Source organism: Magallana gigas, chromosome 5, assembly GCF_963853765.1.
Source record: "Magallana gigas chromosome 5, xbMagGiga1.1, whole genome shotgun sequence".
NCBI classification, from domain to species: domain Eukaryota; kingdom Metazoa; phylum Mollusca; class Bivalvia; order Ostreida; family Ostreidae; genus Magallana; species Magallana gigas.
The window spans coordinates 36019299-36142084 of NC_088857.1; the positions used below are offsets into that span (position 1 = coordinate 36019299).

General features: G+C 32.8%; 2 protein-coding genes and 1 long non-coding RNA gene across 9 annotated transcripts; all 3 read right to left on the reverse strand.

The window, feature by feature from the left end:
* Nucleotides 1-4231: 4231 nt before the first annotated feature.
* On the reverse strand, nt 4232-52630 carry LOC105336854 (uncharacterized). 3 transcript variants are annotated; one of them, XM_066084851.1, is made up of 35 exons: nt 52505-52630; nt 49899-50132; nt 47636-47749; nt 47402-47515; nt 45047-45160; nt 44821-44934; nt 39773-39886; nt 39543-39656; nt 38981-39100; nt 38503-38733; nt 37593-37655; nt 37149-37307; nt 36348-36485; nt 36054-36152; nt 35786-35880; nt 35337-35531; nt 34429-34500; nt 33842-33947; nt 33614-33751; nt 20934-20997; nt 20585-20723; nt 20402-20454; nt 20134-20242; nt 19912-20015; nt 19649-19751; nt 19282-19459; nt 15846-15915; nt 15661-15727; nt 9120-9205; nt 8722-8848; nt 8586-8627; nt 8272-8409; nt 8055-8165; nt 7883-7951; nt 4232-7286 (listed from the first exon to the last, which is right to left on the reverse strand). In XM_066084851.1, the coding sequence occupies exons 1-35, from the start codon at nt 52578-52580 to the stop codon at nt 7218-7220; spliced, it is 3939 nt and encodes a 1312-aa protein (XP_065940923.1). In that variant the 5' UTR covers nt 52581-52630; the 3' UTR covers nt 4232-7217. The 3 variants fall into 3 exon arrangements, with proteins under 3 accessions (XP_065940923.1, XP_065940924.1, XP_034314382.1); XM_066084852.1 differs by lacking the exon at nt 33614-33751; XM_034458491.2 differs by lacking the exons at nt 44821-44934; nt 45047-45160.
* On the reverse strand, nt 10813-13583 carry LOC136275483 (uncharacterized). The gene is made up of 3 exons (XR_010714062.1): nt 12718-13583; nt 12225-12324; nt 10813-11818 (listed from the first exon to the last, which is right to left on the reverse strand). It is a non-coding gene; the product is annotated as an uncharacterized lncRNA (long non-coding RNA).
* Nucleotides 52631-64410: 11780 nt separating the features above from the next.
* On the reverse strand, nt 64411-118847 carry LOC105336857 (uncharacterized). 5 transcript variants are annotated; one of them, XM_034458412.2, is made up of 46 exons: nt 118712-118847; nt 118241-118465; nt 117283-117531; nt 117052-117186; nt 100354-100519; nt 96628-96809; nt 92594-92735; nt 91324-91502; nt 90755-90905; nt 90099-90274; nt 88440-88553; nt 88157-88270; nt 87922-88035; nt 86080-86193; nt 85836-85949; nt 79438-79551; nt 79191-79304; nt 78570-78683; nt 78358-78471; nt 77802-77921; nt 76571-76801; nt 76198-76260; nt 75747-75905; nt 74935-75072; nt 74641-74739; nt 74373-74467; nt 73959-74153; nt 73338-73409; nt 72684-72789; nt 72455-72592; nt 71807-71870; nt 71457-71595; nt 71277-71329; nt 71028-71136; nt 70798-70901; nt 70535-70637; nt 70136-70313; nt 68583-68652; nt 68396-68462; nt 67945-68030; nt 67551-67677; nt 67415-67456; nt 67104-67241; nt 66886-66996; nt 66711-66779; nt 64411-66102 (listed from the first exon to the last, which is right to left on the reverse strand). In XM_034458412.2, the coding sequence occupies exons 1-46, from the start codon at nt 118785-118787 to the stop codon at nt 66034-66036; spliced, it is 5652 nt and encodes a 1883-aa protein (XP_034314303.1). In that variant the 5' UTR covers nt 118788-118847; the 3' UTR covers nt 64411-66033. The 5 variants fall into 5 exon arrangements, with proteins under 5 accessions (XP_034314303.1, XP_065940919.1, XP_065940922.1 ...); XM_066084847.1 differs by lacking the exon at nt 66711-66779; XM_066084850.1 differs by lacking the exons at nt 100354-100519; nt 117283-117531; nt 118241-118465; nt 118712-118847 and having other exon boundaries at nt 117052-117187.
* Nucleotides 118848-122786: the final 3939 nt, after the last annotated feature.

Sequence of the window (122786 nt, forward strand, 5' to 3'; positions counted from 1 at the left end):
GCTTGTATATAAGTTACATAATATATGAAAAAAATATTTAAGTTTTTAAGAATGATAATATGTCATTTGCGTGAAAAATCAACACCTTCCATCTCATTGTGTCCCTATCCTACCCCAGGGGATCATGATTTCAACAAACTTGGCCAATTAGTAGCTTAAGGAGAGGATTTTTCTATGTAAATCTAGAGTAAAAATTGATCCTCTGGTTCATTGATATTTGAGAAGAGTTGTTTTTTTAAATACCAACTTAGTTTCATTGATTTGTATTTACCTCCCATTGAAAAGGGGCAGGGTCCCTCGTTTTAACAAACACGAACCCATTTCACCAAATACATGCATGCTCTGTGGCAACTTTGAAATAAGCCCAGTAGTTTTAGAGAAGAAGTCGAAGATTTAAAAAGTTTACGGACATAAAATGGATACGCCAGTCAAAAAGTGATGATTAAAACTCACCGGATGAGTTAATAAAAACTAAGAAAAAAACACCATTTCCCCCAAAAAATAATTCGTCAAGAAACATGAACATGACTTGCAAAGTTGCTGGATATAATTTTTATGCTTTATGTCTATTGATATTGAATGTAAATAAAGGAAAAGGATACTACATGTATATGAAAGTCACATTTTCTGACTTTACACATTTCTTCCTTTTAAAATTTCAATAAGTCAAAGGATTTACTATAGCGCTAGACATTGGAAAATAATTTCCAAAAAATGAGTTACCAATGCCTGACTCTCTGATTACCGAAGGTCTTAGTTATTATCGTAATTTATTACTAAACAGGCATGTAGGTTTCAAGTAGAGGCCTAATGTGTTCAAATTAATAGTATTACAAAAAGTATTTAAAATCTTAAAACATACAATTCAATACTTACTTAGGCAAAAACATTCCTTGAAAAAATATATAACGAATATATACGCAACAGACTATCACTTCACTGTGTACATCCATGTTATGACAACAGGGAAGAAAATAACAATTGCTTTATATGCAACCTACTACGACTGTGATTTGTATTTACTGGATATTTTCAATTGTTTGCATAATATCATGTTTATTAGGTAGGTATTAGGTAGGTATTTCAAAATACCTTGATTTTGTTCTGGAACATATATACATGTAGATAAGAAAAGTTTTTCTCAATTTCAATACAAAAATTAATTGTCACTGTATTATATGATATAAAACAATACTTGGCTCATATGATGTGATACCATATTGTTATGTATTATATGAGAGGATATAGTAGAATATGCATTATACCGTATGATACACTATATCATTTATGGTGCATTATTTCTTTCTATGATGCAATAGTGTATTATATTGTATTGTATCGTTTTATTAATACAATGTTGTATCAAATGATAAACTACGGATAGTTTTTGTTAAGACCACGGGGTCTGAAAATCATCACCATTATATTAAGGTAAATACATGTCTTACATGACACTTGATAAAATGAAAGTCAAATAATGTGTATTTACATCATCTGGGGCCCGTTTTTCAAAATGACATACGTCTAGACCTAAGCTTAGTCCAGACTAAATTAGGGACTAAACTCAAAATAAGACTAAGTTGCGTATAACAAAAAGGCGAAAACTTAGTCCCTGACTAAATTTGGGTTTTTTATCTACGCCTGCTCATTGGTAGGCGTAAGTTTGTACACAACATTGTCTGTACACAAGTCTGTACACAAAATTGGCGACTGCCTTGGTTTTCAAACAAAAACACTTTGTAACAATATGTGAGTCTATAAAACGAAATAGATTTCACAATTTTGAGAATTGATTGAATTTACATAATCAATTTTATGTACAATATTATAGTACATGTATTCACATTATTTAATTTCTTTATAAATCCGAATGAAATTTCCAAGTAAAGTTTAATTCATTTTATTGCATTAAAGATATATTTTTAAATGCATAGTTTGTGTCTAGTTTACATCAAGCTTTTCGTGCTCATCATATACATTATTATGTCCACTCCCCGCCCCTAATGTATAATGTAAATACTAGTTCAAATCACAAAGACTTAGATTCCTTTTTTGGAATGGCGGTGTTGGGATAGTGTTAAAGGTTCAGATCTTTTAAGTGATTTAAGAGTCTTTTTTTATGATTAATTATATCGTCACACTTGATATATTATATCTTTTCTCGTAACTTAGGACTATAAGGGAGTTATTAAGAATTATTAAGAAAATAGCAAAACAGTATCTTGATATTCCATTTGGATTCTTATAAAAAGTAACCCTATTATGTATGTTCAACTAAATACTTATTTAAAAAGAAATTTTGTTAATCCCGTTGTCACAAAACTTGTGGCATTCTGAATATATTTCTTTTGTAAAAGCAGAAAAAATCATTCAGATTTGCAGCTGGGTTTTTTGTTGTTGTTTTTTTACACATGTCTCTCATTGAAAATAACAGTTTAAAACGCACCTTTACATCCTGTTTACCTTAGGATTAAGTCCCGGTACATCTTATAAAACCAAGCTATAGTTAGGAAGTATCATTGAAAGAATTCATATTTCAAATATCAGACATCTGTAGGTTCCTTTCATTTACTAGACTTTGGCCTTAAAAAGGAGTTAGTGATTACCAGTAAGGCAAACTTTTATTAACTACATAATTCGAATATTTGATGTATGATGATGTATGTCGCGTTGAAGGCACATTGCCAATATTACCTTCGGTCTTCAGAGCTCTCTCTCTCTCTCTCTCTCTCTCTCTCTCTCTCTCTCTCTCTCTCTATGTACAATTAAACTATTATGAGTTATAAAATAAGTCATATAATAAAAAAGCCAAACTTTTTAATCTTTGTCAAACACAATGTTTACACGTGACAAGAAAATTAAAGGCCTTATAAAATCATACGATATCTTTCCATTACAGAAAGATTGATGCGTCAATTGACAGTTTGTATTCATAAACACAAAGAAGACCTTTGTTTATTTGAGTGTGTACAACAAAGAAAGATTGTTATATAAAATCTACACTGCATCTGCAGTATGGCAAATGTACAATGCTGTTTCACTATGGTAAAAAGAAAGGAACATGATTACAAAATGAATATTGATGAAAGAATTGTGTATGAATCTAGACATCATCGTTTGAGTTTACCTTAAATATTTTCCATGCCATTATGAACTTTATCATTAGTTGATCGCTCGAACAGTTAAAGACACACGAGACTTTCCTCAATTTTAGATGATTTTCCTTGATATTTTATTCCTAATTTGTGAACATTTAAATCTGTTAATTTCCAAAAGTTCAGGGTACATTACCATGCTCTTTTCGAATTGTCGTTAAAAAAGCATGCAAAATGCATTTGAATGCCGAAAAAAAAGCCATACTATACATTTTAAATTGAACACTTTATATCTTAATTGAAAAAAGAATCATATAACAAGAATATAATTATAAAACTACTAAGTGGAAATCTTCACGTTGTGGAGATAGGAAAAAATAGAAACAAGAGGCCCATGGGCCACATCGCTCACCTGAGGAACAATAGGTATGATAAAGTCAGCTTAAGGTAGCTCCATACTCGTAAAATTCTCTGGGGAAAGTTGAAAAACCGAATTGATTTGGACTTAATAGACTTAAATGTCATCAATTATTAGAAAAAAAATACATGTCATCACACTTTTTAAGATGCCAGATAAACATAAACTAAAGCATATTTTAGCATCAGAAAACTGTATCTTTTTTTGTTAAAAGTAAAATCTTGTTGGCAGAAATTTGTTTTTCTTGTTTAATTTTAATGTGAACTTTATCAGAAAACTAAAATTACAAAAATATTTCAAAATTAATCGTTGGAATAAGAAAAACTATAGCATTTAGACATACAACTGAGAGAAAAGTCAGAAAAAGAGTTATTTCCCCTTTGCATAGATAAAATATATAAAAAATTTGGAAATATAGTATGAAATTAAGTGCGAAAATATCTTGAACCTAGCAATAATTCTAATTACATCCATGTGATTATATTCACATAAAATAGATAAAACTATATTGCACAATTTTTAAAGAATTCAAAGTTTTACAAAAAAGTGTGACATCACAGAACACTGGATCTACTTTAATGGAGTCATAATACAAACAATCTGGACAATGTACAATAATACATGTAGATCCTGTATAAATAAAATCCATTTTTCCCCCTTGGAACTCGGATATGACAGCACACCTACGCAACTGAACAGGTACCAACGTTAACGCAAGCAGGGATAACGCAAGCAGGGATGACCACACACTTGCGCCAACAGCTCAACCTAACGCAAGCAGGGAGTACCGCACACTTGCGCTAGAAAGGCCAGAACACCAGCAGGGATGACTATACACTAGTGCTCCGCCGCAACCACCACCAATACAAGCAGGTATGACCGCACACTTGTATTAATGCGATACAGGGCAGGGATGACCGCACACTCTGTATCGTAGGTTAGAAAACACGAAGATTAGATAGAGCAGGGATGTCCACACTCTCAATCTATCCATACCTGTTCAAGGTTAAACCCAAACAGTCGCTCCTTGAAATGCAATAGACACTGTCCCTATATATGTGCCGGCCTATAGTATCTAAAAATTGGAAATCAGAAATAAACAAACTAATCCGGTCTAACCCAAAACTACTTATGCAGAACAACTTATATACATTGAATATTCATTATTGTATAAAGATAATCATCACAATAATTGGTTAACATTGGATGCATTAATTAAAAATAATCAAGAATCAATAAATCAAGGGCAATAACTCAATACAGTAATACAAAAAGATTTTAATGAAAAAATAGCTGTCTGCTTCAATTTTATAGTCATATCACATGTTGAGTATTGCAGTTCTCAAAAAGATCCTTTACAATTGTTTATATATGGGATATTTAGCTACATCAAACTCTGAATCTTCTTGTGAGGCCGAAGAATTGTCCTGGAGCCAAAGTCTTAATAATTATAAAGAATCTTCTTGCTGATTAGTTTCTGAGAAGAAGATTTTTAAAGATTTACTCTATATATTCCTATGTAAAACTTTGACTCCCCATTGTGGCCCCACCCTACCCCCGCGGGTCATGAATTTCACAACTTTGAATCTACACTACCTGAGGATGCTTCCACACAAGTTTCAGCTTTCCTGGCTGTTTAGTTTCTGAAAAGAAGATTTTTAAAGATTTACTCTATATATTCCTATGTAAAACTTTGACCCCCCATTGTGGCCCCACCCTACCCCCGGGGGTCATGATTTTCACAACTTTGAATCTACACTATCTGGGAATGCTTCCACACAAGTTTCAGCTTTCCTGGCTGTTTAGTCTCTGAGAAGAAGATTTTTAAAGATTTACTCTATATATTCCTATGTAAAACTTCGACCCCCCATTGTGGCCCCATCCTTCCCCCGGGGGTCATGAATTTCACAACTTTGAATCTACACTATCTGAGAATGCTTCCACACAAGTTTCAGCTTTCCTGGCTGTTTAGTTTCTGAGAAGAAGATTTTTAAAGATTTACTCAATATATTCCTATGTAAAATTTCGACCCCCCACTGGGGCCCCACCCTACCCCTGGGGGTCATGAATTTCACAACTTTGAATTTACACTACCTGAGGATGTTTCCACACAAGATTCAGCTTTCCTGGCTTTCTGGTTCTTGAGAAGAAGATTTTTGAAAATTTCTCGAAATTGTTCATTAATTTCTAATTATCTCCCCTTGAAAACGGGTGTGACCCTTAATTTTCACAACATTGAATCCCCTTTGCCTAAGGATAATTTGTGCCAAGTTTGGTTGAAATTGGCTCAGTAGTTCTTGAGAAGATGTTGAAAATGTGAAAAGTTTACGGACGGACAGACGGACAGACAGACGACAGACAAAATGTGATCAGAATAGCTCACTTGAGCTTTCAGCTCAGGTGAGCTAAAAATGGAAGATAGGTCCCGTCTGACCTTAAATATACAGCTGTTTGCACCCATATGAGTGTTTTCAATGATTAAGAATCATTCATTATCAGTAACATGCTTCAATGAAAGAAAAAAATTACGACTTAGTTATTTGTTGTTGTTGTTGTTTGTTTTTTTGTAGTAGATGTAACTATTCAAGATTCAAGTGCCTTTTAAATGTAAACCATGCTATACACTTGATGATTTAATCAAACTATACAACTCCTTCCTTTATCAGTTTGCTAAAGTTGTCTCGTGCAATTCATGTATGAATGGGATATATACATTATAATATCCAAGAAATTGTCTATCACTCAGTTAAATATTAGTACTTGGTTGAATCTTTAAGGATATAAATGTACTTCTATGTTTGTAAGTCCTTTGAAACTGACACCAAAAAGTATCACTAATATTTTCTTGTTCAATCATTTCTAAAAAAAAATACCCACAACTTGCAAAAAAGTAACTTGCTTTTACAATTATATAAATTTGAGCTTGGTAACATAATGAACATGTACCTACCAATGTGATTTAAATTACACTAAAGATACGTTTATATTCAACACACATTAAAGGTCACATTGGATTAATAGAATTGCTTGATTAAAACTCAATCATTTTAAATAAGAAAAAAATATATAAAACCGCTTTGTTCAATATTAATGTATTTGATTACATATATCATTTTTACCTAAGCTTCTAAAATATTTTGACTACCAAAAGCATATATTAAAAGAGTGATCTTCGCTTACGGCATTTTAATCATACACAAGTAAGATCATCACAAGCCATATGCATCATCCAAAAAAAACATATACAGAATAATAGGGTAAGAATCGGCTATGTTCGTTTACTTCACCTGTTTAAAACACAAGATAGATCTCTGCCAATCAGTGAACTGAAAAATGCTTGAAAAATAAAATATAACCAACAGAGGACTGAACGGCATAGCTATGCCATTAGTCATCTTTACAGTCCTCCGAGTTACCTTAGGTTACAATTGACTGAATGACAGGAATTAATTCTGTAAAACAGCAATGTATGGATCAACAGTTTGCTTCAAAGCAATTTAAAAAAACATATAGAATACATGTATCTCTAGTAACTGTGTCTGCGTAACAAGTGTTCGAGTTCCTTAACTCTAACCCCAAAATAGATATAATCAGTATAAACAGACGTATGTTAAAAGCAAATCAATAAACATAACCATAAAAAAAATAAAGTCATTTCAAGTGCAAGTTGTCATTGCGTGCGTACATGTACATCATCAATATTTTCACATTTCAGTCACCGTGTACTTTTTCTTCCATGGGTTAAGATTAAATGAAAACCGAAATCGTCTCATCTGTAAAAGAAAATTATATAGCATTAAACAAATTGTAAAAGAGGTAAAAAATTAATTACCAAAAAAAAAATCAATGAAAGAAGCTCACAAACAAATTTAAAACCGCAACTATTTAGCCTATGAAACTACAGATAGTTAATATTCAGCCCTTTATGTATTGAAAACACACGCAACAACGCATTTATAAAATGTAAACACATTGACTGGAGTGGACGATAAAAATATAAAGCACTTAACGACACAAACAATGAAATTTTCTTGACTACCTGCATCTTCTTCAGGGTAAGCTATTTGTAACCCTTCTTATCCAAGAAAAACTGAATAGACACTTAAAATGTACTGATCGATTTTCCATCTATTCACGGGCCTTGATTAAATGTCTCATAATTAATTTGATTTTATATCCAGGTCTTGAGGAACACAAACGTTAATTTGTAAAGGAGTTGTTATTATATAGTCTATACAATATCTTATATATCAATACATTGTATTTGGGTTATTTACGACTAACCGATGAGTGATCTTGTACATGTTCTGATTACATTCGTTTCAGCCGAAAACTTATTATATTGCAAGATGTTTTAAAAGAGGAATACCGTGCGTCCTTCTTGTGATGTCAGTTTCATTGTGTTGTTTGTAGGATCATTTTCTGACATCACAAAGCTCTGAAAAAAGTGTCTGATTAGTATTAAAATCGATTCATGATTAAGAGTAAATCAGATTCGTTTTCTGTGACTTGTATGAGGAATTATTACGAAATTGGCCTACTTTTTCATGAGAAACACTTGCAGGACAATCAGTGGACGCTGTTCTTTCTGTCATAAATGAATCGGATTTTTTGACTTTATTATTACGAAGTTTTTCAAATAAACCCTTTTTCTAAAAAAAAAGAAAACAAATTGAGGTGTTAATATCAATATGTTTTCAACCATTTCATTAAATCAAATCATATATTTTAGATTCTATCATATGTGCTTTTCTTTACCTTGGTTTCCACCAAAGGAGCATTGAATTTAGATGTTGACTGACTTCGTGATACAGAGGTAGTTTCCTTTTTATTGTGTTCTGCAATACTAATGAAAGTACCAACGGCTGGATATCTGTTCTTTAAACCTTGTATCACCTGCAAGTAATACAAAATATCCATCAGATGTTGATCAAAAGTACAAACGCTTAATTATAGCAAAACTATTCCAGTTTTTTGTTGATGGTCTTGAAAAGTAACGGATGCGAAATGAAGTTTTTCAGAAAGTAAAGATCAAATTCATACTAGTTATTTTTCTTTTTTCGTTTTCTCACCTTTTTGTTTAACAGTACGTGCGATACAAATATGAAAAACCCCTAGAAAATATCAGGAAAAAAATATCAAATAATGAAAACTCATAAATGTTCAATTTCAAAAGCAACCAAAAACACATTGTAAAGAAAATCTTGCCTGTAGGGAATTTGCAATAACAAAAATATATTGAAACACATCTGCTTTTTCATTAACGGCTAGAATTCCGAATAACCAGGTCACCCCTAACACTGGTAGAAGTGTTCCAAGGGACCGTAATCCGGACCTGTTTGTGCATACACAATATTTTTTTTAAAGATGAAATTGTAAAATCAAACCAATCATTTTTCATTATAATGATCATTGTTTTTCTTATCTCTAATTCATAAACTGTTTATGTTTTAGTGATTTGTTTTTTAAATTTCAAGTACAATGGCTATGTTGATTTTAAAACACTCAATAAATGGTTTGTTAATGCAGGTGATTTAAAAATAAATGGATAAGAGGCATAAAATCGTAAGTGAAGGTACATAAAAGCTTAAGATAGAATTACGTACGTCGCCTTTTTCTGCAGCGAGGATTTCGTCATTGCACTGGAGGCACACAGTACCCTTACCAGTGAAATGATTATCAGTATGTTTAACTGAAATAATATGAAGTACATCGTGTAGCCATTTTTACGTGACAAATGTACCATAAAAATATTCTCCATACATATTTTAAATTTGTAAAAATATTTTAGACTTTCTTTAATCTCAAATTATAATTTTACATATTGTTTCTTTTTCAAGCACATGTACATGTTTTTTCTATTATTTCAAAATAACTTAGAGGATTTTTGTTGCAGATTAGTTTAATAGTCATTGATTTGTACATTGAACTTTTTTTATGATCAGGGTAACTAAGGTTCAAACATTGCTTACACTGGATGAAATATCTGGTTTCAGCGCTGCGGAAACCCTTTGGAAACTCTGCGGAAACTTAAGGTTACTTTAAGTTTCCGACAGGTTTCAGCACGGAAACTTCAAGTTTCATTAAGTTTCCGCAGTGCTGAAACTTAGGCTGTCCATGAATCCAAATGGTTTCCGCAACGGAAACTTACTGAAACTTGAAGTTTCTGCATAGTTTCAATCTCCATATACGTTTGGGATACATATTGTTTACAAATGGTTTCCGCGACGGAAACTTACTGAAACTTGAAGTTTCTGCATAGTTTCAACCTCCATATACAATTGGGAAACATATTGTTTACAAAGGGTTTCCGCAACTGAAACTTTTTATATTTTTGCTTTCACAAAAGCTGAGCAAGGTTTCTACTTTATGTAAAAACAAAACAATTTCAAACAGTTCCAAATTTATTTTGTTCAAAAATCTGAAATTGTTTCCAATAATAAATAAAATACAGTCAAGATACAATAATGGAGAAACATCCATATGGCAATTCCCTTATTAGGGACTTTTATTTAAAAAATGATAAAATTGCACAAGAAAAAAAACTCCCATAGAAATCTTTACATTTGTATTTTTTTTCATCTCGATTAAATGCCTATCAGATCTCCCTTTAAAAATGCAACAAAGATCTTACTTTTTAAAAAATATGAATGCAATTTACAAAATAACTGCACGTACATGAATAAACAAAGAAAACTTCACTGTTACATGAACATGATACACTTGTCTCAATTTGTTTTGAACTACAATGAATATGTACACCATAAAATATTTTTCAAAAGTCTAAAGCATCCATCTTTAAAAAAAAAAAATACACTACAAGATAGTAGTTGACTATAGAGGTATGACCCAGATTTGATTTGAATATGTCAATAAATTCCAAAATGAGGTCAAAGTGACCCACTTACAAGTTGGGATAAACCTTTTCTTTGTTAGTAATATAATCTAATGTTTTACAATAGAACAGGATTTGATATCATTTTTTTGATAATCCATTAAGTCCAAAGTGAACTTTTCATTTCCACCCATGATGTACCAACTGATCAGATTTTAATATCATAAGCCTGTCAGTATTTAATAGATGACCCAGAGGGGGATATGAAAAGCTTGTTAGCCAATAAAAAGCTAACAATGGAGCAGTCTGTCAAATCGTGTGCAAAAATATGATATACACATTTAATTAATTATGCTGATTGCAACACACTTCATTCCTGATGAATATTCTTCTTTACACATGGTTTACCTTCCTACATTTCACTACTTTACCTACATTAATATTTTTAAATCCAAGACATGAAGTAAAATATACATTGTTTATATATGACAAGTATTACTACATGTACATGTACTTGCTTTTTGTAGCATGAATGTATAAAATACAAAGTATCACACAGATCATTCACCTTACAATTCTCATCAATACCAGCATTTTACTTATGATATAAAAGCTAATTCCAATTATATATTAGTTACATAACACAGATTAGAATAAAACCCACATGGAAACAACTTTCCATCCAAGTTATTTTGTTATATAAAAATTGTAATACATGGGGTATATGTTGTCTTTATATATTTTCATATACGACATAATTGAATATTGTTTGGTGTATTTTATCATTTCTATGACCCATGCATTCATCTCCTAATGCAGTGTTTTTACATTTAAGATTGGTTTCTTAATTTTTCATATATTACTGCAAATAAAAACTAAGTTATCAATAAATGTTTAAACAAAGAAAATGGAAAAAAAAATAGTTGACACTTATCAACTTGCAGGTGTGAGGATATATGTTACATGGAGTCTAATATTTTATGCAATATTTGCAAATATAACAAATTATTTAAGAAAATGAAAGTTAATATCTGCAAGGTCTAATCAATCATTTAATAAGTCAAAACCATGTGATTTTCTAAGATTCTAGCTTACAGACAGACATTGTAATATACTGGTATTTGATCATATAAAAAAAGTACTTTTATAGTTTATAGGTTTTTTGAAATGAGAATACTTTACAGTTAAAAAGTCTTGTTCTGCAGAGGTTTAGTCGGGTCGTAGAGATGTGTCCATTCGAATCAATAAGGAGTGTCCTTGGCTGTTGTTGATGTAACCCGAGTCGTAGTTTATGGAAATAGGCCTTTTTTGGGGACTTTCGAGCATTGTCCAGACCGATGAAGCACTCATATGATCACATCATGGCTACAGCAGACTTAGTAGTTCTGGACAGTGGTAGCATTAAAATTCTTCTTCTTGCGATGAACTTGTTCCTTTCACTGGGCTGTACTTTATGTCTGTTTTATTTATCTTAAACATGAATAATAAAGTTTCATTTAGATTTTTAAGCAATAAACATAAGTCATTCAGCCTAACATGTAATAAAAGCATTCTGAATAAAATTCTGAATACAGAAGCTACTATGCAGATGCCAGTTGCTGTTTAAACTATGTCATATAATGACTACAGTAGTATCTGGTCTAAAATGTTTCATTTTATGTTTGAAGCTATGTTATTTTCATTTTGATTCAATTATTGTTTGTTGAACAATGGAAAAACTTATCAACAATAAGTGTGTTTCACCCCCCCCCCCCCCCCCCATCAACCTCCTTTTCAAGAACTTAGACCTGGATTTCCCAAAAATTACTACAGTAAATTATAAACATCCAACACATGTATAAGTTAATGGTGAAAATAATCAATTTCAAACCAATACCTTGCGTTCACATCGTCCAGCTGGTCAAAACATTCACCCGAATCACCGAACAGAGGATGCAACTAATCACCGGAAACATTGACTTTGTATGCTGTCAATGCTGAAAAAGAAAAACGTGAAAGATTTCATTTTCCGGATTTAATTAATAAATTTTTGTCGTTACATTTAGAGTTTGTAAATTGTATAATGTGCGAAAGATTCATTGTTCGTCTTGTTTACCAACCAAGCATTCATATATTAGGGACGTTTATATAATTATGTATGTGTATACCCTGGATAATCTTGATTATCATGCATATAAAGTTGGTTAATGGTTAACTTGGTCAAAACGTATATTTAAAAGAGATACGGTAATAAAAATTAAAACGCCGAACCAAGTTTGAAAAAAATTACGCCATCTTGATTTGATGGCGCGAGATCTCGTTTACAAATGAGAGATAAATTATAGCCTTGAAAATGTTATTGGGAGTATCTATATTGTGAATTAAGTTACCTTGACATGAGTTCTTCGTTCCTGCATTATCTCCTTATTGTAGAGGCTATTAATGCTTCTCAGTTCTCCATTTTACAACAGCACCTTCTTGTCCATTGTAACCTTCGCTCGGAATCATAAAGTGCGCCAATACTGACCAATCAGAACCCGCTAAATCTTGGAAAAGTGCATCTTGGGATAGTTTAAAATGAATAATGTTTAATCAAAATTATCATTTTTTACCGAATAGTATACTTTTACATGTATATTTATTTTAAATAAGAATTGTCGGAGTCAGTATTTCCTGGTTAAATACGACAAAGTATTGGCGTGTGTTTGTTACACTATTGTATTTGTAACACGTGATTAACCAAAAAAAAAATGGCCGACCGTTTGTTTACAAATGTCTAATGAAATTAAACAAGTTTTAATGAGACATATGTATCAGATTTTGTCTTTAACTATATTGTATTTTCATGTACTGATGATTTTGCCAAACTAAATATGATAGAGCCATATATAGTTTACTGACAAGTTAGTCTTGACTTGTCCAATTTTCACCGCGATTCTAAGCACGGTCATATTCTTATTCAAATTATAGAGGTGTGAAAATATTATGTTCATCACAGAGCAGGTTCTGCATGAACACACAGAAATCACAAATATAATTAGATGCCGATCAATTAACGGGGTCCGGTTAACAGCGTTTACCCGTACGGTGAATTTACAACTACGATGAATTGATGGCAATTATTTTACAGTTACACATGTGCACTGATTGGTCATGCGATGAACAGTACGTTAAGAATACTTACGAAATTAAAATACAAACGCGTTAAACAAGCCGGGAAGTAAGACGTACACGTCGGACTGATATATAAACAAAATATAATCTTAATTATTTGGTATACTTTCTACATCAATACGAATGTATAATCAAATTTTAAAAATGGGATTAAAATCACGTGCACCACATGGCTAGTGCTGGATTTTAAACTGATTTTGTAATATAACGTATAACTTCAGTAAAATTATAAATAATGCTTATTATATCTTATAACAGAAACATGTGCATGTTTCATAAACATGTATCAATATCTGTGTTTACAGTACAGAAAGAAAATACAAAGTATAGAAATGCACGAATCACATAGGCGTCGAACCGGGGGGGGGGGGGGGGGGGGGAGTGGGGGGGGGGGCTTAGTGCAAAGTTAGACTATAGCCCCCCCCCCCCACTTTTTCTCGCCGGAAATGTAATTGTTCCTAAATTTACCTTGAAAGATTGAGAAGTTGGAGTAATAGGCATACTACCCCCCCCCCCCCCCCCCCCGACTCGAGTTAGGAATTTCATGATTTTGGGGGAAAAAATTTGGGTAGGGAAATATATTTTCGGAAGTATATAGTATAGGTATACCCCTCCACCTCCCCCCACGGATTAGGATTTCCATGATTTTGGGAATTAGGGTTTTTTAGGGTTTTTCCTCAATATTTCTGAGGATTAGTCTAGCCCCCCCCCCCCCCCCCCCGCTTTCAATTTGCTTCCGACGCCAGTGAATCATGATACAGTCATACATGCAGTAAAGTCTGAAATGCATGTAAATAATTAAACAATTATTATATTAGACTTAAACTCCAAGTGGGTTTTACTTGTTATTATCAACTGTAGAATTTTTAAAAAAAAAATTCCTGTGTACATGTGTTGGCGTGGTACATGTATTAAAAAAGAAATGAATTAGCTCTAAACTTCAGGTTGTACGAATATTTGGTACGATTTGTAAAAATTTACAACGACTTTACCTTAATTTGTTTGCTTAATTAGTTAATGTACCTCAAGGTTCATTCAAATGATAACTAAATGATTTAAGAAGGAGTCTTACAAAATAGGTATATTAATTTATTTTACTAAATAATTATAATTTACTTATCAGTTTTACTAACTCAGGTACACACAAATTGAAAAAAAATTCCCGCCGGGCTCCAGTTATAAACTCACGCTTCGTACTGTGTATATGTTATGTAACAGTCTTTTGTTCACTCCTGACAGAAAAAACCCTGCAATCCACACAGAATATACAGGCAAATCACAGAGGAGGTCACCTGGACAAAGAATGTATACACATGTATACACGTGCCCGAGTACCTAAGATTAATGATTTCATCATATGCATTAAACAAGATCAGACATCAGTTTTTCTTTTAAAATTCAATTAATTACTTAGTAAGGTTCTTAATCGCCTTATTTGCCACATTTGAAGATACATGTAGTTAGATGTATACATATAGTTTCAGTCACGCTGAAACCTTACTATACATTTTAGTATGTACGGATTCATTATCATTAGTCTAGAATTAAACTTAAACCTGTTGAAAATAAATGATATCACTATTAAACTCAAATCAATTTTAGTAATAGTTTCAGCAATGCGTAAACCATTTGGAATCTTAACTTAAAGTTTCAGCATACTGAAACTTAGCGGAAATGTTCTGAAACTGATTCAATTTGATATTTCCATAATAATTTACACAACTTTTCACATGATTCAAATTTAGTTTCCGCATTGCGGAAACCATCAGGAATCTTAACTTAAAGTTTCAGCATACTGAAACCTAGCGGAAATGTTCTGAAACTGATTGATATTTCCATAATAACTTACACAACTATTCACATGATTCACATTTAGTTTCCGCATTGCGGAAACCATCAGGAATCTTATACTAAAGTTTCTGCTGACTGAAACCTAACGGATACTTGCTGAATCGATATAATGGTTTCCGCATTGCGGAAACTATACATGAAACTTCAACTTCAAGTTTCAGCAAGGTTTCCATCATATAGTTTCAGTTTTGCTGAAACTTGATTTTTCATCCAGTGTTAAAAAAACCAAGTAACGAGTAACAACATGATCATGTATCATTTAACTTTATTTTTCCGATATAATCAATATTAGCATACGTAGTACTTACAACACTTATTATACAGACTGGAATGATAAACATGTAGAGTGAACCGCTTTCCATGGACAACCAACAACTAAACAGACAAACGAATGCGTAAATATCTGATAAATTCATAATAGCGGGCGCGTATATCAATTTCTGAAAAAAAAGTTTTACAAAGTATTTAAAAATTTCGTAATATAAATACATACTAATATTTAAGGTGATAATCTTTTCCCCAGAACGCTCCAAGAGTTGTTGTTGTAATTATAACTGGAATGCCTAGAATCAGTGCATATAAAACTTGATCATATACTTTTTTTTTACATAAATGGACATTACTTTACTTAACCGTGCTTGTAAAAGGGAACTGTTACGAACTAAAATCATGTATTGAAATTACGGAACACATATATACTGATGGTTAGTCAAAATCAAGCAAGAATTTAAACAGTTATAAACATGAGTGGTTTTAGAACAGTAATACACGTTGATGCAGTGAGTCAATAACAAAAACAAATTGACCTATACATGTATTGCATATTTTGTTAATAATTGATGCTTTTTAATTTAAAATGCCCTTAAAAGTTGAAAACATCCAGGTGGGAATAACCTTTCAATACACACTAAGAATGTAAAACAAAACATTTATCTTTTGAAAAATTGGACAGCAATATCAGCATAAACATACCAGACATGTGTATGACAAATACCTTGATTTATATTCATGACATTTTGAGAGTGTTATACCAACAAGAGCGCAGAGGGCTCATTTGATATACAAGATTTAAGGTACGAGATTTGATGTTTGCAAATATGCGTGATTATGCTATATTTTTACACAATTGTGGGGAATATACCATGATGATTTACATTTAGAACTGTTAGGTGTCCTAAGAATAGTGCCTTCTATATTCTATAACTTCGATATTTGAGTTTGAAATTTTCTTGGTTTTCGTATATACCAGATTTAAATCACATTAACGAGACCATATCTGATTATTTTTATCCTGTAAATTTTTATAGAATTACTTGTATGTAGTTTAACTTTGATATAGATATTTTTTACATAAAAAAGTTTATTCTACATCCCGATTTCCAAGGTGGTCGTCTGGAAAGTTAAACATAGACCAAATAATCACATTTCTTATATTCTTAATTTTTTTTATAAATCTGTCCCAGGGATACATTTTGATTTCAAATCTATAAAAAATTTATAAAATAGAAACAAGATGATGAAATTTGAAAAAAAAAATAACCTCCTCGATCGTCTTATTTATGAATAATATCAAAGTTGATTTTTTCCATCTCATGTCTCTCTTAATTTGTCATATATAATGGGCAATAAAAATCATTTTTTTTTTTTACTGAATAACACTATTTTTACTATGTTTCTTATTGCGGTCTGTCAATACGTTATATATGTTTTCTTCTCGAAAAATCAAATGAGCGTGCCATGCCTTACGCAGGCTTTCTGAAAGTTCACAATATCGAACACGATCCTGTTGTATGTCCTATTGTAGTATTCTACTCGAGCTTGTTCATAAAATCACAATTTCTAAACTCATGAACACAAGAAGAAGGTTAATTTTTTTATTTAAACACAAAACAAACGAAAGTTATACTTTTGCATTTACAACTGCATTAAAATGATTAAATCTTAAAAGTCACACCCGCTCGAACTGTACTCGGATACATTAAATATACGAAAGATTTGATCAGTTTTTATGATCACAGATACGTTTAGTAAGTTTTCGTAATAAATTCAATTTTGTATCACAAACAAACATCTGTGAATGATAACATACTGTAAACGTACTACAGTTGGCTGTGTATTCTATTGAGCGCTTTCGGTGGAATGCGGCTTCCGCTAAATCAAGTACATCCGCAGGGGTGTTAAGGAAGCATATGGGCAATTTAGCGTCTTATTTTGACTGTTTTATTCAAGATCGTGAAATTAAATAATTACTTTGAATAAGATCAAAAACTTAGTAGGCCTATTATCATTTGAAATAGATGTCAGTGAAATAAAATCAGGTAGTACATTACTTCTACATTGGTGCATTATCACGTGACTACTATAAATAGATTATGTATATTCCTTAACATAAATTGAGATGGAACAACACTACCCCGCGGTATCTGAAATGAAATACACTTACGAAGTGAAGGCAAAACATCTAAGTTTAATCAAAACTGCTGCTAGAATTCTATGTCCTTTTTAATTAAATAGTTATTAATCCGGCTCTCGTACAACCTTCCTAACTTTTATAAAGTTTGCACGGAAAACGGTATGTTGCATCAAAACAACACACAACATTGGATTCTAGCAGCACTTCTCAATTTAAGATTAATCAAACTAACGATACGCATAAAATAAAATAAAAAGTTAAAAATAAACGGGGTAGTTTTGTTCGAGTCGGATTTTTATATCATAAACTACGACAGAGGAAAGCCTGGCCGAGAAATAAAAGTAATTTTACATACCTTTTAGCGAATGATTGATAAAACTATCATCTTTCCCAGTATTCTTATGTTCAACTCTCAATATATCACACCAGAATACTTTATTAGAGTTCTTAAATTAGTTATATTTTGAAGCTTTCCGATTAAATTCACACGACATTCAACTTTTGGACATACATCATGTGTCAATCTACGTAATACAAACTTATTTCTGAAAAAAAAATTGTCTTCAGTATTTTTTTATTTGTTGTTGGTCTACGTATCGTTGCTTAGATATTTAAATATGTACATAATAACTAAGATTTGAGATTTCACAGAATTACATTCAACTCAGATTAAATATGCTTCCTTAACACCCCCGCATCGCTAAATGCCATGTATATATGTTTAAGAATAGTCAAATTCAGAAAAAGCTAATTCATATCCACGCCAACTGATTAAATAGCTTAATACCGCGAAATACCGTACACGCCAATTATAAAACGTTTACATGCTTGATATTTAGCAGATTGTAAAGGGATATAATGCATCATAAATTAAAAAAGAAATTCAATAGTTGGGATACCAACTGAAGCGCCTTAACCAATCGTTTATATGAACAAGTAAACCTGTAAAACGCCAAATACTGTAACAAAGGTGAAGGCTATTTGAAAGTGCACAAAAAGTTTGTATAAGTATTCCTCAACAATAAGATTATAAAATGTACCCTACGTCGTAATTTAAAAATCAAGGTTGAGTATGCGTACTCACTGCAACGGGTCTGCCTAACTTTTGTTTTGTCCTTACAGAAATTAACAGAGAATAATATACGATCTACCATGATTTGCGATGATATATGGTTTTTATCCAAAGGCTTGTGTGTTTTCTATCCCCAAGCCTTGGTTAAGGGATAGAAAACACACTACAAGTTGGATAAAATCAAAACAAAAACGTACCTTTACACTTTTCAACCAAACAATGCCGTTTCTTTTTCGTTCTACGTCAATCATCCCCCTATAGCTATGTCATGTTTAACTATTATGTCATGTGGCGTAGGAACATTCATTGTAATATCAAAAATATATCCCATGGGTGTTATCCACCGTATATTGAGATAAACATGTGATAAATACTGTATATTCACTTTTATACAATTAAGCCCGGTTGTGGTTCATATAAAACAAGGAGTGTTCAATCACTTACCCCATATGGCTAACAGAAACCAGTGGACTCTTGATATAGACTTGAAGTTGTTTGCCACATACATGGCGTAGTACGTTACTGTAATACTCAAGAAGTAATAAACTCCCATTCCTAGCATACTGAAGAAGGTGACCAGAAAAAAATAATGAATAATGGCCGTAGTTGCGATGCAGACACCCTAAAATATCAAAAAGTGAAATAACTTTTTTTTCTTTCAACAATTATACGCTTGTACATTTCTGAACACATTTTTGAGATGAAACACGACATTTGTGTTTCATATTATGTATTATGTAAGTTGTAGTATAATGTTTTCTCGAGCTAACCTTCATATATCTGAACTGGCTGTGGGTGCTTTAAAGTTTACCTCATTTCCTGTCTGTTCCACAGCAGATATAAAAATCACGTAGGACAGAATCAACGATCCACAGAGATTTATCATGATAATGTTCTGGTCACTTTTAATGTATCTGAAATATACATATAGGTTGTAACTATTAAGTAATTGGCTAATTTCTAATGGTTTCTGTTTCTTGTAGTTCTTAGGCTTTTTCTCTATCATGTTATTTAGGTTCGTATATTCAAACGAATTATAATAAACTACTAGTATTTTTTATACTTAAAAAGTACCTCCAAGTCAAGATGTAGATAACACAAGTAAGAGCTGTAAATGATATGGAGAGAATAACACCAACCAGGGACATTGTTTTTAACGATTGTTTGTCTTCTGTCGCCTAAACATAAGAAATCTTGTATTGCAATTTATTTACATATTATTAAATTTGAAAATTTTTATTTCCAACGCCATCTTAAATTTCTTTTTGATCCAAATATTCAAAAGCATTAACTTACAGAAGAATATGGTCTCATCAGAATGGCAAAGTTGGTAAGATGGTTGCACTGACAAACTGTTCTTGTAAAATCACTATGGCTCACTTTACATCCTCTTTCTGTCCATTTGCTAGATACATGTAAAACAGCACGACATCATATTTTAGTAATGATTAAGTGATAAGTTGCATTTTGTATCAAAATATATATTGAAAAAAATATAATTATAAAAGTTACTGGATAGTGATAGGCATGCAAGTGTTATTAAAAAAGTTTAAAACAACTCTACCTTAGGGGAAAATCCCAAGAAACACAAACTGCATGCATTTCAGTAGATTCGTTCTGTTCATGTATAACAGGTAACCAATTATACATTGTTGACATATTCAGTATGAAAACAAATTATAAATTGTATTAAAATGGATTTCTTATTCTATTTGGTGCAATATTGGAAATAATTTTGATATCTTACATTTTTTAAGTGTCCAAACGTTAGATTTAGAGGCGGTTTCAATACTCCTAAATCATTTTGTGTTGTAAGGGACAGTATTGGAGAATTTACAAATTCTTTTTTCTTCGATGTCTGTTCTGATTTTCCTTCCATTGGATCCCTGTTATATTTTGGTTAGATCGATATAAATCATAGCTTTGTAACGTATTATATGCACAAAACATTCATCTGTAATGTCACAGTTTCCTATGTAGGACACTAGTATAACAACTCAAAAATAATTACTAACATTGATAAAAGAAATAGAAGAGCAATTTAATGAAGTGATATTAAACACTGGACCACTATTCATTAAGAAAGCTGAACTTACCTTACTGATTTAGATGGTAAAATATCTGACATCGTTTTATATATCACAGCTACATAGTTGATTGCTGTACGAAACAGGTTCATTTAGAAAACATATAGTCAGAAACGAATACACATATTTAAGGTGACAATGCAAACATTAGATTATTGCTTAGAACTCCCAAATTTCATAGATAAGAAATAACTTTAGGATATACTGTTATAATACAACACTTTTGAATAAACTGCATGTGATTGGGATTTCATGTTTTTATAGTCAATCATATATTCCTTGTAACAAACAGAATTTAATCACCACAATGTGATTAAAATCAGTTTCTTCTTTTTTCACTACAAGAGGATCTGAAGAAATCCCACTTAAAATCACTTTCTGATGACCTTTGTTTAACAATATAATGTCAGCGATCTAGAGACGGTGCATTAGTTGAAAATAGACGTCCTACGGGAACCAAAAAAATGTATTCGAATAACTTCTGAAACAAGTAACTATAAAATGGAACCGATGATTTGATTGGTCAAAACAAATTTTTATTAAAAGGTGACCTCAAGTTGGGTTTCTGTAGACCCTAGTGTAGCAATAAGCGTTGTAGCAACCTCTAATGATACAACGTCCACTAATGATATAATGTTTCATTAGTGGTCAGGATGTTGACCACTAATGATATAATTTTATCATTAACGAACAACCTAACCGTCCGCTAATGATATAATTTCAGATTTGTATCATTAGCGGTCAAAAAACGTAACCTCTAATGATATGGAAAAAAACTGAGAAATAAGTACTACCTTGACCACTAATGATATACATTTGCACACATTTTCAATTGCATTAATTTAGTGGATGGATTTGAAACCTTTAATGATATAACATGATAAAAGATTATATATATATATATATATATATATATATATATATATATATATATATATATATATATATATATATATATATATATATGTATATATGGGTTTGTTAATTATAGATTAGAACAACAAGGAATATCAATTAAAGTTGGTTGAATAAAAACTACTTAAACAATAGGGATCATGTCGTTGTAACAAAGAATATTAGCCCAATTAAAAATTGGCCCGCGTTTCATTTTTCAACATTGATTATTGATTCGGGGAGGGGGTGGGGGTGGGGTTGGGGGGCTTTTTTAACGTTGAAAACTGAGACCAAAAGTCGTGAAATGTATACCCGGATTTCATTTTTCAACATTGATTATTGATTTGGGATATTGGGGGCGGGGGGAGGGGCGGGGACTTTTTTAACGTTGAAAACTGAGACCAAAAGTCGTGAAATGTATACCCGGATTTCATTTTTCAACATTGATTATTGATTTGGGATATTGGGGGGCGGGGGGGGGGGAGGAGGAGGGGCGGGGGCTTTTCTAACGTTAAAACTGCGACCAAACGTCATTTTTCAACAGCTCAAAAATATTTTTTTTTCTAATCTCTGATGACCTCACACGTTGAAAATTGACCAACTACAGGTTTTTGAACTGTCTCTGAAATGGAACTTGCTCTACCTAATTATTTTGTATCTGATAAAAAATTTCAGCTCCATGTTTTAATTCCTAATATTGTCCGATATTCATGCCGATATGGATTTTTGTTTTTGTTTGTTTTTGTTTGGGGTTTTTTCCCGATAGCAACATTTTGTTATTAAGACTAAGAACTCTGTCTCTTGTTGTTAAACTGTGTAGATAGAGCTAAAAGGAATATATGTCAAACAACATCGTCTCAAGCCATGGTCCGGTGTCCGTTTATATATATATATATCTCTCCACCATGATCGTTCATGTTGACCGTGGTTTGCTAAGATTGTCAAACCAATACCGGCCGTTTATGTTATATTTCCGGTAAATCGCTTCAACTTTAATTTATTTTGAGAAGTCATGATAATTAACTGACAGCACAATAATGAGCAGTTTTCATATTTTTATCAGACAAGTCGCGATCAGTGATTATTTAATTAATTCAACTTAACAATAACTTTTCTTAAACTTGCAAGATTAACACAATTATGATTAATAAGCTACTTATCTTGATTTGACAGAAAGAAATATTGTGTTCAATACAGATACAAACACTACACAGAAACTTTTTAGTGGGTGTGTTTAGGGAGTATTGGACATTTATGACGCATTCGCCGGCGTAACGAGGAATCTTGACCCGGGTTGAAATTTGACCCGGATATCATTTTTCAACGTTGAAAAATTGATACCAAAAGTCGTGAAATTATACCTGGGGTCAGTTTTCAACAGCTTGAAAAATATTTTTCAAACTTCTAAGGACATCGACACGTTGAAAACTGACCCTGTTGAAAATTGACTCCGACTTCAGAGTTTTGAACTGTCTTTGAACAGAAGTGTAACTTGCTCTTCACAGTTTAATTGTACATGTGTGTACTTAAAAGTTTCGGTTTCAAAACTTTAACTCTTTCATACTATCCGCTATATTTGCCGTCTTGGGTAATTTGACATTTCAAAGGTTGATTTTTCTGACTTCAATCATTTAATATTTCATTTGACTGAAAACGTGGTATGTAGCAACCTCTTTTATTATACTTTCATGTTAAATACTGAAATCTGATTGGTTTAGACGCAGTTGATAATTTGTTCTATTACCCTCAGCGTTAGCAACACACTTGGCAACGGGTAACACAACGAATTGTTACATGCGCGTAAATTATGCGCGTACAGTTCGCCGTAGAATTCACGTCATTTCTATACAAAAGCAGAAAAATTTCTTTAAAATTAAGACATTCAGTATAATAAAATAAATAGTGCCCATTTGGGAGGATAACAGTTGAAATTGACACCCCTCGAAAACCATTGTCAACCTCCGCTTCGCGTCGGTTGACAATGGTTCTCTCGGGGTGTCAATTTCAACTGTTACCCTCCCAAACAGGCACTATTTATATAATGATACATGTACACTGTCCACTAACGATATAATGTTGCATTAGTGGACAGAATGTTGACCACTAATGATATAATTTTATCAAACCCGGGTCAATTTTCAACCCGGGTTAACATTTTTTTGTTACACCGACATAATCACCATTGTTGAAGTAGTTTTAATTCAACCAACATTATTTCATATTCTTTGTTGTTCTAAGGTATAATTAATAAACCCACATATTCAACTTAACAATAAATTAGTGATTCAATTGTGCTACAGACCATAATAGCAAATAGTCTTGTGTTGTCTATGGTTTAATTCTAAAATTCTTCAGAAATATTTTTTTTACAAGCTAACCACTTTGAGTTTAATATACCCGGTAATCATTTTTGGTACAAGTTAACTATATCTGGTCAATCACTCACTTCCTGTCAGCCTTGCTGACCAGTCCGGTCTCACTTTGTCAATCGTCTTCAATCTTGTTAGATGCGTGCCTCGAACCACTAAGTAAGTCTTTTTTACTGAAGTAATTGCTCAAATTTGTTAGTATTAAATTGTATTTTTGAAGTATAGTTACAGATGGAAATTTATTTTACAGATAAAACATTCTTAAAAGTATGGCACACCATTATGGTCTTTAAAGTAATTTACAGTTAAAGGTATAAAGTTAAATTCTATATTTTCCTATTTAGTAATTTGTTATTTCTATTTGTTGTAGTTTTTTACCAATATTATTCATGACGGCAACGTTTCCACACAAAATAAAATATGAAACCCGTGTGACTTTTGTTTGCGTTGTGCAAGGTTAGCTATCTGCCTGCACCAGGCAGAATAAGTCTTATGAATTGGACCTTTTTCATGTTAATAAAATCCCGCTAAAAGTTTATCAATAATGTTTTAATATCGTAAAATTGCTTTTCTTCAAACTTTCTTCAACTAAAAATATTTAGCACAACTCCTTTTTGATTAATGATAATCAATTTGGATCTTCAAGTAAACAGACAAAGTCATAAATGGTATGTATTTTGTCTGTATGCGACTATTTCAGTTCAAGTAAAAAGGCAAAATATCAGGGTAATGTCAGAATGGTGTATTCTACAATAAAGGACAAAATACATGTATATGATCAAATAACGCCCCCCCCCCCCCCCCCCCCCCCCGACCAAAAAAAATAAAAAATAAAAAAATTAACCAATTCTTATGCAGTATCGTATGAAAATCAAATCAAATATATATATATATAATTTTATATTAAATTATATCATATTATATCATTAAAGGTTGCAAATCCATCCACTAATGCAATTAAAAATGTGTGGAAATGTCTATCATTAGTGGTCAAGGTAGTCCTTATTTCTCATTTTTTTTCCATATCATTAGAGGTTACGGTTTTTGACCGCTAATGATATAAATCTAAAATTATATCATTAGCGGACGGTTAGGTTGTTCGTTAATGATAAAATTATATCATTAGTGGTCAACATCCTGACCACTAATGCAACATTATATCATTAGTGGACGTTGTATCATTAGAGGTTGCTACAAAGCGTTGCAATTGTAACCCCTAATGCAATATCATGATACAATATCATATCATAAAATATAAAAAAATTGATACAATATCATATCGTATCATATAACTTTTTACAATATAACATATGATAAATTCTTGCATTAACAGTTGACAACATCAACCGCTCATGATAAATCGCCGCTTAATGATACAATTTTATCATTAAGCGTTGCAAATGCACAGCAGATCTAACGCTTAATGAAACAAGCCAACAGCTACATTGTCAACCCCTAATGATACAAACATTTATATCATTAAGCATTGCATTTGCACTCTTAATGATATAACAATATATCTAAATGTAGAACACTGGTCTGCAATGAACGTACGGCTTGTTGTGAATGTCTTTAATGGTTATAATATAAGTAAACGTTATATGCATCTATAAAACTCAATCAAAATCGAATTTATATCATAAAACTCCTCCCTCACTTCTTAATAATACATTACGATGTTACTGCACATGCGTACATGCACATGTGTATGCGTCCATGGACTGTTGCCAAAATCTTTAGTAAAGAGAATTTTCTTTAAAAAACAACTACAATGGCACCAGTATATCATTCATATGCATAAAGGTAGAACATATCTAAGTATGTATAGGTTAACACCATACTTTTCAAAATATCATTTTTATGTCCCTATGAGAATGCTAAGAGATGTGATTATTTTATACCCGTTAAATGATAGCACAATTGATACATTTAAACCAAATATGTATGTTTTAAACATCTTAATATAAAGAAAAATGCTAGGGCAAGTTACCAAATAGCGATCTATGTCACAGAATAACATACATGTATTTGTTTTGATTTAAAAAATTACAGTAGAAATAAGTGTCATATTCAGAAAAAAACAATATTGTCCCCAAGCACTTTAAAAAAAATTATATAAACAGACTTACTTACAAAAATGGTTAAAGAATAAGTCTTACAAAGTCAGTTGGTATTCGACATGGTCAATTCATGGCTAAATAACTTATCTAGAAAAAATAAATTTAAGTCTTAGCTAAATATTCATTTTGTGTACACTTTTAATCATATTGCAGTCTGAAAGCACTGGCATCACATTTATCTAATAATATTATAGCATGCGAGTACAGTCTGCTGACATTCATCGTCAAACATTTTAAACATTTTTTATTGATAACAATACTTTAGAAAAGATTTCTGGTGATCAATTAAATTTAAGTGTCAGTCGTAGAGTTATAAGCAAAATACAGAGCTCACAATGCTTTGTCATGTAAATAAGGCGAATGCCATGCTTTAGTTTACATTGGTTCAATATACCGGTAAAAGTTATTTTTCAAGCTGATTTTTCTCTCTTATAACTCGTTTTAGGCAGAAATAAATAGTTCCTAGCGATTATTATATTTAATTTAAGTCTTGTGACTCTGTGAATTGTGAGCTCTGTATCTCGCTTATAAATTGGCGACTGAAACTCGATTTTTGGTTGACAATCTAAATTTCCTTACTGAAAAACTGAAGGATAGGGTGGGACCACAAATGTGAGGTGGGGTCGAAGTGTTAAATGGCAGAATATTATAGTGAAAATCTTTAAAAATCTTTTTACCGAGAAAAAGATAAAGCTTATTTGGAAACAGATCTATGTAGTTTTGATTCTAGTTTATTCAAATCATGACCCCAGCCCCCAGGAGCAGGATAGGGCCACACTGGGGGATCAAAATTTTACATATTTGTTGCTCGGGTGAGTGTTATGACCTGGACTTCTTATTTCGTGATATTATGGGTTTAAAAACTGTTCAAAGCTGTTGAAAAGGATTTTGGTTTCTTGTATAAAATGTCTTAAAAAATCAATTATGTGCAGGAAAAATTTGTGTATTAGTTGGTCAATGACTTAAAAAAAACCACGCATAAAAAATAGATTTTTGAGATTAACATATAGCAGACTATATCTTTATAATGCACAAATTCATTCTGAAATGGCATCAAACCCCCTGACATTGATTAAAAACTAACAACGAGAGAGGCGTGGACCACATTGATCACCTAATATCATAAAACACTGGCCAAAACACATATATATACTGCTTAATAGAAAAGTTATGTATCTTATTCTACTTCAGCATAGAACACTTTTAACTTTGAATACTTTACTAGAGGATTTTTTAAAATCAATATTTGCTATTTTGATTTTCAAATAAGAATGCTTTAAAAAAAATTCACTGAATTTGAACTTTTGGTCTCCTTCTGTATAAGTTTTGCAGTAATTTTACTATTGGAAATAAATTGTTTTTAAATTTAAACAATTAATATATTCATATCTAATACGATGATTTCTATCAAATTTAAGAAGATAGAGGACACTGATCACGTGACTATCATTGCTTTGCTGCTTTGAAGTGCTAACTTTGTTACATGTAAATCATAAGTAATTTGATTTCATGATGTTTTGAGGTTTTTATTCAAGCAAATGAGGAAGTCAACATTTGCACAATGTAGTCTGCTTCTTTTTTTATTAACTATTTCCCCTCCTATACTAAAAATTCTCTCAGAGGGAACTGAGGATGCTGGTACTGCTAAAAAAATTGGCAACCTGTGATAAACGAGGGAAATAACTTTCATTTTTCTTTCACCATTCAAGTAGCGTAAGGTTGAAGTCGGCCTCTGTAAGTTTAGATCCAAAATATCTATTCAGTTCCATTTCTGCTGCTGCTGAGTTGTTCATTTTGGTTTCTCCTGTGAAAATAATATCAGCCAGCCAATTATCTGTATCAACAGACTTTTTCTGTATCTTTGAAGGTGGACTATAATCAATTTCCTCAACCGAATCTTTAACTACCAGTGTGGGGGGGAGGGAAGTCTAGGTCCATTTTCCTCTTGTGGCATGGGGACGGTTTTCTCATCTGGTTTACTAGTATCCGTTTCTTTTTTTAACATTTAAGGTAACATTCAAGGGTATCAAAATGTCAGGAAGCAACCTGAGTGCTGTGTCTCTGTCTTCTTGACTCAAAAATGTTAGGTCCTTTGCAAAAGGATTCAGTGCAGAACATAGCAATGAGATAGGTTCTGGTTTTGTTCTGTTCTTCATCTCAAAGGAAATCTTCTCCTTTACTTTCCTGTTACATGTAGAAGGAATGGCGTCCTCTCTAATTTCAACTGCACGATATAGTTTTGTTACCATTGGTAGGACTTTCTGAATTGTTGGTGTGGTTTCAGAACATACTATAGTAGTTTCCTTTTTAAATGGGTCCAGAATGTGAACAAGACTTTCTACAACTGCATGTTCATCAAAGGTAAAAACACAATGTTGACGCTGACTTCGACAGACTTGGTTCATTTGCAAGAGCCATTCGACATGGATATCGCTCAAGAAGTCTGTGCAACATGTAGAGTGTCGAGTTCCACCTGTGACAACATCAATCACTAACTTGTGACCTACAAGCTTTTCATCCAAGAGTAATCTTTGCTCTGCTTTTAAAATTTTAGAAACACTGCTTGACTGATGAAAGAATGTAACAATCTTGCGAGCCTTGCCCAAAATTCTACCAACCTCTGGAAAAGCAAGGGCATTTTATACTATAAGGTTGATTCTGTGTCCATAACAGCCAAAGCGTTGCATTCCTAGGATTTCATATGCCCCTTACTCATTTCTAGCATTGTCCGTTGTAGCAATAAATTCAGAGATGGACCAGTCTGCTTGAACTTTTTTCAACTCCAAAGCAATGTTTTCTGATGTGTGAACATTTTCCATCTTTATAGTACCAAGAACTGCATTTTTAGGACCCAATCATGGTCTATGAAATGAACAGTGGTGGTAAAATATAAGCATGTGTGATTGCAACATTAGGAGAGTTCTTTAGATCCTCTTTTAACTACACAACCATTTCATCTTTTATTTCTGCAAACGGCTAAAGATAGTTTTTCTACTTGGTAGTTTGTATCTGAAACAATTTTTAAAAAATCTTAATTTCATTTTAAATTCTATATTTGATGTAAAAATTTGGAAAATTGAAATTATTTGAGTGTTTTGAACTAAAATATTAGTAATAGTAATTTTTTAAATGAAAATTTTTTAATAAATTTTCTATTAAATGAGGTAACTGGTATGTTAAAAAAATTACCTTGGATCCAGAAGTCCCACAAACGATGTGAAATAATTATTGTCCACAATACTTACTGGCAACATTTTCCCAGCAACCAGCTTTGCTAGAGCATCATCAATATTTTTTTGCCTCTCGGGAGAAATTTTCCCCTTCGGTGTGGACCTACATAATTGCTTATGGTGCTTTGGATTGGGGTTTTAAAATCTGTAACTTTGTTCGATGATTCTCCAAGGTGTTCAGACTTTAATGCGATTTTTAAAGTCCGTTGTTTTTCTTAAGATTAAATAATACTGTTGTAAGTACCAAATGAATACTAAACAGTAAATACGATTGTTTATATACCAGCAACGATAGAAATAATTACAGATTTAAGATAGTAGGACAAAATATCATAATCACCTTTATTGGCATATTTTTTAAAACATAATCGGCAAACTGCGTAGGTCATATCCAAGTTGGCTTTTGTAGCTGTCCCTCGTTTTTCTTTAAAAATCCAAAATACTTCCACATCGTGGAGTTAACGTTTGGATTTGGATATGGAAATATTTCCTGGGTAATATTATTGTTTGGATCATGATTTGCGGCATTTGCCTCGTCCGTGAGGCTTGCACATGGTGCCGCTTTGTTTAACCCTTATTTCGTTTTAATGTTTGAAAAAAAGTCAAGTCGTACGAAGAATTTTCGTAAATTACGTTTTTTTTTTTAAATTTTAAAATTTCGTAAATATAATCGCTTATAATAGAAGATGTAATTGTCATTACTGTTTAATGAAAAGGAAATAAATGTGAAGTGATAATTATTCAATCGCATGCATTGTCCCACGTTTGCTATAACTATATATGAAACATGCATTTTATTTTTTATATTAACGATGAGAGTCGCCATCTTCGGATGCTTATACGTGAAGCGAGCTTCTTATTTTGCAGACTTTGCCATGCCATTTGAAGTAGAGTGGTTCGGAGTGGTATGACAGCCTCCCAACCCTGCTCAAACCTAATCTCCAAAAATAGTGCGATACAGCCCGGACATCGTTGTAGTTTGTTTGGGGGGTAACGACCTTTCCAGTGGAGCAGAGCCGTCTACTGTCATTCACTGTCTGACAAGAGAAATTTGACACAAAGAGGAAAACCGTCAACAATAAGATAAAGAAAATCCTTGTCAGAACCTTCATCAGAATAGAGTCAGGTTTCCCAGACACGATCTACCAGACGAAATCCATTTCAACGATGCTGGGTCTGTCATATTCATGCTTTCCATAAGGTGACAGTAAAGAGTCGCTCCTTTGAGTAGACAATAAACGGCACTTTTAAGGGCCTTTCACATTTTTCGAAAAGCTACCTCATCAAAGCAATCAGAACATGTCTAACAACGGCCCAAAATGGCACACCCATCAAGTTACAACAATCTGAAATTCGTAATGAAAACAAAAATACAAGTAATATTTAAGACACCAACATCAGCCCTCAGGTCCATGTACATGTACGACGTGATACAGATTTTGTCATACATTAATCTGTATAACTATTAATAGTATTTATTTAAACGTACATTCCTGTTGGCGGACATTTTGTCACGTTTTTTCACAATGTTTAGCGTAGGCATAATACAATTCTTTAAAATTAAAATTCGGCGAACGTAATGTTACGACTTTTCGAAACTAGGCAACCTTTTTTTTTAATTGCGGAAATTATGTTTCGACATACATCAAGTAGGCAGACATTATGCAACAATGTTCACAATGTTTTGCGTAGTCATAATACGATTTCTCCAAAATTTCAAAGTGGCGGACATAATGTTACGACTATTAAAACATAACATTTTTTTAATGGCGGATATAGTGTTACGTGTTAGCGGATGTTATGCCATTTTATTTTTCAATTTTAGCCAGGTCATTATATAATCTCTTTAAAAATGTAACGGCGGACATATTATAACAACTTTTGGAAAAAAAAAAAGAATATTTGAAATGGCTAAGATAATGCTATGACATACATTACAGTCCGCAGACATTATGCCACAATTTTTAGCGTGGTCATAATCATTTATGATTTCTCCAAAAGTTAATGCGGCGTAACTTCAAAATTGGATAACACGTTTTAATGTCGAACATAACGACTTACAATTTAAACATGCATTCATGATGGCGGACATTATACCACAATTTATAATATGGGCATAAAACGATTTTTTTTTCAAAATTTAAAGGCGACAAACAAAATGTTACGACTTTTAAAAGATATAAGTGATCATTTTTTTTACTGGTAGACATAATGTTGCGACACATTTCCTATTTGCAGACATTACGCCATATTTTTCACAGATTTTAGCGAGGACAGAATACGTTTTCTACAAAAGTTAAGACGGGAGACAGTATGTAACGACAAATAGAAAACAGGAGTACATTAAGGCGGTGAACATATGGTAATGACTTTTGGGGGAATATACGGAATTTTTGTAAAGGCGGACATTATGTGATGATCTTTTAGAAAATGTGGCGGACATTTCGTGATGGCAGACATACATGTAACGTGACGATTTTTTCAAAAAAGTGGCGGACATTTCGTGATGGCGGACATAACGTGACGATTTTTTTAAAAAAGTGGCGGACATATCGTGACGGCGGACATGACGTGACAGCGGTAACGCGTTGGGCTTCAAGACGTAATGATTTTATAACCAAGAGTTCGGAACCTGCTGTCAGCGACTGTAAGGTTTTCGTAGTAAACATTTGCCGTGCTCTATTTCGGCATAGCATGCTTACGCTAGATAAACCCTTTGTATACCTTGCGACAATAGATGAGTATATAATATATAGCAACAAACTGACAGGAGACATTATAATATATGACTTGATATTATATTGTGTAATATGTTACATTCTTTTGGTAGTGTTCCGTATAAATACGCAATTGTATTCCATAATATATGTTATGATAAAATAAAGTATCCTACATTTATTTACAATTTTGTATTATACAATTACACCTACAAATAACATTAAATATTTTAATAAAAATAAACACAGATAACTGTAGAAATGTTAACAAAAAACCAAGGTTTTTAAAGTATTCGTTAATATATAGGTACAGTTTAAGTTATATTTCCTCTGTCAAAAGCGATTCTTAAAAATATCACATGAAATTCAAATGTAACATAAATTTGCACGAAAATACTCATAAACTAAGAATCTATACAGAGTTTCCAAATTAAACTTTCATAAGTGTGAGTCATAGACAGTACGTTTTCCCGTAATTTTTATAAAACTGAGCAGAAAATACTACTTAATTCATCGGTGTTTTTTTGACAATAGAAAACTGTGTCTGCAGTTGTCGATGAAACTAACATTTTTATTATGTGATATTTCATTTAAACATATTAATTTCATTATTAGCGATGGCTGAAGACACATTTTCCTCTTCATAAAACTACGAGAAAATGCACCGTTTTCATCACTTTCGTCTTAATCTTGAAAATATGCCGACATTTTGAAGTCATGATTATTTGCTTGAAACAAGATAAAAGTGTATTACTTGGTACTTTATATACACACATATTCAAGATAGTCTATGTGTATTTTCATCAGATTAAAACAACTTTTGAAGTTTAAGGCGAATATTGAAAAACAACTGTCCATTTTCTCTCTGTAATAGCTGTGCAAGTCTAATTTTCCTGGCATCAATCCTTGTCTTTCTTTCCTAGACTTAAAAAAATGGGTAGAGTTCTACATTTTGGTATGTTATTATATCATTAAGAGTGCAAATGCAACGCTTAATGATATAAATGTTTTATCATTAGGTGTTGACCATGTAGCTTTTGACTTGTTTCATTAAGCGTTAGGTCTGCTGTGCATTTGCGACGCTTAATGATAAAATTGTATCATTAAGCGGCGATTTATCATTAGCGGTTGATGTTGTCATCTATTAAAACAAAACATTATAGCATTAAGGGTTGCAATTGCAATGCTTAATGATATTTGTATCATTAGAGGGCGTTTTATCATTAGAGGTTAATACATAGTATCAATTAAAAAATTGAGCAAATGGAGGATCGATCTGATATTAAACTGATTGTAAATCACCGCAGCGTAATTGTAAATAGGTAATAATTTTAATTCGGTAATAATTTTAATTTATACCCTTTTCCGATTTCGTGTCTTGTTTTGGTAATTCAAGAAATGTTGGAATTTGTTCGAAATTTCCAGAAACGTTGTTGGTGGATATTTCTGGGAAACGTATTCCAGTTTCATCTATTTTGGTTTGGTTTATTGTCAGTTCTAGCGGGAAAACAATGAATATTTAAGTATGAAAAGTTCACTGCTAAAACTTTTTATTACTTTTAAACAAATTAATACGCGCAAGATTACCGAAATTTGAACCAGTAAATTGTGTTGTCGATACATTGTCGCTTTGCATTACAACCTCGCTTAGCCGTTCCATATTCTTTAGGATGGAGCTTGCGTCTTTTCCGGTCTAAAATTAAAACAAAAACAAAAACAAAAGAAAATCAAATCATATAATATTTGAAGACTTCAGATGCTATTTTGTTTATAAATAAAGACAGTTTACATACATACTACAATTATAGCCGATTATGTATAATTGTAGAGAAAGTTAAAGAACGCATGAAATACTCTTAAAGACAATATGGGTGTTAACTTCACTGGTTTTGATCATTTCATCCTTTCAAAAAGTTGTTACAAAATAAAGAATAATAAAGTATTGTTAGAAACATTGATCACACTCTCTTCTTTAAGACTTTGGCAAAAAGAGCTAAGACCTCTATTTTTTAATTCAAACTAGAAATCCTACTTTACTTTCCATTTCTGAATTTTATGGTTGGGTGTGTTAAATGTGTCACTTTTCAAATTGCTCATTCTGCAAGCTAAAATTCGTCTTAATAGACCTCTTTATGATGTTTAATAAGTTTTTAAATATTTGTATATACATTTACCTTATCACTGACCGTTGTCCACGATTTGGAGTTGTTAGCTGATAAAACGTTGTCAATAACAGCATAAAACACCTTTGAAATAAAATTCAATAATTTTACAAAATATATATAAAAAGCCATCACAACAAACTACCATAACAAAACATTATTGGTCTTTGTTAACGCACGTTTTTGAATAAATTATTATTCACAGTCCATATTGAATTTGTTTGTTAATTGTATGAATATATATGAGATTCAAACGTGACAAAAACTAAACGTGTTCTAAACAAATTTTCATAAAACTGCTGTTGATTTAAAGTAATTAGATTTTATGTAAAAAAAAAAAAAAAAAAAAAAAAAACTTCATTGAAAATCGAAAGAATGTCTGAAAACACCACTGAATCGAATTTTTTTTCGCATATACTGGATTGTTCAAGGTAACAGTTGGTAAAGCGCAGATTTGTTCTATAGTCCTTCTACACGCATGTCCTTTTAATGGCTAAATCATGAGAAAAATTTAGTCTTGTCTCTTTACCAGTTAATTAAAAAGGTTAACATGGTATATTACAGTGCATTGCTTATAACTTTAAGATTATATATAAACAATTGCATTGCAGATTTTAAAGCACCAAAATAGAACATTTATCAAATATACAATGAAATAAAAGTAAAGACGTTCAACAAAAATTATATGTTGTTTTCTTTGAATCTTTGTACAGGACATTAATAACAAAAAATGAATTAAGAAGCAAACTGATCTTGCTTGCTTGCTCTGAGGTAAATAAAAAAACGTGAATAAAGGCAATGGCGATTTTAAACTCATTGCCTAAAGTATATTTAATGCTAAACCACTATTACATTAACACTGGAAAAAATATTTATTATATATTAAAAATATCTTGTAGACATAAAAGTATATTAATGACCTCCTTCTCAATAGTCGACCCTGTGGAGTTAGTGACGTCGACAATTTTCTCCAAGATGTCAAGAGAGGAGCTCAGATCCCCAGCACTGAGTTCATTGGTAGATGATGTAATGTTCTTCATCATCTGTAATGTGTTGTTGACCGCCTTTTGAACTTTCTCGGTATTTTGTATTCCATCTTCTATTATATCATCCAACTGTGAATTTAAAATCCGCTTCAAACTGATGGCTCAATCAAACAATAAATGCGTCAAAATTACCATTTTTTTATGTGTCTGTTAATATATTTTTTATCAATATAGTATATTTACAGTTTATAAGTTACTGTTGAAATCCGCTTTAGAGGAATGACCCAACCAAACAAATTATTGTTTAAAAATCAATATATATATATATATATTTTTGATATATGTTAATATAGTTTTTATCCATTCAGTATTTGACAACTTACTTGTGATGATGCATCTGTAAAAGCTTTACTTGTACAGTTGATAAGGCTAGGAGATGCCCACATTCCATGTTGTTCACAATATCTTGTTGCAAATCCTAGATTCGGAATTGATGAATTTAATAAGTTGACATTTATCAAAGAAAGAATGATTCTCATTGTATTCATCAAGTTATTACTATGTATTATCTCCTCGCATTCTCATTTATCACGTTAATGTGTGGTTTATAAGTCAATTGTAAATAACGTAGACATAAAACAACACTGCCACCTTTCTGTTTTGCTGGACAAGGTTCCTGTTTAGTTGTTCCTGCCAATGTAGCATTCCACAGTTTACCTTCTGACCATTCACTTTCACATCTCTTTTGTTCTACAAAGATCAGTATTCAATGTTACATGAACTTTCCTTAAATGTATGAAATAGAATATCGAATTTGTTCATTTAGACTATTTCATTTTTCATAGTTTACTCAACAGCAAATCTGAATGAAACCATATTATCTTTGAGTATAGACGTGAGGTTTTAATGAAGTAGTTTTAAGCGTTTTTTTGAAACTCTACTTACCTGGTTGAATGACAGTAACATACACAGAAACACTCACAAGAACATGGTAACCAGAGTGTGTGCATGTATATCTACCAGAATCAGGTTCCATTGCTGAATACTTGTTCCATGTTGTTGAAAAAGTTGAACTATTAACATCTACAAAATGGTGGAGAGCATTAAGAAAAATGGGATATATAAATCAAATAAGGACAAGTACGTAAGTTAAGGACGACAAACCAAATTTGCTAAAACTAAATGAATATTCGCTATGACGCAATTTGTTCTACGTCATCCATTCGCACTTTATTTATGGCATGTACTGAAGGCCCTTGCTACTATTAAGCATGCTTAAGTACGATTTTCATAATTGTAATTATTTAACATGCACACATTTCTTACAAGGATGTCACGGTGCTGTATATTAGCTCGTTATTTAATCTATAACCATTTACATAGATTAAACGCGAAACTTTCGCACGTAAACGCAAAACGTTCGGGATATAACGCGTTATTTTCGCAAATAAACGCGTACCTTTCACCAGTAATTGCCTAACTTTCGCGATTTAACATATAGTTAAAAGTTGTCTTATAATTCAAGCACGTAATTTACTCATAATTATTTTTTAAACAATTTTTCGAAAAAACTGAAAATTGTACGCAGTTGTAACGACCGACGTTTGAAAATGACTTATTAAGATAACACACAAAGATGAACAAATACTATAAGCAAATGGACACAAATTGTTACTAATGATTTCGTTTTAGCTAGCCGTGTTGTTTATCTATTATTATATTAAAACATGTTATACTTTATTTCACCTGGTAACACAGACCCATCCTTTGTGATAACGAGACTTCCGTTGGTGACATCAAACACAGACTCTGGATTTGTGACTGTACATTGAAGATTTATTTTGTCACCCCTTAGTATTGAAAAGTCGTATGTCGGGTTCAAATGAAGCACCAATCTAGGAATAACTGCACACAAAGCAATAAAAAAACCTCTGATCTATATCAAATGTGATCACTGCGCTATTACATGTTCAAGTATGTTGCTTCAAGCTATGGATATACAGGATATACACCTGTTATAAATTATCTTACAAAACACATAAAATTAGTAAAGTCATTTTGATCACAAAGAGCAGTATACCGTAACTACTTTTCTAAAGCAAAAGTATGACACAATAGTTGCAAAACATTGTATTATTGTATAAATATAATATATTTCTTTAAATGCAAGTGTTTTTTAACAATTCTAACCTTTAAGTGTCATTTCCCTTGATACATAGGTCACTTGATTAGACACTGTGATTTTCCATGCTCCTACAATTATTAAAAATAAATGAATAAAGGTTATATACATTAATTTGTTAAGTAATTACAAATTACAAATTGTACATGCACTCTTTTTTTTACCCATATCATGTACATGTTTAACATTGTGCACTCGACTTCTGTTCATTGTCATTCATTGCATCTTTCAATAAATGACCATTTCTATTCTCTTAAGAGGAGATATGTTTAATATTGATGGTGGTTGGTAAAGCAAGCAGACATAAACAATAAATAATTGTTTCATACATTTGCTAAGGAATTAGATGATAGTAAATGTATCCTTTTGTAATTACCCATATCTCGCTGAAAAACATTTCCGATATCTAAAGTATGTAATGATATGTTATTTTCTGCTTTAAGTGACGTGATTTTATATCTTTATGGTGGGTTGTTAATCACGTATCCATTGTGAAACCACTTGACCTCGTACATCGTTTTACATTTTAATTGTAATTTAAACCAGGTAGATTTTCCTTCTTGTGTTTCTAAGTTGCTGCTTTCAAAGTTCAATATTTGTAGTACATCTATTAAAAATGTTTTTCTCATTACGCTGTTGTCCGAATCAAATTAAAAAGTATGTCGTTGTCAAATAATTGTGCTATTTGTTTACGTTATACCTACAAATATGATATTCTTTAGAGAAAAATCCTGATTTTTTTTTTCAACAATTCTAACCTTTAAATGTCAAATTCCTTGATGCATGGGTCACATGATTAGAAACGGTAATTTTCCATGCCCCTTCATCCATAGGATAAACACGCAATAATGTTTTATATACATGTATTTGTTAAAATATCATGCGTACAAAATATAAACACACACTATTTTTACTAACCCATATCTCGCTGTAAAACGTTTCCAATATCTAAAGTATGTAATGATGTGTTATTTTCTGCTCTACGTGACGTTATTTTGTATCTTTTTGGTGGATTGTTAATCACGAATCCATTGTGAAACCACTTGACCTCGTACATCGTTTTACCTCTCAATTGTAATTTAAACCAGACAGAGTTTCTTTCATGTAGTACTAAGTTGCTGCCTTCAAAGTTGAGTATTTGTAGCACATCTAAAAACAAAACAAATAGTTTTTAATCGTGCTGTGATCTGAAGAGTTGGTCGTCGTAAAAATAGTCTTCAAATAGTCAAAATCAGCCTTTGAATTGCCTCCGATACAGCCAGTCTATTTTTCACAGATATTACAACAAAGAAAACCATAGTTTTTGTTAATACTAGGTTGCCTTTACTACCATTTTCTTTTTTCAGTATTTTGAAATATTTGAAAATTTTTGAGTATAGTATAATATTATACTTACATGTATCATTTGTACAGTTCATTCCGCTATACCCGTTTGTACAACTACATTTATATTCGTTGATCAGATCTATACAAGTCCCATTGTTCTGACATGGTAGAGATGCACACTCGTTGATATCTGTAGGAATAAATATGTTTAAACATTTATATATCGAAATTAATAAAAATAATAACAAAAGATCTATGCTTTCTAAGTTACGCCACACCAGAAAAAATGTATGCTTGAATTTATTTGGGAATTTTACAATGACTAAATTCATTTATTCGGATTTCAAATCATAATCAAGAAAAAGATGGTTGTTTGTCAATTATACACCTATTAAAACAAAGATAATTAATAACAATTATCAGCATTGTTCAAATTGCATGTTCTCTGTTTTATCCATTTTATTTTTAAATAAAATCATCCTTTACTTCATCAATTACGTCAAGATGTCTGAAACGGAACTTCAAATATAAAAAGATGTTTTGTGACGACCCAGAGGATTTTGCTATGAAAAACATTAATCCCAATCCTTACATGTAAATTTCCAACTAATCGTAAAGACGCTCAAACCTACCAATTTTACAGTTTGTTCCATTAAATCCATCCGTACAGTGACACTGGTATTCATTAATCAGATCTATACATGTTCCATTGTTCCGACAAGGTTGAACTGCACACTCATCGATATCTGTAATGACGAATATACAAGGCATTTAACCATTCAAGCGAGAAAAAAAAGTTTTCTGACAAATAGTTTTTTTTATATTTCCAGAGACAAGAATAGTATGCATTAATAGTGCTTACTGTTTTCACAATTCGTTCCATTGAATCCTAGCACACAATTACATTTGTAGTCGTTGACCAGGTCTTTACAAGTTCCATTGTTTTGACAAATATCAGGCATGCAGTCATTGATATCTGTATGCGCAAGCAAAATTTTATTGCTCAAATATGAATAGAATTTGTAAAATTTTAAATATCTAATATTAAAAATATAAACAGAATGAAATAATGCCCTCATTTATGACGGTGATTTTTCTAGAATTTTTTTTATGAATTAAAACATTGAATTTTATTGACATTTAAATTTGATTTGAATTAAAGATGTTGTTAACTGCAGAATTTCAATCTCTTCGCCCAAGAAAAGATAAATCCGTACTTTTGCCACCCGAAAACTCTCGGGAATCTCTATACGTTCAGTATTGATAAAAGAAATTTTGGCCGTAAACTTGGTTACTATAAAATATCTGGGGAAATTTTCGTCTGATTGTAAGAATTATAACATTATTAATTCCAATATATTAAGCATATGCTTTAATTATCATAATTTAATCCACAACTATTTAAAAAGAAATATATTTCCTTTGATATTGTCTTTTGTAGAAATGCAAATGGTTTGATGTATACAAAACAATCCTGACCCATTAATTTTGAAGGAATGGTGCGCACATACAATTAATGAATTATAAGTATTTGGATTATTGAATAAAAAGATAATTTAAAAAACTAATATGTCAACATGTTAACACAGTTTTTCAATAACATTTTAGAGAAGAAAAAAAATTATTTAAAATTAATCACTGTTTCAACAGTTTTTGATCATCATGAATTGTTTATTTCAAAATAACTAAATAACAAGTCTTCCTTTCTAAATCCAATGGTATTGCTCTAGTGGTCAGTATGAAGTAATTGCAGTAAAGATCGAACAATTTATTGTTCCCAAACCTCCCATTATGATTTTTAAGACCACAGAATAAAAATTCATTGAGACAACAGATATATTTATATATATATTTATATATATATATATATATATATATATATATATATATATATATATATATATATATATATATATATAGATAGATAGATAGATAGATAGAGAGAGAGAGAGAGAGAGAGAGAGAGAGAGATTTATTTTAAACTGACTTCTATTTATTTATTGTAAAATAAGATTGCCAATAATTCAAAATGCACCCCTACCCCCGCCGCAAGTTCAGGTCTGCATATATGTAAAATTTTATTTAAATTCCCGAGAGTTTTCGGATGGCAAATGTACGGAGAAATCTTTTCTTGAGCAAGGAGATTGAAATTCTGCAGCAGGGACCAGTTTCAATGGGATAAAGTCGATTTTTACCTAGTTAATTAGGAATATTACATTGTGAACGTGTTTTTTCGACAACGTTTCCAACACTGTGTAACTTGCTTAACTTTTGTCAAGTAAGTTGTTTTTGACATTGTTAACAATTCGTGTTCTACTTTCAATTCGTCCCATATATATATATATATATATATATATATATATCATAGAGGGTAGAGCGGTACAGAGGATTTAAGTTTTTCAAATTTGAATTGTTATAAATAACAATGTTATGAGTAAAATAAGTTCTAAAATATTTATAGAATTAATAATTATTAACGTTTCATTGGTTTTTTTTAAACTACACTCTTTATTATAAAATTAGGCTCAAACAAGAATAAACTTTAGCAGAAAAGAAGAAATTCGGACTAAATTTTGTGAATGTTTTCCACTAAACTATTTTTGGTAGCACTTAAATAACAAGATGCATACGGGCCACATAGCTCACCTGAGCAACAATAGGCATGATAAAACCACCTTCATAAAGTGATAATACCAAATATCTGGACAATGTGGTATAATACATGTAGATCCCGTACCAAAAATCTGTTTTCCCGAGGATATCCTTATATTTATAATCAAGTCACTTTTCTAACAGAATGATTTAATAGTCATACCACATTCAGCATTGCAGTTCTTAAAAAGACCCTTAACAATTGTTTATACTCAGGATATAAACCTTCATCAAACTCTGAACCCCTTGTGAAGCCCAATAATCGCCCGGGGGCAATTTTAAAACAATTTTAAAACAATTTTAAAGAATCAGGAATATATAAAAGTGATTGCATATAAGGGAAAGCATACATAATAACATTTCAGTTTTTGTGAATAATTAAAATGTTTTCCTTTGTACAACTGAATCCCCAATGTGGCCCCATTCTAATCCTAAATATTGTGATTTGAACAAATTTGAATCTACACCAACAGAAGTTGCTTTCACTAATGTTACAGCTTTTCTAGGCAAATGCCTTTTTAGAAAAAGATATAAAATTCAACCCCCCCTATTGTGGTCCAACCCTACCCCCGAGGGTCATGATTTCACAACTTTGAATCTTCACTACCTGAGAGTGGTTCTACACAAGTTTCTGCTTTCCTGGCCAAATGGTTTCTGGGGAGAAGATTTTTAATATTTACTCTATATATTCATATGTTAAAATGCAACCCCCCATTGTGGCCTCATCCTACCCTCGGGAGTCATTATTTTCAAACTTTGAATCTACACTACCTGAGAATGCTTCCACACAAGTTTCAGCTTTCCTGGCCAGATGGTTCTTGAGAAGAAAATTTTTAATGATTTAGTCTATATATTTCTATGTAAAAATTTGACCCTCATTGTTGCCCAAACCCAACCCCCAATGGTCATAATTTTCCCAACCTTGACTCTACGCTACCTAAGAATGCTTAAACATAAGTTTCAAATTTCCTCGTCAAATGGTTCTTAAAATGAAGATTTTTAAAGATTTACTCTAAATGTTCTTATGTAAAAAGTTGAACCCCCCCCCCCCCATAATGGTCCCATCGTACCTCCAGGAGTCATGATTTAGGTAGTGTAGATTCAAAGTTGTGAAAATCATGACCCCCGAGGGTAGGGTATGGCCACATTGGTGGTCGAATTTTACATAGGAATATATAGACTAAATCTTTAAAAATCTTCTTCTTAGGAAGCATTTAGCCAGGAAAGCTGAAACTTATATGAAAACATATTCAGGTAGTGTAGATTCAAAATCTAATTGGTTTAAGGTCATGACATACTTTTAGATCATAGGCAATCTTCGAGTAAATTAAGATTTTCTAATATCTCCCCATGAGAAATATATGGACAGGCCCGAATTTTGCACTTTTTTTCTGCCAGTGACCTTGACCTTGCCAGAATGATATTGATTCAATGTCATGACACACCTTCTGGTCATAAGCAATCTTTGTGTGAAGTAGGAACTTCTATTGTTTCCCCATAAGAAAGATATGGTCCGGGCACGAATTTTGCACTTTTTCTTCCAGTGACCTTCACAGGATGAACCTTTGCCATTCAATTAACTGAAACGTGCCTGAACGGTAACTGATAGGTGACTGAATGACATATCTATGCCATTCAGTCACCTTTCTAGACCATTCAGTCAACATTCAGTTGACTGAATGACAGAGATTTATCCTGAGCTTAACCTTGCCCGGGTAACCTTTGTTCAACGTCGTGACACACTCTCAGGCCATAAGCAATTTTTATGTGAAGAATGAATTTCCAATTTCCAAAGTATCTCCATTAGAAAGACATGGACCAGACCCGAATGAAGCACTTTTTCTGCCAGTGAACTTGACCTTGCCCGAATGACCTTTTATCAAAGTCATGACACACCTTCAGGTAATAAGCAATCTTTGTGGGTAGAAAGAACTTTAAATGTCTCTCCATAAGAAAGATATGGACCGGCCATGAATGATGCACCTTTTCTCCCCGGGACTTAGACCTTGCCCGAATGACCTTTGGTCAAGGTCATGACACATTCTCAGGTCATAAGCAATATTTGTGTGAAGTAAGAACTTCCAATGTTTCTCCATAAGAATGATATGGACCAGAAACGAATTATGCACTATCTCTGTCAGTGACCTTGACCTTTCCTGAATAACTTTGAGTCAAGGTCATGACATACCCTCAAGTCATAAGCAATATTTGTGTGAAGTAAGAACTTCCAATAAGAAAGATGTTGACCGGACACGAATTTTGCACAGACGGACAGACGAAGAAGGTGATTCAAACATATGTACATGTATATACACTTACCAAACGTACTAGTAGTAGTTAAGTTCTATATACTCTCAATGTTATCCTCATTCAGAATAATTGTTAATTTAAATCAAAATGGGTAGAAATTGAAAAACTGATAGGGAAACCTTGGAGTGAATATCTTTATTAACTGTTGCTCAAAACCTAATCTACTTAGCTACAGTGCCCTTCATAAACAATTTTCAAAGAGTTAAGTCATATTTTTATAATGAAAAAGCAATTCTCAGTCATAGGGTAAAATTAAGGGGTATTTTTCTTGATAAAAAAAATGAAAGACAAAAATAGAAGTTTATTAGACTAGCGTTTTACATTAAAGAAAAAAAACCCACTATAATCAAAGGTCTAAACAAATGTAGTAGTATAGAGAAATAATGACGGACCAGACTGGGATCAAACCCAGATCCCCGATTCTCCAGCCAGGTGCTCTACCAGCTGAGCTCTCTAGCGCCGGTATTTGAACCGGTCTGCTCGTTACATTTATCCCCCGTAACATGATCTTCCCCTCGAAGATCATCCCAGGCTCCTTCCCTAGAAGGGGTTCACCTGTCAGTTCCAATGGTTAGTCACAGCACCAAGTGTAACGGGATGGGAAAAATAATGACTGACTAGACAGGTATTCGAACCAGCCCCCACTCAAATGAGCTTCTTGGCACCGGTATTCGAACCGGTTTGACTGTCACACGTATAACATCTCAATTTTATAATCATCAGTAGATTTTTTTTAATTCGGAGTAAAAGTCATCCTTAACTGTAAGAAGTATTATAAAAATACCTTATCCCACCTCCGCCGTACCCCATCCCGACTCCAAATTGTTTTAATCTTTATTTACAATTTATTCAGCACAAAAAACATTCAAAAATACCTATAGACAGAAAGAAACAAAATACTTTTTAACAATCAATCCTTCTACTGAAAAAGGACGTTTCCAGACTTACCAATGGTGCAGTTAGTTCCATTAAAACCGCCCAAACAGACACATTTGTAATCACTGATTAGATCAATACAAGTTCCATTATTCATACAAGGTTGTGTTATACATTCATCGACATCTGCAATTATGAAAAAACAATGTATTTCAAAAAAACAAGCGAAAAAAAATATTGAGAAAAACAGTTTTTAAATGTTTCCAGATACGAACAAGTATGTATAAATTGTGCTTACTGTTTTCACAGTTTGTCCCGTTGAATCCTGGCACACAATCACAATGATAGTCACTGACCAGGTCTGCACAAGTGCCGTTGTTCTCACAAGGATCTGGTTGACAGTCATCAATATCTGTAAATTAATACAAGCACTCGGAGAGTAAGGGTATTACATAATCAATATATGTGACCTTCCGGTACCGCTAAGTTTGGAGATAATTGTCGCTTTTTGTGCTAAACGAAGAAACTTCTGCAAAGATTATTTAAAGGGCAAACCCGATTGGTAATAAACAAGGAGTCGTTGAAAAATGAATTTTGTCATCATTATTGGGTCCATCTTGGTTTTTCTTCATCGAAAAATAACCTTTTTGTATAATGCTTACTAGATGATTGCGGCCCTCTGCTCCCCAAGGAGCGAACAGGATTAAGTTACTAGATGATTTTGTTGAGATTGTGTCCTCAAGATCATTTTTTTCCGTGTGGGTTGTAAAAAATGACCCCGTAGAATAGCAACTCTATATTTGTACATACTTTATATTCATTGATTTGGGGCGCAATATTTTTTGCTTAAGGTGGTTACAGGGGTTCGGGGTGAGTCCCATACTGCCTGTATTGTACTTAATTTATAGAAATATATATTATTTTCGTATCAGCTCGTCTAGATAAATATCTTTAGTGCGCTTTTTTGATCACTTTTTATTGCCTATCATTCTTATCTTAGTCTGTCTTTAACTTGTAATCAGAGTGACTAAGGTGACCTTTTGCTGTTGGTCTTTGTAAGTTGCCGTGGGTCGCCCGTTAACAATTTCACATTTTTAACTCTGTGCCAAATATGTAAAAATGCCAAATTTCCAAACTCTACTCCCACGGATGTAGAAAAAAAACTAGATTATAATGATGTCCATGAAGCCCTTTACCAAAATTGTGAAATTCAGGGCCCCTGAATCGGGGTTCAGGCCCTAGGGAGGGCCATTTTGGTCATATAGTGATTATTTATAAAATCTTTAAAAATCTTCTTCGCGGGTATGTAATGGTTTTTCGATGGATTTTACTTCATATGATATGACGTCAAAATTAACTTTGACACTACAATATCGATAGTTCTCGGCGAATGTATCGTTCTGTTTAATAGCAAATGTTATAAAAAGAAAAACGTATGTTTCCTTTACATAAGTGCTTCTGTCAACACTGAGTATCAAATAATAAGCATTTTAAAGCTTCACATAAGGTATATGACTATTTATCAATAAACGGTTTGGAGATTATCCCATCTACGTGTCAACTAATGATTTGAGATATTTTCGCAAGTAAAGACAGCTTGGTGCAACGTTAAAGGTCAAATGAATACAATTTTAGTTTGTTTTGCGTGAAGTTACAAAAAACCTTTAAAAAAACCAAATATTAAGTTGTATATACATTGACAACGGAAGCTCAAGATATATTTTTGTTTCTTTAATTGAAGCGTGTTATTGATAATCAACGATCATTAATCATTGAAAACACCTTATATGGGTGACAACAGCTGTACATTTAAGTTTTCGAGAGACCAGTCATTAATAACCCTCATAATGTCATGAAAAATATTTGAGGTAAACTCAAACGATTTCTAGATTCATAAACAATTTCTTTCATCAATACTCATATTATAATCATATATTATATTCATTTCTTTTTACTATATTATTGAAACAACATTGTTCATTTTGTTCTACTGCAAATGCAGTGTTGATTTTATGTAAAGATTTTCAATTTATTTTATAGTACACATATAAATAAAGGTACCCTTTGTGCTTATGAATACAATCTGTCAATTGACAATTGAGAGAGAGAGAGAGAGAGAGAGAGAGAGAGAGAGAGAGAGAGAGAGAGCATCATCCCGGGGGAAACTTTCCAATTGATCCAATTTTGTGTAATTCGCGCATAAGAAGTAAACATTTGCTTAATTTCGAGGATAGGGCGATATGATTTAACAATATTTTACATAAACGGAATATTTCAATAAAGCCCTAGCAAGCTCTGAAAATGTATGTCTTATCATAGGATTTCTTATAAATATATTTTTGATTTTTTGTCATTATCACTTTAAAACAGTTAACACCTTCACGGTAACTGAGGTAGTGCTCTTTTCCAGGGCAAAATGGCATGGTTTGGTGAAATATGACGTAACGTCAATTGTTTTAATTACGTCATTTAATTATCTACCTACTGAAATTTCGGCAAAGTATATCATTTTGCCCTGCAATAGAGCAGTACCGCTGTTATCGTGAAGGGGTCTATTAATTCACAAAAAAGTTCGTCGAAAATATAAATTAAATCAGATTTTGCTATCACTATTTCAAGCTAAATCAATAAAAATAGGACTCATCCAACTTACTATTAGTGCAATTAGTTCCATTAAACCCGTCCACACAAAGACATTTGTAATCATTGATCAGATCTACACAAGTTCCATTGTTCTTACAAGGCTGTGATAAACATTCATCGACATCTGAAAAGATGAACGAACAATTCATTTACCAATTGTTGCAAAAACATAGGGAAAATTTTGAAAGAAACGTAGCTTTTGACATTTCCAGAGACAAGATAAATATGTTCTAATATTGCTCACTGTTTTCACAATTTTTCCCATTGAATCCTGCCACACAATCACATTGGTAATCATTAACCAGGTCTGTACAAGTTCCATGGTTTCGACAAGGACCTGGCAGGCAGTCATCAATATCTATGTGTTGAAATAAGACTTTATTGAGAAATATATGAGATAAAAATACTTTAACATACAAAATGTATACGCACCTAGTGGAACATACATGAACTCGAACATAATGTAAAATCATTTTCCACTTATTTTTATGTCTTTTAAACCCTTTTTATACAAAATAGCATTAGATGGTACTGACACGATTATCCTTTAAGTATCCCATTTCAATTATGAAATTTTCCTGTTAAGTACCTAATTATTTTCTACCAATTAGATTTAAGTAATTTCCCATCTTTAATGCAGCAAAGTTTATATCTTCCTAGACATCCTCTCCTCTTTCCTTTTTTTTGGATGGTTTTGAATTTATTTTGTGAATATTACATAATTTCAATGTATCCTTGCAGTAACGATGTCTCATTATAGATATTGTCGAATGTTTTTGTGCTACTTTGTATAGCTCTTAACGATGTGTTGTATACTTTTTAAGGTGTTAGTATTTCACCTTATTTTTTTGGCTGGGATGAATTGCTGAAAGTCTATTGAATGTGTTTTACTCCAACATTTTATGATGGTAATATATACAGGCATTTTATTTCATCCGAGCAAATTAAATGTATATTTGTTTTGATATTGATTACAACATTTGCTTATATGATAATGAATGACATATTCACCTTTTTTGGTTGTCTTAATTTTACATAAATCGAGCTGCACAATATCAGAATATCATATATCTAATTTGAAAATTTTCTATTTATAAATACATTAAATTTTATGATTATTGATCGCATCGATGCAATGTACATTTTTCAAAGTTTAATGTTTACAATGCTTAAGTAAGGCATTCCTAATAGTCAACAAAAATTAAAGTGTCATTTGTGTAAAATAAATGTGTTATATGTTAGAAACCGTTTATCCATGCGTAAAATGAATTTAAATAAAATGACAAATTGGCTAGAAAAGATTTTAAGTGGTATATTGAAGCTATGTAAACAAAAACAGGGCACAAGTCTTGTTTACAAGACAAAGAATTGTGAGCCCTGTATCGTGCTTATAACTCTACGACCCACATTTGATAATCAGAAATGCGTTTTAAAGCATTATAAATGATAAAAATATGATAATAGAATTTGACCAAAATTGTGACTATTCCCCTGTAAGACGTTTTCCAGAAAATTACTAATGAAAGGATTATAATGAATAAGAAAATATCATCATATCATTTAAAAGTATTATTAAATAACTTAAAGATACGATCAGATGAATTTTCAGCATATACATGATATAATGAAAGTACTGTAGCGGGTACATGTAATGCCAGAACTACAACTGTGTGTGTCAAAATAACATCATAAGAAATGAAACTATCAACATAGAATATCTAATTAAGACAAGCATCTGGCAGTTTTAAAAATGAAGCGTTAAGGAGGCAGAAATGTGAAAGAATCATTATAAACGAAAGATTTTTACAATATATCAGTGTTATGAAACAGAGAATCGGGAAGTAATTTACAACATGGCTGTATGCCACATAATGGCGTTAAGACGTTACATGATATTTCCCATCTGACTCGTATTAGAATTCATGTAGTTTTTTTTTTTACAAATTGTTGGTAAACATTTTAGCTCGATTTATAAGTTATATGCTTTATGTTGCAAAAGAAACTTGTTTTTTTTTATCTTTATTGTGTTTCAACTTATGAAATAACTGTTTCCAAGTCCTTATTCTAGAGAATCAATGGTTTGAGCGAACTTAAACACTAGTACTATTAATTTCGTTTAAAACTGTGTTATTATACTCACTTCTTTGCAAATGAAGCCCTTCACTCCTATTATTCTTTTTTTTTACTCAGTGATCATCGTATATTTACGATGTAAATAATTTTACTTTTTGAACAGTATGTAATTCTGATGTAGTCACCTTTGTGTCAGTTTTGTTTTCTTATATGTACTTCCATTAAAAAGAAACCTAGTCCTTTGTTAGATCAATTTTAAAGCCCTTAAGTTTAAATATTATTGGTCAAAGTCCGTTCAAAGTTTTAGATTACTAGTTTTATTAACATACGAACGGACAGAAAAACAGTTGGCGTATGACGCATTGTCAGGAAAGGTTATTTGAACATTTAATTCATTTGACTGATATGAGATATTGTTGATGTTGATAACTTACGTTTGCAGGCAAAGTTATACCAGAGGTATTTGTAAATTAGAACGCAAGGATCCCCAAACCAACTGTTAGAAGCACAAATTTGACAAGATTGCTTTCCGGAGCATTTCCAGTCCAGAACCTCTACCTCGTTAGATGCATCGCACCAATACTGTACACCGTAATATGCGTATGTAATGTCAATAGATTGGTCACTGCCACAGCTTATAATCTTGCAGCTATCTTCATAAATCGGCTCTGAAAAGAAGAACACATTTGCTACGAAGGATAGAAACATTAAGGAGGGTGAAAAACTAGTAATTAATTCTAACCATCCGAAAACTTCTTGAATATAAATAGGGGAACTAAAATACTAATTGATTTTATTTGTGACTCACGTACATGCCCTTTTCTGAAAATATGGGGTACTAAACAGAACTTTTTTCTTGAAATTATTGCTATGGGCTAAAAATAATATGAGTTAAATTTGGCCCCCATATTCATCATTTTTTAAGTGTTTCTGGTACAATAAAAACTTATGTTATATTTTAGAAGAGTAGATGTAAAATATATTTTTCACCTATTTATTTGATTTTTTTTTAACTTGCTGGTAGTATATGACGTTAGAAGTGACGCTATTTCTATAATTCATTCAAAATCAGTCAAAAATTGACTTTATTTTTTCTTTTAATCTTTTTATGAATGGGAAATATAGAGCGCATGCTTGAACAAGGAAATTTTTGTTTTCACTTATTAGCCTTGGCTGGATACATCTATGATTAAAATATTTTGTTTGTTCAAGCATGCGCTTCGTGTTTTCTGAAAGAAAAAATGCTTGAAAACAAGCTGTTTTATGATACAAATGCAAAAATGGTTGTCTTTAGGATGTCATATTTCTAAATTGTGGGCAGTTGAATCAAAATGAACATTACGTAAAAACCTCACATATATATCTGTACAAAGAAAACAAAGAATTACAGAAAAAAGATGATTTTCATTTAGGGGGCCATTTTAGGCCCATATTATATATAGTCCTTTGTTGAATACTTTTTTTTTGGCATCGTAAAATATAGATATACAAATATAAATAATATCTGATACAGACATTTTAGACTAGAGGTGACATTAAATACATGTAGATACCCAAGCGAAGGGGAAGGAGCCTCTATAAACAGCATAGTCGCAATCTGATTTCAGATTTATACTTAATTTTATATACATTAAGTTTGTTTTCAATGTTGACCTTATTATGAAGTGATTTATTATAGTTAATCATAGTTTTAAAGTCAGTTTGAATATGCGAATTTATTTTTAATTAACTACATGTACTTACACATCACTTTTTCAACTAACATTATTTTTTGATTGAAAACAATGTTTACTTAAAAGTTGCTGAATATGAAATATCAAACGTAAAATAGCAGAAACTGTTAAACTTAATAGTCATTCAGCAAATAAAATACAACTTATCAAACAGAAACTTCAACCATTTATATAACTTGAAAAAAAAATAACAAGAGTTGTTTTCACTTAACAAGAAATTGAGAGCTCTTTTTCTGGACTCAACAATTTACATATACATTTTAGTTGACTCATCTAAGAACATGCGTTGAAAAACGTCGCTGTCGACACTGACAAAAGTAAATTACTAGTAATCTGCTAGCTATACCTTGAAGTGGGGAACCTTTAAAAGACATTACATGAAAAGTCTAACTATCAAACTGTTTTAACATCATGCTTATCTGTGTCACTTATTACACTCGTTTTCTCATTATTTTCATCAAACCCAGACGTCCATTAGTAAGTATAGTTGCATCCTGGACGAAAAAGGTCTAGTAGAAGTCATTATACTCCCTCCGCTTCGCGTCAGTTGACAATGGTGTTCTCGGGGTGTCAATTTCAACTGTTATCCTCCCAAACAGGCACTTTTTTTCTATTATACTTAATGTCGTAATATTAAAGAAAATTTCACTACTTTTATATAGAAATGACGTGAATTCTACGGTGAACCGTACGCGCATAATTTACGCGAATGTAACAATGTGTTGTGTTACTCGTTGCCAAGTGTGTTGCTAACGCTGAGGGTAATAGAACGGATTATCAACTGCGTCTACACCAATCAGATTTCAGTATTTAACATGAAAGTATAATTATTTTATAACATATAATGTATTTACAAGTCATACAGCGAGAGTAGATGGGCATAAATCTTCACAGTGTAGTATTAACTTAGTAATTTGTTCTTTTGACACAGATACAGAATGTGAAATAAAAATAAATGCTATGAAATTCTTCTTCACTTCAAACAAAAATTTAGGTTTTAAAGTCATTTAATTTTACTGTGAGAATAGTTTCATCGATAATTTACGTCAATTACTGTTTACACAGGTTAACTCACTCGTTAACTTGAAGCTATCTGATTTCAAAAAGTAGTATGTGTATCTTAACAAAAATATGTTGAACCACATTTGAGTTTATGGGTTTATTCTGATAATCTTTGGCATATTTTTATGTTTTAAAGCATAATGCAAACCCAACGCTTAAATAAGATTTAGAACTTTTCAAGCATGCATATAATGCTTGATAACGTTTCAGGTAAGGTCTTACTAAATAGTTAATATAATACTTACGAAAGCAAATGCAATTCCTTAAAAAATATGAGATGAATATATACACAAACATTTTCATTTCACCCCGTGTATTCATTTTTTGCAACTGGGAAGTACTTGTGATTTTTATCTCATATCCTGATTGTTTTTTTCTTCCTAATCTTGTCTGCATGTATTATATCATAAGTATATCGCTTTAGTGAAACTGCTTTAAAAATAACTTATATATTTCTATTAAAACAAACTTAAGAAAAATGATCCTTATTTTATTCTGTTTACGTCGACTGATACAATGCCGTTTACAACTTTTTGACACTGTCTTAATTTTCAATAGAACATGTGAAATCGTGTTTTTTTTTGGAGTGAAAAAGTATTACACCAAGTATTTGATGTTTTACAATCATTTAATAGCTCTCTACACATGAAATCGGCATAGTTAATAAATCGCACCATATTATCCCTACCTTTGATTGTATAGAATGTGTATCCTTTTATATGTTGGTGGTATCGGGAAAGGGGGGGTGCCCAGCTTTTTCTCACAGCATAAATTTTTCTGAGGTATAAAAAGTATATTAAGGGGTTGGCCCAACACTTATTGGGGAGGGGGAGTAAATAAATGGAGTGAAAATAAGGAAATCTTAGTTATAGGTATACTACCCCTACCCCTCCTTTCTAAAAAAAATGAAGCATGTCCAATGTTTTTTTTTAATCTTTAAAACCGGACTAATAATTCTATTCAATAGTATTTTTTAGATCATTTTGAAATCTTTAAGCCCGAATTTTAAGGCCAATTGAACCAGTAAGTCTGGTCACCCCTTTACTCGGAAAGTTTAAAGCTTATTTAATTTAATTAGTAACCTTACTGAAAAAAAGGCCTAGGACCCCTCCCCTCCCCCCAAAAAAAATCTGGATCCGCTTATGAAGTTTTCTACCATAGCTGTATCTATACACAATAGAGGGGAATAAAAGATGAGGTTAAAATGTTGATGGTGAAATATATCAAGACTTAAACACGTCAGATGGGAATGCACAGGGGGGGGGGGGGGTAAGCAAAACCACATAGATCCACGAAACACACTGCATCATTAGGCCTGCTATATTCTGTTCCGGGTTTTTGCTTCCACCTTTTTTCGCTTGATATTTTGATAACCATAAATATCTTTGTGCTCAAACTACGTTAATCCACTAATATGAAAAAAAATTCAGATTATCTGTTTGAATTGCCCCTCCTCTGCTTCAGGTTTTAATACACATCCCAAAAAGAAAGTCTTCGGGGATTTTGCTTTGCATCAGCCATTATTAAGCACGGGTGATAACGTTGAAAAATTGTTCCAGATATTCCGAGTTAGTTCCGAATAGAAAAAAGATGTCAACATTTCCCATTATAAATCTCCGTAAGAAATTTGTTTTCGTACCTGTAAACTTTCATGAGTATAAAAGTTAATTTGTCAATGAATATGTTTTGGATATTTTCCCTTTAATCAATTTCATTCACAGGCATGTGTATTTTTACTAAAAAAAAATCAATAACAAGTGATGGAAGCAACAACTTGGGACAGATTGTAGTCTAATTACAAATTATGTGTAAAAAAAAATACAAATAACTATTTAATTTAGGGAAAACGTGGCATTTATTTGGTTTTAGATGACAATATAGGAATGCTGCATGCCAATTGTTTTGTTTTATTCTCCCTAAGCAAAACATGAGGGCTCAAAGAAAGGAAGAGTTGAATCTTCATCATAAGGAACAACTACTTTACAAAAAAAACAAAAATAAAAGTGTTCGAGTCATCATGTCAAGGCACCGTTAAGGGGAAAATGCATTGCACTTTCACACATTAAATGTGTTATAAATAAAAAACTTGACTCAAACAAAAACAAGTAATTTTGTTCTACGAGAAAATGCATACATAAAAAACAACAAAATATAGCACTGCCTCATGGTGGCTCGTTATATAAAAAAATATGTTTTAGCTGATGTTTTTGTTCTTCCTTTTGTTTAAATAGATCAGGATTTTGTATTTGTTTTTAATTTTAGAACGTAATAATCTTTAGAACCCGACAATTGTGTTCCGTCCCTTCTGTACATGTTTAGAAGCAAAGGTAAATAAGTTTTACAGATAAGTGTCTACTTCTTTGTCTTCCCGGATAATGTCACCATTTTAAAACAACAAATGACATGTCAAAGAGAAATTGTTATATTTACATGTAAATTAGAAACAAATTAATATTGAATTTTGAAACAAATATAACATCTTACGTTATAAAATATTACAATAATGTATGTTTTCTTTTTCATCGAAACATTTTATGACTAATTTGACAACGGATTTTCATCCGACTTGATAATGTTATAAGCCACATTAATATAGGTCAGAATCAATCTTAGAATCAAACACAAAGTTAACATGACAAGGAAAAAAATCCTATAGTAATAAATTATGTTTTTCTTCATAAAACAGGAATATGGCTAGTCAATAGCCGATTTGTCTTTTTTAAAGACAAAATGACTGTTTACTTATATACATGAAAAGTCCTTGTTTTAATTCACACGGCATTATTTTTTTAACTTTGAGTTATATTCGTCCACATTAGAAAAATCAAATTCTAAAAGTAACTGCTGTATACGTTCTTTATACTGCAGAATATCACCGCTGCTCATTTCTTGCTTAGTAAAAATTTGATCAACACCTATGGGTTTATTTGTCATTTATTAAACATGAAAATAAATATATTCAGTGATAGGGGGTCACACAAAAAGGTATTCAGGGTGCAAGGAAAACCGGGTTTAGTTAAGATAGCGGTATCCTCGTTGAATGAAAAGAAATCTATTTTGCACGGGAAGCGTAAACTTCGGGAGGTCGATGCTTACAAATCGGTGTTTATCCGTTCAAGTAAATCGCATACAGAGAGGCTCATTGAACTGAACGCACGTACTCTGCTCAACGAAATACCTAACGGCAACCATTTCCGTATAACTTCCAACGGTCGAATTGTTAAGAAAAGACCAGAATCTGATCGAGAGCAATCCGAATCTTACTAGGAAAATTCCCGACCCATTGACACTCTACGTACTGCTCATTTAAATGTATGTGGATGGACTAGCAATAATCATGCATTGCGATCAGAAATAATAAATCATTTGCATTGTGATATTATTAGTATCAATGAAACACATCTACTTAATATGGATGAAATTAACTTGAATGACTTTGGTTATAGATGGATTGGCTCAAATCGTAAACAGACTCACATCCAAGCCCCTAAAGGTTCAGGTGGAGTCGGACTTTTGATTAAATGCGATCTATACAACTCATATATCGTTAAAGTCATTGATCACTCGTACGAGGGAATTATTGGTGTTCATTTTGCCAACAAATTTTCTGACTTTAATTTCATTGTGTATTCATTGTATCTGCCTCCGGAAAATTCGCCATGGGGGCGCGATGCCACTGCATTTTTCTCCCATTTACTTACCCAGGTTTATCTACATTGTGAAACTGACGCTCTCATTTTATGCGGGGATCTGAACTCACGAAATGGTTCTTTTCAGGAAAACAATGACTGCTTCGATAACATACCACATCGGACGTCGGTTGACAAAACTTGTAACCAACACGGTAAATCATTCTTAGAATTCCTAAATGATAGTCGTTGTGGCATTCTAAACGGACGTTTCGGAAAGGAGTCTGAGGAATATACGTTTTACTCAACTCGAGGTCATTCGGTTGTAGACTACATCTGTCTACCTCTAGACAACTTTACACTGTGTCAGAATTTTCAAATCACAAAATGCACTGATCTTGTCGAAAGATACAACCTTTACCACCATTTGGGAGAAAGGAGTAAAATTCCAGACCACAATGTACTAACCTTTGACCTCAAAGTATACTCACAATTACAGACGGTCAATCAATACGACAATCAATGTGAAAAACGCTTCAATTTCCGGCGAATTCCTGCTGACTTTTTAAGTTCTCATGCCACCATTACAGCTATTAATAGTATCATTGCACATATCGAGAGGTGCCGCGAAACTCAAAACCAGATCGACGACTTGTATAAGGAGTTCCGAGATGCTATGTTTCGTGAGATGTCCGAGAAAATTCCCACATACGATTGGTCTGCATGTACTAGGAAACGCCTGAGGCCGCATAAACCGTATTGGAACGAGGAACTCACTGAACTACGGAGGCATATGCGCGAAATGGAAAAAAAAGTTCCTAAAATGAAAAAGAAAGGCGCCTCAAACGAATACAGAAACAATTATACAAAGAGTCACAAAACTCCCTGGACAAACGAATTCGATTCTATGAAAGAAAACACAAGCTAGATCTGGCGTTAAACATAGACTCAGTGCGCGATAGTGACCCGAAACAGTTCTGGTATCAAATAAAAAAAGCTCGGCCCCAAACGCAAAAGTAAATTCCCAACCGAGTGCTATAATGATGCTGGAGAGGTTACCTCAAACAGCGACACGCTGAAACACACATGGGAAAGAGACTTTAGTCTTTTATACAACCCCGCAATTAACGATGCTTTCGATGCAGATTTTAAAGCGCACACTCTGACACACAAGCAACACTTGGAGCGTAATATGCTTGACCCCTTGTATTTATCAAACGTCTCACTAAATTACCAGATTACTGAAGAGGAAATCAGGAAGGTTGTAACGAAGGCCAAAGCTGGGAAATCGTGTGGGATAGACGAACTTCCATATGAGGTACTTAAGTTTGACCGTATTATAAAAGTTTTACACCAGATGTTTATGCTGTTCTTTGAGAGCGGGATAATACCTTTAATATGGCGCAAAGCTATTATTAGCCCGATACTGAAAGACTCGTCATCTGACCCACTTCTTCCTTTAAATTACCGTGGAATAAGCCTCCTCTCCGTCGTCGCTAAAATTTACAGTTCTGTTTTAAACAATAGGCTCGTCACCTACCTAGACGACAACAACCTATTAGTTGATGAACAAAACGGATTTCGGAGCGAAAGATCATGTTTGGATCACGTGTTTACTCTGAACAGCATAGTTAAAAATAGAAACTCCACATTTGTTACCTATAGATTTACAAAAGGCATTCGATATGGTTGACAGAGAGTTAATGGAATTTTGTTTACTTAAAATCGGAGTGGATGGACAATTTTACCAAGCGTTAAAATCTCTGTATTGTGATACCGAATCATGTGTACGCCTGGGTGATCATTACACAGACTGGTTTCTATGTAGATCGGGTGTTCGACAAGGAGACAATCTCTCCCCAACACTTTTTGCCTTGTTTATTAACGACCTCGCCATGCAACTGAAACATCTCAGTAGTGGGATTCAAATTGGCCCCAATAAACTTAACGTCCTTCTGTACGCAGACGATATTGCATTAATTGCAGAAAACGAGGGTGACATGGATTCAATGCTCGATGTTGTATTTGGCTGGTGTAGGAAATGGCGGCTACGGATAAACTCTCTCAAATCTAAAGTAATACATTTTCGTAAGCGTCAGCGAAAGAGAAGTGATCATGTATTTTGCATTGGGGGGGGGGGGGGGGGGGGAATGTCTTGACTATACAACATCCTATAAATATATTGGTGTTCTTTTCGATGAATTTGCTACATTTAAAAATAATACAGAAAACCTCGCCAAATCCGGAGGACGTGCATTAGGAGGTCTTATTTCGAAAATACATTCAAACAAATCGATAGGATTTTACACTTACGAAAAAATGTTTCTAAGTGGAGTTGTGCCAATTCTTGACTACTGCAGTGGAGTGTGGGGGCACACAAAACATTACAACATCGAATCCGTACAGCTGCGGGCGTTGCGATACTTTCTAGGGATGCACCGGTTTACCCCGATTTTAGCTATTCAAGGAGATAGTGGCTGGTTTCCTTCATTCTATCGCCATCAACTTAACATGCTACGATTGTGGAACCATCCTGTTACTATGAGTGACGACAGACTTACAAAATTAGTTTTTATATGGGACTTAGAAAAATCAAATAACCAAAACTGGTCACATCATGTTAAACTTTTACTACAATCTATCGATATGTCAACATGTTTTTTAAATCGGGAGGTGTGTAACTTGAACTTAGCCGAGATCAAACTTCAACAGAAATTCGTGAATGACTGGCAAAATGAACTACAAAGTGTTTCAAAACTAAGAACTTACAGGTCTTTCAAAAGTGATTTTAATTTAGAAAAATACGTTACAATGGACATGCCCAAACCTCATAGATCTATATTAGCACAATTAAGGTGTGGTGTTCTTCCTATCAGAATAGAAACAGGGCGATTTAGGGGAGAGGAAGTAAACGATAGGCTATGTATTATATGTTCTGTAGAAGCAATAGTAGACGAATTTCATTTTTTATTACATTGTACATCTAATTCAAAACTTAGAACCGAATTCTTTACTAGTATTGGCTTTAATAATCGATCATTAAACATGTCAGACTCAGACTGCACTGGTTTTCTCTTAGCTAACTTTCCTAGACAAACGGCAAAATTTGTATTTTCAGCTTTTATGTGCAGACAATCTATCCTGTATAAAAATAACAATGCGTAATCTTATTATTTGTATATTCATGTTTATAAAGTGACATATAGGTCCGATGGGCCGGGTGTTTATTAATTAAGGTATTATATCATATCATATACATGTATCTTTATTTGTTTATAAAACGCACGTCACTATAATAAATCATTTACTTACTTATTGACACTCGTTGTGAAACAGTTTATTTTTGCCTGTAAATACAAAATGGTACCCAAATTGGATATGAGTGCATTGTTTACCATAATAACCGATAGATTACTAATTGAAAAATATCTACTTTTAAAAATTTTTAATTTCACTCAGTATGAAAAACACTTGAAAAAGACTTGTGATCTACTCTGACTGATGAAATTTCCAATGAAAAATCGACTTTGATAAATTTATGTATGTCAATAGATTGACAATTTTACTTATTTAAGTGCTCCAATACAATGTTTCTGTACATAATACTATCAGTCTTTCTTTCTTTACTTTCTCCTCAATAACTTTCACTAATTGTATATATATATATATATATATATATATATTTATATATATATATATATATATATATATATATATATATATATATACTTGCTATTATACCAATGACATGTTTATATGCAATTGTGAATTGAAAATGTCAAAATAAAAAAATTATAAAAAAAAGTCTTATCATCGTCATAGTTAAGTGAAACAAGTTTTTCAGACTCTGACAATCAAAGTGGCTATGTCAATTTTGTAATAGTTTTGTCATTGTTGAAATCCAGACACGCTGATTTTACTACATGGTACGCAATATTGAACGTCTCTTGGATTATATAATCAGAAATACACATTACATAAATTACAACAAAAGTATCATATCTCTATATATCTATATATACACAAGTGTATATATCATATATTTCACCTTATTTTTAATAAAATATAAGAATAGTAATTGTAAAAATGGAACTTGCTTATAAAAAACTATCGGCCAGTCAATGTAATAATGGACTGAAAGGTATTTCAATTTAAGATTGTTGAATGGTGCCTGTCCGAAATAATAAAAGCAAATAATTAAAATCAAACTTAATTATTTTTATAAAAAAGTTAGAAGATGGCTTTTTAAAGTACATAAAAATAGTTATCTTATAATCTGTATTAAAGAGTAGAGTTTGAAGATACAAAGGGGTTACTGAAGATGTTTACAAGAAAACTGGCAATGTAGGACTAAATTTATTAATGATCTTATTTAAAGATTATCAAACGTTTCAACTTAATACTAGTGGATCATACTTACTTCAATTGAAATTGTTTGCCATAAGTTGTGAAAGTTTGCAAACGTAGGTTAATTCAGTGACATACGACTACGATCTAAACTGATCTGTAACACGCTGTTAACATTTTTGTGACGTAGCTAGCACTTACTATTTTTTTTTAATTTTAGATACGTCGAATTATAATTTGCGTATGGTCAAAAGCTAGTAAATAATTCTAGAGTAGTATTTTGTAGCTTGTTCCACTTGAGAGTCATAATTGATTATGTATCTTTTTCGCATACTATGTGACTTGAAGGGAATTAAAAAAATCTTAATATTTCAATTATTAAGAAATAAGGTATCATTTTTGGATGTATATCGGGATATAAATACGGGTTGGTATGGGATCAAATCTTCCATAAAGCCCGAAGATTTAATCAAAATGGTGAATCTAGAGTGGGCTTCACATCGGCAATGGCATTACTCACTAACCTAGCTTTAATCAATCTATATTTATTGTAAATAATTTCAATTTTAAGATGAATAAACAAGAGATCAGTTAAAATATTGGTACTTTTTTGGAGCAATCGTATTTTCTCGGGCCTTTCTTGCAAGCTCGGAAAACATAGCTTGAAGGTAGGCCTTATTAAGAAAATCTAGCTTTTATTATCATTTTAAAAATAATTTAGCATTATAAGACCTAAGATACTGTTACTTTTTGGCATTTACAACAACATACAAAATTTCAGATTATATGTAGATGATAAAACGAAAATGGCATGATACAGTGTATCTATAGTAGTATTTTCAGAAATCCTAAACTTGAAGTCGAGCATGCGTATTCCAGTAAAAAAGACTAACGTAGTTGCTGGAGCTCGAGAGCGCTAGCAACAATGATTTTCCTCCGACACTATAGAGGAAAGTAATTTTAACTTCTCTTTACGGAACAGAACGGACAGAAAAGCAAAAGGAGTTAATTTTGACCGTGGTCAGTGAATGGACTAAACACGGAAGGTCTGTGATATTGCTTTTTGCGATTTTGGTCGAGGCTTGTTATATAAGTCAGAAATGAGTTCTAACTGATTTTAATTTCTTTGACAAATTGCGATTGTAATTTTCGAGAACACTTCGTTACTTTGTTGATCCAAAAACAGTTTTCAGTTTACAGGCCTATCTAACATGAATCATTTATCCCCGCAATAAATGTTACTTTTTCAGAAAATGAATGAATAAAACTTCGTATAACAAAATACAGATACGTTCATTTTTATTTATGCCTAAATTATGTTTTCATTACGTTGTGTTTAAGCATAAGTCTCTAAGTAATTAGTTTGAGCACACAGAAAAAGTACTGATCTAGATTTGTTATGCTCTGCTTTGACCTCTTGACCATAATTATGTTTTGCAGGAATAACAGCGGATTGCGCGAATAATGTCATCTAAGGGAAACATTTGCAAGTGTAGATAATGTAAGTTATTGCAATTTAGTAAAATGTAATCAAAATATGTAATGTAATTCAAAGAAAAGGTCATTTTTTTCGATTTATAGCGACTGTAAGCATTTTAAATATAGCTTTCTTTAGGCTGGGGAAAAACCTTATATTTGTTAGTGATTTTCTTCATATTTACTCGAAAAGGGAATTTCTGAACACAGTTTTTAATTGTGGTCTTCTGTTAGCCTAGGTTGCGCAAAATTTTTAAGCTATTGTTATAAAGCGTCAATTAAAGATTTTATCATGTCTTATTTCAAAATTTGAGACATATGTCTATGATTTATAATTTAAGGTGGTATGTGACTGTCACGAAAGCCATCGTGACTGTTCAGTCGAACACAACAAGATTCGATTTCTATTTACAATTTTTATATTAAATAAGACCAAACAAATATACATACATAACATGAACAATAAAATGTTTATGTTTTCTGGTGTCCCAAGTCTCCATCAGGGGCATGTAGAATAGTAGTAAGTGAGTAGACGGATGATATGGGTAGATATGGCATGGCGTGAGACAGTGGCAGACAGGTATAACCATGGCGATGGACTGCCAGAAACTGGATAGTGACCTTATTAAATTAAACAAATAAACATATTTTGAGTTACATGATTAATATACCTTACATAAACATAGGCTAAGTCGCACGGACTTAAATATAACATTATGGCAACAACAACACGCCATACAACAGCACGAAACCACAGCGAATACGAACACTGCATAACGTTATGATTATCACACTACTTAACAAAGAAAAACCACGTCAAAACGATAAACATTTATTCCGTACTACACGGACATATTACAAGTACACCGTACTACACGGCAAAAATACAAGTATATCATGCATTCATATCCCAATATAAAGCACACACACTCGACATGTGACCATACAGGAACACGCGCGAGCAAGCATTTATGTTTAACAGTTCTACCTCGTAAAACCAGTATATCAAAAAGTAACAAAAAATACTTAATATGGCCTCCACAGTAATGTAAAAAGACTGAGCCATAGTTCAATTACAAAAAGTATAAATAGTTTAACGTTTAAAAGAGTATTAACAGGATACTAATATATAAAGAAAAAATATAATACCGGTAGATACTGATTTGTGACAGTGACATATGTCGATATCAATGTTTATTAAAATACATTATAATTAAAATACTTTCATCGGTTTAGAATTTGCAAATTTCACTATATTTAACTGTGGTAGAGTATTATTTTTTAATTTGTTTTTATTTAAATGATTAAATATAAAATGCAACCAATAATGTCTACAATTTGCGTTTTTGAATATCCGCGACGACTTTCGGCAATTAATAAAAGCATACAATACTTTTGGTTTTTATTTTACTTATTCATATAAGTCCTGAGGGTAGTATATAGATCCTTGTTTTTCATTGGTTGAGAGGGTTTTCCCGCGAAGTCCTTTGTGCTGGTCAGTAATAGATCAATGGTTTTCCAGCCAGTTGATATATTTTGACCTCCTGACTATTCTCATTAATTAATCACGAAAGACTTCAGGACATCGACTGTAAGTTAACCTTCGTTTTATTCCTAATTCCTTATTTTCCATTAATTAATCTGTTTCTTACTTTTAATGTAATTTCAATGCAATATACTGAGTTTCAATTAATAATGATCAAATTAAGCTTTGATTGAATCAAAGTACATGTATATGAAGGTTTTTATATCAGTCTTGTATGTTTATTAATATGGCTATCTGTCGCTCAGCATTCACCCATTAATCGGGTATTGTACCATTTGGAACCCTGATCCATAATCAGGTATACATGTATAGCAATATATATATATATATATATATATATATATATATATATATATATATATATATATATATATATATATATATATATATATATATATATATATATATTATGCATAAGAGCTGTGTAACTCATCATTATTATTTATAAATGTGTATGTGAACTCATTACTGTTCAAATTCTTATATAAATACATGTATATCACTTTGATATCCGGGGAATAACTCTTATAGTTCTTTTGCATTTACTTTGTTATAATGTATGCTTAAATTGCTATTGTTAACCTTTTACATGGTTCATAATGATATAATTATAATAAATATAAAGAACCTGAGACGTGGCGTTTTCCTTGCTACCACACAAAGAAAATACTACTACATAACCAAAAAATATACATTTTAAATTTAAAAGTTTTTGGAAAGGTTAAAATTTTAAAATCTGTTTTGAGATTCGAACTCATGACTTATAGATTCGTAGAGGAACGTCTAAATCACTGAGCTACGCTGTTAAGTGACAATGTTTAGAATCAAGCTCTTTATACATTACACTTGATTTTATTGTTTATTTCGATAAATAGTACGTTATAACATGAGGGTGTCTTATACAACTTAAATCATTAAAATTGAAACATTAGCTTTGTTATAACTTGTTTCTACGGATAATAATTAAAGACAAATTGAGTCAGCATTGATCAGCGGTAATTGTGTAAATTAATATAATTTCAAACAACTCTTATTTTGTTGCCCTCAAAATGGTTTAATTGTTTTACATAAAGTTTTCATTCAACTTGTTTCCATAACAATTAAGATGTTATGAGTCATAATATAAAGAGGCCAGAGTCCTAAATCTTTGTTAAACACAATGTTTACATGTGACAAGAAAATAAAAGGCCTATTTGATATCATACAATATCTTAACATTACATAGAGATTAGTGGGTCAATTAACAAATGGTATTCAAAAACACAAAGGATACTTTTATTCATTTGTGTACTTGAAAAAAAATGCTGTATAATGTCTACATTGCATTTGTGGTAAAACAAAATGTTTGTTACAATAATATAGTGAATAAGTGATTACAATAAGAATATTGATGAAAAAAACTGTATACAATTCTTAACATCATCGTTTCGTTTTACCTTAAACATTTTTCATGTCATTTTGAGAGTTATTAATCAGAGGTCGTTTGATCAGTAAGTGATAAATAGTTGTTGTCATCCTTATAAGATATGTTAGATGATTGACGATCGTTTATTATTAGTGACATGCTTCAAAAAAAGCAAAATAGATTTTCAAACTTCCAATGTCAAGGTACATACGGCCAAATGTTTTTAAAGGTTTTTGTAATAGATAAAATTATTGCCACTGTGAATTGACACTCAAGTGCCTTTAAATGTAAACCATGCTATTGATACATTTGCTGATTAAATCAAAATATACAACTCTTTCTTAATCAGTATATCATGGTTGCCTTCTGCAATATTAATGGAATATACATTATAATATAACGGATATAGATATTACTTATTTAGAATTTTTTTTTTTTAATCTTCTAAAGATATAAATGTTCTTCCATGTAATAAGACACCAATAAGTATTAGTAATATTCACTTGTTATATCATTTCTAAAAAAAAAAAATCCTCATAATTTTAAAAACGTTAGTTTGCTTTTACAATAATATTAATTTGAGAACTCTTGGTAACATATTGAACATGCACCTGTCAATGTGATTTAAATTACACTAAATGTAGGTTTATATTCAAAACATACTAAAGGCTACATACTTACATACATTGGATTAATAGAATCGATTGATAAAAACTCAATCATTTAAAATAACAAAAAATATATAAAACCGCTTTGTTAAATATTATTGCATTTGATTACATAAATCATATTTACCTAAGCTTCTAAATTTTTTTTACTTCAAAAGCATACATTAAAAGAGTGATCTTCGCTTACGGCATTTTAACCATATATAAGTAAGATTGACTAAGTCATCATCCAAAAGAAACATATACAGAATAATAGAATCGGCTATGCTCGTTAACTGGACCAGTTTAAAAGATAAGATATATCTCTGCCATTCAGTGAACTGAAAAATGATTAAAAAATAAAATATAACTAACAGAAGACTGAACTGCATAGCTATGGCATTTTGTCACCTTTCAAACCCTTTGAGTTACCTTAACTTTCAGTTGACTGAATAACAACAATTAATTCTGAGAAACAGCAATGTATGGATCAAACGTGTCAACAGTTTGCTTCAAAGGAAATCAAAAAACATATAGAATATCTCTAGTAGGTGTGTCTGTGTTACAATTGTTCAAGTTCCTTAACTCTAACTCCAAAATAGAAGTAGTCAGTAAAAACAGACGTATGGTAAAAACAAATCAATCAACATAACCATAAAAAAATAATAAAGTCATTTCAAGTGCAAGTTGTCATTACGTGCGTTCATGTACATCATCAATATTTTCACATTTCAGTCACCGTGTATTTTTTCTTCCATGGGTTAAGATTAAATGAAAACCGAAATCGTCTCATCTGTAAAAGAAAATTATATAGCATTGAACAAATTGTGAAAGAGGTAAAAAATAATTATCATAAAAATCAATGAAACAAGCTCACAAACAAATTTAAAACCGCAGCTATTTAGCCTATGAAATTACAGATAGTTAATATTCAGCCCTTTATGTATTGAAAACACACGCAACAACGTATTTATAAAATGTAAACACATTGATTGGAGTGGACCATAAAAATATAAAGCACTTAACGACACAAAAAATGACATTTTCTTGACTATCTGCATCTTCTCCAGGGTAAGCTATTTGTAGTCCTTCTTATCCAAGAAAAACTGAACAAACACTTAAGATGTACTGATGAATTTTCCATCTATTCACGATCTCGATTAAAGGGGCCTTGATTAAATGTCTCATAATTAATTTGATTTTATATCCAGGTCTTGAGGAACACAAACGTTAATTTGTAAAGGAGTTGTGTTATTATATAGTCTATACAATATCTTATATACCAATAAATTGTATTTGGGTTATTTACGACTAACCGATGTGTGATCTTGTACATGTACTGATTACATTTGTTTCAGCCGAAAACTTATTATAATGCAAGATGTTTTAAAAGAAGAATACCGTGTTTCCTCCTTGTGATGTCAGTTTCATTGTGTTGTTTGTAGGATCATTGTCTGACATCACAAAGCTCTGAAAAAAGTGTCTGATTAGTATTAAAATCGATTCATGATTAAGAAAAAAAAATACGATTCGTTTTCTGTGACTTGTATTTAGAATTATTACGACATTCACCTACTTTTTCATGAGAAACACTTGCAGGGCAATCAGTGGACGCTGTTCTTTCTGTCAAAAATGACTCGGATTTCTTGACTTTATTATTACGAAGTTTTTCAAATAAACCCTTTTTCTGAAAAAAAAAAAATACAAATTGAGTTGTTAATATCAATATATTTTCAACCATTTCATTAAAGTAAATCATATATTTTAGATTCTATCATTTGTGATTTTCTTTACCTTGGTTTCCACCAAAGGAGCATTGGATTTAGATGTTGACTGACTTCGTGATACAGAAGTAGTTTCCCTTTTACTGTGTTCTGCAATACTAATGAAAGTACCAACGACTGGATATTTGTTCTTTAAACCTTGCATCACCTGCAAGTAATACAAAATGTTTATCAGATCTTAATCAAAAGTACGAACGCTCAATTATAGCAAAACTATTGCAGTTTTTGTTGATGGTCTTGAAAACTAACGGATGCGAAATAAGTTTTTCAGAAAGTAAAGATCAAATTCATACCAGTTATTTTTCTTTTTTGTACTCTCACCTTTTTGTTTAACAGTACGTGGGATACAAATATGAAAAACCCCTAGAAAATATCAGGAAAAAAATCTCAAAAAATGAAAACTCATAAATGTTCAATTTCAAAAGCAATTAAAAACACATTGTACAGAAAATCTTGCCTGTAGGGAATTTGCAATAACAAAAATATATTGAAACACATCTGCTTTTTCATTAACGGCCAGAATTCCGAATAACCAGGTCACTCCTAACACTGGTAAAAGTGTTCCAAGAGATCGTAATCCGGATCTGTTTGTGCATACACAATATCTTTTTTAGATAAAATTGTAAAATCAAACTAATCACTATTCATTATAATGGTTTTTTTTCTTATATCTAATTCATAAACTGTGTATGTTTAAGTGATTTGTTTTTTTAAATTTCAGGTGCAATGGTTATGTTGATCTTAAAACACTCAATAAGTGGTTTGTTAATGCAGGTGATTTAAAAATGAATGGATAAGAGGTATAAAACCGTAAATGAAGGTACACAAAAGCTAAAGATAGAATTACGTACGTCGCCTTTTTCTGCAGCGAGGATTTCGTCATTGCACTGGAGGCACACAATACCCTTACCAGTGAAATGATTATCAGTACGTTTGACTGAAATAAGATGAAGTAGCCACTTTTACGTGACAAATGTACCATAAATATATTCTCCATACATATTTTACATTTGTAAAAATATTTTAGACTTTCCTTAATCTCATTGCCAATTTTACATATTGTTTCTTTTTCAAGCACATGTATATGTTTTATCTATTATTTCAAAATAGCTCAGAGGATTTTGGTTTCAAATTAGTTTAATTGTCATTGATTTGTACATTGAACTTTTTTATGATCAGGGTAACTAAGGTTCATACAATGTACATTGCTTCAGAATAACCAAGTAACGAGTAACAACATTATCATGTATCATTTAACTTTATTTTTCCGATATAATCAATATTAACATACGTAGTACTTACAACACTTATTATACAGACTGGAATGATAAACATGTAGAGTGAACCGCTTTCCATTGACAACCAACAACTAAACAGACAAACGAATGCGTAAATATCTGATAAATTCATAATAGCGGGCGCGCATATCAATTTCTGAAAAACAAAAGTTTTACAAAGTATTTAAAAATTTCGTAATATAAATACATACTAATATTTAAGGTGATAATCTTTTCCCCAGAACGCTCCAAGAGTTGTTGTTGTAATTATAACTGGAATGCCTAGAATCAGTGCATATAAAACTTGATCACATACTTTTTTTTTTACATAAATGGACATTATTTTACTTAACCGTGCTTGTAAAAGAGAACTGTTACGAGCTTAAATGATGTATTGAAATTACGGAACACATATATACTGATGGTTATTCAAATTCAAGCAAGAATTTAAACAGTAATAAACATGAGTAGTTTTAGAACAGTAATACACGTTGATGCAGTGAGTCGATGACAAAAACAAATTGACCTATACATGTATTACAAATTTTGTTAATAATTGATGCTTTTTAATTCAAAATGCCTTTAAAAGTTGAAAACAACCAGGTAGAAATAACATTTTAATACAAACTAAGAATGTAAAACAAAACATTTATCTTTTTAAAAATTGGACAGCAATATCAGCATAAACATACCAGACATGTGTATGATAAATACCTTGATTTATATTCATGACATTTTGATAGTGTTATACCAACAAGAGCGCAGAGGGCTCATTTGATATACAAGATTTAAAGTACGAGATTTGATGTTTGCAAATATGCGTGATTATGCTATATTTTTACACATTTTTGGGGAATATACCATGATGATTTACATTTAGAACTGTTAGGTTTCCTTAGAATATTGCCTTCTATATTCTATAACTTCGATATTTGAGTTTGAAATTTTCTTGGCTTTCGTATATACGTTTGAGAATAGTCAAATTCAGAAATAGCTAATTCATATCCACGCCAACTGGTTAAAAAGCTTATTACCGCCAAATACCGTACACGCCAAATATAAAACGTTACATGCTTGATATTTAGCAGATTGTAAAGGGATGTCATGCATCATAAATTAAAAAAGAAATTCAATAGTTGGGATACCAACTGAAGCGCCTTAACCAATCGTTTATATAAACAAGCAAATCGGTAAAACGCCAAATACTGTAACAAAAGTGAAGGCTTTTTGAAAGTGCACAAAAAGTTTGTATAAGTATTCCTCAACAATAAGATTATAAAATGTACCCTACGTCGTAATTTAACAATCAAGGTTGAGTATGCGTACTCACTGCAACGAGTCTGCCTAACTTTTGTTTTGTCCTTACAGAAATTAAGAGAGAATAATATACGATCTCCCATGATTTGCGATGATATATGGTTTTTATCCAAAGATTGTGTGTTTTATATCCCCAAGCCTTGGTGAAGGGATAGAAAACACACTACGAGTTGGATAAAATCAAAACAAAAACGTACCTTTACACTTTTCCACCAAACAATGCCGTTTCTTTTTCATTCTACGTCAATCATCCCCCTATAGCTATGTCATGTTTAACTATGATGTCATATGTGGCGTAAGAACATACAGTGTAATATCAAAATTTATCCCATGAGTGTTATCTACCGTATATTGAGATAAACATGTCATAAATACTGTACGTTCACATTTTTTTTACAAATAGGCCCGGTTGTGAATTATTTAAAACAAGGAGTGTTTCATCACTTACCCCATATGGCTAACAGAAACCAGTGGACTCTTGATTCAGACTTGAAGTTGTTTGCCACGTACATGGCGTAGTACGTGACTGTAATACTCATGAAGTAATAGACTCCCATTCCTAGCATACTGAAGAAGGTGACCAGGAAAAGATAGTGAATAATGGCCGTAGTTGCGATGCAGGCACCCTAAAATATCAAAAATTGAAATACCTTATTTTTCTTTCAATATTTATACGCTTGTACATTTCTGAATACATTTCTTGAGATGAAACAAGACATTTGAGTTTTATATTATGTATTATCATAATTTTGAATATCATGCGTTAAAAAAAATGAAGTCGTAGTATAATGTTTTCTCGAGCTAACCTTCATATAACTGAACTGGCTGTGGATGCTTTAATGTTTACCTCATTTCCTGTCTGTTCCACAGCAGAAATAAAAATCACGTAGGACAGAGTCAACGATCCACAGAGATTCATCATGATAATGTTCTGGTCACTTTTAATATATCTGAAATATACATAGAGGCTGTAAGTATTAGGTTATTGGCTAATTATAATTTCTAATAGTTTCTGTTTCTTATAGTTCTTAGGCTTTTTCTTTGTCATGCCATTTATGTATGTATATTCAAATCAATTCTTATAAACTACTAGTATAATTTTATAATTACCTCCAAGTCAAGATGTAGATAACACAAGTAAGAGCTGTAAATGATATGGAGAGAATCACTCCAACCAGGGACATTGTTTTTAACGATTGCTTGTCTTCTGTCGCCTAAACATAAGAAATCTTGCATTGCAATTTTTTTTACATATTTTTTCATTTGAAAATTTTAAAACAAACGCCTTCTTAAACTTTTTATTTTAAAAAAATGCAAATATTCAAAAAGCATTATCTTACAGGAGAATATGGTCTCATCAAAATGGCAAAGTTAGTTAGATGGTTGCACTGACAAACTGTCCTTTTAAAATCACTATGGCTCACTTTACATCCTCTTTCTGTCCATTTGCTAGATTCATGTAAAACAGCACAACATCATATTTCAGTAATAATTAGGTGAATCAAAATATATTTTGAAAAAAAAAATCATAAAAGCATCTGGATAATGATAAGGATGAACGTGTTATTAAAGAAGTTAAAAAACTCTACCTTAGAGAAAAATCCCAAGAAACACAAACTCCATGCATTTCCGTAGATTTATTCTGTTCATATATAACAGATAACCAGTTATACGTTTGTGATATATTAAGAATGCAAACAAGTTAGAAATTGTATTAAAATGAAATACTTATATTAAGTGCAATATTTGAACTATTTTTGATATCTTACGTTTTTTATGTGTCCAAACGTTAGATTTAGAGGCGGCATCAATACACCCAAATCATTTTGTGTTGTGAGGGACAGTATTGGAGAATTTACAAATTCCTTTTTCTTAGATGTCCGTTCTGATTGACCTTCCATTGGATCCCTGTTATATTTTGGTAAGATTGATATAACTTATAGTTTTTTAACCTATTATATGCACAAAACATTCATATTTAATGTCACAGTTTCCTATGTAGGACATTTGTATAACAACTCAAACATAATTACATGTACTAACATTGAAAAAAAAGAAGGGCAATTTAATGAAGGACATAGAACATTTGACAACTGATCATTAATAAAGCTGAACTTACCTAACTGATTCAGAAGGGAGAATATCTGACATCGTTTTATATATTACAGCTACATAGTTGATTGCTGTACAAAAACAGGTTGATTTAATAAAACATATTTTCAAAAACGATACATATAACTAAGGTGACGATGCGTACAGAATTCCCGAATTTCATAGATAAGAAATAACTTTAAGATAAATTGTTATTATACAATACTTTTGAATAAACTGCATGTGATTGGCATTTTACATTTTTTATAATAGTCAATCATATTTTCCTTGTATCAAGCAGAATTGAATCACCGCAATGTGATTGAAACCACTTTTTTCACTACACGAGGGTCTGAGGATCTGAAGAAATCCCGCTTGATATCACTTCCTGATGAGATTTGTTTAACAATATAATGTCAGCGATCTAGAGACGGTGCATTAGCTGAAAATAGACGCCCTATGGGAATCAAAAGATTAAATTTGCATAACATAACTATAGAATGGAACCGATGATTCGATTGGTCAAAACAAATTTTACCAAAAGGTGACCTCAAGTGGGGTTTCTTTAGATCCTAGTGTAGCAACAATTAATAAATGAGCAGATCCAGGATCTGATTTATATCAGACTGTAAATCACCCAGCGTAATTGTAATTAGGTTATAATTTTAATCCATACCCTTTTCCGATTTCGTGTCTTGTTTTGGTAATTCAAGAAATGTTGGAATTTGTTCGGAATTTCCAGACACGTTGTTGGTGGATATTTCTGGGAAACGTATTCCAGTTTCATCTATTTTGGTTTGGTTTATTGTCAGTTCTAGAGGGAAAACAATGAATATTTAAGTATAAAAAGTTCCCTACAAAAAGTATTTATTACATTTAAAACAAATCAATACGTGCAAGATTACCGAAGTTTGAACCACTAAATTGTGTTGTTGATACATTGTCGCTTTGCATTACAACCTCGCTTAGCCGTTCCATATTCTTTAGGATGGAGCTTGCGTCTTTTCCGGTCTAAAAGAAAAAAAAGAAAAACAAAATAATATTATATTTGAAGACTTCAGATGCTTTTTTGTTTATAAATAAAGACAGTGTATGTAGATGTTTTATAAATATTTAGATTTTAAATAACTATGAAAGTCTTTGGAATTTTATTGTCACAATAGTAAGAAAATACACGTATACAAAAACCTACAAATATAGCCGTTTATGGATAACTGTAAAGAACGTTAATTAACACATAAAATACAATAAACAAAATCTGGGTGCTAATATCACTGGTTTTAATACTTTCATCCTTTCAAAAGGATTGTTACAAGAGAAAGAATAACAAAGTATTGTTAAGAAACATTGATCACACTCTCTTTAAGACCCTTGCCAAAAAAGCTAAGATTTTTTTTTTACTTCTAACTAGAAATCCTACTTTTTTCTGCATTTTTTGAATTTTAATGTTGAGTGGGATGTGTTACTATTCAAATTGCTCATTCTTCAAGCTAAAAATTGTCTTAATAGACTTCTTAAATATGTTTAATAAGTTTTATCATATTTGCATATACAATTACCTTATCACTGACCGTTGTCCATGACTTGGAGTTATTAGCCGATAACACGTTGTCAATAACAGAATAAAACACCTTTGATATAAAATAAAATAATTTTACAAAATGATAATAATAAAGCCATCACAACAAAATACAATAACAAAACATAACGGGGCTTTGTTAACACACGTTTTTTAATTAAATTATTATTCACAGTCCATATGTATTTTCTTTGTTAATTGTATAAACAGTTATGAGATTCAAAACTATATTACACAGAAAGGATGTTTAAAGGTTATCTGTAAACAATTTCATTGCAGACTTTAACGCACCAAAATATGACATTTATCAAATACATTTCATACAATGAAATAAAAGTAAAGAAGTCGAACAAAAACTATATGTTGTTTACTTTTGGATCTTTGTACAGGACATTAACAACACAACATGAATTAAGAAACAAACTGATCTTGGTTGAGAAAATATGTCTCTGAGGTAAATAAAAAACGTAAATAAAAGCAATGACGAATATAAACTAATTGCCATAAGTATATTTTATGTTAAACTGTTTTTACATTAACACTTAAAAATTATTTATTATATATCAAAAATATCTTATAGACATAAAAGTATATTAATGACCTCCTTCTCAATAGCCGACCCTGTGGAGTTAGTGACGTCGACAATTTTCTCCAAGATGTCCAGAGAGGAGCTCAGATCCCCAGCACTGAGTTCATTGGTTGACGATGTAAGGTTCTTCATCATTTGTAATGTGTTGTTGACTGTCTCTTGAACTTTCTTGGTATTTTGTATTCCATCTTCTATTATACCATCCAACTGTGAATTTAAAATGCGCTTCAAACTGATGGCTCAATCAACAATAAATGCTTAAAAATTAGTATATATAACTGTATAGTATATACACAGTTTATAACTTACTGTTGAAATCCGCTTTAAAAAATGACTTAACCAATCAATTTATTGTTTTAAAATCACAATATATTTTTTATATAAATGTTAATGTAGTTTTTATCCATTCAGTATGTGATAACTTACTTGAGATGATGCATCTGTGAAAGCTTCAGTTGTGCAGTTGATAAGGCTAGGAGATGCCCACATTCCATGTTGATCACAATATCTTGTTGCGAATCCTAAATTTGGAATTAATAAATTTAATATGCTGACATTTAGCAAAGAAAGAATGCTTCCTATTGACTTGATCAAATTATTACTATATATTATCTCCTCGCATTCTTATTAATGACTTGGATTTGTGTTTAACTAGTGAAGTGTAAATAATGTAAACATATAACAACACTGCCACCTTTCTGATTTGCTGGACAAGATTCCTGTTTAGTAGTTCCTGCAAGTGTAGCATTCCATAGTATACCTTCTGACCATTCACTTTCACACCTCTTTTGTTCTACAAAATTCGGTATTCAATGTTACATGAAATTTCCTTGAACATATGAGATAGAATATACAATTTGCATATTCAAGCTATTTAATTTTCCATAGTTTACTTAACAGGAAATCTGAATGCAACCATATTATCTTTGAGTATAGACGTGAGGTTTTAATGAAGTAGTTTTACGCGGTTTTTTAAAACTCTACTTACCTGGTTGAATGACAGTGACATACACAGAGGCAGTTACAGGTACATGATAACCACGGTGTGTGCATGTATATCTACCAGAATCAGCTTCCACTGCTGAATACTTGTTCCATGTTGTTGAAAAAGTTGAACTACTAACATCTACAAAATGATGTAGAGCATTAAGTGAAAACTACAAATTCGCAAATTGGATATGTAAACATACAGATACATGTAAGTACGTAAGTTTAAGACGACCAGCCTAATTTGCTGAAACAAAATGAATAACCGCTATGACGCAATTTGTTCTACGTCACCCATTTGCACTTTCTATAGTACATGTACTAAAGGCCCTTGCTACTATTAAGCTAAAATACGATTTTCAACATCAAAATTATTTAATATGCACACATTTCTTACGAGGATGCCACGGTGTTGTATGTCATCTCGTTATTTATAACCATCCACATAGATTAAACGCGAAACTTTTGCATATAAACGCAAAACTTTCGCAATAAAACGCGTTATTTTCGCGAATAAACGCATAACTTTCGCAAATAAATGCGCAACTTTCGCGATTAAAAATATGGTTAAAAGTTGTCTTATAATTCAAGCACGTTTTTTTTACTCATAACTTTAAGTATTTTTTTTTAATGTGTTTGCGGAAAACTGGGAAGTGTACGTAGCTGACGTTTGAGAAATGAATTATTAAGATAACACACAGAGACGAACAAATACAGATAGCAAATGGATAAAAATGGATTACTAATGATTTCGCTTTAGGTAGCGGGGTTGTTGATTTATTGTTTCATTAAAACATGTTATAATTTTTTCACCTTGTAACACAGACCCATCCTTAGTGATAACGAGACTTCCATTGTTGACATCAAACAAAGACTCTGGATTTGTGACTGTACATTGAAGATTTATTTTGTCACCCCTTAGTATTGAAAAGTCGTATGTTGGGTTCATATGAAGCACCAATCTAGGAATAACTGTACACAACACAATAAAATAAACTTTTTTTTATAATATCAAACGTGATCCCTGTGATATTACATGTACATGTTCAAGTATGTTGCTTCAAGCTTTGAATTCACAGGATATACACTTGTTATAAATTATCTTACAAAACATAGTAAAGTAATTTTCATCACAAAGATCAGTGTACCGTAACTACTTTTCTAAAGCAAAAGTCTGACACAATAGTTGCAAAACATTCTCTTATTGTATAAATATGATACTTTTTTTTGAATGCAAGTGCTTGTTTTTTTTAACAATTCAAACCTTTAAGTGTCATTTCCCTTGATACATAGGTCACTTGATTAGATACTGTAATTTTCCATGCTCCTACAATTATTCGATAAAAAATGAATTAATGTTATATACATAAATTTGCTAAATAATTACAAATAAATCGTAGATGCACTCTTTTTATTTACCAATATCATGTGCATGTTTAATATTATGCCTTGTGCCTTTTGTTCATTGTCATTCATAGCATCTTTCAATAAATGACAATTTCACTTCCCTAAAGAGGAGTTATGTTTGATATTGATGGTGGTTGGTAAGGCAAGCAGACTTAAACAATGAATAAATGTTTCATACATTTGCTGAAGAATTACATAATTCTAAATTTAAATGTATCCTTCTTTTTTACCCATATCTCGCTGTAAAACGTTTTCGATATATAAAGTATGTAATGATGTGTCATTTTCTGCTCTAAGTGACGTTATTTTGTATCTTCTTGGTGGATTGTTAATAACGTATCCATTGTGAAACCACTTGACCTCGTTCGTTGTTTTATTTTTCAATTGTAATTTAAACCAGGTAGATTTTCCTTCATGTAGTACTAAGTTGCTGCTTTCAAAGTTGAGTATGTGTAGTACATCTAAAATACAAAGCAAATAGCTTATTATTATGATGTGATCCGAATGACATTATAGAGTTGGTTGTCATAAAAATAGTCTTCAGTGTTTAAAAAGAAAAGTTATCCCTTCATAAACACTAATAATTCTTTTAATAACATTTTCTTTAGTTAACTGCTGTTCCCAAAATAAAATCCATCTTCCGAAGAATAATAGTTGTCTATTAGAAAAGTATTACAAAAAACTGATATGTAAATTAAGATTATCATAATTGTATTACCGTTGAAATTAGTAGATACGATAATATTCCATTTGAAAGACGCTTAGACCTTTAAGTACTTCAGATATAGAAGACGATCATCATTTAAGATTGAAATGTCCTATTTATTGTCATTTAAAAGAAAATTTCCTCCTGAAGTTGCACTACACCAAACTCCCTGTATTTAATCTGATTCAACCATTGTCATCACAAAATATAATATAATTGTGCAATTTAGGCAAATATACGAGATTTAGAATACGTATTAAGAATGCTTTTGTCATTTATTTTGCATATATTTATGATCTGTATAGCTGTTGACCAATACAATATTTCTCTTAAAATGTTTAATATCTGCCTAAATTATTGTGTCTCTTTTCTAGCCCATATTCTTCCAGTTCAATTTAATATAAAACTCCACCATACTATATAGGGGATTTCACCACATATCATTCTCATATCAAAATGATATGATTCTTATATAATTGCGCTGATATGAGATGATAAAAAAGGGCATCATATTAGAATCATATCATTGGTATTAAGTATATTTTTGAAATAACTTTTTATACATATTTATTTTTAGAAAACATTGAAATTACTGGAATTCTCTCCCATACTGCCAGTCTATTTTTCACAGATATTACAACATATTAAAAAAAACTTAGTCATTTTTAATACTAGGTTGCCTTTATAATGATTTTCTATTTTCACCATTTTGAAATATATGAAAATGTTGAGTATAGTATGATATCAGTACTTACATGTATCATTAGTACAGTTCTTTCCATTATACCCGTCTGTACAACGACATTTATATTCGTTGATCAGATCTATACAAGTTCCATTGTTCTGACATGGTTGAGATGCACACTCGTCAATATCTGTAGGAATGAATATGTTCAAACCTTTTTTCATCGTAACATATAAAAATAAATAATAAAAAGTCTTGTATTTCTATGTTACATCACACCAGAAAAAATGCATGGTCAAATTTTGTTGGATATTTCAGACTGACTAAATTTATGTTTTTTGTAGTTAAATTTTTATTTAAATTTATATTTAAAATCAAAAGCAAGAAAAAGTAGGTTTTTCATCAAGATTTCAACTATTAACCACATCGTTTATCAATATCGATTATCTGTATTGTTCAAATTGCATTTTTATTGTTTTATCTATTTTGTTTTTCAATAAAATCATTCTTTTCAAATAATCTAATGTTAAACTTTAAGTACATGAAACCTCATTCAGAGATTTAAAAAAAGTAATCCCAACCTTACCTGTAAATTATCAAGTAATCATAAAGGCGTTCAAAATTACCAATTGCACAATTCGCTCCATTAAATCCATCTGTACAGTAACATTGGTATCCATTTATCAGATCTACACAGCTTCCATTGTTCTGACATGGTTGAACTTCACACTCATCGATATCTGTAATGACGAATATACAATACTCTTCACCATTAAAGTATTACAATCGACAAACAATATCTAAACAAATACCCTTTGAAGTGAATGATAGTTTTTACTGTTTTCACAGTGTGTCCCGTTGAATCCTTCCACACAACCACAGTGGTAGTCATTGACAAGGTCTGTACAAGTTCCGTTGTTTTCACAGGGATCTGGTAGGCAGTCATCAATGTCTGTAAATTCAAGTATTTTAAGTAAAATATTATTATTAAATATATAATATTTTTATATATAAATTTTACTTACGCTAGTGAAAACTCATTTTCAAGTTAATTGGCTCTCTTCGCTACCATTTGGACAAAAATTTTAAGAACTACATACATGTACTAATTCAGTGAATATAAATGTTAAATTAATCAAAAGCTAGACATTCTCCTTCTTTTAAAGAAACAATTCCCAAATCAAAACAGCACTTCCAACCACACAACACAACTAAAAATTGTTAAACCACCTGAACTCATAACATATTCAAAGCAAAATTTTTAATCAGGCATTGTAGTTTGAAATTTTTTTTTATGAAATTATTGTTTCGAATGACTTTATTTGTAGAGTTTGATATCTCCACTAACAAATGAATGTGCATACACTCCTCTTTAATAGAAAAGATTCGAAAAAATAAAAAAAAATATCGTTTCTACCGATTATTCCATAAACTTAAAGTCTAAATTATCTCAACGTACTATTTGCGCAGTTTGTTCCATTAAACCCTTGTGTACAATTACACTGATAATCATTGATCAGATCTATACATGTTCCATTGTTCTGACAAGGCTCTGGTACACAGTCATTGATATCTAAAAATTGAGAGAAAGTACAAGGTATCTGGCTATTTAAGACAATAAAGATACATTTAAAGACAAAAGCAATATACATGTATGAGTCTTCCAAATTTCTGAAATCAGAACTGCATGAATTTATAGTGCTTACTGTTTTCACAACTTATTCCATTAAATCCCACCATACAATCACATAGGTAGTCATTGACCAGGTCTGTACAAGTTCCGTTGTTTTGACAAGGATCGGGTAGGCAGTCATCGATATCTGTATATTCAGAAAAATGTAATTATTAAAATTCTGATTAAATAAAAAAAATATGGCCACTTCACGTTTGTGAAATAAATAATGCTCAATGTTTATTGTTAAATCATTATTAAGTATAATGTGACAAATATTTAAATAAATACATACATGTTTGATTCAATAAATGTTAAAAATTCTTAAATGCTTTGTACTACCCTGCTACTCCGTAAAAATCATTTTTTCTGATATAAATAAATACATACATGTTTGATTCAATAAATGTTAAAAATTCTTAAATGCTTTGTACTACCCTGCTACTCCGTAAAAATCATTTTTTCTGATTTTTTTTTCACAAGAAACAAATATAAAGTAGCAACTATTACACGACAAAAAAAAAAAAAACATTTGTAGCATGAACAAAATATTGGCTCACATTGTAAATACGCATATTTGAGATAAACAAGTTTCTATTACATGTAACATCCACTTAAAGAAATATAATCATCGGGGAGTCATTTCAAAATGTATATATCATATACCGATTTACTGGCAATGAGGACGATAGCAAATTTAATGTCCCCCGAGGTAGCAACTATTTCACAAGGCGAACCAATTACAATAGAAATAGTTGTCGAGGGAGACAATAAACGCGTTCTTGTCCGAGTAGTCAGAAAATAGTTAGTTTATTAAACTGAGGAAAACTTAATTAATCGGCAGTGCAGATTTTCCTGATGGTAAACAAATTATAAAGTTTTCGAACTTTCAATTTAACGTAACGACACGGATTGCACCAGAGGTGTTCCGAGTTTTAAAACGCCGCCGGTGAATAGTTTCGATGACTATTTACCACGGGCAGATTGCATGAAAAGTAGTTCGAGTTCACGGTTGTATAGAATAGCACGTTTATTCATACTAATTTTCCATGAAAATATTCACAAAGATATAATCAAACTGTATAATTATATCATCAATTTATGTATAAGATAACGAACGGTTCTAAACTCGGAATGAATAGCAATCCGAGTAAAATGTTTTTAAAAGTATTCCACAAAGAAAAATAAGAGCCTTCACTGTAACGTGAAATACTTTTGTAAAACTTGAAAGAGCATCAAATGAAATGTTTTGAGTAACAACGTTAACATCCCAACGAAAAAATGGTAAAATTCCAGTGTACTAAACACCTTACAAGGTTTGAGAAAAAATAAACTTTAAAAAAAATTAATGGCTGCTATATTACTTTGGCAGCATCAAATAAAATTGAGTTGTTATATAAATGCACATGCGCATATTCTATACTGTCATATAAACTATACTAGACTTTGACCCGTGCGTCCATGGGTTGACATTGCTTATGATATCGGACATTTACAAAATAGATATATCGACAAACCGTATTGATGACATTTACGTAACCAAGATTTCAGCTTACAATAATAAGCTATTAATTTCATTACACTCTGCTTAGTTAAAATAATCTGTGTCTTGGGACAGGCCTTCGCCGCAGTTAAAATGCCTTTTATTTACCCGCATTGTAGCAAATATTGCCATGAGAATCGCTCCGAAACGATTATGGAGAAAATTAATGAAGCTTCATTGAAAAAAAAGTCAAATTATTCATAACAAACCATTTTGAGGCTGTAAATACCTTTCATCTAAAAAACTAATTCTATTATTGAAGAATTTAACTTTTTTTCACCACCGGTTTTACTCGCTTTAAATTTACACACCATCTTGACATTCGGAACTCTCATATTAAATGCACTGAGTTAGAGTTACCTCCTGTATTTTCTTTGAATATATTGCAAATTTCCAATGATGGAAATTTACACGTATTTGTTTCATCGTTTCTGAGTTTATCCATGCAAATGTGATATAGTGGAAACATAAACTAATAGCGCCTGCGCAAGTTTGTAAAATCCAAAAAATCCAGATGATTTCCGGATTTTTAAAAGGAATTTTCGTTGATAATTAATTAGCGAAGCTTGATTGAGAAAAAGTAAAAGCAAATTGGTAATATTTAAGTACCAATGATGTTTAAAATATTGAAAACAAAAGACAGTACTCTTCCGATTTCTCGGTATTAAAGCCCAAAATTTCGAGTCTATTATTTTAATGTAGTAGTATAGATAAGAAACCAAATAATTGTTAAACCCACTGTACTAAGTTTATGAAAAAAGCAAATTTTCCAATCAAGCAAGCACTATATGGTTTAAAAATGAATTTCAAGAATTCATTTTATAAACGACCTCATTTGTAGAGTTTGTTAATCCACTAACAAATTGGAACACTCCCGGTTAACAGAAAAGATTCGAAAAAAAAACCAATAGCATCTATATTCATGATATATAGATGCCTTTATCTTATGAGGAAATTGCTGTGTTCTTTTTGCTCGGGCTCGATATCTAATCGGGCTCGGTATACAAATCCATTCAAAATCAACCAGAACTGAAAGGTAGCAAAAAGTTTAGCTCGTTCAATTTTTCCAAAATATTACAATATTTTTAACTTAAAGTTTTTATATTGTCATAATAAATCATATCAGGTATTTTGACAACGATTTTAAGCTCTGATGTTAATCTTTAGCGGTAATTTGCTTTGGATTTTAATGAATTGAGTTGCAGACAATTTATTTTCAATAAACCGTCCTTTTGCTAAATTCTTGAAATTAAATTAAATCATGCAATAGAAAATACATGAATCATTTTATTTTAATTGCTTCCATGCATTCGATATGCCACGAGGAAAACCCAAGCGAACAAGGGTAAAGGAGCCACGTGCTCCGGCGCCGGCGGATGTCCGTCAAGCCTTGACTCAAGGACGAGAAAGAGAAGAGCGGAGAGTCCATTGGATTCACAACAGCCTACCATCAGTGCCATACAGGTCACACAAGTGCCTCCGACTGTTGTCGAGGAGCACCAGCAGGCAGCGACTAGCACAAAGATTGAAATCCGACAACTAGTCCAAGCACATGGCAAGGTACGCCTAAAATGCCTTAATTGTTGGCAAGCACTACGTACCAAATAGCAATTAATGTAAAATATTAAGGCCAAAATTATTAGTTCAGCTTATGTAGACCTTGCTTTGCTGTTGAGTCATGCGCGGATCTAGAGGGGGGGTCGGGGGGTCCCGACCCCCCCCCCCCCCTGGAAAATGAAAATTTATTAAATTTACATAGTAAAATTATCGCGAAAATAGGCCTCGGACCCCCCCTGGCAAACACAATTATCCTTCGGACCCCCCCTGGAAAAATTTTCTGGATCCGCGCATGTGAGTAATACAAATGTATTGTCTACAGAAAAATTCATCTATATCAAAGAAAAGGGGGAACTGATGACAAAAGAAACAAGTAAACCATCGGTCAAAATTGACAGTATTGAATAGTGGACAGATGCGTTCTTTATATATAGCAGTATCTATTCATCAGCCCACATTGATTTAGTTCAAAGTTTATTCAAATATTTGCATGATGTTAGATTGGGGGCGGTAAGAGTAGGTGGTCTGGGTTTTAAAGCTACGATGAATAAATCCCGCCTACAGAGTAACATGGATCCTTCAATTTCATGGGGAAAGGTAGACAGCGAACTTTGGCTTAACTATATGTCTCCATCTAGCTCATCGCAAATTGCTTCCACTGTTTCCCAGCAGTCTAACAACATATGTTTTGATTACAATTACAAGGGAACTTGTATTCGTTCAGTTTGTGTTCATCACCATTCATGCATCAGGTGCCATGGTAACCACCTAGTATCCCAATGCCCTCTTGTACTATCCTACCCTCAGTCTCAGACTCGGGTCAGCAACATTAGGTTTAACAACCAGTCAATTCTTAAGTTAGTTAACCATCAAGCATTTGCCCCCATTCGTTTTCGTCCCCAAACACCACAGCATCGGGTCCCCAGGGGCAACCCCCCAAAGCATCTAATTTCCATATTTCACCTGTAGGAGTAGTACCTAAAGCTGATGGGGGTGGCGTATGATTATGCACCTTTTCTATCCTAAATATGAGAGTATTAATTATTCTATTGACCCAGAAGTGTGTTGTGCATTATTCTTCATTCGACAATGTAGTGGAAATGATATCTTCTTAAGAAAAAGGGCATTACTGGGAAAGGTAGATATGAAAAGTGCATTTAGGTTAATCCCTGTTCATCCATAGGACTTCGAATTGTTAGGTTTTTCAATTGACTCCTTATTTTATGTGGACAAGTGTTTGCCAATGGGGTGTTCAATAAGCTGTAAGATATGAAAGACATTTGCAAATTTTTTGCAATGGCCTACTCAATAACGCTCGGGGTTAGAAACATTAGATCACTGTTTGGATGACTCTATATTTGCAGGAAAGATACTGTAAACTGAAAAAAACTTATGTCAGAATTTGATAATATTTGTACAGCGCTAAATATTTCGTTAGCAGAGGATATAACTATGGGTCCTGTTTCTGTGCTTACATATTAGGGTTAGAAATTGACACAGTCAATATGCACATAAAAATCTCTACACCGAAAGTAGAAATTTTGAAACAGTATGTGCAGGAGTTTTTGGCCAGGAAATCAGTTTTATTAAAAGAATTGGAATCATTAGTAGGAATGTTCAATTTCTTCGGCAAAGCAAGCAGGTCAAGTAGGGCATTTAATCGCAGATTCTATGAAGCAATGAGTGGGGTTTCGGAGGCTCATCATCATATAAGGTTATTGTCATATATTATATATAATATGGCTATATTTTTGGAGAAATTTAATGGCATTTCATATTTTCTATCTAGAGAATAGATAAGCTGGGATGTTTAAGAATTGTTTACAGATAGTACAGGTAATGCAGAGCTTGGATGTGGTGCATAGGGAGATGGGCATTCTTTGAATGGCAACCAAAATGGCATTCATCTGACATAAGCAGGGAAATGACATTCCTGGAACTAGTACCCTTGGTTTTAGCTATTAGGTTATGGGGTCAGGATTTAGAATGCAAAAAAGTTTTGTTTTTCATAGACAATATTGCATTAGTAAGCATAGTTAACAAACTTCCAAGTCTAAGAGGGTAATGCAGTTAGTGTATGCTTATGCAGTACAATTGTATTTTCAAAGCTAAACATACAGAAAGTGGCAATAATTGTTTCGCCGATTCTATTTCACGCAAGAAATGGGGAAAATTCAGATAGTTGGCAAAGGAGCAGACAGAGCCAATTCCACAAGATTTTCTGCAGATGATTTACAGTTTCAAGTAGATAAGTTACTTCAGGCTTCATTGTCAAAGAACACAAAACTTGCTTATGATACATGTTTAACAGCATTTCAAAAGTTTAGATTGGAGCACAAGTTACAAAATGTATGGCCAGCATTACTAGAACACATTGTACAGTTTATTGCATATTTATCTCTTAAAGAGTTTTCTTCAGCTACAGCTAGGTTATATGTGTCAGCAATTGGTTTCGAATGCAAGTCTAGGGACCTAGATGATGTTACAAGAAATTTTCTGGTTGTTAAGATGTTAGAGGGAATGAAAAGATTATTAGTGAAGAAGGACACAAGACTCTCAATTACCCATTCTATTCTGTGCAAAATTGTTCAAGTGCTACCTTCAGTTTGTACTAACTAGCACGAGTCTCATCTTTTACAAGCTGCATATATGTTAGCATTTTTTGGTTTTTTAAGAGTTGAGGAATTAGCAATTTCCAAAGGCAATAGTCCAGCCACTATCATCAATATATCGGACATCAATTTTTCCCTAGATAGGTCCAACATGTTTTTAACCATCAGACAATAAAAAAACGATCAATATGGCAGAAGTGTAGTTATTTGCATTAAAAAATCTTCCAGTTTTCATTGTCCAGTAAGGTATATGTTAGCCTTTTTGTCAATGAGGCGTTCAATATTCCCGTTCAACTTATGTGACAAGTTTGTGGAAATAATTAACAAATATATATTAAAACAATCAAATGCTACTGATTTATGCTGCTGCTCTTTTAGTGCTTGTTGCTGCTGCTGCTACCATATTGCATTTAAACTATAAACATTCAACTGCTGATATTGAACTTATATTATAAACATTCAAATGTTCCAACTATAGCTGTTTGCGGTCAACCCGAAATAGCCAAAAATATTTGTGCTGCTCATGTTAATTGTTCTTGCTTCTTTGTTGTTGGGTATTCCCTGCTTAGCGACCTATGCTGCTTTTATTGCCACGACCAAAACGCCAATCAATAAAAATCGAATTACACAATTTCTTGTGTTTGGTAATTTCTTCTATATAGATTATCTCATTTCTACCCATTATTCCATAAACTTAATGTCTAATTTATCTCAACTTACTATTTTCACAGTTTGTTCCATTAAACCCTTGTGTACAATTACACTGATAATCGTTGATCAGATCTATACAAGTTCCGTTATTCTGACAAGGCTCTGGTATACAGTCATTAATATCTAAAAATTGAGAAAGAACAAGGTATCTTACCATTCAGGCGCAATAATAAAGAGACATATTAAAGACAAAAGCAATATATGAGTCTTGTACATTTTTCAAACCATAAATGTATAAATTCATAGTGCTTACTGTTTTCACAATTTGTCCCATTGAATCCCACCATACAATCACATTGGTAGTCATTAACCAGGTCTATACATGTTCCGTTGTTTTGACAATGATCGGGAAGGCAGTCGTCAATATCTGTATTTTTTTTTAGAAAAATATCATTGTTAAAATTTGATTAAATCAAACATAAACTATAGTTTATGGAATGCATATTTTTTAAAATTGTCAAATCATTATTACTTGAAACGTGACCGGGATTTTTAAAATTACAATAAATAAACGTTAAGAAAATCAGAAACAAAAAATACAAATGCCCTGAAAACTGAATTTAGACAAATTCATCACCATACTATTCCTCAAGCCCCCCCCCCCCATCATTCATTTTTAATTAAATCAACAAGAAACAAATCATTACAATTAAAAAAACGGCAATTCCCTTAAATTTCATTGATTACGAGGGCAGTATAGTTCAAATAATAAAGAATATATTTGGTATGGTCAAATATATGCCACCAATTTTAATCAATTTTTAAATAGTATCGTTAAAAATCAAATCTTCATAAATCATTGTACAGAGGATACATCTCACATTAATCTTGATTTTAGTCATTATTGCTCATTCGCTGTTTATCTATGACGTCACCTTCATGACCTATTTCACGCAAATTTGCAAACAAATAAAAATATTTTCGTTTTTTCTTCATTTTTTTGCGTTCGGAAATATAGAGCGCAAGTCTGCTAATGTATGATTTCTCCAGATAATTACACACTTTATACTATATACTTGTACTTCAGCATGCCTGCGCTCGATGTTTCTCAGTCGAAAAACCACCAGAAAACACACCTATTTTGCTACAAAACATCAATTTATCAGAATAAGGCAATAAGGCAATCTTGATGACGCCATTTTTACATTATAACGTCACTGTGGTGATAACCTTTTACACTCTTGTTTTCAATATGATTTTAATATTATATTTAATCCTATTTGTAAAGCTCTTTATAAAACTTTAATCTCGGTTCGGTTAAAGTTATGACTGACGAGGCTCCTTTTTGGCGGGTTTTTTTTTCTTATTTGGATAACAAATCGATCAAATCATGTTTCAGTTATAATTGCAATCTGGAAACAATACATTGTAGCGATGAGGAAATAAAATGAAAAACAAGGAAGGGTTAGAAATCATGCTTTATATTTGTAAAAATTGTCTTTGGTCTACATTATTTGAGATGCGGCCGCGAGATAAATAAGTGTGGTCTCAAGATGATTATATGCCAAACTCCTATATATTCCTATGAAATATTAGTACATTAAACGACTCTATCTATGAACGTGAACGTTATGAAACAATATAGATAAAAGAATAACTATGATTGACATCTGATCCTACCTCTCTTTTTGGAGGTCTGTGTTGCTCTGCTTTGAATTTGTATTCCATTTTGTGGATTTTTGAGATGGTTGACGGTTTGTTATTGTCATTTTTTCATGGTATGTTTAATTTAAGCAAGAATTGTACAAAATTCGGGCACAGTATTACAATTATCTATTCAACCATAATCTCCGTTCTTTATTATTAAGCAATCAGTCAAGCAGTTTATGAAAAATGTACGCTTTTGGCAAAATTTCATACGCTTTTTGTGTTGTCTTGGGCTAGGACCTTGCATAAACTTTCATTGCATGCTATCAGAACGATACCTTTTTGTGAATGAAATGGTAAAATTTCTGTACCGTTACGTTCGATTTGGTGACGGTACGGTTCAATTCTTTTAAGGAACGTGGATTTTTTTCAGGTGATATTAAGGTTCATTTTTAAGGGGTAATGGCATGTTTTGGGCTCTATAAAAGGACACCATATCTCAACTTACTATTAATGCAGTTTTTGCCATTAAATCCATCCATACAATAACACTTGTATTCATTAATCAGATCTACACAAGTTCCATTGTTCTGACATGGTCGAACGTCACATTCATCGATATCTAAATAATGATCGTAATTTGCATTTACTAAAACAAACTAAAAACACAGAAACAAAAATGAGAAACAATAACTTTACACAATTTCAAAAGAGGTAAAAGAATATGCATTTAAAGTGTTTACTGTTTTCACAGTTTGTCCCGTTGATTCCTGCCACACAATCACATTCGTAGTCGTTGACCAGGTCTGTACATGTGCCGTTGTTTTGACAAGGATCAGGCTGGCAGTCATTAATATCTGCATATAAGAGGGAGATCTTGTAGGGAAAAAGATGCGATATTATACAGAAGTTTTACCTATATTGGTCAAAAATAAATTGTATTTAATTACAAACATCTTTGATTGAAGTGCTAGCATCCAAAATCCCCAATACTTGAAGGACATTGCATCCCGACTCCAAACTTACTCTTTGTACAGTCTGTTCCATTAAACCCGTCCATACAATAACATTCGTAATCATTCATTAGATCTACACAAGTCCCATTGTTCTGGCATGGTTGTTCTGCACACTCATCGATGCCTAAAATGGTGAATTAGACAGGCATTTATCTGTTAAGTGAAACAAAGACATTTTAAACAAAACAAGGTTTTAATATTTTAAGTTAAATTATAGTATATATATGCACTCATGACAATATATCTACTCCTTAATAAGAAGATTTTTTTCCACAACTTTCCTGGTACTATATTTTTTGTCGCGGAAGCTAACTAAATAACATGTTAATATGGCTGTACCATGTATGCTTCATATCCCTGACTAAGAGCGCAAATAATGGCTTTATAGCGGCGATACACATTATTTTACACAGATAGACATCAGTATCAAAATATAAGCATTGAATGCCTATTTTTTGGATGTCGTCAGTCCTATGACACATCAAGCGGTGCAGACAAATTATCATACCGCGCTTTATATATTGTGTCTTTTTTTTCTACGTGTCCATATTGCTTCTCTCATTATATAGAGTAGATATTTTCCTGTATTGATTATGGACGAGAAAGCTGTAGTCAAAAACAAACACGCAACCCAACCCCCCTACCCCCCGCAAAAAATAATAATCAGCACTGCTATATTGATTTTCAAAGTATAGAGATTGACCTAGTGCAATTAATTCAGCTGAATGTTAACTTAAAGGTCTGAATAATACATTTCTGTTACCTTTTAGTCACCTTTTCCGTGACTTATTCTGATCTTGTAACTCAATTTTTGTTATAAACATGATAATTAAATTACAATAAACACACGTCGTTCAAAGATGACAAGCAACACTGTAAGTTAATGGTACAGTTTGTTTGCAACAATCAACGCTTTGTTTTGCACCTATGTTCAAAAACAAATGAATGAAGGGATATTAATTTTCATGATATCAAGATGATTTCAACATTTGCCTGTATTATAATGGGTATTAATAATCTACAACGAGAATTTTTTCGTGGAAAATAGTTAAAACTTTGTAATGAATTTGATTTCATGCCCTATCATTGTTGGTTGTTGTTAAAACTGTGTAATGAATTTGACTTCATACCCTATTATTATTGGCGTTCATGCGATGCTTTATTTGCAATTTTGTTATGAACACCATGCATACGTCGGTATTTATTTGCAGGGATGGATTTTTAAGTGTCGCACCTTTATAAAACTTAGTTTGATTGTGTTTTTTTTTTAAATAATTTTGCCCATGCATTGTAATGGACGATCACATCCATACATAAAAAAAACACGCGCGCACATTAACGATGCTATAGCCCCCTCGCAATGAGTTGTGCGAGGGAATTAAAATTAATTATACATGTATAAGTACATTTGTATACAATAGTTTATTTGAAGCATATATCACAATGCTGGTTATTTAGAAGATATACATTCATCTCACGTGTATTCTAATAAAAGATACAATTAGATTGCTTTATTTGACAAATTTATAATTATTGTCTTGGCTTAAAATATTTTGTTGGATATATTAATTTGATTTGATTTGAATATATTTTCATTGTACAAAATTACAACTGGGATATATAAAATGAGATATAATTAAATTTGATCAATATTAATATGTAGCCTTACCACTATCACATTTAACATATATGTCGTTATAATGAATACAATAGTCTTTGTAATCATATCCCTTGTAAAACTGCAAACATTCCATTAGATCTGTTTCTGTGCCACTGCATTGCACGTTGCAAATATGAATCGGACCTGACCCATGTTGATATAACCGATAGACAGTAGCATTATCCCTGAAATTGATTATCAAAAGCATGGTAAAATGCAATGTATTAGGCGACTGAGTAAAACCCGTATACGTTTCAGACATATTTCAAAGAAGAATATGAAATCTTTATCTGTCCATAAGGATGGGGGTTGATTTTATTCAAAATAACGATTTATATTTGCATCAATATCGGTTAAATGTATATTTATTTCAAAATACTTACATTCCGTAGACCATATTTTCTTTTCATTTGTAACAAGTGTACATTATTGCATAAAAGTAGATAACCAGCAGGCATGTTTACGAAAAATCTTAGGACTATGGCGCGTCTTAAGGTTTAGAAAGGGTAGACTACCCCAAACCATTTTATATCGGATAAAACAAATAAATATTGAATTCATTCCTTAAATCAAATCAGAAGAAGATTCATAAACAGCAATAACCCTAAAAAGAAATTCATATAATGTTCAATACATTTTAAAGTGTTAAAAAAATCAAAACATACCAAAGGTACCCGATAGATTTACAAACTACTGCGGTACTTGCGTCATTCCAAACCCCAAAGGCATCAGAGACAGTTCCCCAAGAGCCATTTATATAAACCTCTACTCTGCCCTCGTAAGGAGTTGGACCACCCGTTAGCCGTATTGTTATGCCTACAAAATGTTTTAATTACATTTGTACTCATATAATGTCAAACTCGATAGGAAAACATTAAAAGTGGCATACTGGTGAGGCGTAAGGCAGGCACGTACATGTAGCATCGTTTTTGGAAAGTATTAAAAAAAAATTAAAAAAAAAAAGTTTTCTTGCCAATCTTCAAAATCCTTGTCTGCGGTGATGGGGAGAGGGTAGCGAATCGCCTACCATTTCTATTTTAAGATTGACTTTGAAAGTTTCACTTTACTGTTGTACGTATTTAAGTGGATAGAGGGCAAACTCCTAATATTCTTTATTTTCTTTATATAAATTTGAGAAAAATGATGTGTTGCCAGGAAAAGTGGGAGACAGCCCTCACGCTGATGCTTAGTGCTTGCAAATGTTGTAAATATAAATGGTAAATGTGAAACATACTGCTATAAGATGTGCAATTTACAGATACATCCTTAGAGTGGTCACAAACGTGGTTTCCCCATCCGCGGTGGTAACACTGCAAAATACTACTTTCATTTCCCTGGCATTCAACACCATTCATATATACTTGTCCTGTTCCTCGCCCAAAAGGTTGATCATGCAAAGTCTTAGCTCTCTCCCTAGCATTAATGAAATAGATTATTTTTAAATGAATCGATTATGCCCCAAATACTACAATTTTGTCCGTCAAGGACAATGAAATTACTATTACGCACATAATACAAATCAAAACTTAATACAATAAAAGAAAAAGTGGCAAATTTACAAATTCCACGTTCCCCATTACATGTACCTTACAATGCTATATATAGTGAATGGCAAGGTATGCATAAAATACACAAAGAATTTGATAAAATGCACAACTTGCAAATTTGTTTTTAGATCAAAACGTTTTGCAAATATGCACATCCACTCCTTTGTCTATAACAACAGACACACTTTCAACTCAAAATTGCCGAAATTCCCAAAAAAATAACGAAATCGGAATTATCTGAAAATATGCTCATTTATGCATTGCGTCCTAAATAATTACAAAGTTTCACTAAATTCCATGTAGCAGTTTAAGTTGCGCTTACAAATTAAGCATTACAATATTTATTATATAGCCAAAATTCTAAGTTTAAAAGAGCTGACATTGCCAGAAAAATAATGGAATCGGAATATCCTGGTTATATGCACATCTCCACATTGTGTCCTTACTCCTTAGTATTAAGTTTCACTTAATTTTGTGCAGCTATTCAGGAGAAGTTGCGCTTGCAAAAAAAAGCCTAGGACTGACGGACTGACTGACAATCTGAATGGCTTACTGACTGTCTGACGGATGGGTCAAAAACATCATACATGTACATTTACCCCTTACAACTTCGTTGCGTGGGGAATAACTACTCTTTGCGACAATAAGAGCTGATTACTTTCTATATTCTCCTTGGTCTTTTGCAATATAAAAATAAGTTTATTACACAGTACGAAATTTAAAAGGCCAAACTTTTTTTAATATCAATAATGTTGCTTTTATTATTATTTTTTTATTTATTAAACAAATCGTAAAAAATTCATCGAAATTATTGACAATGTTTAATCATACATTTTTATTTGAAAGCGTGTATTTAAAAGATAAACGAAGTCTTGTGAAAATGTATAATAATAAGGAGGTTGTAATTCTATTGTTCAAACAATCATACCTATGACAAGAGAAAATATAACCACTCACGATGAGAACCCCATAGAGGTACAAACAACAGCTGTGTTTTGGTCATCCCATGATTCGTCACACACAGTCCCCCACACTCCATTACGATACACCTCTACTCTTCCCTCGTACACAGTCGAGCCTCCTGCTAGTCGCACCGGGTCTGTAAATTGATAAATATATTAAAAACAAGGATACGTCTATACTACTACAAAGCAAATATGTTATCGATTTTCTGAATTTTATTGTTCTTTTTTGTTTTTAAACGTCTTAAAAGGTACGGATAGGACTAATAAACATCACAGACACATAACATTTCCATTGTTTTTAACTTCGTATTACAGTTATAAGACTTCAAGAAACATTGGTTCTATTATTGCCAAGACAAAGCATGTAGACCTAGCACTGGGTCAGCAAATCATTGACAGTATTCAAACACTTGGAAAATAATGAACTTAGTGACAAATATGAAGCATTTGAAGATGCCACAGAACTGTGTAGAGTGCAAACGAAGGGTCCCTACACAGGCTAGTTTGCATATCTCTATGTGACAAGACAGCGGTCTTTGTCAAACAGTCGTTGTCTGCAGTCGCTTCTCTCTTCGAGAATATCAGGAAAATAAGGATGAGTCATCTTACTGCTGTCTTGATACGAATTTCTAAAAATGTTGAGAAAGCGAAGGCACGTTTAAACTATGTTACGTAGGAGGCTGAGCTCATCAAGTAGGAAGCCGTCCTGAAAGCACCTGTTGACAATAAAACGTGAGCTGGAAAAAGCTGAATCCAGGTTCAGCACTATCTGTTAAGTGTTATACTTTTCTCAATCTTCTACAAGATTAATGAAGAGTGACCACGGGAGCTACAAACCCCCTTGTCATCCGAGTTTTTTATATTTCTTTATATGCATGATAATAAAAAGAAAAGAAAAGATTATAACCCTCCTCTTCAGATGTTCCTGCCAAACTGAACAATCATGTGCATGATAATGACAAATCTCTTACCCAGTAACCTAAATTAGCAAACTAACTCTCTTTCTGAGCATCAGATAATAAGATAGATGAACTAAACTTAAGTGTCAGAGTAAATTAAGCCGCTGAATTGGAAAAAGTAGTTGCCAAAGAACAGTTACTGCCTCAGAGACCCTAGAACTTTTATGATTATTGTGGTCAATATCTGACGTGATAACAGTTTCACGGATATTAGAACCATTTTAACAAGACCTTGGACTTCCAGTAGGACGTAGCTATCTATTTCTTGCGTCAAAACAAGTTAAAAATTATGCAGTTTCAAGCGAAATATGCACCGATTGCGTATTACTACCTCAAATGCCAGAAAAATCTTGTTGATTTCAAACAGCCATGGCTGATTGGCTACATGTAGCAATGAAAAAGACAGGCCTACGTCAGATTGCTGTTTGACACAACTACCAAATGTCATTGGAAGCTCTTGTTTAAATGGTTCTATGAGTGCACTCAGAGCAACAACAATGGAATGCTGGTGAATCCCCTAGGACCAGAGTCCAGAATCAAAGCTTAAAATATACGGGGTATAAATTGCAGAACCCAGAAAAAGTTGTGAAATATTTATGGGAAGGCCTAAGTCGTGAATATGGAAGCACAGATACAATTGAAGCACTTGAGGGCCCTACGGATGGTGGTAGCAGGAAATTTCTGAATTTGTCTTATTTAGTTACAGAAGGGAAATTAGTGAAGTGTGATCCTGTATTTAACACGTAATTTTCACACAATGACACATCCCGTGGAATCAACGAGTTGTGCGTAAGCTGGCAAAGCGTCGGGAAAATTGGGACTCAAAATGTAACAGATTAAAGATAGACAATCACATTTCACAAGTACCGAACCATTTTGTCTACTTTCTGTGTTTACAATATTTCTGATTGATCGGGCGCATGTATGCAATGATCCCAGTCTTGTGTGTGTGAGTTTAATTTATCTAAGCTGGCCGTAAAAACACAGAGTCACAGCGTGCATTACGCAACGCTTATTGTCAAACAACTGTGTAAGCTAAGAAGACGGATGTAACAACATATCTGAACTCTGACATTGTTAGTGTTTATGCCTCATTAATGAAACTAGTTCAATTCATCAACTTAAGGACTTATGAAATTGCACGGAAAACATTCCATTTCAGAGGTGCTGTGGTCTAAAACGTCACCTTCATAGAACTTTAAGGAAACTGTGAAATGCGATATATTCGGATCTGCAAATCTTGTTTCGATCATTCACCCTGAACCTGAGTGTACAATTAGGCATGAGGGGTAGCAGCTTTGAGGGGAGTCATGGCGAGGAGAGTCTTTTGATTTAGGCACATAATGTACTGAAATTGTTGGCACTTCGTACCGCAATAGAAAATCATATGCAAAGATTTTACAAATATATGTGTACCTTGTTTTAAACAATGCCGTGCAATCAATGGTGTTTTGCTTGATAGATAACAAAAGTAAAAAAGCTTTGACCATATCAGCCTTTTTATGCCTTTGCAATCGTGGAGTATATCAGACAAATTAAATATGTTCTTTCTTTGTTTTGTGGACAGTTTATCTCCTCTGGGCATATGGATCTGGTGCCCAGTCATTTAAGGATCATATACTCTTAAGTTTACCCTATTGATATAGCGTAATGTCATTCCACACAATTATCATAAAATATAATGCTTTTAATAAAGTTTGGCCGTCGGTGACATGTATTTATAGATAACTGTGCATCAATTTATTATTAATCTTTTGCATTAAAATATCCTGTTCGCAGTTTCCGGTTTCTATAAAAAAAAAAAAAAAATTTACAAATAAAATGAAAGCCGATAACGGTTTTATTATTGAAAAATCATTTCTAAAAAATAACTTTATTGATCCATAATGCACTGGTGCGTCGAGACACCGTATATTCAAAACAGTTTCGACAAAAATGATACGATTTTATCAATTTATGCCCACCTATTTACATTAGAGTTTGCCAAAATGGAATGCTACACCAATATGTTATTGTATGGATTGCTAAAGAATCATATTTGAAACATGATTTCGTTGTTCAAAGAACGATATATGCTTCTCATCATACGGATTTTTTTTTATGAAATTATGGTTGCAAGTAGGACACAGTAGAGTTAATTTAAAAATTCGGCGTTAAAAATGTATACATGTATATCAAGCAATTAATGCGTAATAAATTTTGTCCAGTAATATTTGCGAGAAGTTTTGTTTTTTTTTCTTAAAAAATATTATTGGAATAAAAAAATATGTTGTTCATATTTTTCAAATCTATGTATAAATCTTTTCAAAAAATTCGTGCCTTGTAGAAAGACATGTTAGGCAATCATTTTTAATATAGAAATTTAAAGAGAATGACAAAATGTATGGATATGGATAAAGGAGATATATAAGTGAAAAGGGGTTTTAGGTATATATTTGTGTCAAATCTATATATAAAAAATGGACTCGACGTTTTGTGTTTTCATACCGGTAAATCGAGGTATGATAAATATTGTACCAAATGTTTTGTTGGGAATGGGAGTTTAGATAGAGTCATAACGTTAACATGGAATAATTTTTTTTAATTCAAAACAAATAGTGTTAATAACCATTTATAATATTTGCAAAGGCGTAGTCACTGCCATGAAAAGAGTTTTGGATCACTATTCAGTGCCTTGCACGGTGACAAAAAGTGATCAAATAAGGAGAAAATATCCCATAAACTCCTTTTTCATTTAACGCGATCAACCTGTGCGAGTTATAAGTTTACTTTAATCAAAGTTTTATATATTATTGAAGATATGCATTTTATATGCCCTGATTTTCCACCAAAAAGATTTGGATCTCCTCAATTACATTTAATATGCTTGAATGATACATCTTTCATGTCGAAAGGCGATTCTATTGTTATTTTTTACTTTAAAAATAACTAGCATTAAAAAATATTGGCATTTGTTAATGTCACCATAAAAAAAACTAACTACAACTAGTCAACATCACTGGACGAGGTATCCTAGACAAGCACAATAAGACCAACTGAATAAAAACCGTAAACAAAATATTCTTACTTGTATTAGGCAAGCAGTCGATAGATACGTCCTCCCAGTGGTACATGTACGTGATGTAACCCCAACCGCTGTGACTACACTCTTCTATTTCAGTCTCATTTCCCAAACACTGCACATCTGCAAGCCAGACTGGACCAGAGCCATGTCCGTAACGCGAACAGCAATATCCCTCCGATGTAATCCTTAGTAATTACATGTACATGTTTGTCATTCTTAGTTTCATTGAATTCATAATTGGTTAGTAATAAGTTTAAAAGTATATCTTTAATCTATAAACAACTTGACGCGATGATGTCTAAAATTGGTTCATATAAGAACCGTTTTTACAAGAGCTTGGAATTTGGACAGTACGTGACAAACTCCTATTTGACGAAGGTGGGGTAACTCAAGGTAACTGTCCAGTCACTGGCTAATAAATATGGATATATTAAACGCAATGACACTCGCCCGACTTCACCCAGAGATGTATATTTCGCCGAAACAGCGTCAATTTCACACAGCAGAGCAGATCTTGGCAAAAAGGTTTCCGGTTTTGACAGTCTATGAATTTTAAAGAGCTTCTGTTAGTGAATTAGAAGTTTCACAAAGCATACTTAGGACTAAGTTGTATCTTAGGAAAGAACTTTTTCCTAAGTTCATTACTTATCCGTTTCACTATTCCAATCTTATCTTATGTATTTCCTAAGTTATGTCTTAACTTTAAGACAGGTAAATCGATGTCTTAGGAACAAACTTAACATGTCGACTGTCTATCTTAATGAATTATATGCATATTAAAGTTGAACAAAAATACTAAAATACACGTATCATTCAAGGGCTATTATCAAGATCGATTTTTAATCTTTTCAAAAAGACGAAATATGTTCCTTATAATGTGAAAATTTATGACTGGCCCTAAAAATGCGAGATTTATATGGTCCAAATTATTCATTTCAAAGCTCCGGCGATAGAGATACATTACTCTAAACTGAAAACTTAAAAATTATCAAAATATACCTATATTTCTTCATGATGAGTTAATTTTTGGTGTAGACTTCTAAATTTTACATTTTTTTAGATTATCTGATCGCACACGAAAATTGATAGCGGGTATAGTTATAGATAGTGCACTGATGTTAAATTATTCACGCCCGGGAATCACTGTTCTCTTTAATAGTTTTAATAAATCAGGAATGAGTACTAAATAAATATTCAATTACAGATTGACTGGATGAATTGCCCTATCCCTCCAAGAAATAAGTCTTCTTATGGGGGGGGGGGGTGTTAATTCATTTTTTGTTGGGGGATGGGGCTAGGAATGTTGACGCTAAATCCTCCATAGGAATGCTGTTTTGTAAAGTAACTGAAAATCTTTCCTTATATCCTTGTTTCTTCTATCAGCCGAGATGCATTTATTTGCGAATTTCGATTTTTTCTTTTTGTAAAAACAAAACAAAACACAATTTTTATATCAATCATTACAAGAATAACGCTAAAGTTCCACATCTGTCCATTCCAAATCCTACTTGTCACTGCATATGATTATTGTATTCCATTTGGAACATACCGTATGAAACAGTAAAATCATCTGGATATTTCAACGATCGTTTTTAGATTTAGGAAGAAGCATATCAGTATACGTTAACACATGCTATTGATAAAAATGGACCAACTAGACCCAAAAAAACACACTCGAACATTTATAAATATAACAGAAATTATAGCAGTGACCAATGTTTTCTAATAATTTATGCGGTCCAAAAAATAATATTAACATATAAATAACGAAATATATACAGCTAAAAAAATTAGTACGATTTATCCATTCTCTCAAATTAAAAAAAATAAACTATACGAATTTATTACGTAATTTTGATCTACTCTTGTATGCATGTGAATGTAAAAATATCGTACAAAATTTTAGTACATGTACATAGAAACTACACTATTTGCACTCTATTTACACGATTTACTTTTTTTCCAAGATGTTTCTAGGAGAATAAGGGAATGGTTTTTTACATTCATTAGTTTACATTCGTGTCATATTGAAATTTAAGGAATTTAAATAAACGGTATCAATTAAGAATTACCAATATGGTATGAAAGTGGCTTACATAGTACAGTACCCGCAACGTTATTCTTTACAAGATAAACGATAGGATAGGATTCACGCACGATAGGATAGCATTAACGCACGATATAACAGTATACGCGCACGAAAGGATAGGATTAACGCACGACAGAACAGTATACACGCACGATATGATAGGATTGATACACGATAGGAAAGGATAAACGATGTTCATGATAAACCTATGATCGCTTTAAACGATATTTACGAACAAACTGATAATGGCAGAATTTGAGAGAGAACAAGATTTACGTGGAATTTCTTTTTAGTAACAATTGCCGAGTTGTTAATCATCGCTGCATCATTTATAGAATGTATAAAAATGACCAGTTAATTTTTTTTCAACTAAAATTATGAGCTTTAATGATCAATAAATTTTCTGTTTTGGTAAAATTGTTTTCATTACCGAACACCCTAGCCGATCGCCGCGAATATTTCAGCCCGAGATTTTATCACTCGGAAAATATCAGGTTTAATTATTATATATATCCAACTCTTGTATAAAGTAAATATAAAATCTATTAAAATCAATTATATAAATCCAACTCTTGCATAAAGTAAATATAAAATCTATCATAAGTACATTTCTTTCTGTATAAGAAAATGATGCATTAAAAACGAATTATTACAGACAATTTAAATTAATATTTACGCAGATACACATTCCGCGTACGATTTGTTAACATTGTTTTCATTACCACACACCCTAGCTGATTGCCGAGAACATTTCAGCCTGAAATCAAATATCACACGGAAAATAACGGGTTCAAAATACAACTCGGGTTTTAATTAAATATAAATTATATCATAAATAGTTTTGATTCTGTAAAATATGATGCAACAAAATTATATTGCATAAAAGTTAATGTTTTCGCAGGTATATATACACTCTGCGTACGATTTAATATATTCGATATACAGGTAAATATGTTTCCTTGTTCCTAAGAACTTCGTTTTTCATTTTCAATGTTAACAGATATGATTTACATATAATATTGGTTAATTTTGATCTTAAAATTAAAAAATTAGTATCCTGACGGAATGTTGGATAGGATTTTACAATTGTTGTTCGATAAATATTGGTATAAGGCGCACCGAACGAGTTGCAACTTAGTAATAAATTTACTTGCTTATGAAAAGGCACAAAACGATTAACACGATAGGATAAACGGAAGAATTGTTGAAATTAAACGATAAAACTGATAGGATTAACGCACGATAGGGTATGATTAACGCACGATAGAACAGTATACACGCACGATAGGATATAATTAACGCACGATAGGACAGTATACACGCACGATACGATAGGATTGATACACGATACGATAGGATAGGATTGTAAAAAATAACGTTGCGGTTACTGTATCTTAAGATAAGTCAACTGCGATACGCTATGATAGTTTTGTGAAACAGCTATGACAAATCTTAGGAACTTCCTTAGTTATAGCTTAGGCATATCGTAAGTTCTATCTTAGGAAACATCCTAGGGAATCTTTGTGAAACGGGCCCCAGGTCAATATTTGATAGCCTGTTTTAATTAGCAAAAGAGATAGTAACATGCCACAGAAAGTCTTAGTTCTTGTTAAAACGGTTCTATATGTAATAACCCTTACCAAGGTAATCCTAAGGATCGACACACCACTGCAGCCAGGTTTTTATACACGTCATGCCGATTATAATGATAATAACTCTGATACACTGTTCCCCAAGTTCCGTTGTAGTAAACTTCTAATCTGCCTTGGTATTTAGTCAATCCTTCCACAAGTCGGACTGTTGTACCTGAATATATAATGGGTAATCACTACATGTGAATGAAGACTGCCTTGATAGCAGTTACATGTAGTTATCCTTACTTTTATGGCGTGTATTCATTTACCGTCTTCCAATTTAAATATACAATGTCATGTAGTGGTTATTATATATCTATTATGGTGTATCCTGAATTATTTGGATAAAGGGTGGTGACGAGGGCGAAGCACGAGGCACGCCTTTCGTCCAAATAATTCAGGATACACCTTAATAAATATTCAATAACGTTCTTGCATCATGCGTCAATTAAAACATCATCACCAAGTGTCGTGTGACAAGAGTTGGATGCCTGATTATCAATAAGACGAATAGTTAGTGTAAGTGTTTGATGCGTGATTTTAGTTTTGACCAACAAAAAAAAATAATGGTTTTGTCAGGTGACCGAGTGAATATTCTCTCCACTGCTCTTTTCCGTCATCAGTATACTATATGACGCATTTGTTTGACCGACTATTAACAAGATAGGATCTTTCCAACACTGAGGATTGACGAGATTTAGACCCCGAGGTTATAAAACTTTTTCCATACTCGTACTCCAACTCGTACTCCGTACTCCGAGTATGTGCTCCACTGAGTACGACTCTAAAAACCGAGGTTATAAAAGTTTTGGAGTACGTTCTTCGCTGAGTACTATTTGGAGTATGCTCCTAAAGACGGTGGATGAAAGAACTGCGAACGCTAACGCCCGTTTCCCGCCTACATTTTACATCCAAATATTTCGGAATTTCTGTCAGATATTGAAAAACTAAGTTTTCTACTAAAAAGTATAATCAAATCCTCATCAATTTATATCAAAACAAAATTTGTAATAATATTATTTATTTTTAAACAAAAGTTTTCCTAACGAGGGGTCTAAAAAAATTTCATTGAAATCGGTCTCTATGGGTGAGGAAAATTTTATTTAGCGGCCAATATGTGCATAAAAACTTAATGATAACATATTTACGATATGTATTAAAGTAAAATTTCATTTTAATTCATATCTGTTAATTAGTTTTCGAAAATTCACAAAGCAAAATTCTTTTTTTGGAATGTATTTCGGTCTGTAGACATATGTTCCCCCCCCCCCCCCGTGAAACAACAAACCCTTTGGTGAAAATATGCTAAAAAACAATAATTAAAACCCCTCAAAAGGAATTTTTGTTTCACGGGGGGAAAAGATGTTTTAAAAAACATTTCCGTTTTCCGTTATTTTCTATTATGAAATGAGCTATTTTAACCCAAAATACAAAATTATCTCGCTTTGTTTGACCAAATCATTTATATTTAATGAAAATATACATAAATGTTTACATTATTATAAAAAATTAACTTTAATTAGACAACTTTCAAAAAAATGACTTTTAGTTAGGCGGCTAGACAATGCTATCGTTCGCAGTCCTTTTACTTTTCTTAGGTAAGACAGAGCACGGTTATTCATGTAAATAGTCTTGGCATATATGCAAACTGTACATGTAACACATTATTTACATGTACATATGGCTATGCCCTTTTTTATCTGCAATCATGGAGATGTGTCTGCCTTTAATATAACTTATGAACTATGGAGCAACAAAGACGATGAATCCAGTGTTATTGGTAAAATTATCAACAAATTGTGTTTATGTCAAATGTTTTTGGAAAAGAGAGAAGGGAGCGTAGATATAAACAACTTTTAAAAGAACGAGGTAATTAATGGTAAGTAGCTCTTTCTATCTCTCTCTCTCTCTCTTTCTCTCTCTCTCTCTCCCTCTCTCATAATTTCTAGCTTCCATATATAATTATATATCACGCGTGTTATAATTGATTAAAGTGATATCAATTGTTTAAACATAAACAAGCCTTTATTTAACTGTATTCATTCATTCATTCATTTCCGTCATATGAGGGTTATTTCAGAACATACAATTATACATACATGCAACACATACATTTATAATTATAAGACAAAGTATAAATATTTACATATAAACACAAAAAGGAGGGGGGGGGGGGGGTTCTTCAAGGGGGCACGCACAAACACAGGTTATGCCGCTAACATTTGGTTAGGTTGAGCTTTGGGGGTCCAATAATAGCGTACAGCAGTGTCAAACACCAAATTTTATTTGTAAATAATCATTTGTGGAAAGCCACTAATATGAGATTTAAGACTATGGGGTCACCGGGACCCATCGTCCTTATATTCGAGCGTTTGTAATCAAATATTAAACCAAAGAATGTATTTCACTTTACGTTTACTTAAACATGTCTATGTTTCGATGTTTTAATTTGAAATAAATAATAAAGATCATGAGGTAGGTGATGTTCCGTGTGATCAAAATGACTTTGATATTTGGAAAATAAAAATCAAATACTAGCAGATGGTTCGGAATGGATACCCTACCTTCCGGCAGTAAAATTAAATAAAAGTTGAGAACACATCTAGATCTCTGCAGCTACATGTAGTATGTATGGTCACATAGGAGGCCAAATATGTCCGTTATAATTTAAAAATATTGCCAATCTAAAACTTGAAAATTTGCAATCTTTTCATTTCAGTTTACATCTAATGCCGTTTAACCTGCGTTTTAATTATTTATTTGATTTTTGATCACTTTCTATATTTCCAAGTAAGATTGCTTTTTGTTAACGTTCAGAATAAGATTAATTATTTTTATCCGTCTTGATATTTCGAGATAAAAAGAAATGAACCTTGTTTAAAATTACTCTTAATTTGATACTACAAAAAAATACGATTTTTAAAAGCCAATATTTTCCACAGACAGTAGCTGCTCTATGAAAATTTAAAGAAAAACAATTATATAAATAAACCACAGAGAGTAGGATTCGAACCCACCCCCCCCCCCCCACCCCACCACACACACACAAACATATACCAACTCCTCTTTGAAAATATATTCAGTTCCAGGGGTAGATCCAGAATTTGAAGTTAGAGGGGGCATGAGTATAAGTCAGGGAGTCTGGAGGCCGCTTTGAGGTTTTGTATGGTAAAAATGAAGTCTTCAAATAGACATTTGTGATATTTCTTCTCGTAATTACCGGTATACTTAATTAAATAAAAATATTTACAATACTTAGAGGTTTGTAGATTTAAAGACCTACAGTTATCAAGTTCCTCTGTCTTGTAGAAATATAAGAACCATTTCCTTTTATTTTTTTTTTCTTTCGAATGACTGTAAATTAATCAGTTTAAAAATCAAGTTCAATGGGACAATGTTAATTAATAAAGTTTTAAAAAAGATAACTATCTCAGTTTATATTTTAATAGCAATGAAGGAGTCGTTAAAACACTGGTAGTATAACCAATTAGTTAAAGACGGGTATGTGGGTGATTGGTTACATTAATTTGAACACAAGGACAGCGTAACCAAAATGGGTTTTCCATCGAACACACGAGTTTTCTTAATTTCTTCATATTACACCATTGAAATCAGTCTAATGTAGAGAAATCCCCCGAGTATTAAAAAAAAAAAAGAAGATAATTAAGACTCGCAAGTTGTACATTTTCTTTGCCAGAAAAAGTGTGATTTAACTTTATTTTGTCAATTTTAGGGGGGCAAGGCGCCGGGTGCGCCCTCCTTTAATCCGCCAATGATTTACCGCTTATTCTATAAAATGTTTTCTTTTCCAAGCTTTGTGGCAAGCAACATAAATGATAAATGATTCATAAGTGAGTAATAGAAAGTGTTATACTTTTATGCACCCCCATCCTTTGGGCATTCAGAAGTTGGAGTTCTATTCGCTTTTCGCTATTCACTATTCGAATAGCGAATAGAATTCTGTGGTCGGTTCGCTATTCAAATTACCGTAAACATGCTAATAAACGTAAATTCAAAATTTCATATAAACTTCCCTTTTTAATTGAAAAAAATAATTTCATAGTAAAAATTATTTTTTGCTCACCTAACCTGAACATTGACATAATGAACACGGCCACTAAGAGGCTTAGCTAGCCTGGCGAAAATGCGACATTTCGTATAATACAGTTATAATGGGATTTTTTCAAGGGGCTGGCTAACACCCTGTATCCCATATTTGGGCCTTCATATTTGGTGGGGATGGGGCACCGGGGAAGCCCATTCGACCCTCAAAAGAAATTGGGTTTACACGGCCATTAACAGGCCTAGCTAGCCTGGCGAAAATGCGACATTTCGTATGATACAGTTATAACGGGATTTCTTTCAAGGGGCTCGCTAACACCCTGTATCCAATATTTGGACCTTCATATTTGTTGAGGATGGGGCCCCGGGACAGCCCAGTCGACTCTCAAAAGGAATTGGGTTTACACGGCCAGTAAGAGGCTTAGCTTGCCTGGCAAAAATGCAACATTTCGTATGATACAGCTATAACGGGATTTCTTTCAAGGGGCTCGCTAACACCCTGTATCCCGTATTTGAACCTTCATATTTGGTGAGGATGGGTCCCCGGGACAGCCCAGTCGACTCTCAAAAGGAATCGGGTTTACACAGCCAGTAAAAGGTTAAGCTAGCTTGGCGAAAAGGCAACATTTCGTATAATACAGTTATAATGGGATTTCTTTCAAGGGGCTAGCTACAATTGTAACACCCTGTATCGAATATTTGGACTTTCATATTTGGTGGGGATAGGGCCCCGTAACAGCCCAGTCGACTCTAAAAAGGAATTGGGTTTACACAGCCAGTAAGAGGCTTAGCTAGCCTGGGGAAAATGCGACATTTTGTATAATACAGTTAAAATACGATTTCTTTCAAGGGGCTGGCTAACACCCTGTATCCCATATTTGGGCCTTCATGTTTAGTGAGGATGGGGTTCCGGGACAGCCCAGTCGACACTCAAAAGGAATTGTGTTTACACGGCCAGTAAGAGGCTTAGCTAGCCTGGCGAAATGCAACATTTCGTATAATACAGTTAAAATATGATTTCTTTCAAGGGGCTGGCTAACACCGTGTATCCAATATTTGGACCTTCATATTTTATGAGGATGGCGCCCCGGGACAGCCCAGTCGATCCTCAAAAGGAATTGGGTTTACACAGCCAGTAAGTGGCTTAGCTAGCCTGGCGAAAATGCGACATTTTGTATGATACAGTTAAAATACGAGTTCTTTCAAGGGTCTGGCTAACACACTGTATCCCATATTTGGACCTTCATTGTTTATGAGGATGGGGCCCGGGGACAGCCCAGTTGACCCTCAAAAGGAATTGGGTTTACAAGGTCCGTAAGAGGTTAAGCTAGCCCGGCGAAAATGCGACATTTCGTATGATACAGTTATAACGGGATTTCTTTCAAGGGGCTAGCTAACACCCTGTATCCCATATTTGGACCTTCATATTTTATGAGGATGGGTCCCTGGGACAGCCCAGTCGACACTCAAAAGGAATTGGGTTTACACGGCCAGTAAGAGGCTTAGCTAGCCTGGCGAAATGCAACATTTCGTAAAATACAGTTAAAATATGATTTCTTTCAAGGGGCTTGCTAATACAGTGTATCCCATATTTGGACCTTCATATTTTATGAGGATGGGGCCCCGGTACAACCCAGTCGACCCTCAAAAGGAATTGGGTTTACACAGCCAGTAAGAGGCTTAGCTAGCCTGGCGAAAATGCGACATTTCGTATAATACAGTTAAAATACGATTTCTCTCAGGGGGTCTGGCTAACACTCTGTATCCCATATTTGGACTTTCATATTTAATGAGAATGGGGCCCCGGGACCGCCCAGTCGACCCTCAAAAGGAATTGGGTTTACACGGCCATTAACAGGTCTAGCTATCTTGGCGACAATAGATATAAGTATGATACAGTTATAATTGCATGGAATATCGGCTGTTCAGTCTACCATCAACCGGAATTTGGTTTGCATGACTTACAGACATATTTGTTGATAGCTACTTGAAGTTGCAAATATCATGTAAATAGCTATATGGGAAAACTTTTATAGGAAGTGACCTACATATCCATATCTTCATTTTTCACAATGAAGTACTTGGTGAAATCAATGGACATTTAAGAAAGAGTTATTGGTATGAATGTATACATGTGTAAGGACATTCATACCATACAATTATTACAACAGTCATCTTAACACTTTTTAAAATTAGATAGTAAAAGTCAGCGCTATCTCTCTTAAAGGATCAGACGTTAATAATTATGGGTATAACATGTAATAACATTTGCACGCATGTAGCAGGTTTTTGATTTTTATAGTATATAAAATCAATAACGAAACAAAATTTTATGTAATATGTTCTTTAATCCCGTGAACAAAGGTCAACGAATATCTAAATCAATACGGGTCTTTGTTCGACTTGGTTTATCTCTCAATACATATACTGGAGTTCACACAATGTGTTATTTCATAACGATTCATGTGCCATATGATTTATTATATATTAAGTGCGTATTATATGAAAATATAAAAAGGTCGACGGTTCAATCCCCAGTGTTGCCACTTGCTGTGTGTTGTGTCCTTGGACAAGACACTTTATCTACATCTGTATTAGTGCACAAAGATAAAATTGGGTCCCGGTTCAGGCTGGAAGTTAATCTAAGATGGACTGCTCTCCCCTCCAAAGGGAGTCTATGATTTTCATCCGATAAGCACCACGATAACCAGGATTAAAATAACAACAGTCACCCTCATTGGTAGGAGAAAGAATGGAAATACTATCAATAATTCAAATACTTTCAACAAGCTTGTTCCCCTCTTTAGAGAACGTTAAATGTTTCGTTTGTGCTCTTATACCGCTGAATCGCGGGAAACTTTCTTTTGTTTTAAATATCATAAACCTGTAACTAATAAATTTCTTTCCAAATCGAAACTTACTATCTACCAATCAAATAGGTATAAGCACGAGTATGAAATTAAACCTGGTAGTTGCCGGGACGAAAGCTTTCCCTTCACATAAAATGTATTTGATGGACATTGCCTCATAATCAGTTTGTATTTCAGAGACAATGATACATTTTTCAACACTTGATGAATTATTTCAATTTTGTATGTATTTTAACATATTTACATTTTCAACTGTCTGTCTGTGATAACATAACGAATCAATATTGAACCCTAAAACCCAATAACCTCACAAAACATGAGTGACACAAAATGGGCGTGTCTTATAGCATAACCGAAAAACGGTATTGCCTGCGCTACGTAGTAATATATAAATAGTGCCTATTTGGGAGGGTAACAGTTGAAATTCACACCCCGAGGAAACCATTGTCAACCGACGAGAAGCGGAGGCTGGTGATTCATGAAGGTAGCGATCATTGCAGGAAAAATTTACATAACCCGCTAACGCGGGTTGTGTGTTTTTTCGTGCAATGTCGTTACCTTCATATCCCGAATGAATCACCAAAGAATTTTAATTTTGCTGTCGGAACACAGGTTCAGTTCTCTAAAATTATCACATTTTTGCATGTCGATAAAGAGTGGGAACATTTCTTCTGGCGTAGCGCGAAATTTCTATCATCTACATGGATGCGGATTTAGAGAGAGAGAGAGAGAGAAAGAGAGAGAGAGAGAGAGAGAGAGAGAGAGAGAGAGAGAGAGAGAGAGAATATAAATATTAAAACCGAGCTCGACTGTCATGTCAACAAACGGATATTTCGTTTATTAGGATAGCATATTAGGTGGCATGGGACGGTTTCGCAGGAAAGACCCGGTCAAATTTTAGAAAAAAGGGTAAACTTGAGGTTTCGTTTACGTATTTGAGGGGTATAAATTCCTAGAATATCTATTTTATTTATTAATATGTGGATAGAAGAGCTTATGTCTATATTATTGACATGCGACACTTTAGATGCGAAACTGTGACCTTAATTTTCACTTCCGATTTCATAATGGAAAGGGGAGGGGGGGGGGGGTGTCAGAACATGAAATCTCACTCGGAGGGAACGTGTATGATTTCAAATCAATTGTTGAATAATTACATGGCTATAGCTGCAAATCCTGTCGTAGTTTATGGGAATTGCCGGGGATTGGAGAGTATACGTATATAAAAAACAGCGAATAAGGGACAAATCTTCAAAAAACTTTTGAGATCGACCCTGGCTATTTAAGTAAATGTTTTATAAAAGTTGTACATTATTTATTCTGCAATATCTGAAATGAGTCCTGATCTTCAGACCTTGTCTCCCCTACATTTAAACCAGTTTAAACAAATATAAAAATCCGCTGAAAAATAAAACAGAAATACGACCAGTATCTGCTTAACATTTCCTCCACATAGAAAAATAACTCTTCTTTTTCAACCTAAAGTTTAAAGTTCAACCTAAAATGAACATCTCGAATTTTAGCGAACAAAAAAGATATAAAAAGACATATCAATGAAATACAAAGCAACGAGTAAAAAAAGGTGTATATGATTTATTTGCGATTCATTATTAATCCCCACAAACACAAGAGACTGGGCTTCCCACCAAAAACGAAGGCCCAAATATGGGATACAGGGTATTAGCCAGCCCCTCGAAAGATATCCCCTTATAATTGTATTGTACGAAATTTCCAATTTTCGCCAGGCTAGCTAGGCCTGTTAATGGCCGTGTAAACCCAATTCCTTTTGAGGGTCGACTGGGCTTCCCCGGGGCCCCATCCCCACCAAAAACGAAGGCCCAAATATGGGATACAGGGTGTTAGCCAGCCCCTCGAAAGATATCCCATTATAATTGTATCCGACGAAATTTCCAATTTTCGCCAGGCTAGCTAGGCCTGTTAATGGCCGTGTAAACCCAATTCCTTTTGAGGGTCGACTGGGCTTCCCCGGGGCCCCATACCCACCAAAAATTAAGGCCCAAATATGGGATACAGGGTGTTAGCCAGCCCCTCGAAAGATATCCCATTATAATTGCATTGTACGAAATTTCCAATATTCGCCAGGCTAGCTAGGCCTGTTAATGGCCGTGTAAACCCATTTCTTTTGCGGGTCAACTGGGCTTCCCCGGGGCCCCATCCCATCCAAAAACGAAGGCCCAAATATGGGATACAGGGTGTTAGCCAGCCCCTCGAAAGATATCCCATTATAATTGTATTGTACGAAATTTCCAATTTTCGCCAGGCTAGCTAGGCCTGTTAATGGCCGTGTAAACCCAATTCCTTTTGAGGGTCGACTGGGCTTCCCCGGGAGCCCCATCCCCACCAAAAACGAAGGCCCAAATATGGCGCGGGTAGGTTAAGGCAACTGCGAGTTTAATGACCGTCAAAATTATGATCAATTTAAAAACTTGGTTTTTTAAAGAAAACAGTGCGGAATATTAATACTAAGGGAATGTGTTCACCAAGATATTATTTTTCTACTTCGGAATCGACTCGATCTCTGAAGCTGCCGCGCCATGGTATCACGTGACAGTTAAAAATAGATCACTTGTTTACCTTAACAAAAAATCAAAAAGTGTAACACTACCCCGAAGTTTATTTATATGTTTGCTACAATAATTCGATCGGCAATAAGTTCATGTTTATTAGTATTACTGCTAGAATCCTATTGTTAATCGCATGAAATAAATATTGTAAATATTTATCGGAAACCCTCTCAACTTCTATAATTATATTGTAAATACTACGTATTTTTCATTTAAATCAACAAAGCGCAGGATTCTAGCAGCACTTTTCAGGTAGTTTAGGTCATATACCGTTGATATTTACCAAAGTCATCTTTCATAATATCCGGGGTAGTGTTACACTTTTGCTTTTTTTGTACACACTGACAGAGGAAAGGTTGGTCAAGCCACATAAATGTCGATCTGCTTACCTTACAACACTCGCTGATTAAACAAAATATCCATGCCTGTATTATCCTGATCATATCCTAACTGACACTCATCTAAATCTTAGGTATCTGTATTAAATAAGTCTTATTTCGGCATTGTTTACACTGCATTCCGATGATTTGTCTCCCGACATGATCTTCGCTATTAGACATGCTTGTGACGTCATCAATGATAATTATACGTAATAGAGAGAAATCGAAGATATATTCAGTTAGAAGAGTTTCTAGTGATATTTTATGCCTGAGTTTTTATATTTTAATCAGAGATAAAGTTAAAATCGACATCTTTCAGAGTAAAATATGACATCATACTGCTTATTGTGACGTCATATCGATCAGAGGAATTTGATCGCTGAGATTTGCCTTATCATACCCGCGTGGGATACAGGGTGTTAGCCAGCCCCTCGAAAGATATCCAATTATAATTGTATTGTACGAAATTTCCAATTTTCGCCAGGCTAGCTAGGCCTGTTAATGGCCGTGTAAAACCAATTCTTTTTGAGGGTCGACTGGGCTTCCCCGGGGTCCCATCCCCACCAAAAATGAAGGCCCAAATATGGGATACAGGGTGTTAGCCAGCTACTCGAAAGATATCCCATTATAATTGTATTGTACTAAATTTCCAATTTTCGCCAGGCTAGCTAGGCCTGTTAATGGCCGTGTAAACTCAATTCCTTTTGAGGGTCGACTGGGCTTCCCCGGGGCCCCATCCCCACTAAAATGAAGGCCCAAATATGGGATACAGGGTGATAGCCAGCCCCTCGAAAGATATCCCCTTATAATTGTATTGTACGAAATTTCCAATTTTCGCCAGGCTAGCTAGGCCTGTTAATGGCCGTGTAAACCCAATTCCTTTTGAGGGTCGACTGGGCTTCCCAGGGGCCCCATCCCCACCAAAAACGAAGGCCCAAATATAGGATACAGGGTGTTAGCCAGCCCCTCGAAAGATATCCCATTATAATTGTATTGTACGAAATTTCCAATATTCGCCAGGCTAGCTAGGCCTGTTAATGGCCGTGTAAACCCATTTCTTTTGCGGGTCAACTGGGCTTCCCCGGGGCCCCATCCCCACCAAAACGAAGGCCCAAATATGGGATACAGGGTGTTAGCCAGCCCCTCGAAAGATATCCCATTATAATTGTATTATACGAAATTTCCAATTTTCGCCAGGCTAGCTAGGCCTGTTAAAGGCCGTGTAAACCCAATTCCTCTTGAGGGTCGACTGGGCTTCCCCGGGGCCCCATCCCCACTAAAATGAAGGCCCAAATATGGGATACAGGGTGATAGCCAGCCCCTCGAAAGATATCCCCTTATAATTGTATTGTACGAAATTTCCAATTTTCGCCAGGCTAGCTAGGCCTGTTAATGGCCGTGTAAACCCAATTCCTTTTGAGGGTCGACTGGGCTTCCCAGGGGCCCCATCCCCACCAAAAACGAAGGCCCAAATATGGGATACAGGGTGTTAGCCAGCCCCTCGAAAGATATCCCCTTATAATTGTATTGTACGAAATTTCCAATATTCGCCAGGCTAGCTAGGCCTGTTAATGGCCGTGTAAACCCATTTCTTTTGCGGGTCAACTGGGCTTCCCCGGGGCCCCATCCCCACCAAAAACGAAGGCCCAAATATGGGATACAGGGTGTTAGCCAGCCCCTCGAAAGATATCCCATTATAATTGTATTATACGAAATTTCCAATTTTCGCCAGGCTAGCTAGGCCTGTTAAAGGCCGTGTAAACCCAATTCCTCTTGAGGGTCGACTGGGCTTCCCCGGGGCCCCATCCCCACCAAAAATGAAGGCCCAAATATGGGATACAGGGTGTAAGCCAGCCCCTCGAAAGATATCCCATTATAATTGTATTTTACGAAATTTCCAATTTTCGCCAGGCTAGCTAGGCCTGTTAATGGCCGTGTAAACCCAATTCCTTTTGAGGGTTGATGGACTTCCCCGGGGCCCCATCCCCACCAAAAATGAAGGCCCAAATATGGGATACAGGGTGTTAGCCAGCCCCTCGAAAGATATCCCATTATAATTGTATTGTACGAAATTTCCAATTTTCGCCAGGCTAGCTAGGCCTGTTAATGGCCGTGTAAACCCAATTCCTTTTGCGGGTCGACTGGGCTTCCCCGGGGCCCCATCCCCACCAAAAATGAAGGCCCAAATATGGGATACAGGGTGTTAGCCAGCCCCTTGAAAAAATCCCATTATAACTGTATTATACGAAATTTCCAATTTTCGCCAGGCTAGCTAAGCCTCTTAGTGGCTGTGTTCATTATGTCAATGTTCAGGTTAGGTGAGCAAGTAATAATTTTTACTATGAAACTATTTTTTTCAATTAAAAAGGGAAGTTTATATGAAGTTTTGAATTTACGTTTATCAGCATGTTTACGGTAATTTGAATAGCGAACCGACCACAGAATTCTATTCGCTATTCGAAAAGTGAATAGCGAAAAGCGAATAGAACTCCAACTTCTGAATGCCCATCCTTTGTAATATTTAGAACTAACCTGCATTCTCACTATAATAAAAGAAGGGACCCCGCAAGTGCATCTGGTTAAAATTGATTGATAACGATACATGTACATTAATTTCTTGGTTTTAAATGATTGGGAGTATTGGTCGTATTCCACTAAAAATAGAATTCTTAAAAAGTTGAACTATTCAATAAAATTATTATGTACGTAGATTTACATGTACAATTATTAATTAATGAAGCAAAATATCTACAAGTTATTTTGATAATCGTGGTTGCAGTTCTCCCTTACTCTTAAATTCACCTCCGTTATATCTAGATATTTCTAGATAAAATGGAAAAAAAACCTTTCCATTATGATTTACATACATTTTTATAGCGTATAATACAGCAACATTACAATATGAACAATATAATATGTTTGCACTACATTTTATTTAAATTTAAATGTCTTGAGTACGACTTTGAGAAAGCTCCAAAGCTTACTGAATAAATTGCCGTTTTGTACTCAGCCGGAGTACGAGTATGCGTATGAAAAAGTTTTATAACCTCGGTACCTTGAGTACGAGTACGATTTGGAGCACGGAGTATGACTTGGAGTGTGAGAACGTACTCAAGAAAGTTTTATAACCTCGGGGCCAGGATTTTTTGCTCATGCCTTAGAAATAAATATAAACTATTGTTTTGGAGAAATTAAGCTTTAGGATTATTACAGGATTTTGACGCGGACATGTAGGATCTAATGAATTTTGACATTAGCTTCAACACAAAGAATGGCAGGGTTCCCGGTATGAATGTGGACGTGGTAGGAAGAAAAATAATGAAAAACTCTCAATACTAGAAATTGAAACTATGGATGCAAAGCAGCTGAACCTGTAATTAGGGCGCTTTATTATGAAAGTATGCATAGAAGACGGTAAAGAATATCCTGTAAAACATTAGCTGTGGTATTCCAAGATATTTACGTGATCGTGAAATGCTTAATAATAAGAATATCTGCAGGGTCCGTAAAATTTATCAGGTTATTTCAAAGACTATAAGTGACAAAAGTATGTCTATATAATATGCAGATCAAAAAATCAAATGTTGAAATTATCTTGGTTTTCAATTACTTATTCACACGCACAGTTTTTAGGGCTACGTCTATTGGTGTATCTCCAGTTATTGTACAATCCTTAACACGTTTTCAATTTTCCAACTAGATGTTGAATGAATAAAGCAGATGACCTTTAAACAGTTATATAATGTATAATGAAAAGCTTTAATACATGTTTAATTTTTCATGCCGAACGCATGTCTAATGATGGACGATTTACATATGTACATGCATACCAAAGATCAACTAGGCGACTCAGGTGATCTTATATAAATAGTGCCTGTTTGGGAGGGTAACAGTTGAAATTGACACCCCGAGAAAACCATTGTCAACCGACGCGAAGCGGAGGTTGACAATGGTTTTCGAGGGGTGTCAATTTCAACTGTTATCCTCCCAAACAGGCACTATTTATTTTGTTATACTGAATGTCTTTTTAAAAATTTTTAAGAAAATGTTACTGCTTTTATAGAGGAATAACGTGAATTCTACAGCGAACCGTACGCGCATAATTTTCGCGCATGTAACATTTTTTAATGTTACCCGTTGCCAAGTGCGTTGCTAACGCTGAGGGTAATAGTAAATATTATTAACTGCGTCTTAACCAATCAGATTTCAGTATTTACCATGAAAGTATAACAATAAAAGTTGTTTATACATATAAGAGGAAACCTGATGAAAATGCTTAATAGTAATGTTCACTAAAACATGAGTTTGTACATAATATATTACCCATGTACATGAACATACAGTTGACGTAGCAAAGTTAGTAAGCTTCTTGACTCACAATTTGCCGAGTACTTTAAACTTAAAATGTCTTTAAAAACGTTTACTTGATAACAATGCTAAGATAGAAGATGTTGTTATTTGAATATCGTAGTTGTAATTTGCATCGAACAAGAGAAGATACCCCTGAAATATGTTTCCATATTATGAAACATGAAACTCATCTATAATAATTTCATTTTGAACTTACTCAATTCTAAAAGACTGATAAATAGCTCTAGCATATGATAGGGATATTATACGATGAAACTGAACAAATGTTTGGGGTTTCTGAATGTTATACTGAAATTGATAAATATCTTTTATGATAGTTTTTCATCATCACTTCAAACTATATCTTGTAAGCATCGTAAACGACCTTGATAGACAATAACATGCAAGTTATGATGAAGCAGTGATAGTTTTTATAGAAAAGAGGCTTGAATAAATTTAAAGCATTCATGTATAATACCTTTTATGGATTTTACAAGTCTCCAGGACTTGTTAATCGGTTCTCAAGGAAAAATATTATTCTGTCCTTTTGACTGACTCCTTCTCTCCCATATATAATTATGTAGATCACCACTCTACTTCTAATCATTTGTTTATTTTTGATTTGTTTAAAAGACTTTTTAGTATATCTAAACAATAAAATGCTTTCTTGGGCGATTCATTTGGGATATGAAGGTAGCGACATTGTAGAAAAAAATGACGGGTTATGTAATTTTTTTTCTGCAATGATCGCTACCTTCATAACACGCATTAATCATCCAAAAAAGAAATTTATTGTTTATATTAATATCTTTTTTTCATTTAATTAATAAATTGATTATGAAAAGTAAATTACTGTTAACGTACATATATGTTAGTACGTTAGCTAAAAGAAACAGCCATATCGTCTCCTGTGAGACTTTGAGTCTGACATCATCATGATTAGTTCGTGCAGTCCGTTATTTTTCTTAGGTCGCTGTAGATTTTGACCAATCGACAAACAAGGCGTGTAGATTTCAGTCTGGCTGTTTCTATAGAGCTATGAATTAACTATAACTTTCCGTAAGAAATATATGGAACGATACTTGGTAGATGTAAATATTTATATATGAACATATTTCAATGCAATTAGTTACTATTTAAACATGTTCGATTAAATACTAAATATGGTAACGTTTCATTAATCGTTGATTATCGTTAAAAATAAAATAATTCTCAAATCATCTAAGGAATTTATTATTTATTTTCTCCTAAAGAAAACTTCTGTCTCACGAGCCATAACATAACAATAATATCTTCAAACAGGAGCATGTAGAATGAGCATTGTTTAAGCGAGTCTGAGATCACGATTTTCGGCGCAGGGGCACTGATCTGCATTTGAACAGACTTCTTGGCTCTTTTACGCAAGGTTTCTATGCATCAAGTATGGTTAAATTTCGCTGACTAATATAAAATAAAGAAAAAGTTAACATTGCTAACGCCGACTAAAGACACCGGACCCAGTTTGATCATTTACATGTGTAATAATAGGCTGGGCGAGAGGTTGTTCAGCTTCTCTTCACACAGGGAACGAGGAAATGTTTCAAAACATTGTTTTGTTATGGTGAATTGTGTTTTCACTAACAACGCAGAAATGAAAAAACTCATACTCTTTTTTACTCTTTACTACGAGGTAGATAAATATCGTTTTACACAAACAGGAAAATTTATCTCAAGAATCGATGGTTTTGTGTAAAATTTAATATACATGTTAAAATGATGATTAGTTATAACACCTTTTCCTTGTTACATGACACACGATACCCGGCTTGCCAAAATTCAAAATACAAAAGAATAGCCCCGCATCGCATGAGATGTTACTGTGTCCGCTGCCAAAACCGCTTTCGTGAAAGAAATATTAAAACCACATCTGATATAGGTTAAAAGACCAGTCCTAAACGACAAAAATGCGTTTGAATCTTACAGAGAAAATATTTTCTCAGAGTTTTCTATCAAGTACCCTATTAAAGGTATAATGTATATTGTAAACAGATCAGGAATAAGGAATCATTCTTTGAGTATTATGAGGTGATAATTTTGGTCGGGGCGTTATCAAATCCAATAAAGCCCGAAGGGCTTTATAATAGATTTGATCACGCCCCGACCGAAATTATCATCTCATAATATTCAAAGAATGATTCCTTATTACTTATATTTATATATTTTTAAGCCATCGTATGATTAAATAGTTAAATAGAAATAAGCAAACCCCGCTGGCGCCTCATTTTGGCGTCATTTGTATTATGGGTTATATAGTACAAAATCGATACGTAGTGTTATCACAGGCAAAGACACTGGGAAATGTAAATATAAGACAGCAGTGTCAGCAAATTGACAGTTAGATACATGTATTAAGTTAAATCATCTCTGCATTAGGTAGACTTCTGTCATGCAATTAGAATATGAATAGATAAGACATACTTTCTGTGCAGTTATCACCAGTGAACCCGTCTAAACACTGGAAACAACTCCCAGTGGACATGTTGCAGCGAGCATCTGGACAGGTGGAGGGACAAGTCAAACAATAGTCTCCATACTGAGAAATCCCCTGACATCCTTTAAAAATCAATAGTATGTACACATCAATACCTACAATTAACTTATGTAAAAAGGCCCGAAATATTCTACTTGTTATTGTTATTGAGCATTTACCGTAGACTTCCACCTCACAAAGTTCTAGTTCTGCAGTACTGGAATAATAATCAGGATAGGTTTGTTCGGGAAGTCTTTCGTTGTAAATGGTGACGTATCTACCTATCATCTCACACTGAATAGACATGACAGAGGGAGGAGAGTTTGTTCCGTTCTGAAGTCGATGATAGCAAAGGGATTCATTGTTAAGGTTTGTACTGTTAGAAATATACAGTGAAAATCCAGCAAAGGTACCCCTCGACGTGGATTCTGAAAGAAAGTTTACCATGTATGTAATACTACATGTACACTATGCTGTTTTCTTGTAATGATTTAAGAATAAGAAGTTATTCTTTGAGTATTATGAGGTGATAATTTTGGTCGGGGCGTGCTCAAATCGCCTCGACCGAAACTATCACCTCATAATATTCAAAGAAATATAATTCCTTATTACTTATATTTATATAAATTTAAACCATCGTACGATTAAATATTGAAATATAATAAATAAGCAAACCCTGCTGGCGCCTCAATTTGGCGTCATTAATAGTTATGGATAATATAGTACAAAATCGATATGTTGTGTTTAGTTATCACAGGCAAAGGCAGTGAAAAATGTAAACATACTAGAATGTACGTTTTTAATTCGATCAGTCATATCTTCACAAAATTAAAAGCGCACAATGAGACTCAATATTTGAACACTTTGAAATGATTGGCACATAATGAAACATGTTTATGATTATAATAACTGGAAGGCTTAGAAAGGATGAATAAAAGAGCTTGGTATTTCATTATCCCTCTATAGTTGTAATTTTTCAGTCAACCCTCAGATTACTATATGCAATTATTGCAACTAATAGTACACTTTTTCACATAGGAATTAATACTTAATAAAATTTTATCCCAAAGGAAAGAATGGTGGTAGAATTTGAAGCTTAGAAATACATTTTTATAAAAGTGGTCTTATATTGCTTACCGTACTCGCTGTCACTTTCCTTACTGTAATAAATGTCCACATGGTGTATACTCATGATCTTTCCAAGATCTACATTCCATGAGGCAGTAATGTGGCCTTTGCCAGTCTTAGCACATGTATATGAAAACATAACCTGCTGTCTGTTTCCATCAATAGCTTTTGCGGCATCAAACGAATCTAAATAGTTGGAAGATTGGTTTGCCAGCTTTCCCAACGCCAAGTTTTCTAAACACAATTCAATGAGAAATAAACCGGTGTTATTTAAATGTATTTCTAAATGCCTTATTAGGTAGAGGTTGATATATATTCAAATATAGTTTACATGCTTGTTTATATAAAATGTGTAAATATTAATGTATATGCAAAGGCATGCTCGTAGGAAGAAGTGTAATAATACATTAAAGAAACTACAATATTTTCTCTTATCAAAAACTAAGTTTGATGTAAGCATTCGATCATTAAAATACTTACCAAAGCAAGCATATTCACTGAAAGACCATACTACGAGTAGAGAGACATAGACCGTCACTTTGCAGTGCATCTCCATGTTTGACAACTGGGAAGTAAAACATCTGTTTATATGTAAAGTGATTGTCAAATGCGTGAATACTCGTGGTACATACATGTACATGTAACGGTACTTTGGTCAAAAAAGTTGTTTTCATGTACTTACCAACAATATTTTCCCCTTTATATACACGTTTATACGCATGGTTTACTTGCGATCGATAGTTTGTGCCTTACGTTCCAATCTATGCTCATGTTTCTTTGAACCATTTGACAAATAATTAGCATATTTTTGTCCGTTTAACTCTATTTAGGGCTAAATATTGTGAAGCCGATACGAAACAGTGAAGTATCCGGGAATATACTGCTACAAGAATGGTTAAGACCTTTTTTCGTTCCCTTATTTTAGTAACATTTAGCAATTTGTGTTATTAATTTCTCAAAAATTACAATTTCATTTAAATTCCTAATCATTTATAAATAATTAATATATCTTTTGGACGTTTCTTTATAATTCATTTTTAGATATCTGGAAAACGCGAAAATTTTATTGTACATGTAATATGACCCTTTGCAAAATAATACCTTCAACACTAAAAATATCATGTTTCAATGCTAAGCTGAATTATTTAATCAATTACTACTGGTTAAAATGAAGATGACGCAGTAATTATAAAATCAGTAACATAGACACATTCATATCTCCAAAGTGCATAATTACAATTCGATAAAATTCTGCGTTGTTTATATAAAAGTAACTGTGTGACATCATGACATCCATACTTGGGACAATAAGACGAACGATTTTCATAATTTATACAAGTTATGCTAGTCCTTTATGGCTTGTGTATCTTCTTTATTATAGTATAAAGAGTTCTTTAATGATGCAAATAAATAGTGTGCTGTGATTTTATAAACATTACAAATGTGGAATTTTAAATAAAACGACTAGGTGTTTCATGCCATAATCTTATAATGATGCTTTACCGTGCTTTGTAAGAATGGTTCTAGACTCCGTTTTTGAAATAATTTACCCTAAAACAGAAGGTTTCATTTATTTGTTACTGATATATTATAATGAAGTATACCCATTGGTGGTAAAATTCGTGTTTTTCACATACATATACAAGTATAACACTTCACTGACAATGTATTTTCTTGTGTAAAATGTCTGCGTAGCGCAGCGTGTTAAACAGAGGCTTGGAGACACACCTCGGTTTAGAGGAGGTTCACATCATGTTGATTGTTTTCCTTTTCATTTTTGCGCTTGTGGCTCCTTAAAAGGGAAACATGTTTGTCCTGGGTTTTTTCTCTTTTCTTTATAGGTAAGGGTTTTTTTGGAGTGTGTGTGGGGGGGGGGGGGGGGCTAAGAGAACCATTTTAAAAAGACCTTGGACTTTTGGTATGCCGTAACTATATATTTTTTGCATCAAAACAAGTTAAATATGACATTGGTTCTGAGTGAAATATGCATAGAGTGCGTAGTCTTAGTGCAAATATCAGACAAATCGTGTTGATTTCAAAGAGCCATGGATAAGTGGCCAACAATGAAATAGACAGACCTACGTCACATTGCTGTTTGACACAACCACCAAACGTCCTATCTCTTGTTAAAATTGAATACTCCTTTTAAAAAAATAGACGAAAAGTCAGTATACGTATTGAGAGCACAAAAGACTCGGGGTGATATAAGGATTGGATATTTCTGTTAACTGTACGTGCGTGACTTCGACGTGGTGACAAAACATGTTGATTTTAAAATCGGACTTAATCGGTAAACTGAAATTATACCTTTTCATCAAATGAAATGAAACTTCGTATATCAATAAAATATGTGTTGTTGCATAACATATTCTGTAAGTTATGACTTTTTGAAAAATTTATGATAGACAGCCCAATTGTCTTCGTATTTTTAATTGACCCTCTGTAATGAATTTTTGTTTATAATTATGCCATAAAGCGATGTACTTTATTTACCAAACCGATAAAACCGGAGAAAACCATCGTCTTTGTCGCTGTATGTCGGTCATTCTGTCCAAACTTCTTTTTCCAGACATTTTTACGTTTGGAAAAATGATTTAAAAACTGCTTTAAAGGCATGCAATGAGAAACTACAGATCGAGTTTAAATAGCAGATGATGGAGAAATATATTTTAAACGACTCTTGTTAGTGGACATTTATGGTTGGGTGAAAATTTACTAAATAGCGACTATGATTTGTCAGTATGGAACGCATTTCTCACTAAAACTTTATAGTGTCATATTTTGAATTTTGAATTTACTGGGTAGTAGTAAATTAAAAATTTACAACTTGACAACAGTTTAACGAAATATATGGTGATAATAACCTAACATCCATCGTACGCTCGTTGTTATGACCGGAAATTACAAAGTCTTGTCTTACTTTCGAAACATGTATATGAAATAGATCGTTTAGATTTTATGACAACTTCATATACATGTACTAGTACCTTAGTATTTTGCACATATATAGAGTGTAACCCCCTCCCCCTCAATCCATCCCCAACAAATAATTAAACTAGTGAAAAAACACAATATATTGTTCTATTCATGATATAATTATTGCTCTTTTAGATAGACAAGCCCTGCTGTTATTTTTACAACAGAAGACAGCATGGATCTGGGATGTCGCCAAACACTGTTCAGAGTTTATAGGCTTTCAGTTTGGTGTTGATCTTTCAACAATTGATCTTTGCAATGATATGATTCTGTTGTATTTAATGTATTTTCGCCTAACCTGTAGTGTTTATTAATTTGCTGGGTACTAAACAAAGTTATAATGGGATAACGGTTTGGGTAAATTTTATCAGTAAGTAAAACTCACTCCTCAGGAAAGGAAGAAAAGGCCTCTTTTGGAACTGGTGAGGGAAAACCATTTGGTGTACAACAGCTTTATAACCACAAACGTTTACATACAGAAATCTGATTGGTTAATACTCAGTTGATAATTTGTTCTGTTGCCCTCAGCGTTAGGAATACTCTTGGTAACAGGTAACACTATATAAATAGTGCCTGTTTGGGAGGGTAACAGTTGAAATTGACACCCCGAGGAAACCATTGTCAACCGACGCGAAGATGAGGTTGACAATGGTTTTCGAGGGGTGTCAATTTCAACTGTTACCCTCCCAAACAGGCCTATTTATACATGTATATTATAGATAAAATATCCGACAAAGGCTCGTTTTATCCCACAAAAGAACTAACATTTTCCCACTTTTTGCTTTAACAAGAATACTTCATTGTACTTTTGGTACTTGATACATTGGTACTGCCACATGATAAACGCTTATACTCTGTCCCAAGATATTTTGGATTCACGTTTGGCTTAATTGTTTGATATTTATAAATACCTCAGGATCCAAACGATGTTCATTCAAAAGTATGAAAAATTTCCAAGATTTCTCAGTCAAAACGCCCCTGTTAGCTTATCAGGTTTCAATACAATGCTAAAAAATGTGATGTCTACGGAGATTTTGCATTGCAGCAAGCCCGGATGATAACGTTGAAATATTGCGCGATGTATTCCGAGTGTATTCCGAATGGAGAAAAGATGTAAACATTCCCCATTATAAATCTCCGTAAGGAATCTGTTTTCGTTCCTGTGAATTTTTCCGAGTGAAAGATGATAATGTGTCAATGAAATTATCTTGGAAAATATCCCTTTCAACTATTTCAATTGCACTTCTTTCACAGGTAAGTGTATTTTTATTCAAAATCGTCCAAACGTGAATCCAAAATATCTTGGGACAGAGTATAGTAACAATTGTGCTTTCGCGAATATGAAATTAACATATATAATGTGCTTTATATAGAATTAAGTGTAAAACAAAAACTATATTGTGTTACTACTAGACAGAAAACTGTAAAACGAACCTTACGAGCAGTGCAATCATAAAGAGAGTATGTTGGAACGAGAAAAAAAAACCCACAAATAAATTGTCTTAGCAAACACATAAAGTTTTCGGTCAGACATAGTGATGTAAAAAGTTTAACAAACAAGCGTCAATAAATAATTACT

Bases quoted from the DNA above. Each gene is read 5' to 3' on its own strand.
- LOC105336854 (XM_066084851.1), bottom strand. From the start codon at position 52,580: ATGAATACACGGGGTGAAATGAAAATGTTTGTGTATATATTCATCTCA. The intron at 39,887-44,820 runs GTAAGTCTGGAA...TTGCGCATACAG, and splicing joins TGGAACTAACTGCACCATTG to ATATCAATGACTGCATGCCT. The intron at 20,455-20,584 runs GTAAGATATCAA...ATACATGAACAG, and splicing joins CGTTTGGACACTTAAAAAAT to AACGAATCTACTGAAATGCA.
- LOC105336857 (XM_034458412.2), bottom strand. From the start codon at position 118,787: ATGGAGATGCACTGCAAAGTGACGGTCTATGTCTCTCTACTCGTAGTA. The intron at 78,472-78,569 runs GTAAAAACTATC...TCGTCATTACAG, and splicing joins CGGGACACACTGTGAAAACA to ATATCGATGAGTGTGAAGTT. The intron at 71,330-71,456 runs GTAAGATATCAA...ATATATGAACAG, and splicing joins CGTTTGGACACATAAAAAAC to AATAAATCTACGGAAATGCA.